This window comes from Ambystoma mexicanum, chromosome 6q (genome assembly GCF_040938575.1).
Source record: "Ambystoma mexicanum isolate Mex_15411 chromosome 6q, UKY_AmexF1_1, whole genome shotgun sequence".
Classification (NCBI taxonomy): Eukaryota; Metazoa; Chordata; class Amphibia; order Caudata; family Ambystomatidae; genus Ambystoma; species Ambystoma mexicanum.
In genome coordinates this window covers 1,507,846,956-1,507,991,134 of record NC_090937.1, presented here as the reverse complement: position 1 = coordinate 1,507,991,134, position 144,179 = coordinate 1,507,846,956, and positions in this window count along the sequence as shown.

Here is a 144,179-nt window from a genome sequence, read left to right as displayed (position 1 = left end):
TTCTCCCCACTGCTTTTTGCCCTGACCATGGAGTCCTTTGCCCAAAGAATCAGGCTGAATAATCTGATCAAAGGCCCGATGGTCGGCTCTCTGCAACATAAAATAGCTCTGCACGCTGATCATGTCTTGCTCATGCTTTCGGAAGCCAGCTCATCCCTACGACACGTACTGGAAGAAATAATTAACTATGGAGAGGTCTCTGGTTTCTCAGTGAACTTCACTAAATCTACGGCTCTAAGCATTGCCCTCACCCCAGGAGAACGGGAACCACTGGCTGCAATGTGCCCAATCACATGGGAAAGAAGGGTGATCCCTTATCTAGGGGTCTATATCCCATCAGACCCGAAAGACACTTACAAGACAAACTTCCCCCGGCTATTCGGGGAATTGGAAGGGGACCTGAAACGCTGGACATCACAAGAGATCTCGCTACTAGGGCGCATCACAGCGTGCAAGATGAACCTCCTTCCGAGGTTCCTTTATGCCTGTGCCTCCCTCCCAGTGGCAATCCCCGCCCCAGCCCTCCGGAACCTGCAGAGGAAGATGTTGAAATTCATCTGGAGAGGTAAGAAGGCGAGAATTCCTCTGAAAACGCTTTTAGGGGGCTCAAAATTGGGAGGCCTGGGAGTCCCGGACCTGCAGGCCTACAGGGTGGCAGCCCAATTAGCACATGGCAGATAATTACAAACCGTCCCAGATGGGTGGAGCTGGAGCAATCACGAACACCGCTACCACTGCGCTTCCTGCCACACATCCCACCCCCTCTCCGCGCACATTGGGGAGCCCTCCTCCTGGCAACTAATCACACTCTGATGTCCTGGGACTGGGCCCTGAAGAGGAAAGGGATTCCAAGGGGCCCGAGCCCTCAATCCCTGATCTTCTTTAACCCGGCCTTCTCGCCTGGCGCGAGCCCCCGGAACTTCCAAAATTGGATAAATGGCGGCCTTGAAACTATAGACCAGCTATACGGAGAGGGGACACCCCTAACATTCGAACAATGTAAAGAGAAATTTCAACTCCAGGAACGGGACAGGTACACTTATATTCAACTACGTCATTGGTGTACACACCCCCAAACTCAGCAGGCAGCTACACGGCCCCCTACCACCCTAGAACTAACAATCAGGGACCTCCCGGCGCGCGGGAGAATATCAACCCTATATAGGCGGTTCTTAGGGGACTTCCTGAGCACAAGAACACGCTGCATGGCCCAGTGGGAAGCGGACCTAGGTCACCCGATAGAAGACCAGACCTGGGTGGACATCTGGACTCGGACGCACACCTCTTCTATCTGCATCATTAACAGGGAAAGCTCCTACAAAGTCATGCTACGGTGGTACTATCCACCCCTCCGAATGCATGACATGAACCCCCAAGTGGATTACCATTGCTGGAGGGGATGCGGCCACCCGGGCTCCTTTTTCCACATGTGGTGGACTTGTCCACGGATTCAACAATTTTGGAAGACATACCTAGAGACCATCGCACGTATCACTGGGTCAGCGATCCCGCTAGAACCGGAGCCCGTCCTGTTGGGAGCCCCGATCCCCACGACCTACCCACGGGCCGGCAACAGAGCAAAACTGCTGACCAAATGCCTACTAGCCGCTAAAACGACCCTGGCCCGCGCCTGGAAGGCCCCGGCGGGCCCCTCCTTGGCCCAGTGGTGGACGAAGCTCTGGAACATTCTGGTAGCGGAAAAGATCACAGCGGCAAAGGCAGGTACCCTCCACAGATTAAAGAATGTCTGGGCCCCGGTCCTAGAATACGACCAGCGATTCCCGGCCCTAACCTATAAACCCATTAACGCTCGTTGGACCCTGAGGGATCGGGGAAACCCCGAAAGAGACACATAAAGACTGCAGTGCGGGACAGACAGCTGAGCTGGACCGAACCCTGGTCGAAGGTTGGGGGGGTGGAAGGGCACATGGGAGCGCGTGGGGGTTAACATGCTCAAAATGCTGCAATGATGCTATAAACTGTTGTATAATTGTCACCCTGCCTTGATTTAAAATAAACAAAGTTAAAAAAAAGATGCTCAGCTTCGACAATAGACATGAAAAGAGTTTAGCCTGCTGATCTTTAGTGGAGATGACTTGAAAAGGGCTTAGTGCAACTAAAGGGATTGTTAAAGCATGGCTTTCTGCTTGCACTACTTGCTTTAATAAATGGTGAGCAGAGCTTTCCTAATCCAATTGTTAACCAGGAAATACAAAATGGCGTGAAATAAGGCCTTTTGCTTGTTCACAGTGAATTAAATGTAATCATTGTTGATCATTGAGAAATTGGCAGCGTTAGCGGATTGTCATACATGGATGTTACGTATACTCGGTAAATGAAACATCACTTGGAACATTGTTTTCATGGAATTTGATTGAACACATGGACCTATTTTGTGCATCCCAAAAACGTTGATGCTGGTCAGCTGTATACCCTACAAGGGGAAAGTGAATGAGCTATAATTAATATGACTGCTGCTGCTCAGTCAGTGTTTCATCGATAACAACCACCACTGCATGTAAAATGACATTGCTGTGGGCAACCCTCCAGACCATCGGTATTTGCCTGTCAAGCCATTATAAAAGGGAAACAACCATATGCAAATCAGGATTGGTCTCACCCCAAAAGGTGCAGTCCAGCCCAAACTGCTTGGGCACATCCCTCCTGCACGAGACCACAAGCATCCCCAGACATGTTTCAGCCTCATTGCCACATCCGGCCATGCCGTTCCCAGTAGGAGTGACTAAATGAAAACCAACAGGGGTAAAGGCTGGAAGGTTTTGAATTAATCTTGACCTCTGGCAAACCTCCAGACCATCGTTCTTCGCCTGCCAAGTCATTACAAAAGGTAAAAAACCATATGCAAATCATTGTGACATTGCTAGAGTTATTCCATATTCTGGTAGGGCTGACAATTTGGACCAATGTTTCCAGAGGGAAACATGTGGTGTTCTATTTGGCTAGTATGTCAGTGGCTTTGGCCATCAACAATCAGGGAGAAGCCTGTCCTATGATATTGAGACTTTTGAAGGAACTTGTTTGTTGTGCCTGCATAGCAATATACACTTTCAAGCATGTCACATACAAGGTGCGTTCAATAATGCGGCTGACGTGCTGTCTCTTTTCATGATGCCGGAGTTCCGACACTGGTTTCCACAAGCTGAGGACGAGATGACCCAATTTCCTGAGATACTTTGGAGGTTTGGTGCCGCGACCTCGCACCATTAAATTGGGAATCGGTGTCCGTGCAGATGAAGACAGCATATGAAAAGGACTTGAAGGAGTACAGAACAATTTGTGGGGAGCATGGGCTGTGGCCACATTGCATATGGATTAATTGGTTGCTTTCCTGGGCCACTTCTACTGTCAGGAAGTATCTGGGGGGACCATGCAGGGTAAGGTGGCAGCAGTGAGATTCTGTGCAGAAGTCCAGGGGATGGACATCCCATCGGTGGTCTTCGCCCTGAGGATGTCATTGTCCGGGTTGAAAAGAGCTGAGGAATGTAGGTATCCCCTGGCTCCACATAAATAGAGTTTAATGGTGTGTGGATTGCCAGTATTATGTAGGGATGCCGACGAGACCATCTTGATTAGAGCAGCATTTGTCAGAGCCTTCTTTGGAGCATTACAGATAGGTGATTTAGTGGGAACATCTTCAGGGGACATGTTGAGAGGTCTGGCCTAAACTAATGTCTCTATAGTAGAGGGGGGCACGTTGCACTTATGGGTTAGATGATCCAAGGCAGAGTAGGAGGGCTAAGGGGCCAGGGTGTGACTAGTCATGCACTGGAGAAGTGTTCAACTGCCCTGCTAGGGATATAATGGACCAAATCTCATTAAGGGTGTCAGTAGCCAGTCCGCTGTTTATTCACCAAGATGGGTCCTCTGTGTCCCAGTTCCAATTTATGAAGTTTGTCGAGAAGGCCCTGGAGGAGTCTGGGCTCAGATGGTCATGACCCATTTCTTTTTAATTGGGGCAGCCACTACAGTGGCTGGGTTGGGTCTTGAAAGAGAGCACAGCAGGAAGATATGGTGATGGTTGTCCAATAAATTTAAGGGGTATATCAGATCACACTTGACGTGTTGAAAAGGGGGGAGAGGGATGTGCATGGTTTTGCTTGTCATGGTTGCTAACTTTTGTCAGGAGTTTTGACCCATGTTCGAGGTATTATGCTGCAACATTTGGGGCTGTGGGCTCAGAAAATCCAAGATGGCCAAAAAAGCCCACATTGCACTAGAATCCAGGAAAACCGCACAGTTTTTGCACACACCAAAATGGTCGCCTGACCTGCCACCCACCAGTGCGAGCGTGATGGGCCAGGAGTGCCATGAGTGGAATGTGTGCCAAAGGAAAAACAGCAGTGCCTGTTAGCTCAAAAACACTTTGAAATCACCTTTGTTTCTCTGAAATGCAAGCTAAAAATGCCTATTTTAAACATTGCAAGATATTCAAAAATCTCAATGAACACCAGCAGACATTTGGCAGAATGTAGTCTTGTGTGCATACAAAATCTGGAAAGATGAAGAGCCCTGAACAATGTTTAAAACAAAACTGAGCTGTGGATGTCAGCAGCCTAAGTTAAATTGGACTGAAAGACTCTAAAATCTAAATGCTTAAAATAAATTAGTGACCTACTGTTGAGTGTCACATAGTTTGCAACTGTTAAATGTCATAGTTTTGAACTTAGAATCAGCGTTCTAGCTGCATGTGTAAAAATTGTAAGTTTGATTTGGATGAAGAAAAACTGGGAACAAAAGTGACATTTAGCTGAAGCCTGGCTTAAAGAGATTGAATTATGCCCGGCAACTACCCCCGACAAGAGTTGAAACTTGCTCAGCCACTCTTTCCAGGCCTGGCTGCATTCTGCTGCCCCCGCCAAAAGGAGATGACACCTCCCTGATTGAATCAGGGGAGGAGCACCTAGGACTGGAGGGAAACAGAACAATGAGCCTTCCTTGGCTCAGGCAAATGTTAAATTAGGGGGGTCGTAAATGGCTTCCTCTTGAGAGAAACGGGGAGGGGCAGTGCCTCTGTGAGCAACTTGAGTTGGAGGAAGTGGACAAACCAGAAATTCCACCATGTGCTTTGGGAAACCACACCCCTCTGGGCCAGAGCATAATTTTAAAAAGATGGATAATTCATAGTACGGACTTGTCAAAATTATATAATTAATATCATTATTCTTGAGATTGTTCTGTGCACCTTTTAAGAGGTGTTAGAACTCTGTACCATGTTCTGAGGCAAAACCCCATGAATTATGTAGATTGCAGACACGGGGTTCACGCTAGAAAAATGAAAATTTACTGGAATATGTGTAGAAAGGCGGTGTACATCTGTGTAATGTTTGGTAATAATCCAATATTGGTAAACCAACTAAAAACGAAAATAAGTTGCCATTTTTGAACCCTGGCTCTTAGAAACATCAGAGTTGGAACAGAGACCTACCCGAAGTAATATATGATATGTACATGTAATGTCAACCACTTGTGTATTTTGGAAATATGTTTAGTTATGAAAATTATTTTCTAAGGTAAAAGCAAAGGGGAGTGTTCTTTCTTTGGAGCCATAAACATGACACCTGATGAAATAGGATGACTCACTGCTCCCTTCTCAAATCAGGTCAAAGAGAAATCCTTGACCTATCAAATCATGAGTGGGTTGGGCATAGAAACTTAGCATCCACACCCATTTTCAAAACACATAAAAATAGGATGACTCACTGCTCCCTTCTCAAATCAGGTCAAAGAGAAATCCTTGACCTATCAAATCATGAGTGGGTTGGGCATAGAAACTTAGCATCCACACCCATTTTCAAAACACATAAAAATAGGATGACTCACTGCTCCCTTCTCAAATCAGGTCAAAGAGAAATCCTTGACCTATCAAATCATGAGTGGGTTGGGCATAGAAACTTAGCATCCACACCCATTTTCAAAACACATAAAAAGGACCACTGAAATCCATGTAGGGACATTCATTTTCCAACCTTCAACTGAATTCCTGCGCAGCACGCTGACGGAGAACTCCAGAATCCAGAACTCCAGAGATCCAGGCTAACTGCAGAACAAAAACTCCAAAGAGCTGAACTCTTCAGCAGGCCTCAAAATCTTTTGCAAACTATTCAACCGCCGGGCCGTGCGGTTTGCTGCTTGCTAAGAGTCCTGTGTATCCAGAACAGAACCAGTACCCAGAAAGCAGTGCGGTATCCAGAATCTACGTGATCCAGACAAGCAGAACCAGAGACCCAGACCAGACCGCTGTGAACCGAACCGGTGCCTGATTGACCCGCCGAGCAGAGAGAACCGCAGCTAAACTTGTTGACCAGATCAGTGACGAGGCCATTCCTTTCAAATTTATAGTGTGAGTACCCAGCTAGAACCGTGCAGAACCCATCTCTTAGCTTAAAATAATCTGATCCAAAACATTTAACCTGTCCAAAACTGCATCATAGAATCGTGTGTGTTAGGGAGAATGCTCTGTTTAGGCTGAATTTCCTAACCTAGTGAGTCCCCCAGCACCTTTGCTGGATTTCTGGAGTTAGTTTTTTTCCATCCTGCCAAGAGTGAGACTCTTTTTATCCCACTCTTGGACATGAATGTGTGTAATTCCTTTGAATGTCAATGGGCTATGGGGTCTTTTACTCCATAGGGTCTCATATGTTTTTCTATGTGTGTTACACCGCACCCTCCGTGCCGTAGCACTGGGGCATCCTAGCGGACCTCCATCATAGACTCCATACCCGGGGACTGACTACTGTCTCCCCGGGCATGTAAAGTCACCATTGGCTTTACTAGACCTAAATTTACTAACAGAACTAGTACAAACCATCCTATTGTGGACGTACTAGTAGGGGTAATTCGATTACTCCTGGGTCTGTTATTCGAGGGGGCACTGTCCCATCCCCCCTTGTCGAGTTTTGGCTGGTGGCAGTGGAAAACTACTTGTTATATTCGACCCCGAATATAACCCTATGGGATTCTTCCCATTGTTGGAGGTTGATACTTTTTCTCGTTAATCTCTAACGTACCACTGGTTTATTTATCTTCAATAAATCTATCGGTTGGTATTTTCTGCCAGAACTCGGTTTTTAAAATGGCGTCTGTGTTCGTCTCTGTGACTCCTAAACCAAAGGTTGAGCCCTTTGTTCCACTTTTGGCGGTCCTCCACACAGAGGCCCTCCAAAGTGGTGCCATTCTGTATGGGTACCACAGGGGGTGTGGGAGAGGGTTTAGGCACCCTGGACTGAGTTGCGTGTGATTGGCCCAAGTGGTGAGCCACCCCGCTCACCACTTAGCATGTTTTGAGTGACAGCTAGGCCGAATGAATGGGAGTTTTCTGCATAAAAGCAGGGCTTTTGGGACTGGATCTTCAGAAGTCGCCACAGGACCTAAGAATCCGACGAGGGTAAAGCTGAGCCGACCTTCAACGACGACACCTCCGGTGGAGCCCTGCTGAACCGACTCACCACTTCCCGACGACAGAGGAGATCTCCCCGCCGGAGAGTCTCTTCCCCTGACTGGTGGGAACAACCAGTCTCCTTTGCTTTTTCTTCGCTCTAGGACGCAGTGGTCGAATTGCCCGTGCAGAGCACCTCGGCAACCCGATAGCCACTACCCCTGTACCGCGACCAAAAGGTGGTGCCTTGTGACGGAGCACTCCGCGGCTGGTCTCTTCACTGGTGGTGCAACGATCTTCAACTTTCCTTCGACGACGAGATCATCTCTTCTCTTGGCAAAGACCCGACGTGCATCCACCACCAGGAACAACTGCCCCCGCCAGAGCTGTCTCTCCACAAACAAGGTACCGTGTCCGCCTGGCTTCCCTTTCTGCCGGATAGAGTGAGGTGTCTTAATCCTCGACTCTCCATTGGGTCGCCTCCAAGCTTTCTTAACTTTCTGTTCGGAACTGGTCCAATCTTTCCATAACAATTTGCGACAAAGACTCGAAGCGCAGTTCCACTGAGACACTTTTTTTGGGACATACCGCCTTGCCTCTCTCCAAGTGGGCCTGGCCTCTGAACTTTTTGATCTGCAGTAGACCCTGCCTTACTTGCCTTGCATTTGTTCGTAAAAGTGTTGGTGCCGAGTAAATTTCATAACCTGCTTTTTTCTCTCCCGTCCTAAGGAATACTAGAGTGCCATCTAGGTTAAAGCATACACCTCTGTCTGCAAATAAGTGATGCCGTTGAACCTAGACTTGTCGAACTATTGTTAGGGGGATTGATCTTTTTCTTATAGTAATTGTGATTGAAGTTGTTTGCCGTATTAGTGCCCGAGTGTTTTTCATAGATGTGTTTTTATAAATAAATAACTATATATCTTTACACCGAAGCCTTGTGCCATGTTTGCTTGCTCTACTGTGTAAATTGCCCTATGTTGTATACTCCACATACTGCCTAACTCTTCTTGAGGGAAGTCTGACTGCTCAGCCACAGCTACCAAGTGAATCTGTGTGGTACAGACTGCTACCAAGTGGGTTTACTGCCAAACACCTGTAGTCCTAAATCTTTTGCAGTGGTCCCAGAGGGAACTGCACAGGTTTCCGCCTAACAGTGTGTCCCTTCCCCGATGTTAAACCTGTAAAAGTGTCATTTGCGATTTTGAATCATTATTTAATTTCTGAAAAACTACCTTCATAAAGTCGTCCGTATCTCTTGAACCGTTTGTGCTAGAAGCGAGATTTATTTCATTTTAAAGCTAAGATTCTAGGCTTTCCAACGAACCCATTATACTTTTTCTGTAATCGCGCTCGACGCACTCGGAAAAAGTGCTGCGATTTGGCTCAAATGTCTTCACTTGTCAAAATAGCAAAATAGCAGCTTCTTGCTTTCCTTTGCTAAAATTCGTTTTCAACCTACTAATCCCTCATTAAGTATTGCCAGTGTGACTTGAACTAACCTTAAGTAGCTATCACCTACCCTGAACCTCTAGAGGGAAATCACCTGAAAATCTTTCGACTGTGTTTCAAAATCATCCCTGGTGCTATAAGCTTGCTAGGGGGGAAATGAATTCCTATTGTACTGTGATTGTATTCCTGAAGACTGTGGGGGTCATTCCAAGTTGGGCGGTAAGTATAGGGTAATACCGGCATGACGTTAAGAGCGTTTCCGTGCTGGCACTAGACCATAAAAATCGGCCTATTCTGACTTTGCGAGCACGCGCTTACCGCCATGCCGGTAATGAACATTAGCGCCATGCCGCAAAAGTGCCCCCAAAGCCCTTACCGCCAACAAATGCACCGTACATAACACTACCGACATGGAGTAATCATCTATTTACGGTCACCGGTAAAGAACGGAACCGGAAAAAACGTCACCGCACAGAAACGGGAAGGAGCACGGCGGCCATCTTTAAAATCACAATCCATTGCCATCCTCTCCATACAGGACCCGGAGGCATATACCGAAGAGAGAAATTGGCATTCGAGACCAGCATCATGCCTAAAGCACTAAAAAAGGGGGGCGCACGCATAAGAAAGGAGCGCTTTACCCAGGATGAGCTCCAGATACTGGTGGACACCCTGCACGAACATGCAGACACTGTATTCAGCAGTGATATGCGTAGGCCCACCGTCGTCAGGAAGAAAGAGATCTGGGCCTTGGTAGCACAGAGGGTGAGCGCCGTAGGAAACACCCCCCGCACCACCAAGGATTGCCGGAAACGGTGGGATGACCTCCGTCTCCGGGTGCGGGCCATCCTCTCGGCAAACCAAAGTTAGGCCCTGGAGACAGGAGGAGGGCCAGGTTCCCCCATCAAAATGATGCCGTGGGATGAAACGTGCGTGGCCATGATGGGCACAGAAGCCATAGAAGGGGTTGGCGAAATGGAGTGCGGTGCAGCGTCATCCGCTGATGGAGGTGAGTGTCATGATTCAAGACAGAACATGCATTCCTAATGTAAGTCACTGCCAAGGGCTGGGCAAGGTGTCACGTCATGGTTGGGCAAACCCCCCCAGCACCCAATGAAATCATGCCGTAACAAGTGGAACCCAGTCTGATGTCAGGTGCAAGGCTGTAACCCATATGGCCCATACCACACAAAGAGGCCGAATCTGTGAGGCACACGGGGCAGTGATTGTAAACACTGTGAATGTGAGTCATCACAGTACGCCGCCAACATGAGTGACCCAGACATCTGCATGCATTTAGCATCCAAGCCCAGATCACTGTCCCACTCACCACCCAAATGTCCACAAAACACTGCAATCCCATTGTGATACCATAGGCATGTACAAATGCTGACACCCAGATCATTGCTCATGCCGTCTCTCTCTTCCCCCCCACAGGCAGCGGGCATGACAGCGAGGACCAGGAAAGCACCCGGGCCAGTACCTCCAGGGTCAGAGGCAGGGGCCAACGTATACCTGCATGCAGGAGAAAAACACAAGCAACACCACCTGCTCCTGCAACCCCCATGGAGGGTGCACAACCCCCACCTGCACCCCTACCCATGCCTGCAGTGCTGCTGGACACGTGCCCCACGCTGCACTCAGAGGAGTCCAGTGTGGCTGGGGAGCATGCAGCCATGTACCTCCTCGATGTTCCAGACAGCCCACCATCAATTTCCGGAGTCAACGCAGAGGATAGCAATGACATTGCCCATACCCCTGCCACACCATCATACAGCCAGGTGGCACACAGCGACTCTGGGGAGAGTGACACCCCAGGGCTCACAGGGCAAGGATTACAACATGCCTGTCCTGAATCCACTTCCCCTGCAGACACTCCGGAAAGGCCTGCAGGCCCAATACCAAGCCTGCCAAGCACATCGGCCACATCGGCCACGGATGTATTGCCCTCCCAGCACCTCACAGGCCTCATTGAGGAGTTCATCAGGGACAATCGTGATTCTAGGTTGAGTGGCACAATGACCTTCAGGCTCTGGGCGAGGTGATCATGGCGAACACAAACCGGCTCTGCGAGGTGCTGGGCCGGATCGCAGATGCCCTGGAGGCAGCACACCTCACACCACAGCCCGAGCGGGTGGACCCACCCTCCCAAAGCTCGTCCACACAGACCAGCCCGGTCCGACGCTCACTGCATACATTGCGCCGCCACGACATGGATACCCCTGGCTCTGGGAGTGCACTTTGACCATGATGGCACACACATGTTGCCTATGTTGTACCAATGGGACTATTGTGGGGTTGTTGTGGGGAGAGGTGGAGGGGGGTGAGGGTGTGTGTGGGAGTTGGGGGGGAAGGGGGAAGGGGGTGAGGGTGTGTGTGGGAGTTGGGGGGAGCGGGAGGGGGGTGAGGGTGTGTGTGGGAGTTGGGGGGAGGGGAAGGGGGAGGGGGTTGAGGGTGTGTGTGGGAGTTAGGGGGGGAGAGGGGGATGAGGGTGTGTGTGGGAGTTGGGGGGGAGGTGGAGGGGGGTGAGGGTGGAGGTTTTCTTGTACACGTTTGAACATTATTACTCAATACACTGGTTGATCATCCCTAAGAAACAGAGTGGACATTGATCATTGTGCATGTGTCCTTTAATGTCTCACAGTGCATGGTGTACATGTATCCCCACACCCAGTGCCCAATGTCCTGTCATCCTCACACCCTCAGCTGACTTGTGAGTCAGAAATATTGTCCGATCAATGATTGCCGCGCGGAACGTCCCTCCTGTGCATCGGCACCGTGATGCTGTCCTGCCATTCCTTCCTCCTCCCTCTCATCATCATCTGGTGGTAGCAGTTCCACGTCAGGGGGCAGTGGCACGTTCCAACGGATGCTCATGTTGTGCAGCATTACACATGCCATGGTGATCTTGGACACCTTCTCGTGGCTGTAGATGAGTGCCCCACCCGACCGGCTGATGCAACGAAATCGTGCCTTCAACAGGCCGAAGGTCTGCTCTATCACCACCCGTGTACGGGTATGGGATCTATTGTAGGCCTCCTCGTGCCTGTTCTGTGGGTTGCGGACCGGGGTCATAAGCTACGGCTTCAAAGGGTAGCCAGCATCACCTGCATGAGAGTGGAATGAAGGTAAGTGTTTGTACATTCATGGTGCAGAACTGTACTAGTCTTACATGGCAGCAGGTGATTACTGGCCATGCACACATGTCCCAGGATACAGTCAACCCATTACTGGCCCAGGTAGGTGTCCTGTGCAATGGAATGATGGAGGGGGTAGCTTCTTCCTGATGGGTCATGGTGTGCACTCACGTCTTGTTGCATGTGTGTCGTATATGGATGCAGCAGTGTTTTGCATTCATTGATTTCATGCGCGAGATTTGGTGACAGGGGGGTGTTGGCTGTAGTTGGTAGCATACTCGTCATTCTGCACTGATCCCTACCATGGTGACTTGCAGCAATCCTATGGGGGTGCAGGACCACTGACACACTGTGGGTGTCATGATGCCTACCCCCGGAGCACCAGGCCAGGCCCAGCACCCCCGGGAGCAGGCATCATGCCCCCGGGTAAAAGCCCAGCGGCCCCTTATAGGTGCTCTTTGGACTCTGTCCTGGCGCCGTTGGCGCCAGGCTCATGTTGGACATCAGTCCTGGCGCCATAGGCGCCAGGCTCATAAGGGAAGGTGTTTTGTGCACTTACCTGATGCAGACCATGCTGCAAGATTCAGGCCTCCCTGAGACCTGAAAGGGATTATTTTTTCATTGGGACTATTTTGCCACTCGGGCGTGGCCAGGGAAGGATACTTACCTGGAACTACTTTGGGGGCTATTTAAGCCACGCCCAGACAGTAGCTCACGCTTCGCGTTGTTCTGCATCCAAGCAGCTGAACGCTCACCGTGTCTTCTCCTGAATCTGGTCTCCAGCCACGCCCGCCTCGATCCTGGAACACCTGTAAGGAAAGAAGAGAAGAGAAAGGTGAAAACCAAGAATTTTATCAAACTTCTTACCTGCATCCAGAACCTTCACGCCAGCGTTCCTGAGAAAAGACTTTCATTTAAAAGCACCGCGTTGCTCGCTGCAGCGCCGCGCTTCACTCACCTGTCCTCAGGAGTTCTTCTGGCTCCACCGCGACTGTCTGCTCCGGTCGCCACATCTCTGCACCTAGGGGAGAGAAGAAGAGACAAAAGGTGAGCAGAAGGAACATATGAGGAAAGCCGAATTTTCCGCCATAACACTTACCGGTCTTCTGTTGGTGGACCATTCCTCATTTCGGGTCGGCGCCGCTTCGTTGGCAGGTACCGCACCCCGGCCCCTATGTGGAAAGGACAAAAGACATTACTGGAGGAATATAAAGACATTAAGAGGGGTCGCCCCCATCGCTAACTCTCCTGAGTTTACCATTGGCAATTCAATCCCTCAATGCATCGCCTTCATTCTGCCCCTGAAATAAAGGACAGATCACAGGTTAGGAAGGCAACAGAAAAGGAGGCTCAACACTTGAACTTTTGTAATCTCCATACTCACGGCGTTCCGCTCGGAAAAGTCAAGTGGATTTTGCCAGCGCCATTCTGAAAACCAGTGAAGTAACTAGACAAACACGCGCCCCTGCACCAGAAGCAGGATGGAGAGTTCATCCTTTCAAACCATAAGGTGAGCTTCAACCGGGGATTTTGGAGGAAGTTAGAGAAGAACGAAAGGGGAAGGAAGGAGCAAGCACACTATTCTGCAGACTGTTAATCCCCTTTCTCATCTGCAGAAGGATATTCCTACGGGCCAGACAAGCAAGATTTAAGGGTCCTGTTCAGTCGGTGTTCCGAGTTCTGCGCATCACGCTCGAAGAGGCCACAGCGACCCAGACTAGACCAGCGCCTCCGTGGGAGTCAGGTGAGCGTTACAGTGGGATCCCTGTTAGACTCACTGCTATGCACTCCCAGGGATGACTGTCCTGTGTGTTGTGATGCAGGAGTCAGCGACATGGTGCTATTGCACTGCATGGTGCAGGATGCCCTTACGGTGTGTAAGGGCCGCCGATGAGTGGTGCATGTGGTATTTGGCCAGGTTTCCTGTTAGTCATGTAGTGTTAGGTGTCGCCTCGGATTCAGCACTATGTGGTTAGGTGGTCATGTGCCGTGTCACTTGCCTTAGGGCACAGTGTTCTGTGAGGTGCACATCGTGCACTGGTGTGAACATTCCCACACAGGTGGAGTATGCATCTCCCCCTTTTCCCACACAGGTGGAGTATGCAACCCCCCTTTCCCACACAGGTGGAGTATGCATCCCCCCCTTTCCCACACAGGTGGAGTATGCACCCCCCCTTTCCCACACAGGTGGAGTATGCATCTCCCCCCCTTTTCCCACACAGGTGGAGTATGCATCCCCCCTTTCCCACACAGGTGGAGTATGCATCCCCCCCTTTCCCACACAGGTGGAGTATGCATCCCCCCCCCTTTCCCACACAGGTGGAGTATGCAGACAAAATACTCACAGCCCCAATGCACTGCCATGGGCCATTCAGGTTATTCACCAAGTAGCCAGGCACGTCGTCCAGCATGTCGCTCCATGTAGCGTGGTAGTGTGGAGTTCCGCAGGACCAAGGAGTCATGAGTTGATCCGGGGTATCGGGCATTGCAATGTGTGATGGCTTTACTGGCATTACACACCATCTGGACGTTGATGGAGTGGTATTGCTTGCGGTTGCGATACGGCATCTCCATGGCATGCGGGATCACCAATTCAACGTGGGTGCAGTCGAAGGCACCTATGCAATTTGGCATGCCTGCCAGTGCATGGAAGGCAACTTTGGTATCATATATCTCCTGGGGAGTCCGTGGTAGGGATATGTAGTCACTTGTGTGGTTGAGGAGGGCATCCAGCACTTGGTTGAGTATCCGGGAAAATATGGGCCGTGAAATGCCATGCATGTGCCCCACTGTATGCTGGTAGGTGCCTGTGGCAAGGAAGTGGAGCACAGACACTACCTTCAGTAGAGGGGGGATGGCAGTGCAGATTTCTATGCGGCTCACTATGTCGTCATGTATCAGGTCCACTATGGTGGTAATGGTGTCCCGGTCAAGCCGGTACAGGGTGTGGATCTGCTCTGGTGTGAGGTTGAAGGGGGTGGCTCTGATGCGGGGGATTGGCGGCTGCCGGCGTGGTAATGGTGGCTGCACCGGTAGGGCATGCTGGGCCTGTCTCACCCTCCTTCTCCTCCTGTGTATCCTCTGTGGTGGGGGCTGTGGTTGTTGTTGTTGCTGTTGTTGTAGTTGCTGCCTTGCAAGCAGGGCCTCCAGCTCCAGGAATGCTGCTACAATTGGTGTCATCTTAGTGTGGGAGGGAGTGTGGTGTGTGGGTGTGCTCCTTTTGTGCTGTGACAGACTCCATTGCCTCGACCTGTGCTGATTGAGTGCACCTGTGCCTCTTTGAAACACTGCTCATGGTTCTTAACACCTTCTCGGCGATGCCGGTATTTACTCCATGGCGGTAAGGTACTTAGCGGCCTTGTGGAGGCCCTTTTTTTCCATGTCCGCTTTACTTTGGATCAGATCCGGTTTACGCCCTGGCGCTATTTTCGGTATGGAGTGTCGGGCGCGCGCCACTAAACCGCTTTTTACGGCCTCGTAATTTACGGCGCCGTAAATAACGGTCTGGTGGGTCAGAATGGGCCGTAAAGGGAAACGATGCCGGTAATCCTTTACCGGCATCATTTTTCCTTTACCGCCCAACTCGGAATGACCCCCTGTGTGTGTTACTTCCGTCTCCTTACATTGCATAGGGGGGGAGTGGATTGTCAGAGAAAAAGTTACCATATTATCTTTTCCTGAAATCATATCAAGTTTATTTCTGTACTGCCTTTTATTCATCTTTGCATCTCCTTGAAACCATAAATCATTATCAGCTACCTTATCCTCTATACTACTCCTAAGTAATTAAACCAGTGTGCTAGTATAACATCATCCATTGTTGATCACTGTCATATGTCTAAGTGTGATATCAAATATTAATTTATTATAAAAGTGTGAAATAACCTACTTCTTGGCTCAGTGGGGTCAGGGGGATTCTAAGAGAGGGGTGTTATACAAGGGTTCATCATCCAGATCATAACTTGTCATAAAAATATATAAATAAGGGCTTCCCTTGAGCAATCCCAGACAAGGCACTGACTTAGTGGGAATGCTTGATTGGAGTCATTAACAGAGTGAGGGCTCGTCCGGGATTCTGGATTAGATCTACCGCTTGTGCAGTTTAATACAGTATACTAACTGATAGGATACATAAATCCTGTAGGATCACCACGCAGTGCTACGCTGTGAAAACACCCCTCAAAAAGGAACGCTCTCAAGAAACGGTCTGTTTTGCAAAATAACTTCGGTAAGTCAGGAAGGAAATCAATTTCCAGAATGACGACACTGGTAGACATCAAAATAGCGAGAGAGCACCTCTTACATAAACTGTTTGTGAGAGGTGAATGGTCTGAACAGAACCAAAATGTATGGTTGCAGGCGATCACACAACAGGTCACTACAACTGGGTCAGATAACTGGAGTGATCAGGGTCCCTTACATGTGGCCCTGAGTGAACTATATATGGCTCCTAAAGCTAAAGATGAACTCGACAAGCTAGTCAGGATAACGGCATATTTGGATCTATATATGGGAGCCATGCAGGACAAATGTGCTGAAGGCCAAGATCTGGCAAGTAGACAACTGTTGGCATTAGAGAAGGCCCAATCTGATCTGAACTCTTCTGAGCAGAGGCTGCACAGGAGCCAGGAGTCAGAAAATGATAGTAGACAATACATCATTAAAATAAAGGAGGATATGGATATCCTGCAACAGGAAAAGGCTGACCAGGATACCAGAATTCTGGCTTTGCAGAAGGAGCACTAAGACAGTTTGGACTCCTTACTGCAGTGCCAGAAAAAGCTGGAGCAACAGATCAATTTCAACAGGGCATGCACAGAGCAGGTAGCCACCCTGCAAATCCAACTAGACAGATAGAAAGAGGAAAGCAATAAATTGATTTTGAAAGACCTGGATACCCAGGCAGAGTTTGATGAAGAGCACCAGAAAGATGGTGCCCTTCAACGGCAGAGGGACGACCTGGCGGCACAGATGCAGGCTCTTGCTCAGCAAAGGGACACCTTAGGCCAGGAGGTCTGCCACTTAAAAAGAAAAATTCAAGAAAATCACTTGGCCCTCCAGGGACTGGGCGACCTCCAAAAAGAGCATCAGAACTTGTTAGAGCACACCAGGAGGGTGGAAGATGCTCTGACAAGAAAGGAGCAGGCCAGCAGGGACGGTGCCCAGGAGGCAACCACCCTGCAGCAAAGACTGACCCAGCGCTCCAGGACCAATCAGGAAGCACAGAGGGAAAATGAGGCTCTCTGTCAACACAATGATAGGCTACAGCAACAGGTAGCCATGCAGGAGAGACTGATAGAGTCTAGTAAGGCCTTGGTTGAGGAACTGAAAGCCCAGGCTCTTGCATTGCAACAGGGAGCAGGGGCTGATAGAGATGAAGTTCGCTGGGAAAGGGAAACCCCTGAGCCTAACCTCAGGAGCCCTAGTACCAGAGGCCTCCACCTCTCCCAGTCCCTGGACTCTGCCACCTCCATGTCCCCTGGCGCACATGAGCACAGGGCCACAGGGATGGCAGATTACTATCCAGCCAAAAGTATGGGGCTCATAAGCCAGTACCACCCAGGAATGGAGGGGCGGGCATCCGGGTATGGGCACCCCAGCACAGTGCAATTTAGTGGGGAACCCCAGGAGAGTAGGCCCACTAAGGGCATCCTGAAAACCTCTGCCCAGTTAGGTCAGTGGGGGGGGTACCCATCAAATCCTGGCAGCAAGGAGGGATATGAAGACTCCTCTGAGCGTCACAGGACACAGGAGACCAGGTCCCCACATTCTGCCAGCCATTCCCAGGCTCGAAGAATCCGGGAAAACCTGGAAGATCAGACGGGGACCTCTGGGAGCAGTGCTTCTGAGTCAGAGGATGAATGGACCAGGGTTACCCGAACCAAAAAGGCCAATAAGGCAAAAAAGAGCCTTGCTTAAGGACCCCTTAAAACAGATTAAGGCAATCAGGAGTGTCATCACGCCTTATCACAAGAACTCCAAGTATTCTGTTTGGGAACACTTGGAGCTCTTTGAGCAAATGATGGAGGCTTTCCATTTGAAGGACAGCAGTAGCTGCATTCAGTACGTCAAATGGACATTCTCCCCAGAATACTCCAGTTTCTTTGCGAGGCTGGAGGACCAAAATAATTCAAGATGGTCCACCTACAGGGCGGCCATCTTGAAACATTTTGTTGTTCACAGAAATACCCAAGAGGCTCGCAAGACAGCCTACAATTTGCAATGTGGGGAGGATCAGGCCCCACAAGAATGTGTGCAGGAGTTAAAGCGTGCTTTTGCACAGACTACAAAAAGAGTACGCACGGACAGTAAAGAATTTGTTAATACGTTTTTCCATGCCTTACCCAAATACATAATGACCCAGCTCGTGAGAGACTTTCACGACAAAAAAAGATCTTTAGACTGGGTCATTGAGCAAGCCACCCGTATCTATGAGGTGCAGAAACCGGTGGAAAATAAGAATGAGCCCAAACACCCCAAAACCAACAGCACCCCTGCTGCTGCCAAGGTGGCCGAGGTAAAGGTTGCCCCTGTTTTAGATTTGGAGATGGGGTGGCCCAAGAACCCACCTGCACAAACTAATTCTAAGCCCAGAAGGCCATCGGCCAGTCAAAGACATGGAGTCAAGGAGGTAGTCCCACAAATGGGGTCCCTCGCTCCCCTGACTATGTGAGTCCCCGCTATAAGGGAAACAGTCCAATCCTGGGTTATGTGTGGACTCCTCCGGCCCAAGGGGGGGATCCAACCAAGCGCCCAACCCAGGGAACTTCCCTCCGCACTTCCCCCAGGAGGGCAGAAATTCACCAAATCCTGGGCAGAACTTGTTCCCCAGGTATCCACCCAACTTCCAGCCCCAAAATCATCCATCCTTCTTTCCCCAATTCCCTGAGCGCAGACAACCAAATCCGGGAGAGGGGAGGCCAAGGGTGGAGGGGTACCCAAATCTTCCCAACCCAGGGTACTACCAGAGAAGGGATAGCTACCCTTCCCGGGATCAGCCCAGGGGAGAAAACAGAACCCTGTATCAGCCAGTGCGGGTTTCCCAACTTGAGCGCCAGGTCCAGAATATGGCACAGGAGCTGGGGCGCATGCTAAGGGCTCAGCAGAACCCTCAGATGGGCATGCCGGCACAGAATGCACCGGACTCTGGGCCTGGTGCTCCAGAACAATGACGGGGGCAGCACCGCGATAACCCACCGGTTCCCAGGGAGGAGGCACAAGGGGAAGGGGGGTGTAAAGCCTTGGAGGAAGCTTCCTTCCCCACTTGTGAACAGCCCCTGGAAACCCAGGAACCGGAAATGAAATCTCCTACCCCTGAAAGTCTGCCACCCAAGGAGCTAAGAGGAGGTAGGAGAAACAAAGGACCCAAACAGACCCATTTTGTGGAGGAGGTACAGGTCTTCCAATTTGAGGGAGAGGGATCCTCAGAGGATCCTGGGATAAGGATCTTCTCCTTTAGAGATGGCGGAATTCCTCCCAAGGAAAAATGGGTCCCAAGGGATTTCAACCCAGACTCGGTAGATGTGAGGATTGAGCTGTCGCCGCCCATCATTCTATCCCAGAACCAACAAGACCGAAAACCCCTGGTTCAAACCCATCCTGGTGACTGCCTCCAAAAAGGCAGGGTTGGCCCAGAACCGGAATCAGGGGAACCTAAAACCGAATCAATAGACTGGGTAGATGTAGGGATTGAGCTGTCGCCGCCCGTCATCCTATCCCAGAACAAACAACACCGAAAACCCCTGGTTCAAACCCATCCTGGTGATGCCTCCAAAAAGGGGGGGGGGGCCCAGAACCGGAACCAGGGGAGCCTAAAACCGATTCAATAGACTGGGTAGATGTGGGGATTGAGCTGTCGCCGCCCATCATCCTGTCCCAGAACCAACAGCATCAAAATCCCCGGGTTGAAACCCATTCTGGTGACTGCCTCCAAAAAGGGGGGGGGGCGGCCCAGGACCGGAACCAGAGGAACTAGAATATCCTCTTTCAAGTTGCCAACTTTTTCTTGCAGATTCCCATGACTCTCCACAGAATTCTGCCCACATTTCTTCTCTCTCAATGTCCAAAACCAGAAAATTAGCCCACCAGTTGTCCAAAAATGTGCATTATCTGCGCCCCCTTGAGGAGAAGGAGGGAAGATACTATGCCCCGGTACAAGTACAAGGGCAGTGTACAATTTTCGCACTGGTGGACACTGGATCCCAAGCTACCCTTCTGTCCAAAAGGGCCTTTGATGAACTAAATGCAGGAAGGGGGGAGAATTACGGTATTCCTCTCACCTCTCTTCCTGAACAACTCCAGAACTTTGACGGGAAGGAAATTCCCGTCGAGGGGACTGCGGATTTGGACATCAAAATTGGGCGACACAAGGTGAAACACCCGGTCATAGTAGTGACTCCAGACGGCACCCCTTGTTTACTAGGGAATGACCTCCTGAGAAGGTTGTCACCCCTAATAGATTGCGACCTTAGGGAGCTCAACAAACGGGTCCATACTTCCCGATGGCCTCTGCCCTACATTGACCAAGGGCTGGCCCTGTTAGGCAGAAACCTGTGCAGTTCCCTCTGGGACCACTGCAAAAGATTTAGGACTACAGGTGTTTGGCAGTAAACCCACTTGGTAGCAGTCTGTACCACACAGATTCACTTGGTAGCTGTGGCTGAGCAGTCAGACTTCCCTCAAGAAGAGTTAGGCAGTATGTGGAGTATACAACATAGGGCAATTTACACAGTAGAACAAGCAAACACGGAACAAGGCTTCGGTGTAAAGATATATATTTATTTATTTATAAAAACACATCTATGAAAAACACTCGGGCACTAACACGGCAAACAACTTCAATCACAATTACTATAAGAAAAAGATCAATCCCCCTAACAATAGTTCGACAAGTCTAGGTTCAACGGCATCACTTATATGCAGACAGAGGTGTATGCTTTAACCTAGATGGCACTATAGTATTCGTTAGGACGGGAGAGAAAAAGGCAGGTTATGAAATTTACTCGGCACCAACACTTTTACGAACAAATGCAAGGCAAGTAAGGCAGGGTCTACTGCAGATCACAAAGTTCAGAGGCCAGGCCCACTTGGAGAGAGGCAAGGCGATATGTCCCAAAAAAAGTGTCTCAGTGGAATTGCGCTTCGAGTCTTTATCGCAAATTGTTATGGAAAGATTGGACCAGTTCAGAACAGAAAGTTGAGAAAGCTTGGCGGCGACCCAATGGAGAGGCGAGGATTAAGACACCTCACTCTATCCGGCAGAAAGGGAAGCCAGGCGAACACAGTATCTTGTTTGTGGAGAGACAGCTCCGGCGGGGGCAGTTGTTCCTGGTGGTGGATGCACGTCGGGTCTTTGCCAAGAGAAGAGATGATCTTGTCGTCGAAGGGAAGTTGAAGATCGTTGCACCACCAGTGCTCCGGAGTGCTCCGTCACAAGGCACCACCTTTTGGTCACGGTACAGGGGTAGTGGCTATCCGTTTGCCGAGGTGCTCGCATGGGCAATTCGACCACTGCGTCCTGGAGCGAAGAAAAAGCAAAGGGGACTGGTTGTTCCCACCAGTCAGGGGAAGAGACTCTCCGGCAGGGAGATCTCCTCTGTCGTCGGGAAGTGGTGAGTCGGTTCAGCAGGGCTCCACCGAAGGTGTCGTCGTTGCAGGTCGGCTCAGCTTTACCCTCGTCGGATTCTTAGGTCCTGTGGCGACTTCTGAAGATCCAGTCCCAAAAGCCCTGCTTTTATGCAGAAAACCCCCATTCATTCAGCCTAGCTGTCAATCAAAACACGCTAAGTGGTGAGCGGGGTGGCTCACCACTTGGGCCAATCACACCAGAGTGCGAACCGAGTTGGCAAGGCAATTCAGTCCAGGGTGCCTTAACCCCCTCCCACACCCCCTGTGGTACCCAGACAGAATGGCACCACTTTGGAGGGCCTCTGTGTAGAGGCCCGACAAAAGTGGAACAATTGGCTCAACCATTGGTTTTGGAGTCACAGAGACGAACACAGACACCATTTTAAAAACCGAGTTCTGGCAGAAAATACCAACCGATAGATTTATTGAAGATAAATAAACCAGTGGTATGTTAGAGATTAACGAGAAAAGGTATTAACCTCCAACAATGGAAAGAATCCCATAGGGTTATATTCGGGGTCGAATATAACAAGTAGTTTTCCACTGCCACCAGCCAAAACTCGACGAGGGGGACGGGACAGTGCCCTCTCGAATAACAGACCCAGGAGTAATCGAATTACCCCTACTAGTACGTCCACAATAGGATGGTTTGTACTAGTTCTGTTAGTAAATTTAGGTCTAGTAAAGCCAATGGTGACTTTACATGCCCGGGGAGACAGTAGTCAGTCCCCGGGTATGGAGTCTATGATGGAGGTCTGCTAGGACGCCCCAGTGCTACGGCACGGAGGGTGCGGTGTAACACACATAGAACAACATATGAGACCCTATGGAGTAAAAGACCCCATAGCCCATAGAACACATTGACATTCAAAGGAATTACACACATTCATGTCCAAGAGTGGGAGAAAAAGAGTCTCACTCTTGGCAGGATGTAAAAAAACAAACTCCAGAAATCCAGCAAAGCTGCTGGGGGACTCACTAGGTTAGGAAATTCAGCCTAAACAGAGAATTCTCCCTAACACTCGCCCCCCCCAGACTAAGGGACAGGAGGATTTAATCCACTCCTGGATGAATCTCATACCACTAGCCGATGACATACATCCTAGAGAGACCATCAGCATTTTGGTGGTGACACCCTGACCTGTGCTCAATGGTGAAATCAAACCCTTGCAGGCAGATTGAAAGGGTTTTCCCCTTTCATTTGCATTAACCATCTCAAGGGTTGGTGGTCAGTCTGAATGACAAAAGTAGAACCATACAAGTATGGCCTAAACTTCTTCAGAGCCCACACGATAGCAAAGCACTCTCTTTCGATTGTTGCCCACCTTGTTTCAGGATCCTTCAGCTTGCGGCTGATGAAGCAAACGGTGTGCTCCCTATCTTTCCCATCCAGTTGACTGAGTACGGCACCTATTCCTACATTTGAAGCATCTGTCTGCACAATGAAAGTTTGGTGGTAATCAGGAGCTCTGAGTACTGGGGCTTGGCAACGCGCCTTTTTCAGGTTTTCAAAAGCCTGATTGCACTCCTCGTTCCATCTAACCTTTTTAGGAAATTTGGGCGAGGAGATGACATTCAGTGGAGAAGCTATTGTCCCATAGTTCTCGATGAAATTCCTTTAATACCCAGTGAGGCCTAGGAAGGCTCTCACTTGGGTCTGAGTAGTAGGTGTTGTCCAATTTTGCACAGCTTCAATCTTACTGAGCAAAGGCCTTATTTCTCCACCTCCTACCTCATGTCCAAGATAGACTACCTTACTCTGTCCAATTTGGCATTTACTCGCCTTAATGGTCAGATTGGCTCATCCAAGAGCCTGCAAAACATCTCTCAGGTGGGTTACATGCTCTTCCCAGGAATTGCTGAACACTGCTATGTCATCCAAGTATGCCATGCAGAAGTCCTCCATCCCATTCAGAACCTGGTTTACCATCCGTTGAAACGTAGCAGGTGCATTCTTCAATCCGAAAGGCATTACCTTAAACTGGTATAAGCCAACGGGGGTAGAAAATGCAGTTTTCTCCTTGACATGGTCTGTCAGGGCTATTTGCCAATAGCCTGACGTCAAGTCAAATGTGCTGAGGAACTTGGTGGCGCCAAGTTTGTCCACCAACTCATCTGTTCTTGGCAAAGGATGGGCATCAGTCTGGGTGACTGCATTAAGAGCTCTATAATCCACGCAGAATCTAAGTTCTTTAGATCCGGCCTTTGGTACTAACACAACTGGGCTAGACCATGGACTAGTAGAGGGCTCTATTACCCCGAGATCAAGCATCTTGCTGACCTCACCTTTGATGTGGGTTCGTACGTGTTCTGACATTCGGTATCCTCTGCTTTTGACTGGCAGACAGTCACCAGTGAGTGTGTCATGCTGGCCCCAAGGGGTCAAGCCTGGTGAAATCGAGAACAGGGAGGCAAACTGATTCAACATAGATTTGCACTCTTCTTGTTGCTCGGGTGTCAGATTTGAAGAGAGATTTACTCCTTCAATTTTTTCGTCTAAAGGTAAGCCTCTGAGGAGATCCGGAAGAGGTTCACTCTCTTCTTCTTCCTCGGTTGATGCTAGAAGCAACGCTCCTGCATCCGGTCTTGAGACATACGCTTTGAGTCGGTTTGTGTGGAAGACTGTTGGAGCCTCCTTGGGATTACCCAAGTCCACCAGATAGTTGACCTCTCCGAGTTTACCCACAACTCTGAAGGGTCCCATCCATTTGTCTTGGAAGGCCCTCTGCCTTGTTGGGATCATAACGAGAACGAGCTGGTCTTGAGCGAACTCAACCATGTTAGCCTTTTGATCGTGCCAGTGCTTGACCAATGCTTGTCCAGCTTTCAAGTTATCGCTTGCTTCTGTCATCATATGCGACATTCTCCTCCGGAGACCTATCACGTAGTCAGTCACTCTGACTGGCTTGGGGGAAGGAGCACTCTCCAACCCCTCCTTAATCAGGGCCAATGGACCTCTGATGGGATGACCATAGAGAAGCTCGAAGGGAGAATAACCTACTCCCTCCTGAGGGACTTCTCTATAAGCAAATAGAAGGCATGGCAATAGAAGGTCCCACTTACGCTTAAGGGGTTCTTCTAAAGCACCTACCATGCTCTTCATGGTTCGGTTGAACCGTTCTACCAACCCATTTGTTTGTGGGTGGTAAGCTGTTGAGAACTTGTAAGTAACTCCACAGGTTTTCCACATGGCTTTCATGTAGTGGGACATAAAGTTTGACCCCCTGTCAGAGATTACTTCCTTAGGAAACCTGACCCTAGTAAAAATACCAAGGAGGGACTTAGCCACAGCCGGAGCTGTAACAGTCCTCATTGGAATTGCCTCAGGATACCTAGTAGCATGGTCTACTAAAACAAGTATAAACCTGTTGCCTGAGGAGGTTGGAGGATCAAAGGGACCAACAATGTCAATCCCTACTCTCTCAAATGGGACTCCCACAACAGGGAGAGGCACTAAAGGTGCCACATTCTTGGAGCCAACCTTACCAGAGGTCTGGCAGGTGTGGCAGCTCCTGCAGTGTTTTTCTACTTCGGCCCCCATCTTTGGCCAATAAAAGTAGAGAGAGAACCTTTCCTTAGTCTTCTTGAAACTCAAGTGACCAGCCAAAGGAATCTCGTGGGCTAACTGCAGGAACTGTGGTCTGTTCTCTTGGGGGATGGGTTCAGGCTACCTCTTCCTCTGAGATAATTACAGGTGTGGCACAACTGTACATGTAACAGATTCTATTACATAAAACCTGTATATTTTTTTATAATAGAGCACAGACTTATTGTAAAGTGTACAACATAGTTTATTAACACATAGGGGATGACATACTTTACTTGACATATCCACATATACATCTAAACTTCAAGTACTTGTTCATTATATTGTGTCATCATATAATGTAACAGTAAGATAAAATTAATACATATTGACTAGAAGTGCAATGTTACTGAAACATGCACATATCGAGTCGACACTCAAATGTGTTTCCAGCTACGAACAACAGCACGTGTAGATGATGTAGTGCCCTATAGCTTTCCTCAGGACTTGTATTGCCGAGTGTTGTGGGAAGAGTTTCCACCCGTGGCTCGTAGTATCAGTGGAACTGTAGGAACATAAAAGGAGAGGGGAGTGTGTTTAGAACAAATCGACTGTGCGTGGGGGTAACTGCCACTACACGTAGTTGTGCCATAACATACCTGTTGCAAGTGTTTTGGAGTCTCAGGGCAGATAATTTGAAATGGCGTCTCTGGGTTTGCCAAAAGAAGATGGAGTCCGTAGACTCTAATTGCATACGTTATGTATATGCTGCAACAAAGACAACAAAAATGTTGTTTACTAATCTGTCGTCATATGTGACAGAGAAATGAACAGTGCGCATCACGAGCCGGTGTGATGTTGTTAAAAAGGGAACACACCAGTAACACTAACTAAGTGACTGCCTGTATGCTGCCTGTGACTTAAAAAATGCACCTCGTGTCACTAAAGATTGTCGTAGCTTAATCCGGAAGAACGAGTGCCCTTTACCTCGAGTGCTTCTAAAAGTATAAGGGTCAGTGTGAGCTGTACTGCCTGCAGGAACCTCCGGACATCCAATGCACATGCGTGGTAGTGTGCGGAAGGACGTGCTGGAACTTAACAAGGAAAAGTATCTGCGCATGTGATAAGTATCACTGCCGCTGTGCATGCGCACTAACAAAAATGGGAAATAATGCTTGCCGGCATATTGTGTCAAGCTGAAAGGCGTACATGCATGTTTACGCCTACCTCATCTATGATGTGCCCAGACATACTTGCCTTTGAGAATAAAGTCCTAAAAGAAATGGAAAATATTTTCAAAACAAAAAACCATCAAAGAGACAATCTCTCTAAAGAAGAAAGAAATGCACTGAAACGCCTAGAAGAACAGCAAGCCTTCTGCATAAAACCAGCAGATAAGGGATGTGGAATAGTACTATGGGGTAGCAAACTATATGAAGATGAATTACAAAAACATCTCCAAGACACACGGTTCTATAAAAAATTGGAAAGAAATCCAACAGAACGCCTAATGGATGAGATTAAAAGCCTTATGATCTTTGCAGAGTCCCAGGGATGGATTGATGCAGACGAGAAATCTTTCCTTACTAAAGAACATCCAACCACCCTGGCTTTCTATTGTATCCCAAAAATACACAAAAATACTACAAAACCTCCAGGAAGACCCATAGTTTCTGGAATAGGCTCGCTCCTGGAGCCCTTATCTATATACACCAATGTGTTCCTACGACCTTTTGTCAAAAAAATGCAATCATACACGCAAGATACTACAGCAATGATACACCATCTCAACAGAATCAAAACAGAACCAGACGACATTCTAGTCACGTTTGACGTGGAAGCGCTATACACCAGCATTCCACAGAGAGAATGTCTACAAATACTGAAAGTCTATTTAGACACAAGACCAGACCAAACAACACCAACATCCTTCATATTGGAATGTATACAGATAGCACTCACGGAGAATTTCTTCATGTGCCAAGGAAAGTTTTTTCAGCAAACAAGAGGTACCAGTATGGGCTCCACTTTTGCCCCGGACTTAGCAAATCTTTATATGGACCATCTAGAAATCAACAACATCTACAATGAAGACAACAGATATAAAGAAAAAATAATCGGATGGGTCAGATACATAGACGATGTCTTCACCATCTGGAGAGGCACCCAACAACAGCTAGAAGAGTTCCACACATGGCTCAACACCATCGACCCATGTATTAAATTCACCATACATTCAGACAAATCCAGCATTCCTTTTTTAGACCTCAATATTGAGACCCCCAATGAGGGAGCTCTGATGACAAGCCTGTATCGAAAACCAACAGACAAGACACACTGCTTAACTTCAGAAGCTTCCATCCCCAAGCTCTCAGAGAGAACCTGCCATATGGTCAGTTCTTAAGGATACGCAGAAATTGCACAACTTTATCAGACTATGACTTTAATGGAAAAGAACTTGAGTCTCGTTTAAAAGCAAGAGGATACCCGTCTAAAATCATCAGAAAAGCCCGTAAAACGGCAAGGAATACCAACAGGGACAACTGTCTCACAAAAAAATCTAGAGTGGAACACATTGAAAAAATGACATGTGTCACTACATTCTCACCCATAAGCAACAACATCCGAAAAACCGTCCTATCCAATTGGAACCTCTTACTAACAGATGACTTCAGTCCGGAAAAACCAAGATCTGCATTTAAACGGAGCCAAAACCTGAGAGACCGGCTAGTCCATACTTACCCAGATACATCTCAGAAACCAAGACAAGCAAGCCTGTGGAATCTACCCCCTGTGATTGGACATTTCAGATGCGGAAAATGCTCAGTGTGCAGCCAAACGAAAGACCAAAAAGAAATCTTACTAAATGGGTTCCAATGGCAATACAAATCATTTTCAAACTGCCGGACAAAATGGAGCATTTATGTTATACGCTGCCCCTGTAACCTACTTTACGTAGGTAAGAGTAAACGGGAGGTTAGACAACGCATTTGCGAGAATAGATCCTGCCTAAAAAATGCGGTTGAGGATAAGCCAATGGTAGCACATTTCAGTAAATTAAAACATAAACACACAGAATTCCAGTGGTCCATCATCCAAACCATTAGTGAAAAAGAACGGGGAGGAGACAGAAATCTGGCACTAAAAAAACTGGAACAAAAATGGATCCCCAGATTGGACACAGTGAGAAACGGACTCAATGTTTGTATAGAATGGAATCTGTTCTTTTGATATCATCCTTTTTTCCTACTTTGCCATCTCTTACAACCATGTAGTTCTCCTCGAGACATCCCCTAGATGCCTCATTTAGAAAATGTCCCCGTAATTAAAACAGTCTACTGGAGTGATGCCAATAAGCTGTTGACTAAATGTACATAAATGTGTCTGTACTCCTGCCATACGAGACATCCTTGTAATTTCTCCAATTGTAACATGAGGCCAATAAGCTTTTTGTCTAACTGTGTGTAAAAATAGGCTTGTACTAAGGTATTAATACAATACATTATTGTAATAACCATTGCATCATTACATGAACTGCACTTAAGCTCCACATAGCGCATGTACTTAGCAGTGCACAAAGTTTTTAGTGCTGATTAATCAAACACTCTGGTTTTTTCACATCTGGTAATCACGCATCCCCTACTTAGACATCTAATGAGTCTGCACAGTAAACAGATTACACAAACAATCTTGTATCAAAATTGTGGTCACAGAAACGTCTTCTTTGTGAAAAACCGTTTTTTGAGAAAAAAAGGAAAAATTTGAAAAACTGTGTTACCATAAATGTTTTTCAAATGTTTGTGCATGTGCTGGGAAAAGTGTATTTACACAAAAATGTGTCTCTGTATTTAGGTTCCACACTGTCAGACATCATGGTCTTTTCGAAACACTAGTACTCCCGGTAACAAAACATGCATGTACGCCTTTCAGCCTGACACAATATGCCGGCAAGCATTCTTTCCCATTTTTGTTAGTGCGCATGCACAGCAGCAGTAATACTTATCACATGCGCAGATACTTTTCCTTGTTAAGTTCCAGCACATCCTTCCGCACACTACCACGCATGTGCATTGGACGTCCGGAGGTTCCTGCAGGCAGTACAGCTCACACTGACCCTAGTGCGGAAGGTACGATACACCCCCGAACTTATACTTTAACAAGCACTTGAGGTAAAGGGCACTCGTTCTTCCAGATTAAGCTACGACAATCTTTAGTGACACGAGGTGCATTTTTTAAGTCACAGGCAGCATACAGGCAGTCACTTAGTTAGTGTTACTGGTGTGTTCCCTTTTTAACAACATCACACCGGCTTGTGATGCGCACTGTTCATTTCTCTGTCACATATGACGACAGATCAGTAAACAACATTTTTGTTGTCTTTGTTGCAGCATATACATAACGTATGCAATTAGAGTCTACGGACTCCATCTTCTTTTGGCAAATCCAGAGACGCCATTTCAAATTATCTGCCCTGAGACTCCAAAACACTTGCAACAGGTATGTTATGGCACAACTACGTGTATTGACAGTTACCCCCACGCACAGTCGATTTGTTCTAAACACACTCCCCTCTCCTTTTATGTTCCCACAGTTCCACTGATACTACGAGCCACGGGTGGAAACTCTTCCCACAACACTCGGCAATACAAATCCTGAGGAAAGCTATAGGGCACTACATCATCTACACGTGTTGTTGTTCGTAGCTGGAAACACATTTGAGTGTCGACTCGATATGTGCATGTTTCAGTAACATTGCACTCCTAGTCAATATGTATTAATTTTATCTTACTGTTACATTATATGATGACACAATATAATGAACAAGTACTTGAAGTTTAGATGTATATGTGGATATGTCAAGTAAAGTATGTCATCCCCTATGTGTTAATAAACTATGTTGTACACTTTACAATAAGTCTGTGCTCTATTATAAAAAAATATACAGGTTTTATGTAATAGAATCTGTTACATGTACAGTTGTGCCACACATGTAATTATCTCAGAGGAAGAGCTAGCCTGAACCCATCCCCCTTCTACAATATATCCATCCTCCAGATTCAGGCCCCTCTATAAATACAAAAGAGGACCCTTCCTTTCCCCCCTTTTACAATCCTGTTCTCTTGGGGTACTACAAGTCGTTTGTAGTCTCCAGGTGCAGACTCGGTTGGTTCACTGTAGAAGAGGCCGTCTTCCCAGTGCAACCTGTATTTCCCAGGCTCTTGCCCTTCAGCCTGAGCTTCTGCCTGGTGGTGAAGACCTTCCAGAGTTGGACATTCTCTCTGTCCCTTACTGATGTCTGCCCTGCTGGGTCCACCTTCTGCCAGTAAAGACTGCAGCTCAGGATGGTCAACAGGATCCAGATCTCCAATGAGTTCCTGGCCTTCCATTAGCTCCTCTTCAGAGTCTAATTCTACCACACAGGGTTGTACCTCCCTCTCAGCCTCAGCTGGAGGTGGAGTTATGGGTGTAACTTTGGACAACCGCGGGGAAGTCCTTGTTGGCTGTACTGGAATGCTGGCGGCTGGTTTTCGGGATCGAAGTCTTAGGTTTCCCTTTCGCTTCTGATTTCTTCGAGACAGCGGCTGACAATTCCAGTGGAGCTGGAGTGATTTCTTTCTTCATCATCTCCTGGAGAGTACCGCGCATGGTCCTCTCTCTTGCAGGTCTGGTTAGCTCCTGTAACCGTTTACTAGGAGGTCTGGGAGTATGCGATACAACTCCGAGAGTTTTCAAATCGTTAGCCAACAGCACGCGTCCTGGTACCTCACTCTGTATGCTGACAGGTATCTTTACAGTCATGTTGTTACACTGGATGAGAACTGGTAATTGGGGCAGCATCTGCACAGGCCCTCCAGCTAACTTGGTGAGGCATTTGGGTGCCTTAGCAACATCCTCAGCCTGAAAAAACGATTTATCCACCACAGTTATGCTGGCCCCAGTGTCCCTAATGGCAGGAGTCTCCTGACCATTCACCTGGACACTGTCCTTATAATACTCTTTAGTATTATCGGGGATAGAATTATAGATGTCTAAATTCTGTTGTTCCCACAACCCCAGAGATACTAAAGAAACGCTGGCTGAGACTCCAATGGGTTCATCAGCTAGCAGTAGAAAGTTTCCACTTGCCATTTGGACTTCCTCCTCTGGAGCGAAGGCTAAGGAGACAAGCTGGACCCCTGAAGGTTTACCCTTACATCTGGGATCTCCTTTCATGTGGTTAGTCGAGCCACAAACAAAGCATTTACCGAATGCTTTTTGGAATGGTGGCTTGTTCTGGCCCCCTTCTGGTTTGGCACCAGAAGACACACTATTCTGCTGCGGTTTTCCTTGTGGCTTACCCTTCTGGTTTTGTTTGGGGCCCTCTTTGGAATTTGAGTTATTCGAATTCTCTTTTGAGTCTTTCTTGGGCTGTTTTCCCTCATCCTTTTTCTGAGTTGCCCCAGAATCCTTATGAGTAGCCCTGTTGGCAACCCACAAGTCAGCAGCCTTAGCTAGGTTCCGGGAATCCAATTCCTTCGAATCAGCCAAGTGCTGTCTGAGCTCAGGAGAACAGGCATCATAAATAGACTCCAACAAAAAAGATTCTTCATCCCCTCATAAGTGTTCACTTTGTAACCCTTAATCCATCCCTCTAAGTTTTTCAACCCTTCACTCACCCAGGTAGCCCAAGGGGTACCATCATGCTTTTTGAGGGTTCTAAACCTATTACGATACTGGGAAGGGGTCTTCCCGAATCTAGCTATCAAAGCCAGTTTCACACTTTCATAATCCTTCTTATCCGCCTCCCCCAACTCCATTACCACATCAGTCATAACAGGGGGTAGCCTAGAGAACAACCAGGGAAGTAAATCATTCCCAGTGATGTCCTGGAGCCCATGATTGTAATCAAACAGTTTTAACCAATCCAACACATCCAATCTCGGTTCATACATCCCCACTAATTCCTTCGCCATCCGGGGTCTTTTGGGACTGGAGCTTCTAGAGGAACCAGAGGAGAGAGAAGCATTTTCCACAGACAACTTTTTCATCTCTAACTCGTGATTAAGTTCTATTTCTCTGAGTCTTAACTCAGCTTGCTTCTGCTCAGCCTGGGCATCCATCCATCTGAACTCGAGCTCTTGGTTTCTTTCAGATTGAGCCAAGAACCGTTTGTATTCTAATTCGAGCTTCATTTTTTCATGTTCAAAATAAGCGGGGTTACATGTGGGACCTGGTATGGGCCCCGTAGGTAAAGTAGGTAAGGCAGACAGAGGCACAGAGTGGCTAACTTCATTAGGTTCACTTTCCTCTTCTGACTCATTATCAAGACTTTGATTCAGATCAATACCATTACTGTTTTCTACATTCGCTGGAGACGTTGGTTCCTCTGAACCAGTACCCAGACTTTGGTTTTCCAGCAATCTCGCTATCAGTTCCACTTTCTTGCCTTTTACAGAAATATTCTCTTGTCTACAGAGGGCTTGTAAACTCTCAGTATTTTCACCTGACAAGGATTCTTGACTGTAAACTTCCATAGTAGACATGTTTTTGAAAGTTGATTTTTAGTGCTAAGCTTTGTGGTTAGTTATCCTAAAGTGTTGAAAAGCACTCTTAACTGTATACTCGATACAAATCCCACCGCTGTACACCAGTGTTAGGCGGAAACCTGTGCAGTTCCCTCTGGGACCACTGCAAAAGATTTAGGACTACAGGTGTTTGGCAGTAAACCCACTTGGTAGCAGTCTGTACCACACAGATTCACTTGGTAGCTGTGGCTGAGCAGTCAGACTTCCCTCAAGAAGAGTTAGGCAGTATGTGGATTATACACCATAGGGCAATTTACACAGTAGAACAAGCAAACACGGAACGAGGCTTCGGTGTAAAGATATATAGTTATTTATTTATAAAAACACATCTATGAAAAACACTCGGGCACTAACACGGCAAACAACTTCAATCACAATTACTATAAGAAAAAGATCAATCCCCCTAACAATAGTTCGACAAGTCTAGGTTCAACGGCATCACTTATTTTCAGACAGAGGTGTATGCTTTAACCTAGATGGCACTATAGTATTCGTTAGGACGGGAGAGAAAAAGGCAGGTTATGAAATTTACTCGGCACCAACATTTTTAGGAACAAATGCAAGGCAAGTAAGGCAGGGTCTACTGCAGATCACAAAGTTCAGAGGCCAGGCCCACTTGGAGAGAGGCAAGGCGATATGTCCCAAAAAAAGTGTCTCAGTGGAACTGCGCTTCGAGTCTTTATCGCAAATTGTTATGGAAAGATTGGACCAGTTCAGAACAGAAAGTTAAGAAAGCTTGGAGGCGACCCAATGGAGAGGCGAGGATTAAGACACCTCACTCTATCCGGTAGAAAGGGAAGCCAGGCGGACACAGTACCTTGTTTGTGGAGAGACAGCTCCGGCGGGGGCAGTTGTTCCTGGTGGTGGATGCACGTCGGGTCTTTGCCAAGAGAAGAGATGATCTCGTCGTCGAAGGGAAGTTGAAGATTGTTGCACCACCAGGGAAGAGACCAGCCGCGGAGTGCTCCATCACAAGGCACAACCTTTTGGTAGCGGTACAGGGGTAGTGGCTATCCGGTTGCCGAGGTGCTCTGCACGGGCAATTCGACCACTGCATCCTGGAGCGAAGAAAAAGCAAAGGGGACTGGTTGTTCCCACCAGTCAGGGGAAGAGACTCTCCGGCAGGGAGATCTCCTCTGTCGTCGGGAAGTGGTGAGTCGGTTCAGCAGGGCTCCACCAGAGGTGTCGTCGTTGCAGGTCGGCTCAGCTTTACCCTCGTCGGATTCTTAGGTCCTGTGGCGACTTCTGAAGATCCAGTCCCAAAAGCCCTGCTTTTATGCAGAAAACCCCCATTCATTTATCCTAGCTGTCAATCAAAACACGCTAAGTGGTGAGCGGGGTGCCTCACCACTTGGGCCAATCACACCAGAGTGCGACTCGAGTTGGCAAGGCAACTCAGTCCAGGGTGCCTAAACCCCCTCCCACACCTCCTGTGGTACCCAGACAGAATGGCACCACTTTGGAGGGCCTCTGTGTAGAGGCCCGCCAAAAGTGGAACAAAGGGCTCAACCTTTGGTTTAGGAGTCACAGAGATGAACACAGACGCCATTTTAAAAACCAAGTTCTGGCAGAAAATACCAACCGATAGATTTATTGAAGATAAATAAACCGGTGGTATGTTAGAGATTAACGAGAAAAAGTATTAACCTCCAACAATGGGAAGAATCCCATAAGGTTACATTCGGGGTCGAATATAACAAGTAGTTTTCCACTGCCACCAGCCAAAACTCGATGAGGGGGGACGGGACAGTGCCCCCTCGAATAACAGACCCAGGAGTAATCGAATTACCCCTACTAGTACATCCACAATAGGATGGTTTGTACTAGTTCTGTTAGTAAATTTAGGTCTAGTAAAGCCAATGGTGACTTTACATGCCCGGGGAGACAGTAGTCAGTCCCCGGGTATGGAGTCTATGATGGAGATCCGCTAGGACGCCCCAGTCCTACGGCACGGAGGGTGCAGTGTAACACACATAGAAAAACATATGAGACCCTATGGAGTAAAAGACCCATAGCCCATAGAACACATTGACATTCAAAGGAATTACACACATTCATGTCCAAGAGTGGGAGAAAAAGAGTCTCACTCTTGGCAGGATGGAAAAAAACAAACTCCAGAAATCCAGCAAAGCTGCTGGGGGACTCACTAGGTTAGGAAATTCAGCCTAAACAGAGAATTCTCCCTAACAGCCCAGATTCAGGGATCACAGGTATTCACTGAGATAGACCTGACCAATGGATACCGGACCGTGCCTGTCAGTAGGGAGGACCAATACAAACTGGCTTTTACCTTTGGGGGCCAGCAGTACACATGGACCCGGACTCCCTTCGGATACCTCAACTCTGGCAATGAATTCAACATTTTCCTACATAAGGCCATGCCCGAACTGGGTGCGAGGGGTAATCTGGCTTATGTAGATGATGTCCTCATCAAAAGTTCAACTGTGGAGGAACATATAGCGGAGATCCGTTATGTTCTGACCCAGTTGAGGGCCGCCGGAGCAAAACTTTCCTTTCAGAAAGCACAGTGGTGTAGAACCCGTGTTAATTCCTTGGGGCATGAGATTACTCCTCAGGGTCTCTGTCCCCAAGAAAAGAAAGTGGAAGCACTTCAGAAACTGAAAGACCCCACAACTCTGCGGGAACTAAGGAGCCTCCTTGGACTGACTAATTACAGCAGAAAGTTCATTGAGGGCTGCGCAGAGATCACCAGACCCCTGATTCATCTCTTGAAGGGGGGGGGGGGTAAAGTGGGAATGGGGTCCAGAACAATCCGAGGCAGTAAGACAACTCAAAATAAGCCTCTCACAAGCGCCCTGCCTAGTTTACCCTGTCAGAAACAAGGAGTTTTTCCTGGAGACAGGGTTCTCTAATACGTGCTTGATGGCAGTATTATACCAAAAGCATGGCAAGGTCAATAAAATAATATCCTATGCGAGCAAAACTTTATCCTCTGTGGAGGAAAAATTCAACGATTTTGAGAAGGCACTCCTGGCAACGGTGTGGGCATTGAAGAATTACCGCCCGTTTATCCAGGGGGAACACATCATAGTGGAGACTCCACACCAACCTCTGCAATATCTCCAAAGTGACAGAATCCGAGACGGAAATGTGAGTAATTCCTGAATTACTTCCTGGATTCTGTCAATGCAAGGCTTTCCTGGGGAGGTCAGATATGGCCAAAACAAGAAGAGTCCCCTCGCGCAAGTCTGGCTGACTTGCATGATTGTGCCAGAGAAAACTGTCTCGAGGACGAAAGTCTGAAAATCAAGGACAACATGGAGGCATACCTTAATTCCCCACACAAAGTATTTGAAGAAAACAAGTGTGAGGGAATGCCCACTGTCTATGTGGATGGATGCTCTTACCATGTTGACAACAACGGTGAAAAAGAACTGGTGGCCGGCGTAGGGAATGCATGGGTGAAGGAGTCCCCAGAACCCTCCGCTGGGTACAAAATTGGTCCCCGAAGTAGCTAGTTGGCAGAGTTGATGGCTGTGCATCAAGCCATCCTCACTGCTGTCCAACATCAACTCCACGAACTGGTCATAAACACAGATTCAGATTATGTACGGAACGGGTTCGTGGAGCACCTGGTTCATTGGAAAACCAGAGGCATGTTATGTGCTAATAACAAACCCCTGAAACACGGGAAGTTAATCCAAAATATTGATGATCTGGTCACATCGAATGGGATGACCATCCACAGGAAAAAGATCAAGGGTCATTCCAAAGTAGAGGGACCACACAAAATTAGAAATGACTTAGCTGATCAGCTGGCCAAAACCGGGGCCATCCAAGGGGTTCTAATAGAGATTGAGTCCCTGTTAGGGGAAATCCAAGTCACTGCTATCACTAGGTCCCAGGCAAATGCTCACAATGATCTTTCAACTGCACAATGGAGTAAGGAGACCCCAGATGCTGATTTGATTACAGCTCAAAAGGGGGATCCAATAATTGGTTAGGTTTACCAACACATTGAGGACCATGAGAACTTTCCCCTGACGGATACCGATTACATTGGGAAAGAGGGCCTTAGAGTGTTGATGAAATGTCCAAAGATGTTCCGTATCCAAGACGGTTTGTTGGGAAGGAAATCCCAAGCTGGCCATGATCAGTGGGTGGTTCCTACCTCATTCCGAAGCCTGATGTTAAGTCATGCCCATGATGCGGCCACCGCCGGTCATAGGGGGTTTCATACAACACTTGAGATCTTAAGAGAGGTTGCATACTGGCCACACATGGGGCAGGACCTCGACCAATACTTGAAGGGGTGTCTTGTGTGTGCACAATTTCAGCCGACATCCCTCACACCGTACGCCTCTCCAAAAGAGGGGGATGACACTGCCATGGTCAGATTTACAAATCGATTTCATAGGCCCTGTGATTCGCTCCTCGATGGGGAATAAGTACATGTTGACTGTGACATGCTTATTTACCAAATGGGTGGAATGTCTCCCAGCCCCAAACTGCAAGGCAGAAACAGCAGCTGCCCTGATGATCAACCACATCTTTTCGCGTTTTGGTCTACCCCAAAGGATTGAGTCAGACAGAGGTAGCCACTTCACCAGCGAAGTTATGACTAAGATGTGGGAGATACTGGGGGTTAAAAGGAAGCTACATATTGCTTACTGGCCAGCCTCTTCTGGTGCATTGGAGAGATACAACAGAACCATTGTGAGCATTTTAAAAAAGTTTGAGGCAGATTCTGGGCCAAGTTAGGATATCCGATTACCTCTGGTCCTAATGGCCATCAGATCTACCCCTTCATCTGCAACCAAAATGTCACCATTTGAGCTGATGACTGGACGCAAGATGGTGCTTCCCCAGCATTTGCTCTACAGGACGCAAGAGCAGACATTGATAAATGCCTCCACAACTCATGAGTATGTGGAGAATTTAAGGAAACACCTTCAACATGTTTTTGCCTATGCTCAGCGGAATCTAGAAAGATCAGCATGAAGACCCATTACGATTTGAAGACCACCCGGAAGGAATACAATGTGGGAGACCGTGTCTATCTATACAATTTCCAAAGAAACCAGGCCAAACAGCGAAAATGTGTGCCTACATGGAAGGGACCGTTTGAAATTGTAGATAAGATCTCCCCAGTTGCCTACAAGATCCGCCTCCCCAAAGGTAGTTTGGCGGAAGGGGAAGACAAGTGGATCCATATAAATCAGTTAAAGTGTTGCCATCCCAGGCACACTCTGCAGCAACTGGAGGAGTCCTCTGCAATACCAGAGGGGGCCGCTCCAGAGTAATTCAGTTCCAACCCTAAAATATTCCACATATCAAAAATATAGTAACATGATGTAAATGTCTCCTAATTATATCCTGTTTTTAAAATAAGACTGCAAAATGTATCCTGATGTATAAAATGTATCTGTTCGCCACACCATTAATAGTGGTGGAAAAATGTCTAGGAATGTGTATTGCCGCTTTGCTTTGTCATCCTAGGAGAAAGAAAACCCGGAGACTGACCACGGAAGATGACCTGGGGACCGGGGGCAAAGATCCGAGGGGCCCGGGGTACCGTCCAATACTCCCATCAGGACCGGCGAGGAGAACCGATCGATCCACCCTGATGGAGGAAAAGATGCTGAACTTTGTCATCTGCAGAATCGGAAGAAGATGATGCGGACATCCCAGCGCGTGGATCAAAATATCCTTTGCACCCGACTCCCCCTCGACTCGAAATCAAAGCGCAGTCGGGCGGGAGGGCTTCTCAGGGGTTTTGACCCATGTTCGAGTTATTATGCTGCAACATTTGGGGCTGTGGGCTCAGAAAATCCAAGATGGCCGAAAAAGCCCACATTGCGCCATAATCCAGGAAAACCACGCAGTTTTTGCGCACACCAAAATGTTCGCCTGATCTGCCACCCACCAGAGCGAGCGTGATGGGCCTGGAGTGGCATGAGTGGAATGTGTGCCAAAGGAAAAACAGCAGTGCCTGTTAGCTCAAAAACACTTTGAAATCACCTTTGTTTCTCTGAAATGCAAGCTAAAAATGCCTATTTTAAACATTGCAAGATATTCGAAAATCTAAATGAACACCAGCAGACATTTGGCAGAATGTAGTCTTGTGTGCATACAAAATCTGGAAAGATGAAGAGCCGTAAACAATGTTTATAACAAAACTGGCTGAGCTGTGGATGTCAGCAGCCTAAGTTAAATTGGACTGAAAGATACTAAAATCTAAATGTTTAAAATAAATGAGTGACCTACTGTTGAGTGTCACATAGTTTGCAACTGTTAAATATCATAGTTTTGAACTTAGAATCAGCGTTCAAGCAGCATGTGTAAAAATTGTAAGTTTGATTTGGATGAAGAAAAACTGGGAACAAAAGTGACATTTAGCTGAAGCCTGGCTTAAAGAGATTGAATTTGGCCCGGCAACTACCCCCGACAGGAGTTAAAACTTGCTCAGCCACTCTTCCCAGGCCTGGCTGCATTCTGCTGCCCCCACCAAAAGGAGATGACACCTCCCTGATTGAATCAGGGGAGGAGCACCTAGGACTGGAGGGAAACAGAACAATGAGCCTTCCTTGGCTCAGGCAAATGTTAAATTAGTGGGGGTCGTAAATGGCTTCCTCTTGAGAGAAACGGGAGGGGCAGTGCCTCTGTGAGCAACTTGAGTTGGAGGAAGTGGACAAACCAGAAATTCCACCATGTGCTTTGGGAAACCACACCCCTCTGGGCCAGAGCATAATTTTAAAAAGATGGATAATTCATAGTACGGACTTGTCAAAATTATATAATTAATATCATTATTCTTGTGATTTTTCTGTGAACATTTTAAGAGGTGTTAGGACTCTGTACCATGTTCTGAGTCAAAACCCCATGAATTATGGAGATTGCAGACACGGGGTTCACGCTAGAAAAATGAAAATTTACTGGAATATGTGTAGAAAGGCGGTGTACATCTGTGTAATTTTTGGTAAAAATCCAATATTGGTAAACCAACTAAAAACGAAATTAAGTTGCCATTTTTGAACCCTGGCTCTTAGAAACATCAGAGTTGGAACAGAGACCTACCCGAAGTAATATATGATATGTACATGTAATGTCAACCACTTGTGTATTTGGGAAATATGTTTAGTTATGAAAATGATTTTCTAAGGTAAAAGCAAAGGGGAGTGTTCTTTCTTTGGAGCCATAAACATGACACCTGATGACATAGGATGACTCACTGCTCCCTTCTCAAATCAGGTCAAATAGAAATCCTTCACCTATCAAATCATGAGTGGGTTGGGCATAGAAAGTTAGCATCCATACCCATTTTCAAAACACATAAAAAGGACCACTGAAATCCAGGTAGGGACATTCATTTTCCAACCTTCAACTGAATTCCTGCGCAGCACGCTGTCGAAGAACTCCAGAATCCAGAACTCCAGAGATCCAGACTAACTCCAGAACAAAAACTCCAAAAAGCTGAACTCTTCAGCAGGCCTCAAAATCTTTTGCAAACTATTCAACCGCCGGGCCGTGCGGTTTGCTGCTTGCTAAGAGTCATGTGTATCCAGAACAGAACCAGTACCCAGAAAGCAGTGCGGTATCCAGAATCCACTTGATCCAGACCAGCAGAACCAGAGACCCAGACCAGACCGCTGTGAAACGAACCGGTGCCTGATTGACCCGCCGAGCATCGAGAACCGCAGCTAAACTTGTTGACCAGATCGGTGACAAGGCCATTCCTTTCAAATTTATAGTGTGAGTACCCAGCTAGAACCATGCAGAACCCATCTCTTAGCTTAAAATAATCTGATTCAAAGCATTTAACCTGTCCAAAACTGCATCATAGAATCGTGTGTCCCTTCCCCGATTTTAAACCTGTAAACGTGTCATTTGCCATTTTGAATCATTGTTTCATTTCTGAAAAACTACCTTCATAAAATCCTCCGTATCTCTTGAACCGTTTGTGCTAGAAGCGAGATTTCATTTTAAAGCTAACCCAGAACTGACTTTCTATTCATTATACTTTTTCCGTAATCGCGCTCGACACACTCAGAAAAAGTGCCACGATTTGCGATTTGGCTCAAATTTCTTCACTTGTCAAAATAGCAGCTTCTTGCTTTCTTTTGCTAAAATTCGTTTTCAACCTACTAATCCCTCATTGAGTATTGCCAGTGTGACTTGAACTAACCTTAAGTAGCTATCACCTACCCTGAACCTTTAAAGGGAATTAAAATCAATTTTAGCATATTTCACTCCCTTGCAAATCACCTGAAAATCTTTCGCCTGTGTTTCAAAATCATCCCTGGTCCTATAAGCTTGCTAGGGGGGAACTGAATTCCTATTGTACTGTGATTGTATTCCTGAAGACTGTGGGCCTCATTACGACCCTGGCGGAGTGGGTTTACGCCAGCGTTATTCGCGGCGGACCCGTCCGCCCTACTACGAGTTCCCGTAGCGCCATGGAACGTTTTCCGCCTGGTTTTTCCGGGCGGAGAAATCCATGGCGCTACGGGACCTTGTTGTTAATTACGCCACCGTATTTTACGGTGGCGCAATTAACGCCTTCCCCACTCCCATTATACCCTATGGGGCAAAAATGGGAATGGGGAAGGGTAAAATGGGGAATGGGGATTTACCGCCCCGCCAAGGTCGGCATGGGGCGGAAAATCCGCCAACCTCCATGGCGCTATCGGCAGCTTTCCGCCGTGCTCCGCGGTGCATTTAGCACCGTGATTTCCGCCAGGGTCGTAATGAGGCCCTGTGTGTGTTACTTCCATCTCCTTACATTGCATAGGGGGGGAGTGGATTGTCAGAGAAAAAGTGATCATATTATCTTTTGCTGAAATCATATCAAGTTTATTTCTGTACTGCCTTTTATTCATCTTTGCATCTCCTTGAAACCATAAAGCATTCTCAGCTACCTTATCCTCTATTCTACTCCTAAGTAATTAAACCAGTGTGCTAGTATAACATCATCCATTGTTGATCACTGTCATATGTCTAAGTGTGATATCAAATATTAATTTATTATAAAAGTGTGATATATATCTATTGTTTAATTTTTCAAATAAACCTTTTTAATTTGCAAAACAAACCTACTTCTTGGCTCAGTGGGGTCGGGAGGATTCTTAGAGAGGGGCGTTATACAAGGGTTCATCATCCAGATTGTGGGCCTCATTACACGGAAGGCGGTAATGGTTAACGGCCACCGTTAATGGTAACGGTGACCGTTAACCATTACCGCCTTACTACGAGGTCCCTTAGCGGGTTGGTGCTTGAACGCCTGCTTTTTGCAGGCGTTAAAAACCAACCCGCTAAGGGACCTCGGAGCAAATTACGGCACCGCAAAATTGCGGTGCCGTAATTAGCGCCTTCCCCATTCCCATAGAGCCCTATGGGGCAGAAATGGGAATGGGGAAGGGCAATGGCGGAAGGGGGATTTACCCCCCCTCCAACCTTGGAATGGGGCGGTAAATCCCCTTTCCGCCAAGGCGGTGCCGGTATTTTACCGTCATGAGCCATGGCGCTAATAGCGCCATGGCTCACCGCCTTCCATGTAATGAGACCCTATAACTTGTCATAAAAATATATAAATAAGGGCTTCCCTTGAGCAATCCCAGACAAGGCACTGACTTAGTGGGAATGCTTGATTGGAGTCTTTAACACTTTCTTCTTTTCTATCTGTTTGTTAGTAGCATGATACCATCCAAAAGAGTGGTGTGGATCATGCAGTGGTAGAAGTGTACGAAAAAAAGTAGTGGAACAGTGATCCCCGCAGTGGAAAGAGTAGACAGGAAGGAAGTGAAATGCAAACATATTTTCAAGGGTTGCAGCCATGCTGGTTCAGAGACAATTGAGTTGAAATAGATTTCAGATTAGCTGTAACTGCTATTGGGTCATACAGTGGAGAAGGGTGCTTTGACTTCACAAAGAAGAGTTCCGGAAGGGTGAAAATGGTTGGAAATGTATTGGAACTGTTAACAGTAAAAAATAAGTAGTGAAACACTGCTCCCGACTGTTCCCGCTCATTTCAACCACTGGGATCATGAGACTTTCTTTCATTAGGAGAACAGAAAGCCGAGTGAGCGAATGCCCAGGTCTGCTGGAATGCCCACTTTGACCCAGATGCGGAAGTGCATTGGATCGGCTTTGGGGGCATGCAAGTGTGTCAGGTTTGCCAAATTGTGCTGCGTCATGCTGGTGAGTGCCAGCTACCTGACCCAGACTTGGTAATTTTTCACATCAGGGCAGTGATCTGGTACCCTCGGAAAGAGGGAACTGAGTGAGAATTTGGTGTCACTCTTCTCCTTGATGGGTAGGATATGTCTGAAGGTGATCATTTTTAATGACCACAAAAGTATAAGGGCAAGAAAATTCTGCCTGAGGCCCTGTATCATTTTCACACAAAACAGACAGAAAGTCTTTGAGTTTATAATTATTAGCTTCTACATCTATAGTAGCCTATCGCTTACAAAAGAGACTAACTATCCCTCATATGGATACTATCTCCCTAGTCAACGCTGATGTGTCATCTGTCTAGGTTAGGGGATAGAAAAGAGACTGACCCTTCCCTCTCAATACTTTTGCTAACACCTAAAAACAAGTGCACACTATAGGAAGTCGGATACTTTTTATTACTTCCACATCATGTGTTTTATAAAAATAGAAAAAAAGAAAATTTAAAAATCAAAAAAGTTTCCTCGTGTATATCTATTTCCACAACAAATTTTACAGAGTTGATCTGTTAAAAAGAGTGATGTAATTTCACCAAGCTTGCCAAATATATGCCAGTCTCAGGGGTTCCGGTCATCACCCTGAAACTCTGTATATGGTTGACGGGTTTCAGCGGGATAGATGTTGATATCCGCTTTCTTCAGGACTTAGACCTGACATTACTGGTCAAGGTTTACAATTAGCAAAGACGACATTGTTATTTTTGTATGAGTCTCCTTCTTGCATGTGGAGGAGTTTGTCTCAATTTTCTTTTGCGGACGTCTTATTCCTGAAACACCCACTGCTTGTCTTCTTCTTTACTCTCTTTTTGGGTCTCCTAGTAATCACCCAACCTGCATCTTTTCTCAATATACATCACATGTTTCATGGTTGCCATCATGGAGGTTTTCCTGCTGACCAAGTATAGCTCCAGTCACCAAAGCGCCCTGCTAGGCTAGATTTGTCTTGGTCTGATTAAGGCATGCATCCCAGAGGTAAGGGTTTGTTGGCATGTATTTGCTGAACATTCATCACAGTAATCCATGTAACAGATGCAGCCATCAAAGGTTATCATCATTGAATCAATGAGCCATTTGCAGTGGCACTGTATAGGCCATGAGTACTAACATGACTCAATATTTGAGATAAGCATTTGCCACTACAGGTTCTACCCGGTAACTGCACTTGTTGGAGGGTGTCAATGGGGATAGCCTTGCACCCATCTTGGGACAATCTTCACACCCTAAGGGATGTCTGTGCGACAAAAACAACACAGCGTGTCCCTGCCCAAAGCTTGTGAACCACATGGGCACCAGCGGCACAGGCTGCTCCCCAGCAGGGGTGGAATGGGAGAGGCTGGGCCCAAGCGTAACTGAAAGGCAGAGGGGTTAGTCCACACACCACCAGGGGGGACCATTCTGAACTGCTGCACAGGCAAGCGTAACTGAAACCCAGAGCGGTTAGTCCACACACCACCAGGGGGGACCATTCTGAACTGCTGCACAGGCAAGCGTAACTGAAACCCAGAGGGGTTAGTCCACACACCAACAGGGGGGACCATTCTGAACTGCTGCACAGGCATGCTTGGCGGAGAAGGGAAAACAGCATGGTTTAAAGTGCCGCTCTAGAGAAAAACACCACCCTCATCCATTTACTTGGATCTGACCACCAGTGAGCTGCCAGGCTGCTCAGCCTTTGCCTTGCTTGGAGGAGGAGCCACCCACATAAGACGGCCCACCACAAGGGGGACTACCCTTGATACGGTCCCAAGCAAGAGTAGAAACCAATTGCTTAAAACAACAGCTGGGGCGATGGTCCAAGTGTGTAAAGTAGGTCCTGTGGAGTGCAGGGAGGCATACGGGCAGGCCGCACTGCTGTCTATGTGAAAGTCAGCTGAGGTACACCTTTCGGACAGGCACCCTGCTTGCTGGAAAAAACAGGACTCTCAGAAAACAACCACAGGCATTTCATTGTCTACACCACTGAGATGGGCCATCAGGTTGCCCCCAGCAGGCCAAACTGTGCTGGGACATTACGTGATGCATTGTCCTTGTCCAGCTTGAGGGGGTGCTGGGGTTTCACCACAGGGCCTGGTTTGGGCAGTGTGCACCCACTAGATTGAAGATAAGGGCACCTGGCAGAGCCCTGAAAAACCCAGGTGGGTATGCTTAAATTAACAGAAACTTCAGGGTGAGAGGTCACAGAGTTCCAACATTAGAGTAAATATAACAGTCACTTCTTACTGCATTATTTTTCACAAAATGTATTTAATGACATCTGGATAAAGTTGGTGGGGATAGAGCACCTAGAGATGTTTAGAAAAAAACAATCAATATAGGTATGATCCGGTAAGACAGGCTTGATTACAACACAATAACAACAACAGATAACTGCTACTATTGGTTGATCATTTCAATTGTGCAGTCACAAGAATAAACATAAACCCACATCAATGGACATATATACAAACAAATATCATCGACACAATGGTGTTTCGGCCTCGAGGAGCTGTGTAGTGCAGCTTTATGGGCAGGCCTTCATCAGGACGTGTGATGGAATGAATGGTCCCGGGGTCTCTATCTATGAACGACAAATGGGAAGGGGTAAGTGGAACAATGACCTCCAGTAAAATGATAATTCACAAAGCTCCCGTGGGATGCTTTATTAAAAACAGGAGACTCCCTGGTAGAGGAGCCTAGATTTTACCCAAAACTTATCCAGTGTAAGGGTAAGTAAGAAAATCCATCATGGGTATAGATATCTTGGAGGCATTCAATGCGTCGTTGAGGGAACAAATCTTTACCTGTAACGACATATAAAGATCTGTAAGAGTTCTATACAGATCGTGGTGTCTTTATATGAGTGAGAGAACATTGGGTAAAATCTTACCTCAAATCGTAAGATGTGTCTTCTAGGTTCAGAATGGTGGGGACACCCACTGTAAATCGTGGTTCCTACCCCAGATTGTCCAAACGTGACAGTATCTGTGTGCGAGAAACGCGCATGAGTTAAGGAAACTAATCTGCGAGCCAAAATATAAGTCTGCAGGTATAGTGAGGACCAGGTAGTGTATTGGGCACTGTTACGTGGCCTAGAATCAGAGCACATAGGATTGGCTTGCATTCGTACTCTGTGACCTCTCACCCTGAAGTTCCCACTAGTGAACAGACATGATCCATTCACACTGTCTACAGTGCTCTGGGGAAAGAGGACTAAGCCATCTTGTAGTCTGTGTACCTTAGGTGACAGAGGGGGAGGTCTTGCCAAAAGGGCCCAGCCTTCATATTGACCCAAATGGAGTACATACACTAATTGGCCTCCCTCCAGACTTCCAGAGCAGGGCATCCATCTGGTCACCCCATCTATTCATATGGCAGTCTGTTAGGGGGGCAGTGGGGCATTTGGTAGGGTGACCAATCGCTAAACGCATTTGAGCTGTGCAGGGCTGGGAGCCTGAGTGCACTGCTGAGTAGACCATAGCTGCCAAGGATTTGATTTCTATGCAGGATTCCTCGAGCCAGTCCTTGTGTCATCCCACATGGCCTACCTATGTGAGCAGGCAAGGAGGTATCACAAGCCCGGATCCTGATGTCACACTCTGCACCTGCTCATCTTCACATACCACAGCCATCTACATGCTCCTGAGAAGAGAAAAGTCAACAACTCGCTGGCCACCCGCCCTCTTCACATGTATGTCTCCATTTAACTCAACATATCCCCTCTCCAGTCATGAAGATGCTGCCTAGGAATACCAGAAAGCACACTTTTCAACCACAGGATACACAAACAAACATCTAAAGAACCACACCCCTCTCCCTCAACATTCCTTGATATGTTTATGTCAACACTTCAGCAACATAACACATGATAACACAAGATAAGGATAGATCGGCATCCGACACATGCACCTCACCAGCAAAGCACTGCACACTACACACATCGTCCACATGCATATATATCAAATGAATCATCCACCTATTAGGTGTTTTGCATGCCCATGCAACATAGATATGAGTAGACCGAATACCAACAGAAGCCATGTAAATGAGACATAAAGTGACCACATATTACACTTCCACTACAAGCCCAACCCGATTCCCCTGAGAAAATGTGGAAACACCACACAAACAAGGCACAGGAATGCAGAAGCAGATCCTAACTTCCCCAGATTACAAAATAGGCCAGTCCACTGCTGATCATGGAGTGGCTAATGGACATGACAAATGGCAGGAGACGGAATGCACAGCTGACATACTAGTAGTGCAAATTGAATGTCACACATGAAATTGAGATACTGCATCAACTCCCACAGAAGCATTTGCACAGGCAAATCCGAAGGAGACAGTATCTAAGTAGCAGTAGTGAGGTAGCTGAGTCAGAGCCGGCGCCGTTTCAGTTTGGGGTTCCCCAAGGGACATGTATCTCGCCGTCTCTATATAATATGGGTACAGTCCCCCCTTTTAATCTGCTGGAAGAGAAAAGCATTGGGTTCACAAACTGTGGTGATGACACACAATGGGCCTCATTACGACCCTGGCGGAAATCGCGGTGCTAAATGCACCGCGGAGCACGGCGGAAAGCTGCCGATAGCGCCATGGAGGTTGGCGGATTTTCCGCCCCATGCCGACCTTGGCGGGGCGGTAAATCCCCATTCCCCATTTTACCCTTCCCCATTCCCATTTTTGCCCCATAGGGTATAATGGGAGTGGGGAAGGCGTTAATTGCGCCACCGTAAAATACGGTGGCGTAATTAACAACAAGGTCCCGTAGCGCCATGGATTTCTCCACCCGGAAAAACCAGGCGGAAAACGTTCCATGGCGCTACGGGAACTCGTAGTAGGGCGGACGGGTCCGCCGCGAATAACGCTGGCGTAAACCCACTCCGCCAGGGTCGTAATGAGGCCCAATGTGTTATCCCGTTATCTAGCAACTATGAGCAGGATATTAAAGATATGAATAATGTGTACCAACTAATACAGGTCTGGATGGTTGAAAACGGCCTAGCACAGAATGAAGACAAAACTGAACTGGTGGTTGTGGGAACGGCAAAACAAATTTTGAAGCTTAGATCAAATTATTCTCACAATATAGTTTATTGCAAGTGGCTGGATGTGAGATAGAGACAGGAAAGAAAGACAAAACTTGGAGAGTAAATCTAGACCAGCATTTGAATATGAATGCCCAAGTGAACAATTTGGTCTCTACATCTGCCTATTATATTGAGACGCTAGCCCAACTATGACCTTATATTTCTAAAGCTAATCGGTAGTGGCTAGAGCGATTATGGACACCATTGAACAGGTAGAAGATGTGGCGTGGTTCCACAGGGACTGCCTTCCTGTTGCGAATCGTGGGATGGGGCACTCTGACAATGCTGTGCAAAAGCCTGGTCTTCATGGTCCATGTCCACTCGTGAGGCTGATGGCTGCATGAGGGCCCCAATTGCGTCAACGTCTTGATTATGTTCAACACGATTGGCCTCAGAGTCATTATGCATGCTCACTTGTGACATCTCCAACTGCAGGACTAGAGTTTGTCTCAAGGTAGCCATCTATTGGCAATGGATGTCCTTTGCGCCAAACATTTCATCATGCAGCGACTGTTTCAAGGTTTACGTGTCTTGACAGCGGCCTTGTCTTGATGACTACATCTCAACCTGCAGACTTTTTTTCTGGATTAGCGCGTTGCTATGTAAGGATTACTACAAAGTGAACATCCTTGGCTGCAGGCAATTCATTTTGGCTTCCACATCTTGACATTGGGAGTCCCTTGAAGATAACACTTCTGCAGGTAGTGTTTCCTTCAAGGTGTCCATTAACTGCTGCTGGTGGTCCCTGGAGGCCAAATACTCATCATGCAGTGCTTTCTTGTGAGCCAGACCATCCTTACTGATGCTCTGTCTCAGTTGCTGCATCTTCTTTCTCCCCTCCTGGTGTAATATGTGTTGAGCACATGCAGCAGTTGAGGAGATGATATGTTCCGATAGGCAATGGATGTCACTGGCCAGCTCCTACAGGAGCTCACCATGTTGTTTTACACATTATTTGCTCCACCCACTCAGAGTGTCCAGCAGGCACACTTCCATCATGTGTGAGGGGCCTTCCAAGCTGGGATACCAAATGCAGGCACATCACAATGAGTGCACCATCATTGGCTGGCGGTCATCAACCCTCCGTTCAACAGCAGCATCCGCTCCTAGGTCCATTATGGGCGAAGACCATCTTGCAGATTACAATTCCACCCTTGACTTGAATTTAATTGAATTTGACACAGGTCTTCCCACTCCCAGGCCTACGGTCTACTGGCTCTCCTCCTTTGAGTGGCCTCAAGGATCTGTGTAACTTCATGGAAACCGGACTACCCATTGGGGGGACACTCCACCATTTCCCCCAGTATGTCCTCCAGATCATATTCGGCAGAATCAACTGAACTGTCTGCAGTCCTTATTGACTCTGGCAGACATGGATTCTAACTAGGCATAACACCCGGGCTGCACAAGTGGACAGTAGTGAATCCTCCTCCTCTACCTCCTCTTCCACATCTGCTCCATCATCACCTTCACAAAGACAGACAACAATATACAGAGGAATAAGTACCTGGCAGAACAAGCATATGTGAATTGCAATGCATATAGACACAAAATGGCCAGACACACATACATCACACATTGAAACTGACAATACAGTGACCTGCGGGGCACAGATGACTGACATCCAATTACCTGTGCAATCATGGCAGGGAATATTAGGCCATGTGACACGCCATGATTTGGAGGTTTAGGAGAACATACATACACACAGACATGACTGAGAGTGCGATTACCACCAGTGGATGGGTGGAGGTCCGTGTTACCATTAGTGAGGCCCTACTTTGCAACATGTGGAAGTATGACCTCTACATCTGCTAACATGCAGATATATGTGTTGCAATAATCCCCCTAATCCCCTTCGACACATTGCCCTTGGCCAGATATGTGTTTGGTCACGCTCACATGCATCTCAACCATGTGTGAGGGAGTGCGACATGTACATGAGCAGTGAACACTTGCATGGCCACTGCTCCATTGACACTCCAAATGTGGAATTTACATCACTCAAACATCTATTGTCCAGTCAATGCTAAATGGCCTCATGCATCATTGTCGTCGCTATTCCATGTCCACTGGCATACAATGCCAAATTGTCATGATTTGTGTTCACAAAGCACTATCCACACACACGCCACTGTGAATGTGTCAAATGAGATGTGTCTTGCATTCTATTGCCACACATATGCGTTTTGTTGCAGCAGTTAAATACTGTATAAGGTAATGTGTGCTGTGAGATCGATGTGAACCACACACAGACTCCATGTAACCACCTCCCTGAATGCACAACTTGTGATGGAAATTTACACAGTAGTATTTCTGCTTTACCCATGGATGACTGAGGAGGACCCCATCCAAATGTACCGCAAAGTTTGACAGCATATCATGCGGAAATGGAAGCACATATGGAATGCACATATGGTACTCACCTGATATGTCTTCATAGGTGATCACCTGCAACACCAACCACCTGCTCAATGCTAATGGAGTCAGATCCTCCTCCTGTGCTGGTCCAACTCCAGTGGTCTGGGCAGATTGGATTTTGTCACTGAGCTTCTCCTTGGTCTGTTGCTTGAGGTCCCCCATCATATTGTGGACCTGTCTTGCAGTGCACCTATACACGCCACAAGCATTAACGAGATCTGTGACCTCCTACCACTTCCTCATCTACTGAGTCTGAGTGAGGGAACTGCCAGCAAAAGGGACCAGCTCCACATAGTGAGCTTCCACATAATCCATGAGGATGTGTAACTCCTCATCGGTGAAGAGCTTCGTCCTTGATGGCCCATTCTCTTTCACCTGTGCTTCCTAATGGGGTGGTGCTTCTTCCTGCTTTGCAGGCTGACCCCTCTTGGCCCTAGTGGGCCTTGGTGATGCTGGGCCACCTGAAGGCTCACAACCATACCTTTCCTGCCATCTTCTTCATCCTCATTATCACCCTCTCTGAGGAGCCTTCCCACCCATGATGTAGTCAAGCCACAATGCAACCCCACCAAAAAAAAGGCTATGTGATGCACAACGTAAAAATTAGGTGCCACAAGGCACCCCTAACAAAAAATAGGATATGTGATGCCCCATGTAAGAAATATGCTCTTGAGACACCCCCAAAAAATGTTTGCCAAAACACTGCATGTTGAAATTCTTAAATTCTTTGGGCCTCATTGCGAGTTAGGCAGTAAAGGTTAACGGTCACCAGTAAGGAACCCGGTGCCAATAAACCCTTACTGCCCAATTCGGAGTTTGCTTAGCGGGACGCGCAAAGGACATGCGGGCCCGTAATTAGCGCCTTCCCCATTCCATTGAGCCCTATGGGGCTCAAATGGGAATGGGGAATGGTTGGTTGAATGGGGACATACCGAGTCCGCACAGGTCGGAATGTCCCGGTAAGTCCCCATTCAACCAGACCGGACCCGGACCTGGATTTGGAGGCAGCCATGGTGCTAATAGCGCCATGGGTACCTCCAAACTCGGAATGAGGCCCTTTGTCTCTGTAGCATTATCGTGCACAGCAGCAAATATGCATTGCACCCCTCAAATGTATCCATCTCTACATCGGGGCATGTAGGCATGGAGTGTGAAGTGTGTGAATCCCTTCCTCTTATCTTCACACTTCTGCCTCCGTTAGTACATAAGCCATGATAGTTCCAACTGCCTCTGGCATTTTCTGCCTACTCCTGACCTGTATTGCCTCCAAACCTCACCATATTCTTCTGCCTGATAGTGTGTGAGTGTGTGCTGACCACCTTTACTGCCTTGCAGTGCCTGCTGTGCCCCCATTGCCTGTTCTCCAGTGGCTCACCTGTAAGACTTTGTGAACATCTCATCTGCCATTGTGGGACTTCCACCTCTCTGTTCCACAACCACAGTTCCTCAGCTGATTGTCAGGGCCCAGCTGCACCACACAATCCTCAGGGGGTGCCATGTCTATCCACTCCATTGACCAGCACCGCCAAGGTAAGGATGAGATCTGCCAATTTCAATTTCACAGAGGTTGGAATCCTTGGTGGGTGATCGGATGCCCTCTTCAAGTAGCAGACACAGCTTGGGACATGCAGACATCAAAAGGTCTGGAAGGACACCACGGCTACCATAAATATGGAGTGGGTGGCTTTTCAAACCGTGGGCCCTGTGAGGAAGTGCTGAGATGACCACAGGCACGGTGCCAGGAGAAGGCAAAGGCAGCCTTCGAGTCAAGTCCCACGATGCAAGCCCTCGTCGGTTGTCACCACTTCACGTCTTGGTCCTGGAGAGGGTTGACCAGAAGTCCATGCCCAGATTGTTGACTTAAATGCTTGGATCCAAGCTGCTGGTGGGTACCCACAGGGTATACTGCTCTACATTGTTTGTGTGTTCTGAAGGGTTATACACAATTTGAGGTAATCCCTTCTGTACACAGCATGTGTCTTGCACCAATGTTTACTGATATGCAGCCCCATGAAGATTCTGGGAATATGTGATGGCATACACCAGTGAACTGAACAAGCATAAGTATGTCCACTGTCAGTGCTTCATCACAAAGTGGCCATGTGCATGCCGAGTGAATTGATGACAACAGGTACACAGGTAGGTTCACTTGCCAAACTGAGATCTTGGGGGCATGTGAGGGACTACATGCACAGCGCCTCTATGGGTTGTTAATTTGCTAGTGATGATTACAGCTGAGAAAGACACATGTGTATGGATGCCTGGTAATCACATGTTTGTGCAGTGGTGTCACAGGGCTACAATCACTAATTTGACACTGGAATGTTCCCCTCCGCCTTATGCACTCTCTTGTGCACCCTTTCTGAAAAAAGCCTGCAGGCGATCCTTCCTCCCTGGTTAACTATCACCCGATCTCCATCTCTCCTTTCCTGGGAAAACTCTTGGAAAATGTATCCATCTCCCAGCTCAATCTGCATACTGAATCTATTGGTTGCCTCCATGACCACCAGTCTGGCTTCAGAGCTACTCTCCTGAACATCCGAAGACTTGCTCTCCAATATAGACTCTAATCTCCCTTCTGTCCTCATTCTCCTTGATCTATCCTCAGCTTTTGACACGGTCAACCATGCAATCATGCTGAATCGTCTCCGGGACAACCTTGGTATTACTGATCAGGCCCTGGCCTGGTTGACCTCTTTTGTCACCGACCAACCCTCTCAGGTCCAACTGGGGTCTTTCCTCTCGTATATTTCTTTCTCTACTTGTGGTGTTCTAAATGGTCTAACCTCTCTTTCTGGCTCTTCAACCACTACCTGGCACCTCTTGCCCACCGCATTGCTACTTTCTACTCCAATTTTCAATGTTATGCAGATGACACTCAGCTCTCTTTCAGGAATGTTGTGCCGCCAATGATCCCTACCTTAATGCCAGTAAGACTGAAATACTCCTCATTGGGACACCCACTCCCTCCTTTCCTCTCTCTCTCTGGCTGCCCACTCTGGGCCCTCTCCCTGTGCCTTCCTGTGAGGCTAAGAACCTTGATGTCCATCTTTGACTCCAGCTTCTCTGTCTCTCTTCACATCTCTGACATCTCTAAGAAATAAAACTATCAGCTGCACCTCCTCAGAGGTATTCTTCCTATTCTCACTTTCCCCCAGAAGTTCACTGTCTCTAGAGCTCTGGTACTCTATAGGCTGGACTTTTACAGCATCCGCTTTCTAAATCTTCCTGCCTCTACTCTTCGACCTTTACAACTAATCCAGAACAGGGCTGAAAGGCTTGTCCTTGGCCTCAAGCCCAGGGGTCATATCTCTACAGCTCTGAAAACTCTTCACTATCTCCCGTGGCTGCAAGGATCAACTTCAATACCCTCTGCATTGTCTGCAAGGCTTTCTGGGGTCTGGGACTTTTCTACATCCAACTTTCTCTTCCATAACATCTTGCTTCTTGAGCTCTCCACTCATCCACTCTCTGTGGGTCAGACGCTTCTCCAAGCAGAGAGTTGGGGGCAGATCTATCTCCTCGGCTGGGGGCTTCCTCTGGAACAGCCTTGCTGCCTCTCTCAAACCTGAGCAGAACCACCTCCAGTTCCAGAAGCAACTCAAGACCTTCCTTTTTGCTTCCACTTTGTCTCTTCCTCTCCCCTGCTGATGTACCTGATTGCTCTGTTCACTAGTCACCTGGTCACCCCCTGAACTCGGGCCCAGGTTCTTGCATTTCCAGTTGCCCTTTCACTGCCTCCAGGCTCCGCAGCACTTAAAGGTCTGTATCTGCAACCCTACAGTCCCTTCTCTCTGCATTTATGAGCCACCCGCTGGCTGCACATGTAAATTAACTGCACTTCCCCCTTCCCCTAAACCCTGGCACTTCTTCCCTTCCCTCCTCCCCACACTTGTATGATCTGAATGACACAAAGCCCAGTAAAATCATTATTTTGTCAACCTGTATTTCCCCTTCCTTGCCTTGTCGTGCCTAGAAACACGTGTGTACAGACGTGTTATGAATGTCACATCATATCATATCTGTCAGCCCACTGCATGAAGGGCCAGACATGACCTGTGATCTTGCCATTTGTTGGGGATCTGAGAAACAGCATTGCTGCTTGTACCTCAGCAATGGGTGCCTGTATGTGATGCATGCTTTCAGGACAAACTGTAAGGGGTGCAGGTTGCTACATGTTATTAGATGAGCAATAAGCCAAAACGGTCTTGTGAAATGGCTCCTCTCACTCACATGGCCATGCTGTGTGGAATCAAATTATGATTGTCTCAAAGGGTTCTGCACAGAACAGTGCACCTTGTCAGCTATTGTATTCCCAACAATGCACTCTGCTTGCACGGGGTGGTCCCCCTGAACAGCTATACTCCCATGCATTTAGCAGTTGCCCACCATACCAAAGGCTCCGCTGCCCATCCCCTACCCCTGTGTACTGCCTCCATGGGCCATGCTGCGGGTGTGCGGTCTGTGCCAGAGGCATGGGCCAGCCTGTGTCCATGTTGATGCTTTAAACTGCTATTTGGCCACTCTCCATGCCCGGCCCTCTGATAGTTGACCATAGGAATGCATGGTAGGTCCAGATGGCTGGCCAGCTATGGAAGTACAGATGGGCTCCAATCTGGAATGTACTCCTGTTGTTTCTATAAGGAGGCATGCCACTTTTGGCAAGACCTCCACCTCCTCTGTCACCAAGGGTAAACAGTTGTCAAGTAAGCATAGTTGCCTTCTTCTGGCTTAGTTTTCACAGTGTGTATGGGTCCTGTCTGCTCTCCACTTGGTGCTCACTGCCACAGCCAGGCTTCACACATCCCCAAGACGGCCCAATGTGCCAGCAGAGCGTTTCCTGCTGGGTGTGCTCTTCTGGGTGGCCTTGCTCATTTGCGGGCCTGCAGGGTGCCTGGCTGACAAGTAAACCTCAGGTGACTTTCAACTCAATGTCAGGGCACTCTGTCTGTCTGCCTCCCTGCAGTCCACCATACTGTTTGTCTCGCTTTGTCCAAGTACAGTTGGACTGCTTGGCTGTGTTGACTCAAAAACATGCCCCCTCAGGAGTGAACGCCTTACATGTGTGGCTCTCCCCTCTGAGCAGCGCACATGCTGAGCACCCCAGCAGTTCCCCAGTGGTCTTGTTAGAGAAGAAGGATGTGGGCCGGCCACTGGGCCTGGCTGCCACACTCTGGGTGTGAGCCCAGATGATCAATGCCCTTGTACTTCTCCACAAGCTAATTTTTCCACACTAGTCTCGGTCAAATACCGTTCCGCAGGGTGCTGACCCACACGTCCTAGGGCCTAAGGCTTCTGTTACCTGGCTAAACTCACATCAGATGTGGCTAGCCTCTAGTTTTGGGCAGATTACTGAGTGGAGGAAAATTAAATGTGCAGTCCCACACTGACATCAAGTGGTTTGGGAAGTGCCCTCTGTAAAATTACCATCTGGCAGCAGATGCAGGGAAGGTGAGCTACAGTGGCCAATTCCCGAGCATCACTTAGGGGGCAGGTGTCAAACTGATCAGGTTCATCCCGCAGATGGCGTTATTCCACTAGCAGCCCCCAGGGCAGTGTTGGCAGCTTATAGCCAGGTCCCAGAATGGTGGTCTTTAGGCTGGCACAATCTCATGGCTGCACAGCCATCTGTTCCTTTGGCCAGGCACAACTGGTGTCAGCAGATGACCTGAGTCACAGCTGGCCTGGCTGTGTCCCACATATGTCCACAGCCAAGCTCCATGGACCACACTTTGTGCATGCTTTCCGGCCTGTCGTAAGTGTCTCCCTGTGGGACCTACAAGTGGCATAGGAACCAGGGGGGCTCCTCTGTGCAGGGACTGGGCCCCGGGCAGGTGTGTATCAACAGGTCTAGCTACAGTAGGAGTGGCTAAGCAAGTCAACATTTGAAGGCCCAGGCAGGACAAGGGCTCCAGTGGGAGTCTCAGGGAAGAGCTACTGGGGTTCCGCCTGGCAGTCAGGGTCCCCAGGCCTTTCAGGAGGGCACAACACTAGAGCATTAAAGCCATATTTCCGGGTGGCTGTGATGCAGCCCTGCACTTGGGTGACACTGTCTAGACCATAGCTGTCAATTTTCCCTTTCCCATGTGTGTCTGCTCGTGGCAGTCATGTTTGTATTCTTTCTCATACTGAAGGTCTATGCGAGCAAACAAGGTGATATTTTTTGAGCCATGCTATGGTGGTATTCAGACATGTTCCCAGGTGCACTTCACATGGCCCTGCTTGTCAGTTACATTTGTGTCACTGCAGCATTGGTATTGTGTTGTGGAATGATTTGATACCATCTGTATTTGTATTTGTATTGATATTTTATTTATTTATATAGCGTGCCTGGCCCAAAGGTATCCGAGGCATTTGGGGCATTTCTTGAAGTTACAGTTGCATGTTATGAATAAACAAGAACAATAGTTACATAGTCTGCATCAAGCGAGAACAACAGAATAATTTCAAGAATACTTACAAGATACTTACAAGATAATTACAGGTTATTAAAAGGTGATTAGTCAGTGTGGCAGAGAATAGCAGAGCAGGTTATTAAGGTCATTAAGACGGGTGGAGTGTCCTGCGCTATGAGCCACAATTTATTCTTGAAAGCGTGGAAGGAGGATTCAGATCTGAGTGGATTGGGAAGTGAGTTCCACAATTTAGTGGAAAGGACTGGGAAACTAGCCCTCCCAGCTTTCTGAAGCTTGAACCATGGTAAGGAAAGACAGTGAACTTGGGCTGCTCTAAGTGGGCGGCTGGAAGTGTGGGGGTGTGAACTGGTTTGCTAGGTAGTTTGGAGCCTGGCTAGCCAAGCATTTGTGCGTGAGTGCAAGAGTTTTGAGGGTGATTCTTTGTGAGACCGAGAGCCGGTGTAGGCTGCATCTGGTGTTAGAGATATGCTGGTTCCTAGGTATATTTAGGGCTGCCCTGATAGCGTTGTTTTGGGCTACCTGTAACTTGCTTAGATTCCGTTGACTAGTCCCTAGATAAAGCGCATTGCAATAGTAAAGTTTCAACATGATGAGGGTTCTAGCAAGGATGGTGCGGTTGGCCATGGTAAGGAGTGGTTGACATGCTGTGATGAGTTTGCATGTGTAAACTGATGCTGAGATGACAGCATTGGTTTGTCTCACAAGAGAAAGGGTCGAGTCGAGATAAATGCCTAGGGTTTTCATGTCATTGGAAACCTTGATAGTATTGCCATCAATGATGAAAGATTTAAATGCTGGATCTAATCTCTTGAGTCTGTAGTGGGAGCCCAGGATAAGTAGCTCTGTCTTATCGTTGTTAAGTCAGAGCCCGTGTTGAGCCATCCAAGCCTGGGTGACCTGATAGACATTGTTTAAGGCTTTGGTGTCAACTGTGTGGTCCCCAGTGATAGGGATGAGTGTTTGGGTGTCATCTGCGTAATTAGTGTAGATGACACCCAAATAGTCAAGAATATTGAAAAGCGGTTTCGTGAACACCTTATAGTGTCCAGACATCAATGTGCTCGGTTGACAAGTGCCTGTATCATAATTGTGACTCATCCTTTTCTCTACACGTGTTTGAATGTAATCATACTGATTGCACGTAGCTGATTGACTCATGCTGATATCATGCTACTGTTACTGTTGTGCATGCCACACATGCAATGCCACTGTTGACTGAGGTCAATGTTCTTTGTTCCCTTTTCCACAGTTGCTGAAGCTGACAAAGAGAGCAGAAGCAGTGTGGTGGAGCACAAAACCAGGGAAAAGCATTCAGACGAATGTGCAGATCCCAGCCGTGCCAAGTTAACACCAGCACTTCAGAGAATAATGTGGCTGGTGAAGCATCTATTCCATTGATCGAGGCTGCAGAGGGTAAGTCCCATGAGGTGATTGCTGTAGGGGACACTTCGGCAGTGGTTGCACAGGGTGGTACCATCAACACACAGGGACCGACAAATATGGAGGCCTCTCTGGAGTCATCTGGGGTGATGGAGGTGTATGAGAAGGCTATTGCATCCAGCCCACGAAGTAAGATGTGGGCATCAAGGAGTGTGTTCAGGCTGCACCCTTGGCCCAGAGACATGAGGATGTGCAGTCCACTGTGGAGGGATTGGCACAGCCTCCTGTCCCTGGGCCATCTTCTGCAGCAGTGACCACCTTCAATGATGCCTCCACCAATACCGATGCCCCACTTCTGACTGATGTGGCCATCCGAGATGTATTCCAGAATGTGCTGGCGGCTGTTATCAGGTGGCTGGCATCAGTTCATGATGGCATACATGCATCTCATGAGGAGCTTGTCTGGCATCACAAGCAGATGAGCCACTTTGTGTCACAGTTGGCAACTGCACTGCTCTTGGGTGGTCTCTCTGGGCTTGCCACTGCAATAAACCCCTCATCGACTTCCTCATCTGTGCCCCAGTCATCCTCCAGTCAGGCTTCCATGCGATCTACCAGCACAGCCCCCTGTGCACCGGTGCCACCATCGCTCAGTCTGGTTGTACCTTTATCACTTGTCCAGGTGAAAGTTTCGACAATGGCACATGAGGTGGTCACAGAGCCTGCCAACATATGAACAGGAAGTGGAGGAGCAGCAGGCACTTCTGGACCGGTTCATGTCCTGTACTCCCCAACAACTGTCGTCCACTCAGAGGGAGTCCACTCAGATGGCTAACACTTCCAGGCAGCAGCAGATGGTGGTAGCGAGGAGGCTTATACTGCAAGGTATCATCACGTGAAGCAGGCTGAACTCAGAGACCTAAGGACCTTTAAGACGCAGTAGCAATAGTTACAGATAGCAGGGGAAGCAAAATTTGCTCAAACTTCAATAATTAAACCGACTCAGGAAGTTGGCAAAACTTGGTCTGTTTTATTTGCAATTGTCTAAAACAGGGAGTCACGACGGACATCAACGGACATTTGCTCGATTTCTCTCTTCGTATATTATAAAAAACACAACTCTTATTGTCAAAACTCATCATTAATGACGTCACACTATGTAGCAAACTACAAAAACCTACTTGGGGATGTGACAGGCTTACAGGGAACATCTAAGTATACGTTCTATACTGACTGGGGTTGTAATTGGTTCCTACTGTCAGATGAGCAACTAAGCTCATCCCAAGTGCAAGTCATCTTCTGTGTCACACTAATACTTGACACTTCATTGGTTACACAAACTATAGGGCTCTTTGATGTGTAACCCACTACAATTGGTTTGGCACTCTTGTACCCTTCTGGAATATTCCACACGCTAGCAGCATGCAGGCTACTATAGCAGGTAGGATCGGCGTGCTCATGCCTCACTACCCAATTAGCCCAACATCTATCATCACTCTTGAACTCTGCCAGTCAATTAAGGCTTTGGAGTTGGCCTTATAGAAGCTCTCTGTGCCCGAGAATAAAAAGGGGGTATTTTCTTTGTTTCGGTGCAGCTCTACCCAATGCCTATTTTGATCAGACGATGTGACTGGAGACCGCATTTTCAAGCGCTTTGCAGCATTTAATATTATTAAATGATGAACTCTTGACACCTTCAGTGTTTTTCCACTTCACCTCAAACAGAAGTTTGTTTCTTTCTCACGTTCATGTAACTACTGGATGGACAACCACAACCAGGCCCACAGTGGCCTCGACTTCTTGCTGCTGGGCCAGCTAAACCTTGTTTGTATTTCTCCATCACCTTGAGTTATTTTCCAACTGCGTCACACTGAAAAACCCTTTCACAGGGTTTCAAGCCTTGCTTAAAATGCATTGTGGAATATCCAGGTTCTATACATTCCTATGTATTATACATTGGCGCATCGCCATAAGTAATCACAGCCTTAAGATCACTTTGTCTACTTGGTTACTGCATATGTACAAGTGTAAACTGATTTAGCATTTTCTTCAGCGTTGCTATAGCATGAGCATCTTCCTCTCAATCCCGAAATGTTGCTCATCTTTACCACCTCCTCTTCAGATATCTTCTGCATCTTTTCTGGGTGCATCAGCTCTGCTCCACATGATGTCACCAGTCTTCATTATTTCTAATTTTCACAATGTCTATGAATCTTTGTCCAAAAGGCCATTATTTCTTTGTGTATGCATAGAGAGTTTTCTCAAAGGATACCTTGTTTCCAGGATTCTATGCGGAAAAAGCATTCTCACTGGTACTGCAATTGTCTCAATTTCTGGTTCCCAACATATAGGCAACATGGGGTGGAGCATTTGGTGGGGCTTCTTGACTCCTCCACTACAAGGCAAACTGGAATATCACTGTCACAGATGAGGGAGGAGGCATATCAACGCCTAAGGGATGTGATGATGGCCCTGGCTTGTTACGCGAGGCAGCAGGAGTTTGAGAGGCATCAAACAAGAGATGCAGCTGTTAGGAGGTCCTGTTACGCTCACCCGGTATCGACAGGGACGCCACCCAGCCGGTTTACTCGCTGGTATGCTTCTCAGCTTTGCCCTGATGTGGTCTGCGGGGAGGGTTCTGCCTGAAAATACAGGAGGACTGTGTTCAAGACTGACCGACTGGGGTAAGTATCCTCCCTCCACCCCTGTATGCTTTCAGTCCCTCTGGCGCCCTCTCCTCACCTTGTGGTAGAATTAGGCGTGCTCTCCGTACTGCCTTCTTTGCAGGGGCGCATTGTCTTTCATGGGCAAGTGCGGTCCAGTTACTTCACTGACGCCGGCCCGTTTGATATTGTTCAGGTAGGTTTTATTGCTTTCTTTTGTTTTGCTGCTATCCTGCATGCCTTTCTTTGTTTAAAATTTCTCTTTTTTCTCCCTTAGGTATGCGGAGCTTCAGCACGGCGAACTGGCTTGGTTGAGCCCCGCTTGTAAATGATGGCGCATTAAGAGCGCTATGATGCGGTAAGTAAGCGCTATGCGCAGCGCTGCAAAGACTTGCCTTTGCTAACCTGTGTTTTCCTTCATTGTGTTCTTCAGCGCGAGTGGAATGTCCGGAGTGGTGCCAGCCGAGAGGCAACCAGCCAGGTAAGCCTTTTGAGCAGTTCGTAATTTGTAAATGTCTCTACAGCTTTCTTTAATGTTGCCTCTATCTTCCTCTTTCAGGTCGTTCTGTCCGGGAGGCGTGCAGATTCGAGGAAGCTGTTCTCAGTAGCTGCGTGTGTTTAAAGATGAAGACTGCAGGTAAGATGCTGCTGCTAATGATGTTCCTTTTGTCTCCTTGCAGGTTCTTCTTCTCAGAGGTTCGAGGGAATAGCTGGACACGGTGAGCGTCACGTTGCAAGCTGCAAAGTAACACGAAGCATGTTCTGCAGTCAGGGTGTGGTTTATATAGCCCAAGTAAAGTAGTACCAGGGAAAGTAGTTCCAGGCCTGCCACCCCCAAAACACTAGACCGCATAGCTTGGTTCTTAAGGAACCAAGCTATGTGGATGCCTCCATGTTGGCTGACAATACAATAAAGTAGTTCCCAAGCACATTGTTGTTCATGGTGTATGAGCCTGGCACCATAGGCGCCAGTACTGGCCCCATGAGGGCTTTTGAAGAGGATGCCAGGCTCTAGAGGCCCGAGTCCTGACTCCACCTGGCAAATGGGTTTGCCAGAGGGGGTTTTGGGCGAAGGTCGTGACAGGTCCATGCTGACATCCTCAGGGAGTCTTGTAGGGCAGCAGAGGAGGTAGAGTTGCAGTTGATGGACAACCAACAAGAACTCCAGGCAACAACAGAGGCCCACATACAGGCTGAGGCAGTTCAGGGGGAATCGGCCCATGTCCAAGCCCTAAGCAACATCCCAATGGACTATCCCACTGCCATTGTAAATAGTTGTATAGTACTAGGTTTCATTGTGGAGTCATTTTGACTTTTCTCCATGGATATTCTTACCTGTCCCTTTATTGTTGTGTAAATATCTTATTTTGAATACATTTTGTGATGTACATAACACACTGCGGTCTCTCTGTCCATGTAAACATTTACTTTTTCCTTGTTCTCAAAATGCATATGTCCTATGGCTGCCATGTGGGTTAGGGCCTCATTCTGTGTATCATATCATGTTGTTATTGTAATTTTTACTGGGGGACATTCTGTGTGTGTGTGATGAATCTTGCATCCATGCTCAATTAACTTGGCTAGTCTGTTGTAGATGTGGTGACATGCTTTGGTTTCACATGTTTAACAGCTGTGTCATGCACATCTGTCTGGTGCCTGCTTCTGTGCTCTGCAGTACAGGCATGTTGTTCAATTGTGTACATGATGTTAGTGTGTATGTGAGACTTGTATGCTGTGGTTGACCTTTTACTCCTTTGCTGAATGTGTTCAGGGGTGTTTGGGGGATGTTGTGTGTTGTTGGTACTTGACATAGCAGCATTCTTTTGATTGATTTTGACATGTGCGCAAGTGTTTTACATGTAAGAGTGGGGCAATCAGACATCTAGAGGTGGCAAGGGTCATTTATCTAATTCCATTCCTTGTGTATATGCACTGCATGTTTGGTGGTAGTGGGTTAGTGTTGTGTGTGAGACTGTTTTGGTGTGTGTGTAATGGTGTGCATATGGGGATGGTTGTGGTGATGAATGAGGTGTTTGTGGTCTCTCATTGGGGATTGATACTCATGTTTCTTGCCACATGTTTCACACGGTTTAGTTGTGTGTTGTATCTGATTCATTTCTGCCCATTTGCTACTGGAGGTTGAGGTGATTGTACGTTGAGTTTCTTTCTGGTCCACTGATTTTTGGGTGTTCCTTTAGCACTTGCTTGTCAATGTGGATGTGCCCACACTTCATTTACTGGTATAAGTATTTTGCTTTGTGCGTGTACGTGATGAAGCCTTACTGTGGATGAGTATGTCACACTCATCACTTGTGCACTCAATGGAAGATAGGTGTATCACTCCCACCTACCAGCACACATCTGCAATAACCTGCTACCTGGTCTCAGATCGCACATCACCTCTGGTGATGGGGGGATGGCAGACTTGAGGGTGATGCCTGGGTTAGAGGGAGTGGGCGCCTGGGGCAGTGGGGATAGTGGGAGGTAGGGAGAGGACTTGAAGGTAGCTAGGGTTGGGCCAGAGGTCAGGTGGGGTAGTGGGAGGAAGGCAGATAGGTGTCTGGCCACCTACCAGCACACATCTGCAATAACCTGCTACCTGGTCTCAGATCGCACATCACCTCTGGCACTGGAATGCAGCTATGTCCCATTACACATTATCAGTCTCCTTGACTCGCTCACTCTTTAACAACCTTCACATCACCCAACCACAAGCCTGCTCTGCTTGCTCTGCTTAGGTCGCTTGCTGCAAATTAGTCACCCTTACATACCATGTATTATTTATTTATTTATTCTTGACATTTATATATCACTGAAACCCTGGGGTATCACAGCATTCGTTACACATTCAGAATTTGGTTACAGTCAAACATTATACTTATTCATACTTTTTGAAAAGCCATGTTTTTACATGTTTTTCAAATAAATAATACGGTTGACCAGCGGGAGGGTGTTCCAGATGGTAAGTGCGGTCACCCCAAAGCTACAGCGTCCAGCCCGTTTGTTTCTAATGCAGGCAGTGACCAGGGAGATACTGGCATTAGATCTGAGGTCTCTTGTTCAGGGTTTCTGAGTGAGTGTGTTGTTGAGGTATTTAAACAGAATAAAATGCACAGAGACACATTCTGAATTACTCAGACCAATCTCTCATACCTCAGACCTCAGTCCTCCAAGGGTACTAACCTACAGCACTTTGATGCCATGTAAAAGGCACAAAGGCACTATACAAATGCCACATTACATTACATTAAGAACACTTCACTGGCTTTACAGTTCATCACATGATCTCACAAAACATTCTTACACTTACTTATGAGTGTTGATCTGGGGAAGCCTCAAGCTATCGTACTGAATGCCTGTACAATGCTCCTGTGCCTACATCACTACGATCCCATGGAGAGAACAGCTCCATCATCCCTGTTTTAAACTTAAAAACCTTGGTGTAAAGGTTTTATTTTGTGCACCTCATCTTTGGACCAAACTGCCAACATGTTTTGTCAACTCAAATGATTGATTAGTACCTGTGGTACTGTTATGCTGTATTTTTTTTAAATCATCTTTGCTGACTGATTTCTCCTTGTTTGTACTGGCAGTCCTTATATGTGCACATTGAGGACTATGTGTGAGTGTGCATAGTAAGAAATCAATACTATTACTACTACTACTACTATTGCCGCTACTACTACTACTACTACTAATAATAATAATAATAATAATAATAATAATAATAATAATAACACTAATAATAATAATTGCATTACAATGTCACAAGGACATGGAGGGGTCAAAGTGTAGCTGGTGCAAAAGTATGGTGTCCTGTGGATGTTCAGCCGAGTGTGGACTAACAGGGAGCCATGGAAGAAGCTACGTTCCTGGATTCAATGGCAGAGCTCCCAGGTGTTCATGTTGGAGGAGTATTTGTGGCAGGTGTACTTCATGGTGGAGGCAGGCCAGAGGAGTTGAGGTTTGTTCGTGCTCCACATGGGACTGGTAGGACTTGAGGGTGGTGCCTGGGGCTGGGACAGAGGTCAGTGTGCGTAGTGGGAGGAGGGGTGGTCTTGAGGGTGCAGCCTGGGGTTGAGTATTTCTGTCAGTAGGGGTAATGGGGGGATGGCAGACTTGAGGGTGATGCCTGGGTTACAGGGAGTGGGCGCCTGGGGCAGTGGGGATAGTGGGAGATAGCAAGAGGACTTGAAGGTAGCTAGGGTTGGGCCAGAGGTCAGGTGGGGTAGTGGGAGGAGGGCAGACCTGAGGGTGCTGCCTGGGGTTAGGGGGTTGGGGCAGTGGGGGTAGTGGGAGGAGGGTGGACTTGAAGGTGCTGATTTTGTGTAGGGGGTGAATGCAGAGTTTAACAGTTTTTGGGTGCTGCTTTGAGTTATGGGGTACAGGCCACATTTTCACAGAGGTTCTGCAGTTTTGCCAGAGTTGTGCTTTGAGTTAGGAGTTAAGGTGGACAGGATACACTTTTGCAGGGGTGCTGCTTTAAGTTAGGGGAATAGGTTGCAGTTTTCCTGGGGTGCTGCTATGAGGTAGGGGAGAGTAGGCACAGTTTTGCCAAAGGTTTGTTTGTGCCCTCGCCGTTTTACACGTGCAAAAGAATAAAACAGACACACCCCGGATGGGGAATAAGGCAAAGAGAGCAGGCTGCGAGAGTTCAAAGCAAGGTTTATCTAATGAATAGCAGTCAAAAGATCTCTGAGAGCTCTCTGACAAAATTAACATTACAATACATTTTTATAAGTGAAGTGACGCCACTAACATAGGATACTATGTTGGTCCCGGATTGATCAGTTCGCGTGATGCTTTAGGTGTGGTGGCATCTCTTCCTCCGGGTTGGTTGCTTGGTTGGCGGGAGGATGGACGTCAGACATCTGTGCTCCGAACGGGTGAAGGTCAGGTCGCTGTGAAGCAGGGTGGTCACTATCTAAGCTGACATAATATATTATCAAAAATGCATGCACTAAATAACAATTGTTCAAAGTCTTTCAGTAGTTTATCATGTCTCTATAAAAGTCTCACATATATCTATACTATCAATAACATTGGATTATACAGGCCTTAGGTTAAGGGTCTTGACCACTATAATACACTGTTTGAAGTGTAGGTCTGTGCTCACAAGAATCTCTGGCATGTGTCATTTGTTAGTGGTAGGCAACAATATACTGCAGCAGAGGTCTAATGTTAGTTGGGGATCTGCTGGGTGGGCATCATGGCGTGGTCAGTGGTCTGGCACATGAAAGGAATATCTTTCAGGGACACAGGGTCACAATAGCAGTAAGTTTCCACTGGCAAGGGTGCATGGGCAAGGACACGTTTGTGGAGATGGACAAGCTATGTGCTTAGCTCATGCTGGTTCACATGCAGGACAGTTATTTCAGAGGAAGAGTGATGTGTTACATTTAATATGTGTTGCAAGCACCTCCGGCTTTAGCGTGAGAATGGAGCCGCTGAGTTTTGCATTCAGAGTGGGAACGATGGTGGGGGCCATATGTTCTGTGTGTCTTGCCGTTGCAAGAAAGGGAAGAGAAGCATTTTTGTACTATCACAGTGAGGCCTAGTCACCAAGATGGAGTCAAAGGGGGTACAAAAATGGATGCCCTATGTCCTGCACAGTGGTCCCATCTACGCGAATGTTAACCAAAGTCGACATCGCATAAGGGCAAGGGGAGAACCCACTACCAGAGGCACTTGGTCCGAGTTTTGTACTGAGAAGTAAAGCATGTGGGGGGCCCCTCGCGTGCACACATTCCCCCCTTTCGTTACATCTAAAGTAACAAATTATTACACTTTATTCTTTTCATTCTCCCTTCGGTAGTACTCAGTTTCAGCAACTGCTTCTTCCTAGGCCTGCTTCTTCCTAGGCTGGCGTACCCTTTATTGGCATCCATGCTCTGCATACACTTCTCAAGCTATTCCCTCTTTATGGATATACATCTGGAGTACATGTTAAGTATATCCCACCATCCCCGTCCAGGTCTACCCATACCTCGTTATACCATTGCAATTCTGTTGGTTCCTTGATTGTGGTGTGGTATAAATTATCAATCCTGTCCCCATATTGCCTGTAGATGGCAGTCATCCTGTACTTTGGAGTGTTATGTTCCCCTGTTTGTATTTGTGCATCTATCATGGTTGCTACCGTGATCGGTTGGCCCATTGTCACCATCATCATAGTTGAGGTAGGCATGCTTTTTGCACAACACCGGAGTCCTGATTGGCACACGCAGAAGAATAGTAACACAAAGACGATGATAGGGAGCAGTATTTTCATCATCACATTTACCCATGATGGTATCCAGCTGAACAAGTTGTAAAACCATGTACTTTCTTCTGCTCCACCCTCTGTTCTCATCTTCTCTCCTAGATTGTGGACTGCTGTTATCACATGTGAGAGTGTCCGGTTATCTGCATCTTTGGATGGCACGAATGTGCAACAGGCCCCCCCCGATTTTTCGGCAAACACCACCGTCCATCGCCGTGAGGAGATCTAGAACATATCTATTTTGCATTGTCATTAGGCGCAGGGCCCGGAGCTCTATTTTTTATAATGTTGAATCCTTCTTCAGTGTCGTTGGCCAGTTGGATAAGCTCCCAGCACACTATTTGTAACCATTTGGCATTTGCTTGTGTTTGGAGCCCTGGTGCTAGGAGCGATGCGAAAAATGTCTCTGCAGATGAGAACAGCTTGTATTTTTGTGGGATCTCACAAGGAGTTTTGATGATTCAGGCGAAATATAATTGGATGATCTTTTGCTTTGTTTTCAACTCGTATTCTGATAACAGTTCATAAGCTGGAAGTTCTGTGTTTACTTGTTGGGGCGCTGTCGATGGATCAGCCGATTGCCTTGCTGCCGATTTGCCAGCCGAATCTCCTGCTGCCGATCTGCCAGCCGATTCTCCTGCCGCTCCTTGGACATGGCTTTCTGGTATTACCATCAGGGCTGTATGGAGAGTGGCCAAGGCGCAAGTACCTTTCCAGGATGCAGGTAGATGCAGGTAGGCTTGTATGCCACAAATCCAGTACATGTCCATGAGGGCTGTGGTGCCTTTCTTCATGTCAGGTATTATTACTGTTTTGTTGCATCTCCTTGTTTCCCCCATGTTCACTATTCCTTCCCCATGGAAGCACAGTTTGTGCGGTATGTCTTTTTGTGTTTTTATAGGCTTTTCCAGTGCGTATATCCATGTTAGCTTAGTGGCATGCTGTGACCAGATGGGGGTGCACACTCCCTTTATCCATTGGAACGCATCCTCAGCCAGTCCCCGGAGTGCTTCTACTTTGCATTCAATAGTTTCATCGTGCCATTTGTTTTCTGCATACCTTGTCCCTTTTATGACAGGAAATGGCTCTCTGAGGCATATTACTCCTTGACGCCGCTCGTGCATGTTCTCTCACTCTCCAGTCTTTCTAGGCTGATGGTGTGTGCCTGGAAGGTGCTTTTTATCCTTCATAGAACTAAATGAATTAAACACTGGGCCTCCGACAAGGGCACTTCCTGGAGTACCAACATTTTCAGTGTTCCTGATGCATGTGGTATGAGTGAACAGACATAGCATCTTTCATGTGTTGCTTGCTTTGCCGTGGCACTCATGTCTGAATACCATTTGTTAGATTGATCAGGGTGGCGGGGGTCTTCTATTTTATCTAACCCCAGGTCATGATAAATGTAATATCTTTTTCCTCCCGCCCCCCTTTTCCTTCTCCTTCTCCCTCCCTCCTTGTAGCTTCTTACTTTTTGGTAATGTATTGGGAACATTCCAGCCCAGGCAGTGTCATTGCTGTTAAATATGGCATGTGTATACTCATTAATAGCAGCAGTGTAATATGAGGTATGTTCTATGGCTGTCTGTGCATGCGTACATGTGTTGGCTAGGTTGCTCGGCCAATAATAGTCGCCATCATATTCATTCGATTCATAATCATTACTCATATTTATGCCAGGGTGTGACAAGGAGACAATTGTTGGACTTGCAGCGGCGTGTTCTGAAGGTTGTGTTACATTTGTACCGTTAATAACAATGTTATATGTTTCTCCCTACATTGTCTTTACTCCAGTCCATATTAGGTTGGAACCTTCTCGTATCATATTAGCCCTGCTCCCCCCTTTGTGCATGTCATTAACCAGAGATAAGAGAGTATAGTACCAGGCCATGAAAAACAACATCACTGAAAACAAAACTGCAGCACATTTCAAAATGCATTCAACATTGCTAAACCTTTTAGCCATAATGGCGTCCCTATCACTATCTAACATTAATGTATTCTCCGTGATTGCGCTTCGTTGGGCCATTTGTCACCTGGAAGGGTGATACAAATTTGTTAAATCACCAGAATATGTACATATATATTTACATTTCATGTTTACTCATCACTTCCGTTTACTATTGCTTGTTTTTTGTTTCAATTATGTCCACTGTTTTAGGCATTTTATAGCAGGAGAGAGAGATAAAGTGATGAAAAGAAAATGAAAGGAAGAAGGATATGGGCATAGGGCATGGCAAATCAGAGGGCGCATCATTGCTTTCGCCCTTACAGTTTTTTTTTCTTCTTTACATTAAATCACATTGTCATTGTCTCTCAGCCTCATTTGCAGTACCACTTGCACATTCCTGTTCTCTCTGAGGGAGTGCACATTCACGTGCCCTCCTCACATCTGAGAGGTGCACCCAATAATTCAGTCCCTTAACTTTCACTGCAATGGGTGTACCATAAACAACTTTGTAGGTCCATGAAACCTCAGTGAATTCCATCTCCTCCCAAAACTTCTCACGTATACCTGTGCCCCTAGCATCAGTGGCCCACTTGGGCTGTCCGGAGCCGGTGTGGTCGTGTCAGTTGCCACATTTTCAGTAAAAGGCGGTGATATTTGTCGCGCTATGCTGCGTCAGCTGAGTTAATTATTCCTTAAATTCTTCCCCCAGCACTGTGGCAGCCCTCTGCGCATCTGATGCTCTCCTAATCGGGGAGAGTGGTGTGTGTATTCGCCTCCCAATCACAATTTCATGGGGGCTCAGATGGTGGTCCTTGCATGGTTGCATTCTGAGTTGGAACAGTGCTAAGGGCAGGCAATATACCCAGTTTTTCTTTAATGTATTACACAACTTCGATAATTTACTCTTGAGCAGGCCGTTGATCTTTTCTACCACTCCATTAGCCATCGGATGATAAATGGAACACAGTTTGTGCTTTACCCCCAAGAGTGATGTCACTTCCTTGAAGAGGTCATTCACAAAGTGTGTGCCGTTGTCTGACCGTATCAGATCACATATTCCCCACCGGGAAAACACTTCTCGTACTAGGAATTTCGCCACACACTTCGACTCTGGGTGGGGACATGGACCCGCCTCCACCCACCTTGAAAACGGACATACCACCACAATTAGATACCTTGCTCCGTTACTTCTCTCTCCCATGTCAGCGTAGTCTATGTGGAGTTCCCTGAATGGCCCTGCTGGTTGTGGCAAAGTCCCTCGCAATGTCCTCAATGTCATCCCTGAATTGTATGTTTGACATATTGTACACTCTATGACACATTTTGACAAGTGTTCCTGTAGGTTTGGGACAAACCAATGTTCCTGGATGTCTGTGGCAATGTGTTGTTTCGCTACATTGGCTGGGAAGTGCAGCTGTTGGAATGCTACTTCTAGTAATTCTACCGGCATCACTACCTTTCCTGTTGTCTCCTGTCTCCAAATGAGGTCTGTGGCTGATTGTTTGCACGCTTGCTTGTTCCGCAACTCTTGCTCCTCCGGTGGTGCTTTCCTCTGTAGCTCTATTAACTGTGCTATGGGTGTGTTACTATAAGCTTCTTCTAGTGGCTCTGTAGTGGCTGTCTTTACAATGCATTCGGATGCTGGTGTTATATTGAAATATGAGGCCTCCTTCGCTGCCGTGTCAGCTGCCGCGTTTCCCAATGAGATCGCATCTGTGTTGTTGGTTTGGGCTTGGCATTTCACCACTGCCACTACCGATGGCTCTGCTAATGCATCTATCAATTCATTCAATAGTGCAGCGTGCTGTACTGGGGAGCCATCTGCTCTTCTGAACCCCCTTCTACGCCAGCCGGTTAGTCCTGAATGGACTGTGGTAGTTGCATATGCTGAATCTGAATATATAGTCACTGTGTATCCTTTGGCTGTGCGTAATGCTTTGATCAATGCAGTTAGTTCAGCCGCTTGTGCAGAGTAATGGGACGGGAGGCACTTTTGGACAATTATTTCATAGCTATCTTGCTCCATACGTACTACTGCCATGCCTACATGCTTCTCCCTGTTTCTGGGTTTATTGATGCTGAACCATCTAAGAAATATATTTCTCCTTCCTTCAGGGCGTTTTCACTTACTTTGGGAATATCATTGCCCTCCCACTCATAGGTTGCACAATCGTGTTCCTGCACGTCCTCCAGTGTACATGGTTCTGTAATGGATGTTGCTGGGTTTACTGTTTTACACCTGACCACATGCACATTGGGGCTTCAAATTATTATCTTATATGCTGTTACTCTCTGTGTTGTTAATGTTGATTTTGACCGCTCAAGAATTGCAAATAATGAATGCTCTGCGTATAATGTAACTGAACATCCCATCACAATTGTGGCACTCTTTTCAATGGCGAAGGCTGCAGCGGCGAGGGCCGGTTCGCACGCAAAGTGACCTTGCATCACTGCATCTAGTGCTCCGCTGTAATAGGCCAATGGTTTGTGGCCTAATGATGTTTTTTGTATCAGCACTGCTGTCATCAGTATTCCGTTGCAGTGCGAGAACAAGAAAAATTCCCTCTCATAATCTGGGTTCGCGAGGACTGGGGCGTCTGCAATAAGGTCTTTTAGTCTGAAGTACTGAGTCATCATGTCATGTGTCCATTTTATTGGGGCTCTACTCTTCTGTGCTTCTTTTAATGCTTGCAGTAATGGACGTGTGTACACTACGTAATCAAGGATCCATGCTCGGCAATAGTTACATATGCCAAGAAATGTTTGCATGTCATTCACTGTTTTTGGTATGATTATGTTACGTATAGCAGCTGCCCTGTCTGGGAGTATTCGTTTTCCATCTTTTGATATTAACTGCCGAGGTATACACCTTCGGTAAGGCAGTATTGTAGTTTCTCTTTATCCACCTGTACCCCTTGGTAGCTAACACGTTTAATAGTGTTATGGAGTCTTCTCTGCATTTTTCTTCTGTTTTGCTGCAGACGAGTAAATCGTCTACGTATTGTATAATGGTGCTCTCTACATCTATGTTTCCAATACCTTAACGTAGTACTCTGTTAAAAATGCTGGGGCTTTCGCAATACCCCTGTGGGAGTCTGAAATGCTCATATCTGTTGTTTCCCAGTGTGAATGTTGTGAGGTACTGCGATCCTGGATCAAGTGGTATGGAGAAGAAAGCATTCTTCAAGTCTACCACAGTAAAACATGTAGATTTTTTGGGTATGCTGCACAGTATTGATGCCAGGTTAGGTACTAACAGGAACTTTTTTTGAATGACGTAATTGAGTGGGCGAAGATCTTGGATCATCCTCCACGCCCCTCCTTTTGCATTTTTGATAGGGAAGATAGCTGTTTTACAGGGGGAGTTTGATGGCACTATGATACCTTAGTTGAGGAGTGCATTTATTGTCTCCCTAATCCCTTCCTCTGCTTCTCTGGATAACGGGTATTGTTTCACTCTTGGCGGAATGGCACCTGGTTTGAGTTTTATCTTTATTGGTGTCACTTCATGTAGTAACCCTACATCATGGGGGGCTGTAGTCCAAATTTCTGGTGCCACCTTTGCCATGTCTTCCTCAAATATTGTCGGTGGGGCATTAACACTGGCCATAAGTGGGTTGTGTACTTCTCTGTACTGGATCATGATGTCACACGGTATGCTTATTTCCATCATTATCTCTCCATCATCTTCGTTATCAGTGAATAATTCTTCGTCAGTTATGTCTCTTAGCATTATGTTTGGATCTATGCATAACACAGTTCTCCACTCGCACTCATGCGTGTCCAAGCCTATCACCACAATACCTTTACTCGATACCTGAACTGCCTCGAGGTCTATGGACATTATCGTGCCTGGCACGACCTCTGCGTTTGCAATTGGGCGGAATATAAAGTCTGATGGTGTCCTCTATTCTTTTCTCGTTATCTCAGGTACTACTCGGGCTAACACCTCGATGCCATAGATAAACATGTCTATGTCAATGGGTATCCCTCGCACTACAACTTCATTCATCATTGTAATGATCATCAACATTGCTCGTACTGGGCACACTCCTGGGGTGGAACACACTATCCCCCGCTCTGTAAATGAAATGGTCATGTTCAACTTACTTAGCAAATCTCTACCCAGCAAGTTGATTGGCGTGTCTTTGTGGTACAGTAAGGGTGCGCGCACTGTTGTTTCTCCCTACCATTATATCAAGATCTTTGGTGTAAGGAACTTTTAAAGTTGCCCCAGAGAACCCCTGCATTTCCAAATTCCTGCCCGAGAGCGGAAACCGCCCTTTTAATAAGACATGATTTTTCCGCTCCTGAGTCTACCATAAAGATAAACTGCTTGTTTCTTATCTCTTCCCCCACTAGTGGTTCCTCTTCTGCACGTAGGGTGGTGAATAAGACTGGACACGCAAGTGCTCCCTGTGGGCTGTCCTAATCTGCGTGCCTTTCTTGTCCTGGCACTAAAAAGACATTATCTCCAACTACTGTTATACCACGGAATGGTGCAGGTGCACCATTTGCAGCTGTTGCAAAACTGTTATTGCTGGCGTTCCCTACAGTGTTTTGTCTTGCCATGGGCTGTGATGCACTGTGATGTGGTTGTGGGGGTAGCTGCCTTTGTTGCATTTGGGGTTCGTTATAGCACTGGCCCTGTGGTCTTCCCCCTCCCATTGGTAATCCATATGGGCTACCTGGGTGTGGGCATCCCCATACCTGTTCATTGTCCATGGGTGGTTGCCCTTGAAAATACCCTGAAGGCCGCATTCTGCAATCTCTTGAATCATGTCCCCATCTCCACAATTCCAACATGACCCTTGCTGTCCCCCTCTCATCCCTTGCCCACCGAATACTCTATTCCCCATACCTCTGAACCCCCCTCTCTGTCCATGGTACCCACATCTTCCTCTCGCCAGTCTTTTTTGCCACTATGGTCGTCTGTGTGGCTCTTCTCCGTTCCACCGTCCTTGTCCTCCTGCTGCCCACAGCGCTGCTATCCCAACTGGTCTGTTTCCCGCACTTTCATCCCCCTCATTCTCTCTATCAGCGGTTACGCTGGCGTTTATGGTGGCGACCTTCACTAATTTGTTCTGCCGCAGTTTCGCTTCGTCTGCTAACCTTTTTTGTCCTATCTCATTTTCTCTCTCTTTGATCTTCCTACAGTGGTGCAAAATTATACTCAGAATTTCAGGCCAACCCTTAGCTTCTATCCCAGCTATTTTGTTCAAGGCCTTCTGTGCCTCCTTCGGGAGCCCTTTCCTGATGATAAAATAGAACAGGTGGTAGATTGGTTCCACGCTGTGTTTCACTTCTCCACAAGTCCTGCACCCGCAGTATGAATTGCGTAGGATCCTCGTTCTCCTCCATCGTACATTGCATTACCAAATGTAAGTCTGGAATATCTGAAAATGTGCGCCGCAAGGCATCTCATACTTGTGCTCGAACATTGTTAAAGGGCGATCCATCGTGGCGGTCACAGCTCATTCTTACTCCCGGAAATCCCACCTTCTCCCAAACCGCGTCTCCTTGATCACCAACGGTGGACACTAGCAAACTTTTTACATCACCTATTGCCAACGGTACACCTGCCGTGTTTTTCTCGAACACATGTATCCATTTCCCTGCCCCTCCCGCAAGTGGGGGGAGGAGTTTCAACAAGTTGTTTTTATCCATCTGGGCCCACGGGATATAGTGTGGCCTATCTGCTCCTTTATGTATCAACGGCATCTGCAACTTGTGCTTCTTTCTGGTTTTAATTACCGTCCCTTTCTTTATCTTACTCACCAACATATTCCCTACTCGTTCCCTTAATCTGCCCTGCCATTTTGGGGGTGATCGTGGATCTATGTCATCGAAATGATGTGGCAGTGGGGATCCTAAAGCTGCCACTCCTTCCCCGTATTCGTCTAGATCGCTCCACACCTCCCCTACTTCCTCTTCTTGCTCGCCATTCTCCTCTTGCCCTTCTCCGCGGTGGCTTTCTGGGGTGGCTGGGCGTATAATTCTCACTGGTTTATCAATCAGATTGTTTGTTTGTTTGTTTGTTTGTTTGTTTATTTATTTGTATTGCGCGCCAGACCCAAGGGTAACCGGGCGCAGTGAACAGAATATACGAAGCTTACAATGTTGCATGGAGATTACAGTGTTATAGCAATTTGCAATGTTGCATAGTTAAAATTTACAATAGTGATAAATCTTGAAGGTACATATATACATACAGATAAGTAACATAACACAGATTAGAGTTTTACAAATCTTACATATTATTGTCATTGAGGTGTTTGATAAGATTCGTTCTAAAGTGGAGGAAAGGTTGGTTTGATCTCAGGTTGTGAGGTAGGGCATTCCACCATTTAGCAGCTAGCACAGGGAAGCTTGAGCCGCCAATTTTGGCAAGTTTAAATCTAGGAATTTCCAGACAGTTGGAGTTGGGGGTTCTTGTAGGTCTGCTGGACATTTTTCTTTTTATTTTGTCCATCAGGTAAATGGAGGCAGCGTTATTGAGGGCCTTGTGTGTCAGGGAGAGCATTTTTAGATGAATTTTACTGTCAGTGGAGAGCCATTTGTGTTGTTGTCTAATGGATGAGATATGGTCCCTTTTGTTTATGCCTAAGGCGGCTCTGAGGGCGTTGTTTTGTAGGATTTGTAGCCTTTTAGTGATGGTTTTGTTAGCGCCACTGTAAAGGGCATTGCAATAATCGAGTCGTGATAGTATTAAGGCTCTCGTTAGGATCATGCAACTGTTGTTGGATAAGAAGGGTTTACCTGCTCTTATTAACTTGCAGGTATATGCTGTCGTTGAGGCTAAAGAGTTAACTTGTTTGGCAAAAGACATTGTGGAGTCAAGATAGAAGCCTAGAGTTTTTATTTCGCTCGAAACCTTAATGCTATTGCCATCTATGATAAATGTGGAATAGTCCTTGCCTAGTTTGTTGATATTGGCCTGCGTGCCCAGAATGATTAACTCAGTCTTATCATCATTCAGGGGCTAATTCCCCGGTGATGGAACAGGAACTCTCCTGATCGCCATTCTTTTTCTCGCTCTTGTGATGTAGATGTTCCCTGAGAAAGTACTGACTGTGCTGGCTCTGGCGTCGCTGGGGCTAATTCCCCGGTTGCACTTAGCGGGGGTGTAAGATCTGCTACGGACAACAGTGGTACTTCCCCTCCCCTGGTAGCATTTGGCCTTGGTCGCACAATGCCCTTAGCCACGATTTTTCCATTTGTGCATGTGCTAGCTGGCAGTCTAAATCTCTGGTTAATCACGCTAAGATCACAGGGGGTGCACTTGTCGGGCCATAAAGGCCTCCTTTGTCATATGGCGGTGGTGCTGTGGCTATTGCTCTGTTTCAGGGAGTGGGGGTGGGGCATGCCGGTATGTACAGAGGCTCGCTGTATCCTACTGCTGGTCTTGTCATTAAGGGATATATTTTGGTTGTGTCATTCTCAGCTGTGGTTGTTGTGCACTCACCCTTTGGCGTTCCGCTTACCTCTTCCTGCATTTTCTGTTTTTCAATTGTTTTTTCTGTACTTACCTCTGCTGTGGGGGCAATTTCCTTGAACATTCGCCACAGGTCCAATACTTCCCTTCTGTTCTGCAACTGTTTCCGCTTATATCTCGCCAATAGGTGCGTGGACACAAAATCTAACAGCCTTTTGTCAAACGACCCTCCCTCTGGCCAAATTGGTGGCACACTGCCCCCTTTTATCTCTGTCACCCACTGATGGTGGTATTTTTGTATCCTATCACTATATAGTGGGAGGTGCTGGCAAATATGAGCTAACAGTGTTATTCCCCCCATGACAATGTTTCTCCCCTCACTTGTAAGAGCACTTGCACCTGAGCCTCCCTCTAATCACACCCTCCAACCACCTGTCCCCTTGTATAGATCAACAATATGTCAATTATTGGCAGTTATTTGTATTTGTTTTATTTGTAATGCGCACCGTCCGGCCCGGAGGCATCAGGGCTCAACTTTAGACATGGTTACATAACAAGCATACATATATTCAAACTTTAGATACAGCGCAAAATATTCAGAGCAAACAGCAATATACATCATTTACAGAGTAGAGATTAGAGCAGGCATTTTACTGGGACAAGGGCTCCCGGGTACATAAGAAATCCAATTTCAAGGCTGATTGAAGAGCCAGGCTTTCGTTTTGGACTTGAAGGCACTAAAGCATTATTGTGTATCAATATTCAATGTTACCTGGAATTATTGCATTTCCAATTTCAACAGTTCACTTTCACATGTATACCCCTTACCAACATATTACTTACAACATTTTGACATATGCAACAAAAAATGGACAAAAAGCGGAAAACACATAACACATAACATGCTGTTGGGGAGAAGCTGGACCCCCCCCTCCCCAGGGCAGTGGGGGGCCAGCAGCCATACCCTCACCAGCTATGGGAGGCCCCAACACCTCCCATATGGCCCCCAGAAATGCAACAGAGTTCCAAGCAGGCAGCAACATGTTTTCAAATTGCATTTATTTCTAGGCAAAGAAAAAAGAAAAAAGCCAAAGAAAAGCACAGAGCATCTTGCATCGCGAGTTCAGGCGCCGTCTCCCCCGGGGCTGTCTTGCAAGTAAGTTTTATAATCACACTGCAGGCTGACCTCACAGAATTGGATCAGCTCCCAGAAACCTATCTCCTCCTGTTATTGGCTGCAAAGTGGTGGGTTACATATGTAGCCCTTATAGAGAGCCTGATAATTGGATATTAACCTCCTGCGTCAGTGGGTTGATTTAGCTGTGCCAGCCCCCATTACCTAATTCTAATCTTGTTGCAATGTGACTTTGTTCCCATAACTTTTAGCTGAACCAGCAGTTCGCACCTGGGCTCTGGCTTGTTACAAGTTATGTTTCAATGTTGTGCGTGTCCTTGAGAAAATGTCTTTCTTTCCCAGAAAGAAAAAAAAAAAAGCACACTGGGTTGCCGTGATTTATTCGCATTTGTGGATAATTAAAAAATGTCTGTCTGCAGAAAACAATTTTATCTTGAACTTGCGGCCTTGGCAGGTCGGACTTGTTTTGCGAGGAATGTTGATAAGGCTCCCACAGCCAGTGTTCAGTGAGTGAAATGAACTTAGCTGTAATTTTCCTGAAACATAGCTTTACACTGTGCATTTAGACCATGTTAATTCATATAGGCATTTGCAAGCCTTTAAACAGGGATTTTTGTGTTTGTAGATTCTGACATTGCAGCATTGATTCTAATGTAGCATAGAAGTTGCACTATTGGTGAAGTGGGTGTGTTTCAGCATATTTGTCACCCATGGGTGCGCTGGGGCCTGGTTCAAATGATAAGTGCGCTCCTTGTTCTTCCTGGTGTTCTTTTATGTATGCGCTTGGGGTGCGGGGGCATGGATTTGGTCTCGATTTTCCCTCTTCAGTAGTGCGCTCCTTGTTCTTCCTGGTGTTCTTTTATGTATGCGCTTGGGGTGCGGGGGCATGGATTTGGTCTCGATTTTCCCTCTTCAGTCCCCCCTCTGGTCGACTTTGTTGACCACACCACCAAGCAACATTCACCTCCTTCCGGTCTGCATATCCTTGCCAATTCCTTGAAGTGTCCATAATTTTCTGCATGGTTGTTGATGAACAGGACATATAGGAGTGTTCTCCTTCTGTGTTCCACCACACTCACTTCCCTTCGTACTTCCTCTTATCACAGGGAGTGGCCACCTTTATTACTGCTGGAACCATGTTGCGCACCGCTATCTTAGTCCGGCTCTTCCTTTCACCATGTCTCTTATTTGAATTCCGATGTCTTCTTCTGTTGTTCTCTTGCAATGTATCTCTATCTTGCACAATGGTGCTGTGCTCGGTACTCGTCCTTCCGTTATCACCTTCAAGCAACCAGGCAGTCATGATGTCATCCATTACCATGCAAGCACTAGCTAGTTCTTTGCTTTCTCTTTTCAGATGCATTTTTTTCTGATCATTCTTTGGTATGCTGGTACTTCACCCACTCATTCTTCTTTCTCGCTCGAGAAGTAATTCCCCCCTCTTTTTTCTTCTCTGTCTGTTTCTCTTCTTCCGTTGTTTTCCATCTTGGTGAATGTGTCACTCTTCACATCTTCCTTGGTCATAACTAACAAGGGCATGCTGATGCGCACCAATGAACACTCTCCTCCCCAATTCAGTGGTAGTTTCTCTTGATCTTTGGATGCATGTGCTCAATAGTAGTCCATAAGCAGTGATGTTCCTGCTCTCATCTCGCAACTTCTCTCAACCTTCTTGCATCCAGCATGATTGTCCACTTCTTGTCACTGTTGTGCTGGTAACATAACGTTGGTACCTTAACAGTATACGTCCTTCTTCAGTGACCATCTTTGCTCTTTTCTCTCACACTGTTAGGCACTTATCATATTTTTGTCTTTTTCATTTTATTTTTTCTTCTCTCTTTTTGTTTTTCTTTCTTCTTTTATTATTTATTTATTTATTTATTTATTTATTTATTTATTTATTTATTTATTTATTTTCAATCTCAATGTTGCTGTCTTCCCTTGCAATCTTCTTCACACCTTGTCATACATGGGCGTCGTGCTCTGCTGTAGTAAGTTCTGTTGTAATGAATTCTCTTCCGGCATATGTTAAAGAACAGTCAGGACAGCTCTCTCCAGTGGTGTCCCTACCAATTTTGTACATGTGTGCATGTTGTTGGTCACTTCTGATATGTGTGTTATGTGTATGTTTTACTCCCTTTGTGTCTGCCCTTAACTCTCTTTACTTTAGCAGCAGCTTTTCCTTACCCACTGACGCCGTAACTGTTCCTGCTTAGGTTAGGGAATGTTAGCAGGGGATACAGCGGTAATGCTCACTTATTACATATCATTTTCAAATTACCACCCCCATTATTTCGTTCATCATTAATAGTCCCATCGTGAAGGTAAAAGTCCTTATTTGCGTGCCCATAACCACTTACGCTGCTGGGTCCTTGCAGCTGATGAGATGATAAAGTTGCCCACCTGAAAATCGCAAGAAAAGCGTTAATACGTTAGTACATGTTAGTAACCTCAAGCTCCGCGAACTAAACAATCACTAAGGGCAAAAATCAAACCTTCCCCTGGACATTTCGTGTTTTCAAAATTTCTCAATATGGGTAGGGAAAATCTTGGGCTGTTTATTCAATGGAAGCAAGGAAATATACTTCAGGGAAACATGCTCTAAGGGGTCTGAGGTTCTTGATAGGGTGGGCAATTGAGTGGGGAATGCTACACAATGTTTTAATCAGTAGTTCTCACAGTTTCTAATGGAAGATAACATTAAGGAAATGTCCTACACATTTCTAACAGCATACATACGCAACAACCTGCATGTGCGGGGAAAAGAGAAGAAACAAAACAGTGTTACAGCTGTAGGTGCACAAAATGTAATATGAAACTCAATTAAACTTTGGAAATGCGTGTGTCAGTCCCTATTCTAGTTGCTAGTGTGCGTTGGACCATGGGATGGCCATGTTTCCCTAACTCGGGAGAGTTCGTGCTATTTTGCAGTTCATGAAAATCTCTTGCGTTGGCCCTGTTGATCGTTGCTCCCTCGTTGCCAGGGTGGCCACCGCTTTGTAGGGCTTGACGCCTTACACTTCTGACAAAGTCTGTCAGGAGGGGAAAATGTCCCACTGTAGTCCATGGCCATTGGGTGTTGGTTGTCCGTTGTCTTCAGGCCTGCCCTGGGTCCTTTGTATCTGGCGAGAAATGAAATGGAAGCGCTTGAGACCTGAGAATTTACATATTCTTCATTTTCTTGACCTAACCTCTCTGCACTACTCTCACACTATTCAGTGTCCTAGTGGGAGGAGCCAATGGTACACCTATGCACCATCCTGTCACCACCTGGTGGCGTTCAATGGCGGTCTGACTGTAAATTATTACACAATTCGGAATGTACCCAGAAAATTGGTAGGCACTTAATTTATGTGAAGATACTCATTACACACTTGGATCATATATATGCAATTTGGGTGCTAGTGTACAAATGGGCCTTTGGATCCTTGTATTTACTGTGCTTTTGTTGTAAGCTGTTTATAGTGCGTGCCTTTGTCCCGTGGGGCATCGGGCACTGACAAGCTAAATAGGGAAACATCAGGGTGGTACATTTGTCATATAGGGTGGCTGTGTTTCTAAATTAAGTGCACCATGTTACTTAGTTAAGATAATCGCAGGGTTTTAAAATCTTTTTTTTATTTATTTATTTATTTATTTTATTCTATGGCTCCTCTCACACTTCTCAGGGCGTGCCTCGCAGTGAACTGCAGGCACTTTAAGCTGGTACTAATGAAATCCGCTACCAATTTACTCTCATTCTCTCTATCCCACCCCATGTCCACTTTTTAAAGCTTACCTACTCTGTTAATTACTCATTTAGTCTAGTATTTTATTACTCCACTACTGTAATTACTGTTACATTTAAACAATATATATTTCTAATTACTGTTACATTTAAACAATATATATTTCTCCCCCCAATATCTGCTCTCAAATTTTAATACAACCATTATGCTCCAGTTCGTGCAGCAATGACCTCTTTCCATATGTGTGTTGGCTAATGCATTTGTGCCAGTGTTATTTTCAAAAGCGCTAGTGGCAGTACCACTTGCACTGTTATTGTGTCGCCAAATTAATTCTGTTGGGAACATGGATCATCCACCCTTTACCCCTATTTCTCTCCTCCTGTGGTGAACTGTCAATGAAATGTAGGCCCCCCCCTCAAGTGCACCTTCTTCCACCTTGTGTGTCTCATTTAATTGTTCTGTGTTAATCGTGTATTCATGAGCCCAGTCTCCTCACTGAAAGATGTGTGCTCAAAATGTAGCTAAATGTACTCTCTTGTGATGCGCTATCATTATGCACCCCCCTCTGTACCGTGCACCCCCATTATTCTTAAACAATCTTCCTTACTTTCAACATGTGTATGCCTGGTGTTTAACAAGTTATGGATTTCTCTGTTAATAAGGTGGTCATATCCACATTGCTCATGATGTCACAAATGTCTCTTCCCTAATGCATGGCCTAGTCGCCCCACTGTCACCCAGAAAAGAAAATGTTTTGATACCTATCACCACCCCTATGCAATTGTCCTCTGCATTATTGAGTGTGCGTGAGTGTGTGTGTCGGCGCGCGTCTCGCCCGCTCTGTCGGGGAGGTGGAGCATGAGTGTGTGTGGCAGAGTCAGTCAAATCAAGTTTGTCTTGGGCTGTCCTATTAGCGGTATAATGTCAATCTATGTCCTTTGAAAGATTTGTTCCCCATCAGGAAGACCTCACCCAGTCATGTAACCGGTACCATTGCTATTGTGTCAGTGTTCTGTATGGGTGCTGGCTGCTGTGCAGTGCCCCTGCGTTGTCATTCTAGTCAGTCCTGGGGTAGTGGTGCTGTCATTTGTTGTGTCTGTACATGTAGTGGTAACAGTACCTGCATTGGTGCTTGTGGTGTCTGCTGAAATGATCCCATCCTGCCCCATGTATCCTCCCCACATGGGCGGTGCATATTGTGGTGATTGTTGACACTGCTATTGTGATTCTTGTGCGTGTGTGTTGAAGCTGTTTTTAACTGCCCTTCCCATCGCATGCTTGAATGATTTATTTTGTGCCTACTTGTCCTCATCTGCCTTTCTCTGCCCCTGTGTCATCAAATATTACACTCCCGGAGGTTCAGAAGGGTGAGTCCCCTCTTCCCTATGCTCGCGCTGGTTCAGCATCAGCTGACCCCTCGCATTTTCCCTTTCCTTCGTGCACACAGTTCAACTGTAGCCATGTGCTTTTAAAGCTATTCCCGTGTAAGTGCTGTGTATGTGTGTCCTTAGCGATTGCTGCACGCTTCTGGAGAAGCCGCCTATGAGCAGCCATGGTCTTTTTAATTTACCTTCAGTACTTTTGAATCTTTGCACACTATGTTTTACTGACTTATTTCAGCATGGAAGCTGTGTGCTACACAACAAGTGAAGGGGAGTCATTTCTGTATTGTGTGATACATTTTACCTCTATTCAATTCAAAAATTTCGATAGTCCGCTGTTCAGGGAGCAAAAGTTAGAAGATAATTGAACATTTTTTTCAACTTCTGTGAGCCTTCTTTGCTCCGCACCTTAGCCAGTGCACTCCACGTGCAATCCATCTTCACCAAACCATTGCCTTCTCCGGCACACCCCCAAAATCTTGCGCATGTGTCTTCCACACACCGCCTCTGGGTCACCTATTTTCCAAATCCAAAACCACACCACTATCTCCTCACCATCAAAACTTTGTGTCCTTATGCATCAATCTGAAGGTGACGTCACCAAACTAAAAACACAATGCAAATGAAAAGACAAATGTGCATACACAGAACAATAACCCATTTCTCCCAACCCCACAAAAATCCCAAAATAAAACCCCACAATCCCCACAGCTGTCTTCCTGTCTCAACTGGAACAAGGTAAACCACAATAAACTCTTATAATTGGACTGCACACACTGCGTCGCCTAGTGCATGATACGCTCCTCACCAGGGGACCTTAACCAGCCAACTATCTTCCACTCACTGAACTAAACGCTCAATTAGCAGGGAACCTCATCTACTCATTGATCTATAACGTCAATTCATAGGAAATCCAGACCCCGTACATGAAATCACCATCTAGACCAATCAGCGCGGCACTCCTGTTCTAGACCAATCAGCGCGGCACTCCTGTTCTAGACCAATCAGCGCGGCACTCCTGTTCTATGTGTAGGGAGTCACTACCCCACCCAATATGCTCAAAAACACAAGAAGGGACCACTGCCACCACCCCAGTCCCAACTACAATTCACGTGCCGATCACTACCAATGCGCTGAATTTTGTGACAATGTACAATCACCCACCACCCAATTTACAATCCCTCCCTCAGTTTCTACCCAAAAAACATTTCTACTTTAAACATTTCCCCCCCTCAGAGCCCATGTTGCTGTTTTACTTACATTTTCCTATGCTGCACTGGCAGTTGCACCGCTGCTGGACACCCCCTCAATGCGCTTCACCGGACCCCTTCTCCTGCAGGGCTCTCACCTGCCCTCAAGCGGGGTATTTCCAAGTGGCCCCCGAAGCCTTTAGACGGTTACGCGTTTTTCCGGTGGTCTTCAGGTGCAGGCGAGGGTCTCACAGCTTCCTTGAGTCGGCGGCAGGGAGCTCAGTCCATCGCAGAGCTTGTGCAGGCAGAGCTCATTTACCCATGTTACAAGGAGCAATGAGCCTCACAGAGGGCACCAACTTGTTGGGGAGAAGCTGGACCCCCCCCCAGGGCAGTGTGGGGCCAGCAGCCATACCCTCACCAGCTATGGGAGGCCCCAACACCTCCCATATGGCCCCCAGAAATGCAACAGAGTTCCAAGCAGGCAGCAACATGTTTTCAAATTGCATTTATTTCTAGGCAAAGAAAAAAGAAAAAAGCCAAAGAAAAGCACAGAGCATCTTGCATCGCGAGTTCAGGCGCCGTCTCCCCCGGGGCTGTCTTGCAAGTAAGTTTTATAATCACACTGCAGGCTGACCTCACAGAATTGGATAAGCTCCCAGAAACCTATCTCCTCCTGTTATTGGCTGCAAAGTGGTGGGTTACATATGTAGCCCTTATAGAGAGCCTGATAATTGGATATTAACCTCCTGCGTCAGTGGGTTGATTTAGCTGTGCCAGCCCCCATTACCTAATTCTAATCTTGTTGCAATGTGACTTTGTTCCCATAACTTTTAGCTGAACCAGCAGTTCGCACCTGGGCTCTGGCTTGTTACAAGTTATGTTTCAATGTTGTGCGTGTCCTTGAGAAAATGTCTTTCTTTCCCAGAAAGAAAAAAAAAAAAAGCACACTGGGTTGCCGTGATTTATTCGCATTTGTGGATAATTAAAAAATGTCTGTCTGCAGAAAACAATTTTATCTTGAACTTGCGGCCTTGGCAGGTCGGACTTGTTTTGCAAGGAATGTTGATAAGGCTCCCGCAGCCAGTGTTCAGTGAGTGAAATGAACTTAGCTGTAATTTTCCTGAAACATAGCTTTACACTGAGCATTTAGACCATGTTAATTCATATAGGCATTTGCAAGCCTTTAAACAGGGATTTTTGTGTTTGTAGATTCTGATATTGCAGCATTGATTCTAATGTAGCATAGAAGTTGCACTATTGGTGAAGTGGGTGTGTTTCAGCATATTTGTCACCCATGGGTGCGCTGGGGCCTGGTTCAAATGATAAGTTCGCTCCTTGTTCTTCCTGGTGTTCTTTTATGTATGCGCTTGGGGTGCGGGGGCATGGATTTGGTCTCGATTTTCCCTCTTCAGTAGTGCGCTCCTTGTTCTTCCTGGTGTTCTTTTATGTATGCGCTTGGGGTGCGGGGGCATGGATTTGGTCTCGATTTTCCCTCTTCAATGCACATGCACTACCTGTGTGCTTTTATTTCCCCTTTGTTCCCGTTACCAAATCCTTTTACCCTTCCCCGTTTTACCTACTCTTCTCATTCACTCCCCACCTCTTACACCCTCTTACTGTTTCCCAAGAACTCTTGCTTACACAGAAAAAGAATATTCTAAATAACTCCTCTGAGTCTACTCAATATACAAGACTCCTACTATTTTCTCTTTATCTTCACTTATTTATCTGCACTGGACGAGACAATGCTACGCGGCGCCGCCTTCTACCCCGTTCGGGCTAGGATACCTCTTCTCTTCTTCTTCTCACTTTTCACAAAACCTAATGGCCATATAAAGGACAGATCAGAAAAACCTTAGCATCACTCACACAGTCCCTACTCTTGGCTTTAATCCACTATCACCTGTTCCCTTATTCCCTTATTCCCTTATTTTCCCCCTTACCTTTCCTTGGGAATCTTCGCAACTGGCACTCACGTGTTCAGTCTGGCAATCCGAGGGTCACCATTCATGGTCTGACCCCAGTCAGGTCCGCACCCTAACCAAGCCGTGGCCCACCTCAGCGAGCAGCTTTTCAGTCGGGTATTTGTCAACCGGGAACCCTTGACCCTTTCTTGTAGTGCGCACAGGCTGGTCGGCCGCAGAGGCAATGTTTTTCCTGGGGGGCGTCCCAGATCTCACCGCACGGTGCGGGCCTTGAGGCACCTCTCCAAATCACGTCGCAGGGGGTCACCAAATGTTTGTGCCCTCCCCGTTTTACACGTGCAAAAGAATAAAACAGACACAACCCGGACGGGGAATTATGCAAAGAGAGCAGGCTGCGAGAGTTCAAGGCAAGGGTTATCTAATTAATGGCATTCAAAAGATCTCTGAGAGCGCTCTGACAAAATTAACGATACAATACATTTTTATAAGTGGAGTGACGCAACTAACATAGGATACTACGTTGGTCCCGGATTGGCCAGTTCGCGTGGTGCCTTAGGTGTGGTGGCATCTCTTCCTCCGGGTTGGTTGCTTGGTTGGCAGGAGGATGGACGTCAGACATCTGTGCTCCGAATGGGTGAAGGTCAGGTCGCTATGAACCAGGGTGGTCACTATCTAAGCTAACATAATATATTATCAAAAATGCATGCACTAAATAACAATTGTTCAAAGTCTTTCAGTAGTTTATCATGTCTCTATAAAAGTCACACATATATCTATACTATCAATAACATTGGATTATACAGGCCTTAGGTTAAGGGTCTTGACCACTATAATACACTGATTGAAGTGTGGGTCTGTGCTCACAAGAATCTCTGGTATGTGGCATTTGTTAGTGGTAGGCAGCAATATACTGCAGCAGGGGTCTAATGTTAGTTGGGGATCTGCTGGGTGGGCATCATGGCGTGGTCAGTGGTCTGGCACATTAAAGGAATATCTTGCAGGGACACAGGGTCACAATAGCAGTAAGTTTCCACTGGCGAGGGTTCGGGGGCAAGGACACGTTTGTGGAGATGGACGAGCTATGTGCTTAGCTCATTCTGGTTCACATGCAGGACAGTGATCTCAGAGGAAGAGTGATGTGTTATAATTATTTGTTGCAAGCACCTCTGCAGAGTTTTCCAGTCAGAGTGGGAACGATGGTGGGGGCCATGTGCTCTGTGTGTCTCGCCGTTGCGAGAAAGGGAAGAGAAGCGTTTTGTACTATCGCAGTGAGGCCTAGTCACCAAGATGGAGTCGAAAGGGGGTACAAAAATGGATGCCCTGTGTGCTGCGCAGTGGTCCCATCTACGCCAATGTTAACCGAAGTCGACATTGCATAAGGGCAAGGGGTGAACCCACTACCGGATGCACTTGGTCCGAGTTTTGTACCGCGAAGTAAAGGAAGTGGGGGGCCCTCGCTCCCACACAGGTTACTTGGCGCTTTTGATTCTATGAATCTGCTACCAGCGTTATTCTTTTTGAAGGAGCAATGTTTTTTCTCGTGCAAAGAAAGTTGTTAGTGCGGACTTAGCGCTTTTTTGTAAACCAGGCATTGAATGTTCAGAATGCTGTCAGTACGAGTAGTTATTTACTGCACTCTAAACATTCTAATTGGCTAAGAGCATGGCAATAACATTCTCCGTGTGCACATATGGGAATTGCATGTATGTATCCTGAGATTCCTATCTCATTGGGCACTTACTGTTTCAAATAAATAGCTATAGACCTTGCCATTAAAGACCTCTTGCAGGGATCATTGGGTGGCAAAACCTGCTGAAGGGATCTGCAGTTTGCTTCATGGCACCATTGTACAGCAGAACAGTGCCAATCTAAGCCACAGCTACACTTCAATGATCGTGAGATGTGTAAATATGCTCAAGTAATACATGTTTCTTCATAGGGCCTAATTCACAAGTGCACCTGAGCCATTTCGTTCAGGCACGTCCTGTGCTCCACAAAGCTACTCAATTTGATGTAATGCGCTGGTCACCTTTAATCATAAAGGTGGCTTGCACGTTCCAGTGAGGTCAGGTGAACAATGCAATGCACACAGCATGCATACATATCTATTGGCTCAAGCATCCACGGGGGAATTGAGATGGTGCTTCATGTTGTCGGCAGACAGCAGCCCTATCCAAATATATAACACAATTGAACTGAACTGTCCTTAAAGCGCCTAACGCGTGGTATTAAATGTGTGCTATAAGATCCACGTCTACCCAAACCAATTATTGGACAATAGTTAGGATAGCAATAGCTCCTGCTGCAGTTATCCCAAGACAGGGGAGTTGCTAGGTGTGGAAAAGACCCAGGGCTAACCTGATGTCAGAACTGTTGGGACTGGGGGCTAGCTAGTCTTTTGGCTGTCGCTCCTGAGATTCTACCTAGGGTACAACCAAAAGATCAGGGGCTACAGCCCCCTCATCCCCCCTCTAGCAACGCCCCTGTCCCAAGATAATGCACGTGCACAGAAGAGCGCATTGCCTTTTTCTAACACGCCTATTGAAACAGGTTCATATGAAATGCATAACATTTCTGACACATTTGATAATGCGTTCCATATGTGCTACACGCGCGTACCAACTCCCCTCATACGCCAATATTTGCACCTGTGAACATAGATAAAATGCTTTCTGAATCTCGATCTGACAGCGGCACTGCGTTTCATAATACCATGCTAATTGTTCAAGTCGGTATATTTATTACAAAGGAAGTAATTACATCTTTTTAAAACGAGCACATTCAAGCACAACATAATGGTCGATTTTGCCCAACTCCAATAAGGCTACCCTCCGAATACGTGACGCCCCTTCTTAAAATCTATGTTCCTTGACTCCCTGGATTTCGATGACTTCTTATGGAAACCAGAACATACATGTATTGTTTCTATGGATGTTTTGATTAATACATATATGAATTAAAATAGATGTCACTCAGATAAATACATAACTCTTCATTTCACAAAAGGAATACAAGAAATCCGTTGTTTTAATGTTCATTTTTTAAAAAATGTTTATGATTTAAATAAAGCACGGGTAATGGGCAGACGTGAATTGATCACATGGCATTTGGTAGCATGCTATCTGCTGTAATGAGCTTCATGAATGGGGATGGATAGAGCCCTACATAGCTGATATATGTAATCGTAATAATTCAGCAGCGGCAGTAGCGCGTGTACATTTTCAAACACGACTCTCACAGTGACATGACCGTCTTCAGGAGCACAGATCTGGAACTGGTGCTCAAGGTCAAAGCCGGATGGCCCTGCAAGCCACCAATCACATTGCCATGGTATTGATTGACAGCGCTGTGTTCAATACCTCATTTATCAATGAAGGCCGATGTTATGAGGCGTTCTATTTAGAGAATAGCCTTTCTACAAAATGGTGGATGAGGGCAGGGGCGAAATTGATTGACTCACCATACTCCTGACTCTAAATACATCTTCCAAAAGCATACGTGTTATATTATGGGATTTACAACACGTTATTGACATATAATTTATTATTCAAGGAAAAAAAAAACTTTAGTTGCAGGGACGTTAAGGAGAGAACACCCTTAATGCAACAAAACCCTGGAAATTCAGCTAAAGCCACCTTAACTTTGTGCCACCTGGTACGCATACTATGATTACAATGATGACAGAACAGATCACATCAATGATGACATCCCTAATTACATGTTGCATGAGAACACTGGTGCCATGACAAATCACATCACTGATGCCATCAATGGTGACAACACTAATTACATTGTATATAAATGATTGCATCAATAATGGATTTAGACATAACATCATTCCTAAGTTAGTTCATGAAAACGTTGATTACCTTTATAACATTTTAGTCTGTGGACACCAACGCCTGTTGCTAGTGTTTGGTTAGTGTTATAAAATATCAATGTGCATGGTTAAAAGCCATGCCCACTAGACCATCAATGTTTTAAAATATACAGTGGACAACATTCAAAACTGTAATCAGTGGCATGGCTAAAGGCCATAGCTAGTGCCCATTAATATGATAGAATATACCGTCTGCATAGCTCAAAACTGTGGCCACTGAATAGTGTTGTGCTAAAGTTCATGGCTAGTGCTGGCCTAATGTATATGATATACAGTGTTCACGGTCAAAGGCCATAGATAGGGGCTGCTTAGTGTTGCATAATACACAGCATGCATGTTCAAAGTCCATCGTTAATGCCATATTAGTAATTTAAGCTATAATATATGCACACGGCCAAAAGATGTACAAACTGCTCATGGTGGCCCATTTATATGTTAGAATGTATAGTGGACATGGTCAAATATTGTGGCCACTGGCCAGTACTGTGCTAAAGTTCATGGCTGGTGCTTGTTCAGTGTATATAATATATAGTGGACACTGTTGAAAGCTGCATCCCCTGGTAAATGCAAACATCTATGGTTGATAGCTTGTTCGTTTTTAAACATATTTAGTGCACATGAGTGAAGGTGGAGACCACTGTCCATAAATGAAGGCCATGACTAGAACCCATTCATGTGTTGAAATATATTTGGCCGTGCACACTGAAAATGGCTGAAGCTCATGCTTAGTGCAAGTTACTGTTGTGATGTAATTAGTGATGTCATCAGTAATGTGATCTGTGATGTTGTTAATGTGGTCTGCGCAACAGGGGGGCACTAAGTTAAGGTGGCTTTAGATGAATTTTCAGGGCTTTTAACGTTCTAACCTTAATGTCCCTGCAACTTACATTTTTCCTTGAATTTGAAAAGTGGTGTTACAATGTATTGCTCACCTTAACATCCCTACAACTAAGGTTTTTCCTTGAACATCAAGGTTTTTGTTATTCCATACATAATTAACATTAATAATACAAACAATTCATCTTATCAAAACATTGTATTAGGTCTAGAAAGTAAAATAAAAAGCAATTGGACACCTGCAGTGTTTGATGGAAACAGAATGTATTTAGATTCTGAGTGAAGGTCACCAGCTTTGATTTTTTGGTTGCGAGCTAAGGAAGCCCACGCTTGGGACACAAAGTATGAGGTTCAATTGTTTTTTGACCTTGAGAGATAGGGAATATTCCGTAAGGAATGCAGTGAGAGGAGGTTTCTAATAATGAACATTTGATAAGGTTATTCATTCCCAAAGTGTGTAAGGAACATGTAAAATCAATTCATGAACATTCTTTGGTGCGAGCGCAGTGAGCATTACGGTCTGAGTTACGGCAAGAAAATGGAAATGGTGAATATACCGTAAGTTTGATTTTGACGACTGTACACCTGAACAAGTTTTAACTTATTATTATCTGCAGATTAATTTTGACAATGTAACTCAAGTACTATATTTCTGTGTGGTTGTTGTGGTTGTTTTTTTTTTATGTGGTTATGGGGAGTGGAGAATCTACATGCATGTAGACTATCACTAGATTCACCCAGATTCAACGCAACTATTTCTTTAAAATGTCATGTATAACAATATTGAATTGTTTATCAGTTTCCAGGTTGTTTTTGTCTTTTTTGAGATTGTTTGATGTGTGTCCTAATCGTTAGTTTAAACTCTATGCCGAATTAAAAAATCAATAGATATACTGTAATAAAGGTTGGGTATTGATACATATTTTCTGTTATGTTTTCCAAATAGCTACATGCTGCTTTACTGCGATTGCCATTGATTCCAGATGCCAATTGGTGGCTTCTTCAATAGGCAGGTGCACGTTGTTGTCAACAGCTGGATCACATGACTGTTTTGGGGGATGATCGCCCAGGGCCCATGTGCCCGTATGCTGCACTAGAAATTAGGAGTAACATACATCTTTCATGGTGGTCTAGGTCCACGTTGATGCAGAAGCCCTGGAATTCACTGTGCGACCCAAGCGGTTCCTTTATCGAAAACAAAAACTTTATGTATAGAAAAAGAATGTGTGCCTCATGATTAACATTTTGGATCACGAGCGAAGAAACAAATTTGCAATTAGATTGAATATGGGAATAGTCGTATGTTCTTGGAAAGTTTATTATGAAATAAAAGTACTTTTCAAATTGTACAGTGTTATTGTTTTCTTTTAAAGACCGGTTTAATATTTCACATTGTGACATGCTATATTGTTAGTCGTTGTGTGTTGATTTTCGGGCTATGCGTCACGTCACGTAAGTATTTATGGGTGCGTTTGGCTGCGCTGAAGAGGAACGTTACTGAGAAAGGTGTAGAATATCACTAGGGTTGGTGATGTGAGGGTCAGGGGCGGGGCATATGATTTAGTGACGTCAGTTTACCTTAGGCAGATGCAGCAATGGATAACAATAGCACAAGATGGACAGGCCCTGCTGCCAGATTTCGTATGTTTCTAAAAGAGGAAAAATGAGTTAAGGTGAAGTGGAAATGTTTGCGATAGATCAACGTATGTACAAAAATACATGGTTGAACCCTCAGCACAATAATATTTTCTGAGCATTGCACTTGTGAAACTTATGAAACAATGTTTGGGGAGGTGAGGGGTGATGATGATGGGTGGAATATTTCTGACGTGATTTCGAATGAGTTTACAAAGTTTGTTGGGATTTTGTGCACAGCTTATATGACGATTAATTTGTGCATTCTTTTGACAGTTTTGAAAAAATAAAACGTGGTTGGATTGCCAGCAAATTTGCATAAGGCTCATTGGCAAGGATCAAAAAGCATGGTTTTGCAAATGTGACTGTGTTTTTAAAAAAAAATAGCAGTATTCCTTTAGTACCTGAGGGGTAGGCTGTAGCCATGGGCAGTGACCAGAATGTCGGGGTCATGGTATAAGGTCATGATCCGGACAATGTGGCTACTGGCCATGACCAGAAGGGACAAAACAAAGGATGAAAGTGGTCATGTCCAGTTATTCGAAATTAGGATAGATTTGAAAGGGAAGATAAATGTGCTCATGTTAATATGGTCAGAGGGATTTCTTTTTGCCTTTTGGAGGCTGCCATGGAAAGCGAAGAGGGGCCCTGTATGGAACTGGTGCTTTCCCTTTCCCTGGTGGCCATCTTGGAAAAGGATTTTCCTTCCTAAACCGGGATGTCAAAGGCATCCCGGTATAGGACGAAAAATCCTCTTTTGTAGTAGAACGGGTTACCGCTTTGGAAACCTAGGCTGCTAATGGCGTTCATCCCCCATTTTAGGGGCTGAAATGGGGGTAATGGTCCAAAGACCTTGTTATCTACCCTCACTTCACTTGGGCTGATAACTTGGGCTACTGGGCCGTTATCCACCGTTCCAGTCCCTGGAACGGCGCATGAACGCTACAATATACCCAATATTATAACAAAAAATGCAAATGGAAATGTTGGAAAATCTTATTGCGTCTATGTATTTTACTGAGAAATACAAAGTAGATGGAATCTATGCGTTTTTTTTTTTAGTTCTATTTTTTAACTGTGAAAGGTGGTTCCTAAAGAAACATTTATTTTGTTTTTGGATGGATTTTTTTTTTGCCGGAGAGCTAGGAACGAAAGGTGGAGAGGGAAATGAGGGAAGAGGCAAAAAACTCTAATATGAGGGGCAGGTGGAAAGGGGGAAATGTTGCGTGTGTGTTATTTCTAAGGTAAGGGGCAGTGTTTCTCATGCTACTTGATTACAGCAGTGGTGGTGTCTCTTGGGGAGGAGGGATGGCCTTAGATGATGTCATTTTAACATAAATAGCAGTTTTGCTAAAAGTTTGTACTGTGTACTAGATTGTTAATAGATGAGTATGAATAGGTGTTGGAGCTGTGCAAGGGAAATGTTGAAGTTGCAAGTTCCTACATCAGTAGAAAATGTAGTTCCAAACTGTCCATGGAGCACAGATGTTATTGTGAAGTGCGTACGGGTTCTCGGGCACGTCATCATGCCATGCGCCAGCATATGGTCATGTGGCATTCTCCGGAAGGTGTTCAATGAAGTCAGATGTTCGTAGACATTATGAATAAGTTGCACTAATAAAAACCTATGAAATTCAGTAAAAAAATACCTTGTTAAAGGGACATTATTGTTGAGTTGCGCTACTAAAAACCTATGAAATTCAGTGAAAAACTTTGTTAAAGGGACGTTATGGTTAAATTGCACTATTAAAAACCTATGATATTCAGTGAAAAAACGTTGCTAACGGGACGTTATGGTTCCAAGTAAAACCGGTTGCTGTCTTTCAATCCTGTGTCTTCCCCTATGTATATGTTTCATATGATGTGATTGGACCCTAAGGGAGTTACTGTAAGAACATCCTTGAAGGATACGACTACAAATAAAATAAAATGTAGTACCTTTTCAATTTTTAGTTCCTGACTGTTACTGAAGAAAACCATGTGGCCTAGATATGTCAGTGAAAGAAAAAAGGGGTAGCCAGCCATGTGATGACATCAGTGATGTCATCAATGACATTTGTGATGTCATCTTTGATGTCCTGGGTGGTGGTCTTAGCAGTGCACGGTGGTGGCGCGAGTTATGCTTAGCTTACCATAACTGGCGAATTTCAGGGGTTTTTCAGTTTTACATGGAACCATAACGTCCCGTTAACAACGTTTTTTCACTGAATTTCATAGGTTTTTAGTCGCGCAACCGTAATGTCCCTTTAACGAAGTTTTTTTACTGAATATACTGTATTCTATTCTCCTATAGAGAATAATAGTGTGAGGCTGCTAAATGCACGTAGCACTTTATGAATTATTAGTTGTACTCCGTCGCTGCTGATTGCACATAGCACTTTAACAACATTTTGTTGTATATGGCATATTTTGCACAGCTAGTCTAAACAGGCATTTGTACCACAATAAGCAATTTAAATACACATGAGTCTTAACCCTTTAAGTGCCAAGGACGAGGTATCCCGTCCTTGGGATTACCTCCCCAGTGCCAAGGACGAGATTGCTCGTCCTTGGCATTTAAGGGATTAATGAAGGAGAAAATGTTAGAAGGCTTTGCATGGTGAAATACTGAAATCACCAAAAAAGGCCTTGGGACTGGGGTGAAAACCCATTACAGTAAAAAGGTTAAAATGAGCAGTTTATGTGCACTATGCACTAAATCTCAAATACCGCATTGTTCATACTAATAGACACCTTAAAATATGTGATTTCTACTCTGTAATATGTCTTTGCCTACATTTTAGAATGCTCGATTTTAAAGCATGTTTTGTTTTGTTTTACCATTATGTGTGGTTTAGCTTTTGAACCCAACCCAAGATGGTAGATCTGTGTAATAGGCCAATAGGAAATGTGCGTGACTCTCTACATTACAATCAGAGAGTTTAAATTTGGATAAATAGTCCTTCCTTCGTGTTTCTCGCCCTTAACGTGAGCAAGTGGTTTGTTACCGCGAAAAGCGTCGTTTTCGTGTTGTTTTCTTTTCTGTCCTGGACAATTGATTAATTAAAGAACATTTTTTGGCTGACATAAATGGTTCACTGCCTAAGTGTTTTGCCGTGATTTTTGCATGCAAAACAGCTTCCTGGAGAGCCTACCGCCTTCCTTGCACTTCTGTACAGGGTCTACCATATATTACATGGCCACGGTAGTGGCCATGTAGTTATGGCTAAGTTGCTGTTTCCATAGGAAGAGCACTTTTTGGGCGGCTTATAACTTCGCTCCCCCTGGACAAATCCTCACCAAACTTTGCAGTATATGGCCCACTCTGAATTTGTTTGCAAAGTTTGGTGAGGTTTGGTCCAGGGGGGGCAAAGTTATAGGGGGGTCCCAAAACTATTTTTTTTCCCATAGACATAATGGGAAAAAACTTTGCTCACGCCTACAGTCCAAACCGCTGGATGGATTTACACCAAATTTGCAACAGGAGCGGCGGCTTGGTCCCGAAAGCGTGCTTTTTTTTAAATTTGGTGTAAATCCGTCCAGTAATTTTTAAAAAAAAAGATAAAAATGCAAGTGAAAAAAATTAGTGATATCTGTGTCCGCTTTGCGGACACACTTACCTGTTTGCTCCGCGGACAGGACGGTGTAAGAGGATTCAATTCAACACTACAGCTAAGTCAACGCCTAGTCTATAATACTGAATGAAAACCCTTATTGATATATCTTTATGTCCAGTTCATGCGTTCTGGATGACTACCCCTATATAACACCCCTCTCTTGGAATCCCCCTGACCCCACTGAGCCAAGAAGTAGTTCTGTTTTGCAAGTTAAAAGGTTTATTTGATAATTTAAACAATAGATATATATATGTCACACCTTATAATAAATTAATAATTGAATATCGCACTTAATCTAATATGCTAAAGATTAACAACGGAGAATCTGGCACTAACACGCTTCTCTATAATCAATAAGGAGTTGACATGAAATGGATAAGGTAGCACAGTGGTAAATAGGTACAGAAGTATAATGTGGTAGAGAATGCTTTACAGGGTTCAAGGAAATGCAAGGTTGAATGAATGAAATGCAGTTTAGAAAATACTCAATATGATTTCAACAAAACAATGTAATCACATTTCTCTGGCAATCCCCTCCCCCCCTTGATACAATGCAAGGAAATGGAAGGAAGCACACAGTTCTCAGAAATGCAATCAACTGTAATTGATCAACTTCAGTTCACCCCAGCAAGCTTAGACTACAGAAGTTTGAAAACACAGGCAAAATGCTTTGATATGTGCTGGCAATGGAGTGAAAAATATGCTAAAATGCTTTTAATTCCCTTTCAGAGGTTCAGGGTGAATGGTATCTAGTTAATATTAGCTCAGGCTCACTCTTGCAATGATTCAGGAATGATTAGCAGGTTAAACGAATTTCTGGCAAATGGAAGGCAAGCAAACTGCTGTTTTCACACGTGGAGAATTTTGCAAATCGCGGTAAAATTCGCGAAAACTATAGGGGGTAGGAATGCGGTTCTTAGTGCGATTAAAAGCTTAGATTCTCAACTTTCAGATGAAAGTTACTGCAAGTCTCTAAGACAAACGGTCGCGGAGATATGAGCGATTTTGTGAAGGTCGTTTTTCAGATTTGAAATTTTAAAAGCTCAAAATGACAAGTGACAGATTTTGCAGCTAGAATGACAGGTGACAGATTTGGAGCTATCAGGCAGTTCTACTTAGGTTAAAATAGATTGACTTAGATGAATTTAAACTAAGAGCTTTGGTTTGGTACAGTTTGGCGGTACTCACAAGAGATTTTAAACAGGAAGGCGGCTTTGTCACGATCTGGTCAACAGGTCTGGACTTCGGACGGTCTCTGGGCACAGCGTCTGGTCTCTGGAACTGCTCACAGCATCGGGGTCAGCACTCTGGATACAATGGCCTGGTCTCTGCTAGGCACCGGTTCTCTGGGTCGGGTCCTGCCTTCTCTTTGGATATTTCTGTCACCGGGTTCTTGCAAAAGTTCTTGGCAAAATTCAGACGGCGTCAGCCGGCTGTCTGAAGAGTTCAGTTGCAAAAAGATGTTTAGGCCTGCTGACAAATACTCTTGCTGGCAGTGGCCTTTCTGGTTAAGGTTCTGAAGTCTCTGTTTATCTTGGAGTCTAAGTGTTGGCTCTTTGAAGTTTGATGGAGGTAAGTATGGATTTTTCCGGCAGAGCTTCCAGCGGCAGATGGAATTGAAGGTCTCTACCTAAGTTTCAGTGGTCCATTTATATGTTCTGCAAGTGGGTGTGTGTGTTGGTCATACTAAACTTGCCCCTCTCCCTTGTCATTGGTCAAATTTCCATTCCTCACTTGATTGGGGAAGGAACTCTGAGTCAGAGTGATGTCATTTTATGGCTTGCAGATAGGACACTCCCCTGTCAGATTGCACATATTCTATATTTGATAACAAAAGACATATTTCACAGTTACACAGTTGCTTGAAATTACATATACATGGTGTGGCTGAATTTAGCCATGTCTCTGTCCAAATCTGCTGTTTCTAAGAGCTTGCATTCAGAAATGGCACATAATTGACGTTTTAACTGATTTTTCAATTTCTGACATTGACCCAACTTTACATACATGTGCGCAGGGAGTATGGACATTAACTGATGAAGTTTCATATTTTTAACATGCATACATTTAGAGTAATATCCACTTTTCCGCTAACACCCCCCTGAACATACCACCGGTTCTAAAAACCTCTTAAACTGTGGGCAGAAAAATCACAAGAATTATGGTATCATTTATAAAATTTTCACATATCCGCACCATGAGTTATTCATCTTTTTCTAAACAATATTCTGGCTACAAAGGGGTGTGGTTTCCCAGGTCACATGGTGGAAATACTGGTTTATCCAGTTCTGCCAAGCCAGCTTGCTCTCACAGGCAGTGCCCCTCCCAGCTTCTGCCAAGAGGAAGCTACATTTTACGACCGCTGTAATAAAACCTTTGCCTGAGTCAAGACAGGCTTTGTTCAGAGCTCCTGTAGAGCACAGGTAATTCAATTATCAGATAGATGGCATATCCTTAGTGTGGCCAGCAAAAGGCAGATGGGCCTGGGAACACAGTTGTGACTCAAGTTTCACTCCTGATGGGGGTAGCTGTCAAGCAAAATCAAGTTCCTTAAGCCAGACTTTCAGCTAACTGTCATGTTTTTTGTTGCTTTTTAAATTAACTTGCAATTTTACACATGCAGCTAGAATGCTGATTCTAAGTTTAAACTATGACATTTAAACAATTGCAAAGGCATGTGACACCAAACATAGGTCACTCATTTAATCTAAACATTTTCGATTTTAGTGTCTTTAAATCCAGTGCAACTTAAACTGCTGACTCCATAGCAGTTTTGTTATAAGCATTGTTTTGGGCTCTTCATTTCCCCGATTTTGTAAGCACACAAAACTCCATTCTGCCAAATGTCTGCTGGTGTTCAGTGAATATTTTGCACATATTGCAATGTTTGAAAATAGGCATTTTGAGCCTGCCTTCAGAGAAACACAGGGTGGTTTTAAAACGCCGGCTTTTGGATAGTGGTGAGTACTGGTACTGCACCCATTTTTGGGATTTAAGAAATGAATTCCCCACAATTCTAGGTTGCATTTGGCAATCAGCATTGCCATTCCCAATGGTTTCAGACTACTGTGCGGGTAGTCCAATGGTGGTTTTAAAGCGCTTTGAAGCTAACCGGCGCTACTGTTTTTCCTTTGGCAACCCATTTCCCTCATGGCAACCCGGCCTTTCATTCTCGCACTGGTGGGTGACAAGTGAGGCAACCATTTTGGTGTGCGCACAAACTGCGCAGCTTTCCTGGATTTCGGCGCACATGTGGGTTTTCCGCCATCTTGAATTTTCTAAGCCCACAGCACCAAATGTTGTGGCATGATAGCTTGCACGTGGGTCAAGACACCCAACAACGGGGATTGGGCAAGTGACTTGCGTGACGTCAGCGGACATCTGACGTGCTCTCCCATTGGCTGTAGTAAAGCGTGCAGTGCGTCTTATTTTCAGAGACGCCCGCCATCTTAGTTTATTGTTCGTATATTGGCATCTGAATAAAGCTCTCCGGTGACTTCAGACTTCAGAAGTGATTATCACAACTTAACAAGCAAAAATTCCTATGTGATAAGATCAGAGGACAGCGGGGCCTCCAATGGGGCTGTGTGAGGCTCATGTGGATTACACTTCCTGAACATCCCAGGCTGCTGCAGACTTGCAAGAGACATGCCATCGCCATCGGTACACGATGGCCTGCGGAGGACTGAGGAGCATATATCCTGTTCCCCTCACCCCGCTCATTACCCGTGTCTCCCTCCTGTATCCCCCCACCCCGCTCATTACCCGTGGCTCCCTCCTATATCCCCCACCCCCGCTCATTACCCATGTCTCCCTTCTGTACCCCCCACCCCCTGCTCATGCCCGTGTTTCCCTCGTGTTCCCCCACCCCCGCTCATTACCCATGTCTCTCTCTTGTATCCCCCCATACCCCACTCATTACCGTGTCGCCCTCCTGTACCCCCCACCCCCGCTCATGCCGTGTCTCTCATTTGTTTCCCCCCACCCCCTGCTCATGGCCCATGTCTCCCCTGTTCCCCCCACCCCCCGCTCATGCCCCGTGTCTACCTCCCATTCCCCCCCACCCCCCTCTCATGCCCTGTGTCTCCCCTGTTACCCCCCACACCCCACTCATGCCCCGTGTCTTCCTTCTGTTCCTCCCCCACCCCCACTCATGCCCCGTGTCTCCCTCGTGTTCCACCCCACCCCCCGCTCATGCCCCGTGTCTCCCGTGTACCCCCCACCCCCGCTCATGCCCCGTGTCTCCCTCCTGTTCCCCCCACCCCCCACTCATTCCCTGTGTTTCTCTCTTGTTCCCCACACCCCCCGCTCATGCCTCATGTCTCTCTCCTGTTACCCCCACGCCCCGCTCATGCCCCGTGTCTCCCTCTTGTTGCCCCCCACCCCCGCTCATGCCCCGAGTCTCTCTCCTGTTACCCCCCACCCCCTCTCATGCCCCGTGTCTCTCTCCTGTTGCCCCCCATCCCCGGTCATGCCCAGTGTCTCCCTGCTGTTGCCCCCCCACCCCCGGCTCATGCCCCGTGTCTCCCTGCTGTTGCCCCCCACCCCCCGGTCATGCCCCATGTCTCCCTGCTGTTGCCCCACACCCCCCGCTCATGCCCCGTGTCTTTCTGCTGTTACCCCTACCCCCTTCTCATGCCCCATGTCTCTCACCTGTTGCCCCACACCCCTCGGTCATGCCCCATGTCTCCCTGCTGTTGCCCCCAACCCCTGCTCATGCCCCGTGTCTCTCGTGTCTCTCTCCTGTTACCCCCCACCCCCGGTCATGCCCCGTGTCTCCCTGCTGTTGCCCCCACCCCCTGCTCATGCCGTGTCTCTCTCCTGTTACCCCCACCCCCCTCTCATGCCCTATGTCTCTCTCCTGTTGCCCCCACCCCCGGTCATGCCCTGTGTCCCTCTCCTGTAACCCCCATCCCCCGGTCTTGCCACGTATCTCCTTGCTGTTGCCACCCACCCCCCGCTCATGCCCCGTGTCTCTCTCCTGTTACCCCCAACCCCCGGTCATGCCCCGTGTCTCCCTGCTGTTGCTGCCCAACCCCCCGCTCATGCCCCATGTCTCTCTCCTGTTCCTCCATCCCCCGCTCATGCCTCGTGTCTCCCCTGTTGCCCCCCACCCCCCGCTCATGCCCCATGTCTCCCTGATGTTGCTCCCCACCCCCCGCTCATGCCCCATGTCTCTCTCCTGTTATCCCCTCATGCCCGTGTCTCACTCCTGTTTACCCCCACCCCCTGCTCATGCCCTGTGTCTCTCTCCTGTTGCCCCCCACCACCCCGCTCATGCCCCATGTCCCCCTGCTGTTGCCCCTGCTCATGCTCCGTGTCGGTCTCCTGATGCCCCCCCACCCCCTGCTCATGGCCCATGTCTCCCCTGTTCCCCCCACCCCCCGCTCATGCCCCGTGTCTACCTCCCATTCCCCCCCACCCCCCTCTCATGCCCTGTGTCTCCCCTGTTACCCCCCACACCCCACTCATGCCCCGTGTCTTCCTTCTGTTCCTCCCCCACCCCCACTCATGCCCCGTGTCTCCCTCGTGTTCCACCCCACCCCCCGCTCATGCCCCGTGTCTCCCGTGTACCCCCCACCCCCGCTCATGCCCCGTGTCTCCCTCCTGTTCCCCCCACCCCCCACTCATTCCCTGTGTTTCTCTCTTGTTCCCCACACCCCCCGCTCATGCCTCATGTCTCTCTCCTGTTACCCCCACGCCCCGCTCATGCCCCGTGTCTCCCTCTTGTTGCCCCCCACCCCCGCTCATGCCCCGAGTCTCTCTCCTGTTACCCCCCACCCCCTCTCATGCCCCGTGTCTCTCTCCTGTTGCCCCCCATCCCCGGTCATGCCCAGTGTCTCCCTGCTGTTGCCCCCCCACCCCCGGCTCATGCCCCGTGTCTCCCTGCTGTTGCCCCCCACCCCCCGGTCATGCCCCATGTCTCCCTGCTGTTGCCCCACACCCCCCGCTCATGCCCCGTGTCTTTCTGCTGTTACCCCTACCCCCTTCTCATGCCCCATGTCTCTCACCTGTTGCCCCACACCCCTCGGTCATGCCCCATGTCTCCCTGCTGTTGCCCCCAACCCCTGCTCATGCCCCGTGTCTCTCGTGTCTCTCTCCTGTTACCCCCCACCCCCGGTCATGCCCCGTGTCTCCCTGCTGTTGCCCCCACCCCCTGCTCATGCCGTGTCTCTCTCCTGTTACCCCCACCCCCCTCTCATGCCCTATGTCTCTCTCCTGTTGCCCCCACCCCCGGTCATGCCCTGTGTCCCTCTCCTGTAACCCCCATCCCCCGGTCTTGCCACGTATCTCCTTGCTGTTGCCACCCACCCCCCGCTCATGCCCCGTGTCTCTCTCCTGTTACCCCCAACCCCCGGTCATGCCCCGTGTCTCCCTGCTGTTGCTGCCCAACCCCCCGCTCATGCCCCATGTCTCTCTCCTGTTCCTCCATCCCCCGCTCATGCCTCGTGTCTCCCCTGTTGCCCCCCACCCCCCGCTCATGCCCCATGTCTCCCTGATGTTGCTCCCCACCCCCCGCTCATGCCCCATGTCTCTCTCCTGTTATCCCCTCATGCCCGTGTCTCACTCCTGTTTACCCCCACCCCCTGCTCATGCCCTGTGTCTCTCTCCTGTTGCCCCCCACCACCCCGCTCATGCCCCATGTCCCCCTGCTGTTGCCCCTGCTCATGCTCCGTGTCGGTCTCCTGATGCCCCCCCACCCCCTGGTCATGCCCCGTGTCTCTCTCCTGTTCCACCCACCCCTTGCTTATGCCTCGTGTCTCTCCTGTTACCCCCAAGCCCCCTCTCATGCCCCATGTCTCCCGTGTGTTCCCCCGACCCCCCGCTCATGCCCCGTGTCTACCTGCTGTTGCCCCCCACCCCGCTCATGCCCCGTGTCTCTCTCCTGTTCCACCCACCCCTTGCTTATGCCTCGTGTCTCTCCTGTTACCCCCACCCACCGCTCATACCCCGTGTCTCCCTGCTGTTGTCCCTCACCCCCCGCTCATGCCCCTTGTCTCTCTCCTGTTACCCTCCAGCCCCCTCTCATGCCCCGCGTCTCCCTCGTGTTCCCCCGACCCCCACTCATGCCCCGTGTCTCCCTGCTGTTGTCCCCCACCCCCCGCTCATGCCCCGTGTCTCCCTGCTGTTGCCCCCACCCCCTGCTCATGCCCGGTGTCTCTCTCCTGTTACACCTAACCCCCCTCTCATGCCCCTTGTCTCTCTCCTGTTACCCCCACCCCTTCAAATGCCCCGTGTCTCTCTCCTGTTGCCCCCACCCCCGATCATGCCCCATGTCTCCCTGTTGTTTCCCCCCACCACCCGCTCATGCCCCGTGTCTCTCTCCTGTAACCCACACCCCCTTCTCAAGCGCCGTGTCTCTCTCCTGTTGCCTCCCACCCCCCATTCATGCCCTGTGTCTCCCTTCTGTTGCCCCCACCCCGTTCATGCCCGTGTCTCTCTCCTGTTACCCTCACCCCCGCTCATGCCCTGTGTCTCCCTCTTGTTGACCCTCACCCCCCGCTCATGCCCCGTGCCTCCCTGCTGTTGCCCCCCACCCCCCGCTCATGCCCCGTGTCTCTCTCCTGTTACCCCCCACCCCCCGCTCATGCCCCGTGTCTCTCTCCTGTTACCCCCCACCCCCTCTCATGCCCCGTGTCTCTCTCTTGTTGCCCCCCATCCCCGGTAATGCCCCATGTCCCGTTGCTCATGCCCCGTGTCTCTCTCCTGTTACTCCCACCCCTCCTCTCATGCCCCGTGTCTCTCTCCTGTTACCCCCACCACCCTCTCATGCCCCGTGTCTCTCTCCCGTTGCACCCCACCCCCGGTCATGCCCCGTGTCTCCCTTCTGTTGCCCCCGAACCCCTCGGTCATGCATTGTGTCTCTCTCCTGTTACCCCCACCCCCCTCTCATGCCCCGTGTCTCCCTCGTGTTCCCCCAACCTATGCTCATGCCCCGTTGCTCCCTGCTGTTACCCCCCACCCTCCGCTCATGCCCCGTGTCTCCCTGCTGTTGCCCCCCACCCCTCGCTCATGCCCCGTGTCTCTCTCCTGTTACCCTTCACCCCCCGCTCATGCCCTGTGTCTCTCTCCTGTTACCCCACCCCCCTCTCATGCCCCGTGTCTCTCTCCTGTTACCGCCCACCCCCTCTCATGCCCCGTGTCCCTCTCCTGTTGCCCCCCACCCCCGGTCATGCTCCGTGTCTCTCTCCTGTTACCCCCCACCCCCCGCTCATGCCCCGTGTCTCCCTTGCGTTCCCCCACCCCCGCTCATGCCCCGTGTCTCCCTGCTGTTGCCCCCCACCCTCTGTTCATGCCCCGTGTCTCCCTGCTGTTGCCCCACACCCCCCACTCATGCCCCGTGTCTCCCTGCTGTTGCCCCCATCCCCCGGTCATGCCCCGTGTCTCCCTCTTGTTGCCCCCCACCCCCGCTCATGCCCCGTGTCTCTCTCCTGTTACCCCCCACCCCCTCTCATGCCCTGTGTCTCTCTCCTGTTGCCCCCCATCCCCAGTCATGCCCAGTGTCTCCCTGCTGTTGCCCCCCACCCCCGGCTCATGCCCCGTGTCTCCCTGCTGTTGTCCCCCACCCCCCGGTCATGCCCTGTGTCTCCCTGCTGTTGCCCCCATCCCCCGGTCATGCCCCGTGTCTCCCTCTTGTTGCCCCCCACCCCCGCTCATGCCCCGTGTCTCTCTCCTGTTACCCCCCACCCCCTCTCATGCCCCGTGTCTCTCTCCTGTTGCCCCCCATCCCCAGTCATGCCCAGTGTCTCCCTGCTGTTGCCCCCCACCCCCGGCTCATGCCCCGTGTCTCCCTGCTGTTGTCCCCCACCCCCCGTTCATGCCCTGTGTCTCCCTGCTGTTGCCCCACACCCCCCGCTCATGCCCCGTGTCTCTCTGCTGTTACCCCTACCCCCTTCTCATGCCCCGTGTCTCTCACCTGTTGCCCCACACCCCTCGGTCATGCCCCGTGTCTCCCTGCTGTTGCCCCCCAACCCCCGCTCATGCCCTGTGTCTCTCCCTTGTTACCCCCCACCCCCGGTCATGCCCCGTGTCTCCCTGCTGTTGCCCCCACCCCCCGCTCATGCCCTTGTCTCTTCTGTTACTCCCACCCCCCTCTCATGCCCGTGTCTCTCTCCTGTTGCCCCCACCCCCCAGTCATGCCCTGTGTCTCTCTGCTGTTGCCCCCCACCCCCCGCTCATGCCCCGTGTCTCTCTCCTGTTACCCCCCACCCCCCTCTCATGCCCCGTGTCTCTCTCCTGTTGCCCCCCATCCCCTGGTCACGCCCCATGTCTCCCTGCTGTTACCACCCACCCCGCTTATGCCCCGTGTCTCTCTAATGTTACCAACCACCCCCTGGTCATGCCCCGTGTCTGCCTGCTGTTGCCCCCAACCCCCCGCTCATGCCCCGTTTCTCCCCTGTGCCCCCCACCCCTGCTAATGCCCTGTGTCTCCCTGATGTTGCCCCCACCCCCCGCTCATGCCCCGAGTCTCTCTCCTGTTACCCCCCACCCCCCTCTCATGCCCCGTGTCTCCCTCCTGTTGCCCCCATCCCCCGCTCATGCCCTGTGTTTCTCTCCTGTTGCCCCCCACCCCCCGCTCATGCCCCATGTCTCCCTGCTGTTGCCCCTGCTCATGCTCCGTGTCTCTCTCCTGATGCCCCCCACCCCCCGTTCATGCCCCGTGTCTCCCTGCTGTTGGCCCCCCACCCCCTGCTCATGCCCCGTGTCTCTCTCCTGTTCCCCCCACCCCCGCTTATGCCTCGTTTCTCTCCTATTACCCCCACCCCCCTCTCATGCCCCATGTCTCCCTGCTGTTGCCCCTCACCTCCGCTCATGCCCCTTGTCTCTCTCCTGTTACCTCCCACCCCCTCTCATGCCCCATTTCTCCCTCATGTTCCCCCCACCACCCGCTCATGCCCCGTGTCTCCTGCTGTTGCCCCCACCCACTGCTCATGCCCCGTGTCTCTCTCCTTGTACCCCCCACCCCCTCTCATGCCCCGTGTCTCTCTCCTGTTACGTCCCACCCCCTCTCATGCCCCGTGCCTCTCTCCTGTTGCCTCCACCCCCCGATCAAGCCCTATGTCTCCCTGCTGTTTCCCCCCACCCCCGCTCCTGCCCCGTGTCTCTCTCCTGTTACCCCCACCCCCTCTCATGCCCCGTGTCTCTCTCCTGTTGCCCCCCGTGTCCCAGTCATGCCCTGTGTCTCCCTTCTGTTGCCCCCCACCCCCCGGTCATGCTCGTTTCTCTCTGCTATTGCCCCCTACCCCTCTCTCATGCCCCGTGTCTCCCTCGTGTTCCCCCAACCCCCGCACATGCCCCGTGTCTCCCTGCTGTTGCGCCCCACCCCCGCTCATGCCCTGTGTTTCCCTTCTGTTGCCCCCCACCCTCTGCTCATGCCCCCTGTCGCTCTCCTTCTCGCGCCTTGAAACACTTGTGTATAGGCACGTTACAAATGCCATATCATATCATATCATATCCTGTTACCACTGCTCATGCCCTGTGTCTCCCTGCTGTTGCCCCCCACCCCCCGCTCATGCCCAATGTCTCCCTGCTGTTGCGCCCCACTCCCCGCTCATACCCCGTGTCTCCCTCCTGTTACCTCGCACCCCCGCTCATGCCCCGTGTCTCCCTCCTGTTACCCCCCACCTCCTGCTCTTGCCCTGTGTCTCTCTCCTGTTACCCCCCACCTCCCTCTCATGCCCTTTGTCTCCCTCCTGGTCCCCCCTACCCATGCCCTGTTGTGTTCTCTTTGTACACCCCGCCTTGCCCTTCCATGGTGTCCATCTTGGTTAAAGATTTTCCTTCCTACACCGGGACGCCGCAGGCGTTCCGGTTTGGGAAGAAAAATCCTTTTTTTACCACCCCGGTTCCCACTATGAGAACCTAGGATGCTAGTGCTCTTCATCCATTGAAAAGGATGTTATGGTTATGTTGCACTAATAAAAAACTATGACATTCAATGAAAAAACCTTGTTAAAGGGACCTTATGGTTAAGTTGCACTAATAAAAACCTATGAAAATCAATGAAAAAACTTTGTTAAAGGGACGTTATGGTGAAGTTGCACTAATAGAAACCAATGAAATTCAGTGAAAAAACTTTGTTAAAGGGATGTTATGGTAGTTGCGCTATTAAAAACTTATGGAATTCAGTTAAAAAACTTTGGTAAAGGGACGTTATGGTTAAGTTGCACTACTAAAAACCTATGAAATTCAGTGAAAAAACTTTGTTAAAGGGACGTTATGGTTAAGTTGCGCTACTAAAAACCTATGAAATGCAGTGAAAAAACTTTGTTAAAGGGACGTTATGGCGCGAGTTATGGTTAAATGCATGGTGGTGGCGCGAGTTATGGTTGCTTAGCTTACCATAACTGGCGAATTGCAAGGGTTTTTCGGTTTTACTTGGAACCATAACCCCTTTAACACAGTTTTTTCATTGAATTTCATAGGTTTTTATTAGTGCAACTTAACCATAACATGGTAACATGTTTTTTTTACTAAATTTTAAAGGTTTTTATTAGTGCAACGTCACCATAACATCCTTTTCAATAGATGAAGACCACTAACATCTTATGTCCTAAAAGTGGGAACGCCGGGTGGTAAAAAAAACAAAAAGATTTTCCTTCCTGTAGGAAGGAAAATCTTTTACCAAGATGGCCACCATGGAAAGGGAAGGCGGGGTGTATAAAGCACACAACAGGGCATGAGCGGGGGGTCGGGGGAACAGGGGAGACACATGGGCATGAGCGGGGGTGAGAGGGAACAGGGTATCAAATGGGGCATGAGCAGGGTGTGGGGGGAAAAAGAAAGGAAACAAGGGGCATGAGCAGTGGTGGGGGGAACAGGAGAGAGACACGGGGCATGAGCAGCGGGTGGGGAGGAACATGAGGGAGACACGGGGTATGAGCAGGGGGTGGGGAGGAACAAGAGGGAGACACAGGGCTTAAGCGGGGGGGTACAGGGCACACACGGGACATGAGCGGGGGTGGGGGGGAAAGGAGAGAGACAAGGGGCATGAGCGGGGGGTGGGGGGAACACGAGCGAGACACGGGGCATGAGCAGGGGGCGTGGGGGCTAACACGAGGGAAACACGGGGCATGAGCGGGGGGGTGGGGAGAACAGGAGACAGACACGGGGCATGAGCGGGGGGGGTGGGGAGAACAGGAGACAGACACGGGGCATGAGCAGGGGATGGGGGGAATAGGAGACAGATACGGGGCATGAGTGGGGGTGGGGAGAACAGGAGACAGACACAGGGCATAAGCGGGGAGTTGGGGTTCAACAGGAGACAGACACGGGGCATGAGCGGGGGAGTGGGGGCAACAGGAGAGAGACACGGGGCATGAGCGCGGAGTGGGGGGTACAGGAGACAGACACGGGGCATGGGTGGGGGCAACAGGAGACAGACACGGGGCATGAGCAGGGGGTGCGGGGAAATGGAGACAGACACGGGGCATGAGCGGGGGGTGGGGGAACAGAAGACAGACACGGGGCATGAGCAGGGGAGTGGGGGACAACAGGAGAGAGACACGGGGGGTGGGGGGGTACAGGAGACAGGCACGGGGCATGAGCAGGTGGTGGGGGCAACAGGAGAGAGACACGGGGCATGAGTGGGGGGTGTGGGGTACAGGAGACAGACACGGGGCATGAGCGGGGGGGTGGGGGCAACAGGAGAGAGACACGGGACATGAGCAGGTGGGGGAACAGGAGACAGACACGGGGCATGAGCGGGGGGGCAACAGGAGACAGACACGGGGCATGAGCGGGGGGTGGGGGATTACAGGAGACAGACACGGGGCATGAGCAGGGGGGTGGGGGGTACAGGAGACAGACACGGGGCATGAACGGGGGGTGGGGGGCAACAGGAGAGAGACACGGGGCATGAGCGGGGGGTGAAGGGGAACAGGAGACAGACACGGGGCATGAGCGGGGGGTGGGGGGAACAACAGAGACAGCCACGGGGCATGAGCGGGGGGTGGGGGGCAACAGGAGACAGACACGGGGCATGAGCGGGGGGTGGGGAGCAACATGAGACAGACATGGGGCATGAGCGGGGGGTGGGGGGGCAACAGGAGACAGACACAGGGCATGAGCAGGGGTGGGGGGGAACAGGAGACAGACATGGAGCATGAGCGGGGGGTGCAGAGAACAGGAGACAGACACGGGGCATGAGCGGGGGTGGGGGGAGCAACAAACACGGGGCATGAGCGGGGGCTGGGGAGAACAGACACGGGGCATGAGCGGGGGGTGGGGAGAACAGGAGACAGACACGGGCATGAGCGGGGGGTGGGGGGCAACAAGAGAGAGACACAGGGCATGAGCGGGTGGGGGAACAGGAGACAGACACGTGGCATGAGCTGGTGGGGGGAACAGGAGACAGACATGGGGCATGAGCGTGGGGGAGGGGGGCAACAGGAGATAGACACGGGGCATGAGCGGGGAGTGGGGGGAACAGGACACAGACACAGGGCATAAGCGGGGGGTGTGGGGGGAACAGGAGACAGACATGGAGCATGAGCGGGGGGTGCGGAGAACAGGAGACAGACACGGGGCATGAGCGGGGGTGGGGGGAACAACAAACATGGGGCATGAGCGGGGGGTGGGGAGAACAGACACGGGGCATGAGCGAGGGGGTGGGGGGGCAACAGGAGACCGACACGGGGCATGAGCGGGGGGTGGGAGGAACAGGAAACAGGATACAGACACGGGTCATGAGGGGGGGGTGGGGAGAACAGGAGACAGACACGGGGCATGAGCGGGGGGGTGGGGGGCAACAAGAGAGAGACACGGGGCATGAGCGGGTGGGGGAAACAGGAGACAGACACGTGGCATGAGCTGGTGGGGGGAACAGGAGACAGACATGGGGCATGAGCGGGGGGAGGGGGGCAACAGGAGATAGACACGGGGCATGAGCGGAGAGTGGGGGAACAGGACACAGACACAGGGCATGAGCGGGGGGTGGGGAGAACAGGAGACAGACACTGGGCATGAGCGGGGGGCGTGGGGGGCAACAGGAGACAGACACGGAACATGAGGGGAACAGGAGACAGATACGAGGCATGAGCAGGGGGTGGGGAGAACAGGTGACAGACACTTGGCATGAGCGGGGGGAAAAGAAGACAGACACAGGGCATGAGCGGGGGGTGGGGGGAAGGGGAGAGAGACACACGGGGCATGAGCTGGGTTGGGTGGAGGGAGAGAGACACACGGGACAGGAGCGGGGGGTGGGCGGGGCGGTGAGAGAGAGACACACGGGGCATGAGCGGGGTTGAGACACACGGGACATGAGCGGGGGCTGGGCGGGAGGGAGGCTCAGAGAGACACACGGGGCATGAGGGGGGTGGGGGGGAGAGAGACACACGGGGCATGAGCGGGTGGTGGGGGGAAGGGGAGAGAGACACACGGGGCATGAGCGGGGGTGGGGGGAGGGAGAGAGACACACGGGGCATGAGCGGGGGGTGAGGGGAGGGAGAGAGACACACAGGGCATGAGCGGGGGGTGGGGGGAGGGAGAGAGTCACACGGGGCATGAGCGGGGGAAGGGAGAGAGACACACAGGACATGAGCGGGGGGTGGGCGGGAGGGAGAGAGAGAGACAACGAGGCATGAGCGGGGGCGGGGGGGAGAGAGACACACGAGGCATGAGCGGGGATGGGGGAGAGAGACACACGGGGCATGAGCAGGGGGTGGGGGGAGGGAGAGAGACACACGGGGCAAGAGCGGGGTGTGGGGGGAGGGAGAGAGATACACAGGGCATGAGCGGGGGTTGGGGGGGAGGGAGAGAGTCAAACGGGGCATGAGCGGGGGAGGGAGAGAGACACACGGGGCATAAGCGGGAGGGGTGAGACACATGGGACATGAGCGTGGGGTGGGCGGGAGGGGGAGAGACTCACAGGGCATGAGCGGGGCTGGGTGGGAGGGGGAAAGACACGGGGCAAGAGAGGGGGTGGGCGCTTGGGGGAAAGAGACAAGGGGCAAGAGCGGGGGTGGGCAGGAGGGGGAAAGAGACACGGGGCAAGAGTGGGGGTGGGCGGAAGGGGGAAGAGACACAGGGAAAGAGCGGGGGTGGGCGGGAGGGGGAAAGAGATGCGGGGGTGGGCGGGAGGGGGAAAGAGACACGGGGCAAGAGCGGGGGTGGGCGGGAGGGGGAAAGAGACACAGGGAAAGAGCGGGGGTGGGCGGGAGGGGGAAAGAGATGCAGGGGTGGGCGGGAGGGGGAAAGAGACACGGGGCAAGAGCGGGGGTGGGCGGGAGGGGGAAAGACACATGGGGCAAGAGCAGGAGTTGGCGGGAGGGGGAAAGACACACGGGGCAAGAGTGGGGGTCGGGGTGAAGGGGAGAGAGACACGGGGCATGAGCGGGGGTGGGCGGGAGGGGGAAAGACACACGGGGCAAGAGCGGGGGTGGGCGGGAGGGGGAAAGAGACACAGGGCAAGAGCAGGGGTGGGCGGGAGGGGGAAAGAGACACGGGGCAAGAGCGGGGGTGGGCAGGAGGGGGAAAGAGACACAGGGCAAGAGCGGGGGTGGGCGGGAGGGGGAAAGAGACACGGGGCAAGAGCGGGGGTGGGTGGTAGGGGGAAAGACACACGGGGCAAGAGCGGGGGTTGCCGGGAGGGGGAAAGACATGGGGCAAGAGTGGGGGTTGGCGGGAGGGGGAAAGACACACGGGGCAAGAGCGGGGGTGGGGGTGGGAGACAGACACATGGGCAAGAGCAGGGGTGGGGGGAAGGGAGACAGACACACGGCGCAAGAGCAGGGGGTGGGGGGTAGGGAGAGAGACACACGAGGCATGAGCGAGGGTGGGGGGAAGGGGAGAGACATACAGGGCATGAGTGGGGGTGGAGGGGAGGGAGAGAGACACATGGGGCATGAGCGGGGGGTGGGCGGCTCGGGGGAGAGACACACGGGGCATGAGCGGGGGTGGGGGAAGTGAGAGAGACACACGGGGCATGAGTGGGGGGTGGGGGAAGGGGAGAGAGACACACGGGGCATGAGCGGGGGGTGGGCGGGAGGGGGAGAGACACACGGGGCATGAGCGGGTTTAGGGGGAGGGAGAGAGACAAACGGGACATGAACGGCGGGTGGGCGGCGGGTGGGGAGAGACACACGTACATGAGCGGGGGTGGGCGGCTGGTGGGGAGAGACACACGGACATGAGCGGTGGTGGGCGGCGGATGGGGAGAGACACACGGGACATGAGCAGGGGGTGGGGAGAGACACACGGACATGAGCGGGGGTGGGCGGCGGGTGGGGAGAGACACACGGACATGAGCGCGGGGTTGGTGGCAGATGGGGAGAGACACATGGATGAGCGGGGGGTGGGCGGCGGGTGGGGAGAGACACACGGACATGAGCGGTGGGTGGGCGGCAGGTGGGGAGAGACACATGGACATGAGCGGGGGGTGGGAGAGACATACGGGGGTGGGAGAGACACACAGGGCATGAGCGGGGGGTGGACGGGTGGGAGAGACGAGCGGGGCACGAGCGGGGCATGAGCGGGGGGTGGGCAGGAGGGAGAAAGACACACGGACATGAGCGGGGGGTGGGCGGGAGGGAGAAAGACACACGGACATGAGCGGGGGTGGGCGTGTGGGAGAAAGACACACGGACAGGAGCGGGGGGTAGGAGGAACAGGAGACAGGCACGGGCATGAGCGGGGGTGGGGGACTTACTGTGCAGGTGGGATACAAAGCCTCTCATGCGAGGAACAAAGATGGCGGGCATCTCTGAAGCCAGACGCACTGCACGCTTTCACGCATCCAATGAGAGAGCACGCAGATGTCCACGGACATCACGCTAGCTGCTTGCCCAATCACCGTCCTGTCCACGGAGAGAACAGGGAAGTGTGTCCTCGAAGCGAACACAGATATCACACATTTTTTTCACTTACATTTATGTCATTTTTTTAAAAACTACTGGATGGATTTACACCAAATAAAGCAAAGCACGCTTTCGGGACCAAGCCGCCACTCCTGTCGCAAATTTGGTGTAAATCCATCCAGCGGTTTGGGCTGTAGGCGTGAGCAAAGTTTTTTCACATTATGTCTATGGGAAAAAAAAAGTTTTGGGACCCCCCCTATAACTTTGCCCCCCCTGGACGGGGAGGATTCGTCCAGGGAGAGCGAAGTTATAAGCCGCCCAAAAAGTGCTCTTCCTATGGAAACAGCAACTTAACCATAACTACATGGCCACTACCGTGGCCATGTAATATATATATATTACACAGCAGTAGTGGCTGTGTAGTTATGGTTAAGTTGCTGTTTCCATAGGAAGAGCCCTTTTTGGGTGGCTTATAACTCTGTTCCCCCTGGATGAATCCTCACCAAACTTTGCAAAAAAAGTATATGGTTCATTCTGACTTTTGCAAAGTTTGGTGAGGTTTGGTCCAGGGGGGGGCAAAGTTATAGTGGGGTTCCCAACACTTCTTTTTTTCCCATAGACTGAATGGGGAAAAAACTTTGCTCATGCCTACAGCCCAAACCGCTGGATGGATTTTCACCAAATTCGGACCAGGAGCAGCGGCTTGGTCCCGAAAATAGGTCACAAAAAATTAGTGATATCTATGTTCGGTCCACGGACACACTTCCCTGTTCGCTCCGCAGACAGGGTCCAGATCGGCCAATCGGCTTGCATCATGTCGCTGATTGGACGGTGAAGAGCGTGAAGTGCATCAGATTTTTGGAAACACCCGCCATCTTGGATTCGCAGACGTCCGCGGACAGCGCGGTGTACCTTGGTGGAAAAATACTATTTAGTAAAGTGTTTTGGTGTGTAAGACTGTTTGGGGAGGGTGGGGGAGAACGAGATAGGTTAAATGTTGTATTTATTTAGGTGGCAGGCTCCCCTGTTGTGTTCGTTCTGACCGCGGACAATACGGGTGTCCTGAAATGTTCGTAAATAAAGGAAATGGGGTGTCCTGAGGACACTAAGCCTGTCCGTATGGTTCGTAGGCAAGTTGAAACTGTTCTAAGAACACATCAAGTGTACTGGGATGTTCATAAATAAACAAAATGGGGGTGTTCTGAGGACGCTAGAACTGTCTGAATTGTTCGCAAGCAAGTTGAAACTGTTCTAAGAACACTTGTCATGTTCGCGGACATTAAAAGTGCCCTTATGGCATAGTTAAAATGTTTGACTCTATGGTGTGTTATGCTGTGGTGGTTGTGGCCAGGGCATAGAGTCTGTGGAGCATGGCCGTATGGGCATGCACCCAAGACTCTATGCCCTGGCCACAAACACCGCAGCATAGCACACCCATAGTGGCTTATCCAGTCTTGGGTGCATGGACAAGATCAAATTTATAAGCACCGAAGTTATACGCTATTATGGGTGTGTTATGCTGCGGTGGTTGCGGTGTCCTGAAATGTTCATAAATAAACGAAATGGGTGTGTCCTGAGGATGCTGTCCGTATTGTCCGTAGGCAAGTTGAAATTGTTCTAAGAACATGTATCCTGGGGTGTTCGTAAATAAACAAAATAGGGGTGTCCTGAGGATGCTATACCTGTCCGTATTGTTCGTAGGCAAGTTGGAACTGTTCTAAGAATACATCAAGTGTCCTGGGATGTTCATAAATAAACTAAATAGGTGTGTCCTGAGGACGCTTTGCCTGTCCGTACTGTTCGCAGGCAAGTTGAAACTGTTCTAAGAACACTTGTCATGTTCGCGGACATTCAAAGTGCCCATATGGCATAGTTAAAATGTTTGACTCTATGGGTGTGATATGCTGTGGTGGTTGTGGCCAGGGCATAGAGTCTTTGGAGCATGGCCGTATGGGCATGCACCCAATACTCTATGATATGGCCACAAACACTGCAGCATAGCACACCCATAGTGGCTTATCCAGTCTTGTGTGCATGGACAAGATCAAATTTATAAGCACCGAAGTTATAAACTATTATGGGTGTGGTATGCTGTGGTGGTTGCGGTGTCCTGAAATGTTTGTAAATAAAGGAAATGGGGTGTCCTGAGGACACTAAGCCTGTCCGTATGGATCGTAGCCAAGTTGAAACTGTTCTAAGAACACATCAAGTGTACTGGGATGTTCATAAATAAACAAAATGGGGGTGTTCTGAGGACGCTAGAACTGTCTGAATTGTTCGCAAGCAAGCTGAAATTGTTCTAAGAACACACACAGTGTCCTGAAATGTTCGTAAATAAACAAAATGGGTGTGTCCTGAGGTTGCTATGACTGTCCGTATTGTTCGCAGTTGAAATTGTTCTAAGAACATGTGTCCTGGAATGTTCGTAAATAAACAAAATGGGGGTATCCTGAGTATGCAATACCTGTCCCTACTGTTCGTAGGCAAGTTGAAATTGTTCTAAGAACACATCAAGTGTCCTGGGATGTTTGTAAATAAACAAAATGGGGGTGTTCTGAGGACGCTATGAAATTGTTGTAAGAACACATCAAGTGACCAGGTATGTTCGTAAATAAACAAAATGGGGGTGTTCTGAGGACGCTAGAACTGTCCGAATTGTTCACAAGCTAGCTGAAACTGTCCTAAGAACACACGCGGTGTCCTGAAATGTTCGTAAATAAACTAAATGTGTGTGTCCTGAGGACGCTATACCTGTCCGTATTGTTCGTAGGCAAGTTGGAACTGTTCTAAGAACACATCAAGTGTCCTGGGATGTTCATAAATAAAGGAAATGGGGTGTCCTGAGGACACTAAGCCTGTCCGTATGGTTCGTAGGCAAGTTGGAACTGTTCTAAGAACACATCATGTGTACTGGGATGTTCATAAATAAACAAAATGGGGGTGTTCTGAGGACGCTAGAACTGTCTGAATTGTTCGCAAGCAAGTTGAAACTGTTCTAAGAACACTTGTCATGTTCGCGGACATTAAAAGTGCCCTTATGGCATAGTTAAAATGTTTGACTCTATGGTGTGTTATGCTGTGGTGGTTGTGGCCAGGGCATAGAGTCTGTGGAGCATGGCCGTATGGGCATGCACCCAAGACTCTATGCCCTGGCCACAAACACCGCAGCATAGCACACCCATAGTGGCTTATCCAGTCTTGGGTGCATGGACAAGATCAAATTTATAAGCACCGAAGTTATACGCTATTATGGGTGTGTTATGCTGCGGTGGTTGCGGTGTCCTGAAATGTTCATAAATAAACGAAATGGGTGTGTCCTGAGGATGCTGTCCGTATTGTCCGTAGGCAAGTTGAAATTGTTCTAAGAACATGTATCCTGGGATGTTCGTAAATAAACAAAATAGGATTGTCCTGAGGATGCTATACCTGTCCGTATTGTTCGTAGGCAAGTTGGAACTGTTCTAAGAATACATCAAGTGTCCTGGGATGTTCATAAATAAACTAAATAGGTGTGTCCTGAGGACGCTTTGCCTGTCCGTACTGTTCGCAGGCAAGTTGAAACTGTTCTAAGAACACTTGTCATGTTCGCGGACATTCAAAGTGCCCATATGGCATAGTTAAAATGTTTGACTCTATGGGTGTGATATGCTGTGGTGGTTGTGGCCAGGGCATAGAGTCTTTGGAGCATGGCCGTATGGGCATGCACCCAATACTCTATGATATGGCCACAAACACTGCAGCATAGCACACCCATAGTGGCTTATCCAGTCTTGTGTGCATGGACAAGATCAAATTTATAAGCACCGAAGTTATAAACTATTATGGGTGTGGTATGCTGTGGTGGTTGCGGTGTCCTGAAATGTTTGTAAATAAAGGAAATGGGGTGTCCTGAGGACACTAAGCCTGTCCGTATGGATCGTAGCCAAGTTAAAACTGTTCTAAGAACACATCAAGTGTACTGGGATGTTCATAAATAAACAAAATGGGGGTGTTCTGAGGACGCTAGAACTGTCTGAATTGTTCGCAAGCAAGCTGAAATTGTTCTAAGAACACACACAGTGTCCTGAAATGTTCGTAAATAAACAAAATGGGTGTGTCCTGAGGTTGCTATGACTGTCCGTATTGTTCGCAGTTGAAATTGTTCTAAGAACATGTGTCCTGGAATGTTCGTAAATAAACAAAATGGGGGTATCCTGAGTATGCAATACCTTTCCCTACTGTTCGTAGGCAAGTTGAAATTGTTCTAAGAACACATCAAGTGTCCTGGGATGTTTGTAAATAAACAAAATGGGGGTGTTCTGAGGACGCTATGAAATTGTTGTAAGAACACATCAAGTGACCAGGCATGTTCGTAAATAAACAAAATGGGGGTGTTCTGAGGACGCTAGAACTGTCCGAATTGTTCACAAGCTAGCTGAAACTGTCCTAAGAACACACGCCGTGTCCTGAAATGTTCGTAAATAAACGAAATGTGTGTGTCCTGAGGACGCTATACCTGTCCGTATTGTTCGTAGACAAGTTGGAACTGTTCTAAGAACACATCAAGTGTCCTGGGATGTTCATAAATAAATGAAATAGGTGTGTCCTGAGGACACTATGTCTGTGCGTACTGTTCGCAGGCAAGTTGAAACTGTTCTAAGAACACTTGTCATGTTCGCGGGCATTAAAAGTGCCCATATGGCATAGTTAAAATGTTTGACTCTATGGGTGTGATATGCTGTGGTGGTTGTGGCCAGGGCATAGAGTCTTTGGAGCATGGCTGTATGGGCATGCACCCAAGAATCTATGCCCTGGCCACAAACACCGCAGCATAGCACACCCATAGTGGGTGCTATACCTGTCCGTATTGTTCGTAGGCAAGTTGGAACTGTTCTAAGAATACATCAAGTGTCCTGGGATGTTCATAAATAAACGAAATAGGTGTGTCCTGAGGACGCTATGTCTGTGCGTACTGTTCGCAGGCAAGTTGAAACTGTTCTAAGAACACTCGTCATGTTCGCGGACATTAAAAGTGCCCATATGGCATAGTTAAAATATTTGACTCTATCGGTGTGATATGCTGTGGTGGTTGTGGCCAGGGCATAGAGTCTTTGGAGCATGGCCTTATGGCCATGCACCCAAGACTCTATGCCCTGGCCACAAAAACCACAGCATAGCACACCGAATAGTGGCTTATCCAGTCTTGGGTGCATGGAAAAGATAAAATTTATAAGCAGCGAAGTTATAAGCTATTATGGGCATGGTTTGCTGCGGTGGTTGTGGTCAGGGCCTAGAGTCTTGGGCGCATGGTCAATACCAAATTTATAAACACTGAAGTTCTAAGTCACTATGGGTGTGGTTTGCTGCGATGGATATACTTATTATAATATACTTACTGTTCGGTTTAGTAACTGGAGTACATGTATTCCTTGTTAATTTCTGTGATAAAAGAAAACATCATCTTAGTATTGGTATTTTGTAACAACTTATAACATGGAATAATCAACATTTTTTTTTACCCTCATATTTAGTAGATTACAAACCAGTGTACTGTGCAATTTGCTCAGTTTCTGTGTTTGTTGCTAAAATCATTGGGTCTGTGAAAAAAAAAAATCCATGTGGATTAAAAAAAAAACTTTTTTTGTTATGCTACAGTCTATTTGTTTGTTTGTTTTCAGTGTTCACTTGTTGTTTCTGGATAATGTTCTACATGTTGGCTTGTTGCATATTTTTGTAGCAGTTAGATATCTGTTGACATATTGTAACTGTCTATTTTTTGTTATAATGAAGTGGTATTGATTTATCTGTTTGGATATTGTAAAATCTTAGGGCAGTTAGATACCAGTTGGCATATTCTAACTGTCTATTTTTTGTTATAATGTAGTGGTATTCATTTATCTGTTGGGTTATTGAAAATCTTGGGGCAGTTAGATACCAGTTGGCGTGTTGTAACTGTTTATTTTTTGATATAATTTAGTGGTATTCATTTATCTGTTTAGTTGTTGTAGAATCTTGGGGCAGTTAGATAGCTGTTGGCATATTTTAACAGTTTAAAGTTTTTTTAATAGAAGTTTTGTTACTGTTTAAGTACAGTTTAGTTAATACATTTTGGTTTTAAGAAGATTACATAAGCGTTTGTATGATTTGCAGGTAATCTCTGCTTTAGAGTAATGGTACTATCATTACATTCTAGCCGTCCACATTTTTTTTTTACATATGCAGTATAGTGACCTGCATTGGTTGTGACTCCTGTGTGGTAGATTATATCTATTGTTGTGAAGGTTTTCTTACCAAGTAATGCTTGACCATGTGTGAATCCAGTCAGCTTGCAGTTATTTTTGGTACCATCTGCATTTTAACTTAGAAGCATTAGTATTACGTATTTACTATGTGTTTGTATTAGTAAGGTGGAACGATTATCCGAATTGCAGGTAGTACATAATCTACCATGGTTTGCATTTTGTACAAGTTGCTGAAATGGAACAGATTCACAATTAGGTATTGATACATACACAAAGCGCTCATTGGGGATTTGTTCTTGTGTCACATTGTTGCAGAGAGTGCATGTATTTTTCCACATGTATGAAATCTGGAAGATTTCATTTATAGGTATGTTTTTGTTTTCCAGTACTTGTAGTAAGTACATTAGACATTCTTGTGGATCTTCCTGTGAGTTTATAGTGAATTTCACCATTCCAGCACAGTAGTCCAATTGTTGTCTTAATCCATAAACGATATACGTGTTGTCAGGATTGTTTGTGGCGTTTCTATGAGGTACTAACATTTGCAAACACAATTGGTCTGTACTGTGTAAGTAAATGTTGTCAACATTGGTGGTAATTGAAATAGAATATTTATTGCTACATTTGCGTAGCAACTTACACCAATTACATTTGAAAGTTTAAATGGACCAGGTAGTTCTGTATCTGAGTGATTTTTTTTGAGTTTGTCTTCCTTTTTTGAAGAAGAACCTGGTTTACTTTCCCTAATAGTTCCGTTTTTGTTTGTGGTACTTGATGAAGTATTAGTTTTTTTAACTCTCTTTGTAGGATTTGCAGTGACATCCTGTTGCATTTCTGTTTGATTTAGTTTTCTTTTAGAACATTTTACTTTTTGTGGAACAGGATATGTTTTTAGATGGGGGGTGTATAGTGAACGGAGTCTATTGTACTCTAAAATGCAAGGAACATCAGCGTTTACTTTACTTGCATCAAAGTTGATTAGTAATAGACCGTCAAGTGTACGTAAGCGGGATAGTGCTACGTAGCTCATGTCTTCTTTAAAGACTGTGTTACCAATGTCTATCAATGCTTTGTATAGGGTAAGACCTTGTGAATATGAATGGTGACTGCGTATGCAAGAGTTAGAGAAAATTGTTTTCTGCGTAAATACATGTCTTTGAAGAGAAGGAATCGAGCTGTTGAGCGTCCTATCCTTTTCACTTCTGAAAGTTTGTCAAAGAGAATATTGACAAACTGAATGTTGTTGTCACGTGGGTATGTTTGAAAGCCAACAACTGTACCCATTGCTCCATTAGCTAGTCCTTGATCCACGTCAAGGTTACGTTTAAGCATTACTCTGCAATTTAAGGATTTCTTTTTTACTTTAGTTTTTATTGGCATTTTGATATAAAAAACAATAAAAAGAACTTAGAAACCCCTTGCCCCCCTCCCTCCGTACCCCCACCCCGAAGCCCTCCCACCCACCTTACACGTGTCAAGTTCAATGCCTTTGCCATGGGAGACTCCCACTGTTACCTCCATCTCCTAAGCCTCGGAGATGATGCGATTTGTGACCGTGTCACCAGCTGACTTGTTGCTGCCATCCCCAGGTCGTGGGGTCCCAGGTCGGGCTGTCTTGCATTTCGGGGCTAAACCCATCCCCTTCGGGGCGGGCACCATTCCTCGGGTTCAGTGAACGTCCCATCTCCAGGATTGCTGCACTCCATACCAGTCTGTGAGGAATGAACTTGTGTCGTTTTTCACCATGGCAGTCAGTTTGTCCATCAAAAATATGTTTTTCACTTTTTTCAGCAAGTCCTCCTTTGAGGGGGCCTTGGGACTCTTCCCTTTCTGGGCCAGAGCTACTCTGCCCGCCCTCAGCATGGTTTCCCACATCCTTGGATATCGGTACAACTCTGTTTCCTCCGGGAAGAGGCCCAGCAACATCGTTAGGGGATTAAGTGGCAAACGGTCCTCTATTACTTCCGCTATCCAGTCCCTCACTGACTCCCAGTAAGCCTGTACTTTCGGGCATAGCCACCACATATGGCCTCTGGATCCCATCTGCCCCCATCCTCTCGGGCACCTTGGTGACACCCCCGGGAACATCTTTGACAGTTTTACGGGGTCTCTGTGCCACCCCTGTAACATTTTAAAGTTGTGCTCCATGTCAGAGGCGAATAGGTTCCCGTGAAATGCAATTTTGAATATTCTGGCCCAGGCGCCCTCTGAGATCTCTGCACCTGCCTGGTTGTTCCAGAATGAGCAGAAGCTCCTCCTACCTTGAAAGTTGTAGGTATTTAAAATTCTGTACATACTTGATACTGCCCCCTTCCTGGAGGTCGCCAAGTCGAGGAGCTTCTCGAAGGGGGTCAACTGTCTCTTCAGGTTTGGGCCCCATGATTGGCCGCATAGGATGCCCTTCAGGCGGAGGTATTCGAAGACGGAAAGTGACCCTTGTCCGAGAGCATCCTCAGGTCCTCATATGATAGAAATTCGCCCTCTTTGAACATCTGCCCAGCCCATTCCATTCCCATGTCTGACCAGTTCTGGGAGTGCCTGAACCCTTTCCTCCCCAGATTATTGGGATGGTCCCAGAGAGAGGAAATCGGAGAAGGCCATGTGGTGAGGTATGCGGTCTGGAGGCCCTCTTTCCAGATGTCCCAGAGGACTCCCAGGCTCGGATGGGATCGTAGGTGTGTCGGGATCGTCCTGTGAGGTGCCCATAGGAGGTCTCGGACCTTTAGGGGGTGAGCATCCATATCCTCCAGGTATGACCAGTACATTCCCAGGCCCTCTTTCATTGCTCCAGGAGGACGCGCAGTTGGGCAGCACAGAAGTAAAGATGAAAGTCCGGCAACCCAAATCCTCCCTCTTCCCTTGGCAGAGTCAATGTGGCCCAACCAGTTCTTGGGGTTTTCCCCTGCCATACAAAGTCACAAACCCCATTTTGTAGATCTCTGAAGCTCTGTGCTGGGACTTTGGTCGGGAGTGCTGTGAATAGGTACAGAAGCCGTGGCAGTATGTTCATTTTAACTGCAGTCATTCGGCCATACCATGAGAGGATCATCCTGCCCCATCTCCTCAAGTCAGAGATGATCTCCGCCATCATGGGGCCGTAATTAGCGGTTCCCAAGTCCGATATGTCTCTAGTGAGAAGTACCCCCAAGTACCCTATAGCGACCGTCTCCACCTTAATCCTGTGAAACCTGTCCAGAGGATCTAGCAATGGGTCTATTGTTTTCATTGGGAGCAAGACAGATTTTGCAGTGTTTATTTTCAGGCCAGAGAAGTGGCCAAATGCTGACACCAGGGCCAGGAAAGGGGGGGAGCGAGGAGCTCAGGTTCACCAGGTAGGCCAGAACATCATCCGCAAACAGGAAGAGCTTGAATTCGACTTCACCCCTTCTAATTTCTTTGATGTCCGAGTGAGCTCTAACCGCTATTGCCAGTGCCTCCATCGTGAGGACATATATAAGGGGGGAGAGTGGGCACCCCTGCCTCATCCCTTGGGAGAGGGGGAACGATTCTGACAACTTCCCGTTCACCTGTACCCTTGCCGTGGGGGCTCTGTAGAGTGCAGTTACCCAGCTCATGATGTGAGTCCCGAAGCCCATTCTGTGGAGGAGGAGTTCCATATAGCCCCACTCGACCCTGTCAAAGGCTTTCTTCGAGTCCAAGGAGAGGACGCATGTGTCAAGCTCCAATGTTTGAGCGTAATGGAGCAGGTCTATTGTTTTGCAGATGTTATCTGACCCCTGCCTTCCTCTAATGAAGCCCACCTGGTCCCCATGGACTAGCTTCGGCATTATTCCCTCCAGCCGCCTCCCCACCACCTTGGCCAAGATCTTAACATCAATATTTAACAATGATATGGGGCGATAGGAGGAACATTCCGCTGGATCCTTTCCCTCTTTGGGCAAAACCACTATCACGGCCCCCATCATGGACTCGGGGAGGATGCCCCCCTCCAGTACAGTGTTAAAGACTTTGACTAGGTATGGGGCCAGGGAGGAGTGAAATCTCTTGTAAAAAAGACTGTGAAGCCGTCCTCCCCGGGGGAAGTTCCCACTTTCATCCCACTAATCACCTTGTCCACCTCATCCTCAGTTACCGGGCCCTCCAACCCCTCTGCCATCTCTCTCGAGAGGGATGGGATCTATATTGAGTTCAGGAAGTTTTCTATCTGGGTGTCATCTCCGTCATATTCGGATGAGTAGAGGGTTTTGTAGTATTGGCGAAAAGCCTCTCCGATATGGGGAGAGTCGCAAACAAGGAGCCCCTGGGCGTCCCTCACCTCTTTTACCCTCCTGCTTCTCCGGACCTCCCTGAACTTCCAGGCTAGGATCCTATCCGCTTTGTCCCCTTTCTCATAATATTTTTGTTTTACCATTTGGAGGCTCCTCTCCGTTTTGTGTAACAGTAGATCTTTTAGCCGGAGCCTGTAGTCTTCCAGTGCGGCCACCCGGCGCTCTAGGGCTTGCCCCGGGGAGCCCCCTGGTTGGAGACGGGCTATTTTTTTCTCTCAGGGATTTCTCCTGGGCCTCTCTCTCCCTTTTCTTCAGGGCACCTATATTTATAAGGACCCCTCGTAGGGTTGCTTTGCCTTGCGTGGCCACCTCCCCGTTATCATTAAGCTCAAATAACTCTGTTATGGAGTCCAAGACCTCCTGAGCAAGGACCTCATCTTTTAATAGGGCGTTCCCAGCCCCCTCTGCGTTCCCTGCACCAACCCATTGCTACGGTGACTCGGGCCATGTCGTGGTCTGACCAGGGGACTGGGTCTATCCTGTAGCCTGCTACATACGGACGGAGTATCTCGTCCACCAAGATATAATCTATCCTAGAGAATGAGTTATGTATGGCTGAGCAGTAGGTGAAGGTGGGGATCCCTGTTCTGGGGGAAGGGATCGTATCTATCAGGCCCAGGTCCTCGTTTACCCTCTGAGCCATGGCTTCTTCTGCGGGTCTGGGGTGTAGGGGGCCTACCCGATTCCTATCTATGGTTGGGTCTAAGACCATATTGAAATCACCCCCTAACACCAGCGGGCCTTGCGTAAACAGCCTAAACCTATCCCTTACTTCTTCCCAGAATTGGGCCTGCCCTTCGTTCGGGCCATACATTACTGCCAGGGCAGGGGGGGAACCCCGTAGGGAGCCCGTACCAACAGATATCGGCCTTCTGGGTCTTTCAAGATGGATTCCTTCTCGAACCCTACATCCCTTGCTACCAGTATGGCCACCCCTCTTTTTTTAGCCCTATGGGATGCATGGAAGACCTCCTCGATTCCCCCCCTCGCAACCTGGGTTTTTTCCCTCTTGCCCAGTGTGTTTCTTGCACAAAAAGCAGGTCTAGTTTCACCCTCCTGAACTCCCTACAAATCAGAGATCTTTTTGTGGGGGTGTTCATCCCCCGCACATTCAGGGTACCCACTCCCAGGGCTGGCCGGCTATCAGCCATAATCTATGTTTCCCGCTCTGATGGTCAACAACATCGCATCGTTTCTCCCTTCTCGCTCCCCTTGATTCACTGTTTGGACACTATTATAACGGTTCCCCAACTGACCCCAAACCCTCTCCCAAACAAACAAACCCCAACTAGTTTGTGTACCCCCACCCCCTGCCCCGGCATCTAGCCAGATAGTTCCGCCATTACTGGCATTTTGGCCGGACCACCAGCCTGCCCCTCTCGGCCAGGCGATCATTGCAAATCCCATTATTGTGAGCCCCCCCGGCGTCGTCCCCTTGATTGCCCCCGTTGTACTTGCTTTTCAGGGGGATTCTGGCTTCAGCTCAGCCTTCAGTTTTTTCAGATCATCACCCCGTAGGCGATTAGTTCACTTCGATCGTCCCAGAAATGCACACTCTTGCGCTGTTACTGGCTCTGACCCCCTAGTGATCAACCCTCAGAGTCATTCCGCTCTCCATCTATTGCTGGGGAGGGTGTGCTCATCTTCCTAAATTTCCGTGTCCCAGATTTCTTCCTTCTTTCGCCCGACGGGCCTGGACCGTTTGCTCCGCCCTTGACTGGCCCGGTAAGTCCCCTTCGGGGTGTTGGATCTGACACATAGGGCCTCATTACACGGACGGCGGTAAGGGTTAACGGTCACCGTTAATGGCAACGGTGACCGTTAACCCTTACCGCCGTACTACGAGGTCCCTTTGCGGGTTGGAGGAATTAACGCCTGCTTCTTGCAGGCGTTAAGTACCAACCCGCTAAGGGACCTCGGAGCTAATTACGGCACCGCAAAATTGCGGTGCCGTAATTAGCGCCTTCCCCATTCCCATAGAGCCCTATGGGGCAGAAATGGGAATGGGGAAGGGCAATGGCGGAAAGGGGATTTACCGCCCCTCCAACCTTGGAATGGGGCGGTAAATCCCCTTTCCGCCAAGGCGGTGCCGGTAATTTACCGGCATGGTCCAGGGTGCTAATAGCACCCTGGATTACCGCCTTCCGTGTAATGAGGCCCATAGTCCTGGATGGCTCCCTTGATGTCCTCCTCTGTGATCAATGTCGTCCGTTGGCCCTGGTATTCGAATGTTAGGGAGAAGGGGTAGCCCCATCTGTATCGTACTCCTTCTCTTTCAACAGATGCGTGAGGTAGTGGCACATCCTGCGTTTAGCCAATGTGTATGCAGAGAGGTCCTGAAAAATGGAGACTTGGGAGTTGTTGTATGTAAGCTCCTGAGCTTTCCTGGCAGCCTCCAGCACCTGTGTCTTCTCCAAATAGTAATGGAACCGGACCAGAATCGATCAAGGTCCCCTGCCCTTCCTCCCGCTCTGTGCCCCCGATCAAATGTGAGTTCAGTGGTCATCTCTTCTTCAAAAAGGAGGGCGATTATGTTACGCACCGCTCGGGTGACCTCTCTCTCCGTCTCACCTTCTGCCTCTGGGACCCCAAAAAATCTGAGGTTGTTTCTCCACTCCCTATTCTCAAAATCATCCATTTGTCTCGACCTCTCTTCCTCCCTCTTCTCAAGGGCAGATAACCTCATGTCTGTCTCTACCTCTAGGGTTGCTGATGAAGATTGATTGGACTCTATCTGAAGGAGTCTGTCCTCAAATTTGTCAACCCGTTGGTCCATCTTTTCAAACTTTTGAGCAATGTCGGAGCGCATGTCCCTTATTTCTTGCAAAATGGATGCGAAGCCCCTTTCCATTGCCACCATTGAGGGTGCTGATGCCTCTGAATGGGCCATTTCTCCGACGTGGGGCGTGTCTTTTTCAGAGGGGCCTCAGTCTCGGTAGCGATATTTTTGTAAGTTCCTTTGCCAGTCCATCAGGTTGCCCCCTGGGCTGTCTGTTGGGTGTGTCTCAATTCCGTGGGGTCCACAAGCTCACCTCGCAGGCCAGTCGGTTTCGCCCTGGTGGAGGCACCCCCTGGGGAATGGGGGCTGCCCCCTCTCACTTCGGTGGATCTTCGCAGTGCCTAAGGGGTCGCTACTGGGCAGGCACACACCCCGCCAGCCTCAGGCGGGGGCCTCACACCCAGAGTGGTAACCTCAGGGCCTTCTGTGTCCTTTATGTTCTCCGGGAAGGGGGAGGGGTACTATGATCGCCCCGGGGTGGCGGGCCGTGGACCCGGTTTGTATGTATTGTTGGTGGGGGCCCCTCCAAGCACATCCCACTTTCCTACCGTGTGAATTCTCCTCTGGCGGTGGGGCTGGGGATCGGGCCCCGGCAGGGGGAGAGGAGGAGTGGGCACCCTTCTCGCGGGCGCTCCGCGGCCCGATCACAGGGGGCCCTCTGTCCTGTGCCGGGACGCCAGAGCCTCTCGGGGCTGGTGGGCGCGGAGGTGGGGGTGGACTCCCGACCCCGCAGCCACAACCTCCACTTATCCAGGGACCTTCAGCTCAGGCGTGTATCTCCAGTGACCTGTGCCGCCCTTGCGGGGGGAGTGAAGGGAGGCCGCCTCCTCCATCGAATCAGGTGGGCTTCCGCTCTGTAGGCCACTTCGGTGGGATCCGGGGCCTGCCACGGTGTGGGGGGCCGATCCTTCCCTTCCCGACCTCCTGATTTGGTGGGCCGCGGCCCTTCCCCCGGTCTCGCGGCCGCTTGGGTCTCCTCTGGCAATCTTGCTGTGGAGGCCGCGACACCAGATCTCTGCCTTCCTGGGGTCCTCAGATGCCGCTGTTTCGCTTGGTGGGGGCCCCGGGGGTTCACCGCACGTTCCAGCCCACTTTCACTCCGTGGGGGGTCTCGGGGGGGCTCAGACCCCGTTGTGACCTGGCTTCAGGAGGAGCTCGGGAATCAGGCTGCCATTGCCTGTGTGCCCCCTGGTGGCCCCTTAAGGATAATTTTAATATTTTTTCTAATCCAGCTGTGTTGGAGATTGAATTTTCTAAACTATTTAGTCTTGTTGTGGCTTGTTGACACATGGGTAGTGTCGTACCATGTATGTCTAGTTTGTCTGTGGCGCTAATTTCAATTATTGGTTGCATTTCTTTTTTTAACATTGTTTCATTGAATTTGAAACAGCTTGCAAGAGTTGGCATTAAGGCCATAGAATTGACATTTTTGTGGGTTAATTGTTCCATAACATCCGTAGCACATGCATTATCGCCATAAAGTGCATGGATGTGCTGGGTTTTCAATATTGCTTGTGCTTCTTGAGATAGTATACCAACTCGAATACTTTATAAGATGTTGGCATAAGTGAGATCTGCAGATTGCCGCATGTTTTCTGTTAATTCTCTGTATTGGAAATGTTGCCAAAGGTTGACATTTCCTATGCTGCCAACAGTTTTACGGCAGAGTTTGTGTCCTAAGGTTTTACAAATAGGCTCACCTTTCACTGGTATCAATTGAAGAAGATCTCCGAAAACAATAATGTGTTTTCCTCCAAAGAGCTCTTCGTAGTTTGTTTTGAGTACTTCTTGTAATCTGAGGTGAATCAAAGCCAACATTAGGTTGGAGACCATGCTCACTTCATCTATTAGTAGCATTTTCATTTGTTTCAATACTCTGCATAGTTCCATTGCAGCTTATGTAGAAAGTTTGTAATAGTCTAATTTGTTTTGGTGTTCTACTGGCAGGAGTAGTAATCAGTGTAAAGTGATACCACCTATGTTGTAGGCAGCTAAACCTGTGGAGGCAGTGACAACAGCTGACAGTTTGTTGTTTGTCAATTGTTGAAGGAATTTACTGATGATTTTGATTAAGAATGTTTTGCCAGAACCAGCTTCACCACTGACGTACAGTAGTATAGGTTTGTAATTTTGGCAGGTGCATTCTTTGTTTTCATGTCGTACACCATGTGCAATTTCCTTTGTTACTTCTTGAAAAATGCTGCATTGCTCATTATTTAGTTTTGATTGTAGTATAGTTAAGTCTTCTTTATCTTCATACTGACACATGGTGTTTTCTACTTCCGTCATAGCTAATTCTGCCTCATTTGTTATTAGTGGCTCTCCCAGTGGTTCTTGCCTTCCTGTTACAGAAGGTTGACTACTGTCAGGAGTGTCCTTATCTAGTTGGGCCTGGAGTTCTTCTTCGTGTTGCTGTTCATTGTGCAACATTGTTTTGTACCGTGTAAAGTTTACATCAGTTATATTGCTTTCATTTGCTTTGAAAGCATCTTCGTAGGAGTCATAGTTATCTAGTATTTCTTCTTCTTTTCTCCATGGTTTAAAGAGTTGTAGCAGGGACATGTAATATAGTTCTTTATGTTGAGGAGTCTTTAATGACAATTTGATATGATTAATTAAATTTGGTTTGGTGAGTTTTACAACTCTGTGTCTACCTTTTCTTTCATCGGGTTTTATGTTATTTTTGTATGTGAAGTTTTGGGCTATGTGGTATAGACACATGGTACTTCTGTTTGGGTAGTATGTGTCCAGCAAATTGTTTTTTAAAATGTCTTGGCTGTTGGGATCATGTTTGGTTATTGTTTCTATATCGTCGTATGATTTCAGAAGTCTTTTCCTAGACTTAGCCATACTATATTTTCAGATTTTCCATACAAAGCAGAACCGGTTAAACAATCTGCTGCTTCATAGGAGCCACATTCTCTATGGGAGAGCATGTTCATGCCCAAGCTGTATAATTTGTGAGACAGTGTTTTGTCTGGTCTTGGAGCTCTGTTTTTTCTGCTTTGGTTAAGTATGCTGTAACATATCGTGCAACTGCAGTGGAATTGTCTGCAATGTAATGCACATCTATGTTTACATTCCATAAGTGGGCAATGATTGCATTGTAATCATTGATATATTTTTCTTCTTCTGTTCTTTTTACGTAATATGTATTTTTAAGTGATTTACCTTTGACACTATGTCTAACTGAAGACATGAAGTTGTTTACTTGACTTGTTTTTGTAACTGGTCTATGGAAACCAAAGCGGCATTTGGTGTAGTATTTCTCTTTTTCTGTTTTTGTATTTGCGATGACAATATTTGCCACATTTGTGTCTTTGAAATTGTAAAATTTGTGCATGAAGATCACTATTTGTTGCTTCTGATGGAATTTCACAAGTGACATATTTTTAGATAAACTGTAACACAGTGGCATCATTGTCTTGACCAAATTTGGGAGCATCTTTAATCCATAAAAGCATGTGGATATGTGGTGCTCCTCTGGCTTGGTATTCTTTTCTCCAAAAGAAGTGTTGTAATTCTCCGAGGGGAGGAACAGTTTTATTACAAAGTAAAGTGTAGCATAGCAATGAAGCAATGGTGAAAATATCTTGAAACATTAACAGGATCTAGAGAACAAAGTTCTCCAGGTGTTAGTATATCTATGTTTGTTTTGTTTTTGTTTGATATGCGTAGGAAATCTTGTAAATCTTCCCATGCATATTCTGCACAACTGAATGTAACAAACCAAGTGGGTGCGCAAGGTTTCTTATCATACAACGTACATCTCCATGACGTTGGACCCAGTGCTCTTTAGTACCACGCATGTTTGCTCATAGATTTGTAATACTTGATTGTAAAACCTCATCTCTTTGTTGCACTTTTTGTAATAATTGTGTAGCTGACATATTATGAAAGTGGGTTCCTCATTTGAATGTGTGTGCAACTCGTAACATAGAGTTGCTAGTTCACTTTCAAAGAGTAGGTGAAATATGTATTCCACATTTTGTCTGAATCTGGGATCTTCAGAATACATCCTTAATGAGCGGTATTCTGATGCTGTTATTTGAATAGGTCTATCATCGTACCTTCCTCCTTTGCCAGTAGGAAAGAGTAGAGGAAAAGCATGTGCTTCTCTAGTTTTTTCCCATATGCTTATTGGTGATCCTTTTGTTTGTCGCATTTGGTACGTTTTTAGTGCATTTTCTACGGCGTCATTAGAGTGCAATGGATGAATTGTATAATGGTCTAAAGTATTGGATACTGTAGCAGGATCTAGAAGCTCAAATTGACCAGCTTCTGGTGACTCTTGAATTATTTCAGTGGTTTCTTTCAAGTTTTCTTCAATATTAATTTCTTTGTAGTATTCATTATTGTCTTTTAGATATTACAAAGCTTGTCTACCTTTATGTAAATCTAACAGTTGTTGCCAATTTTTTTGTCTTTTGTAGGTACACCATTTACTAAGATAATTAAAGATTGTTCCTTTGGACGTTGCACTCCCAGAGTGTGCAGACTTTGTTTTAGATCTAATGGTAAATACACTACTTTTCCACAAATGCCTTTCACTAATTCAGAGGGAGGTAATTTTGCTGTTTTTGGTTAAAGGCATATTATTGCTTGAAAGGGGTGCACTGTTTGAATTATGATGCTCTCATATAAATTGAGTTGTTGTAGGGGTTTTGGTAGTGGAAATAATTCAAAATTATTTGTGATAGCAAGTGAAGGAGTTTGGTTGTTGTCAAGTTTTGTAGTGCAGTAACTGCAAAGTATTAAGGGGTCAGTTATTTCGTATTTGTTTTCTGCTATAAGGTAGATTGCTAATTCAAACCATTTAAAATCTTCATTGTCTTCTATTTTGTATGTTAGGTCTTCAGTTTTTGTGTTACTTTTTTAAACATATACACACACATGGTTTGGTACTTCAGCAGATGTACTTTTAAATTTCGGTATTTCTTTTTTGTATCTGTGTAGAAGAAGGTTGCCATGCATAGAATTGTTGCTATTTTGTTTTAAAGCTATTTAATTCAAAATATTTTTTCTGGATATAGTGGATTTCTTCAAGTAGGTCTTTTGCTGTACAATGTAGAAGAATGTTATTTAAATTTTTTTTAGCATAGTAAGGTTTATAGACTAGATTTCTTATAGATGAATGATGTGTTGATATCATTTTGATTTGATGGAAGGTGGTTTTGCAAGTAGGTCCTGAAATGCAGGCCAATGAATGTCCTTGTAATCCTGTGTACTTGTGCACTGGACAGGTATCCATATTTTGCAGAAGTTTAATTTTGATTTTGTCTTTGCCTTTCTCATACTGATTGAGGAATTGGCGTAAAGACTTGAAATATTTTTTGGGAATGTTACACATGAACGTACATGGCCGTTTGTATACTAGACATTCTGATTCAGTTGAATGGAGAGGTAATTCTAAGTTTTCTGGGGATATTTTTGTAAGCAGTATTTCTTGTTCCATTATGGTATTATAAACTTTTTCATAACCTTGTCCACTGCTATGTATGGCAATTGTATTTGTTTGCTTTTGTTTGTATGCTTCTTCATTAAAATATGGTTCTGTGCTTGAAGTGTGACTCCACTCACCTCCACAGATATTTAAGAAGTTATTTCTGTTGACATTTCGTTTATTGAGAAGTCTTTTTGTAATTAAGTCATTAGTTTTGTTAGTGGTTTCATTTTGTTTAACACTAAAATAAATAACTTTCTTTTGAGAAGGATTGCACTGTCTATCAAAGCTTCTAAGATTAATTTCCTACGGTAGGTTTTAAGGGTTGTACATGATTTCTCTCCTGTTTTTATAAGATTTTGAAGGACTCTGTGGTTAACATTTTTGCTAAAATACTTTTTTTGGTATGCTTACTTGGCACTATATCAAGATTAATAGGAGTAGTTTTATCAGTAGTGGTAGCTGAATTCCTGTTAATTGTTTTCTGTTTTTTTTTACATTTTGATAGAGGAGGCAAAGTTTCTGTACTTGAAGCTTGTTTTGTTTCGCTAAATTACTGTATTAGCTGTTTGTTTGAACTTTTTTTACAAATTCTGCTGCAGATGGATGCTTATTTTGGACACTTCTATTTTCATTTGCTCTACTTCTGCGTTGCTTTCTATGGACTTGATTTTTGGTAGGCATTCTTTAGGGTCTGTTGAAAAAAATAAAGGAGGTATGGGTTGGGGTGTTCTGCAATGTATGTGTGCTGTGTGCATGAGTGTCTGGGTATGATGATAAAGATGTATGTGATGGTGTGTGATTGTGCACTGGGCAACTACAACTAGTTGGGATGGGTATTCTTGAATTTATGTGCTACTAAACTTGGGTTCAGATGACAGTAGAAAGTAAGCTAGTGGCGTGGAGAAGTATATTATATTGTTGTTTGATATTTGAACATAGTGGGTGCATGCAATTTTGTTTGACTATGTGAACTCTTTATATTTTACTTTAAATATGTTAGTTAAACATGCTTTGCAAATGTGGGTGTAAAAAGAAATTAAATAGCAGAGGTTTGGAAGTGACAGTTGATTATAGAAGATGGGACAAATGACAGTAATTTCATTTTATCGGATATACAAGCCAAAAGTCAGTTAATATGTTTATATGAATGTATAAGAATTGTACATGTACTATACAGAAATATGCATACCTGTATTTGTGTTCATGCATACGGATATGTAGAAATCTTGTAGACTTGTAAAGTATTTCTTGTAGAAGGTGCTTTCCAATGATATGACACTTGTACTCAGAGTGATTAACAGTACATTTGAAGTGCTGATCTATGATGATGCAGTTAGATGTAGAGGTCTTGGATGTGATTGGTGGATGGTCGTGTGACTGCTTAGCTATATCCAATAAGGGAATGGCACAGAAAGTGAAAATGGTAGAAGGACTGTCCATGTTACAATATGTCCGCGGGCATGGCGGTAGTCCGCGGATATCGTGTGTTACATCCGGGGATTTTGGGGTGGGGAGGCATGCAAATGAGAATGAGCAGAGGAAGAGATTGGTCAGTAAAGTTTAGTGGGTGTGTTGTGCGGGAGAGAGTTTGTCTGATACTCTTTTTCCTAGGAGAAGAACAGATAGCCATGGCTGTGTGTTTCAGAAAACAGATTTTTTGGATTTTGGGAGACTCGTGGATACATTGGTTGAAGGTGCATGCAGAAAGCTGTGGAGTAGCTGTAGATCGTGGAAGTTCACTGGCATGGAGTACGTCGAATGAAGTGGTTGGACTTGCTACCTCTCTGTGCTACTTTGGAGACAGAGCATCATCCAGACATAATTGTAATTCATTGTGGAGGGAACAGTTTAGGACATGTGTCTGGAATTTCTTTACAATTTGCAATGAAAGAAGAACTTGGGAAGGTCATGGACATGTTTCCAAAATTCTCAAGTAATTTTTTCACGGATTGCGCATAGACAAATGTGGCTGCGTTCTTCTTCATTTGGTCCACAAATGGAGAAAGCAAGGCGCAATGTCAATAAGGCTGTTTGTGCTTTTCTAAGAGATGTTGGAATGTCCTCTTTTCACAATGAAAATATTATGTTTCGTAGCACATACATTTTTCGCAGAGATGGAGTCCATCTTACTTATGCTGGCAATCAGATTTTTTCTGAGAAATGTAAAAAATGCATTGCGACCTTTTTTGGAATTACAGCATCCATTTTGTAGTAGGTGTTGAGTATTTCAAGTTTTTCAAACACAAACAAACACCACCAAAAGGCTCTGTTCAGGGCCACCACTTCCTCCCAGACAAAACTGCAATGGTTATGATAGGGCAGCACCCCAACATTTTAGATGTTCGCGGACTGTCTGCGGACTTCTAAAAAATACACAAGGGCCTGCTTGATTTATTTTCACTTCTATTTTAAACTGTGAAAGGTGGTTCTGAAAAGAGCCTTTTTTTATTTTATTTTTTTTTATATTTATTTTTGGTTTTTTACTCACGACACACTAGGAGAGGAGGGAAAAGGAGGGTAAGGCGGGACACCAACCACGGGGATCAGAAAGGGCGGCTGGAGAGAGGAAGATGTAGAGTGGGCCTTATTTAGGTAGTGAGCAGGTCTTCTTGTGCTCTGAGACCAGAGTCTCAAAAGCACTTCGAAGTCTCTCCCCCTGCAGAGTACTGCGTCACAGTACATACACACAACTGTGACCCTCGAAAGGTAAGGGTCATCAGCATTGTGAATGGCCTGTGAGGCAGCTGGAGGAATACGCTGTTCCACTGGAGTGTTCCTTGTGGTGACAGGATCGGAAACAGAGGATGTAGTAGAGGAAGTCAACCTACTATGCTCTTCGCAAGGTACAACCTTGCGAACGGCCCCTGCGTGGAACGACTTTAGGTGTTACTTCATAGTAGTCGTACCAAAGCTGTACGAACTAGGCCTCCTGCGACTCAGTACCATTTTGCACTGGTTGCATGTGACTTGGTTTGCATGCACCTTAGGTACATTACCATGAATGGTAAATAACCGCCACACCCAAGAATCAGGGCGAGTGCTGGTAGTAGGGACTTCCACTACCTCATTCTCATCATCCTCTGCATCCTCCTCTGCATCCTCCTCTGCATCCTCACTCCTGTTCCCCTCTTCATTCCCATGGGGAGGTGGTGGTGGTGGAGGGGGAGGGGGTGGGGCTGAGGCAGATGTAGCACCAGGTGGCAGTAGTGCAGCCATGGATGCCATCAGGTTTCAGAAATAAATCTGGAAAATTGGCAGCAGAAAGGCACTGTGTTCTGTAAGATAGCCAGAAACACAATGATGATGAGCTCTGGGGTGTGGCATTTTATAGGGGTGCTTGTGCGCAGTTCGCGGATACCCACGCTGTCCACGGACAGATCGAACACCAAAAAAAGGTTCAAAAAGTCCCAAAAAGTATGTAGAAACTCAGGATTACTGTCTGGGACTTGTGCTCTGGTGATTTGTTATTGAAGAATATTGTGGATTGCCTGAAAAGGTAGTTTTAAATTGTTCGGGGACACGAACAGTGTCCGCAGTCAGAACACACTCTCAGCGTGGGCGTGGTCACATGATAGGTTCGCGAACATGCCCACGTAGGGAACCGGTGTCCACAGGACACCAAATGCACGTGAACTGTTTTGCGAATGCGCGTTGGTGTTCTACGGACACTGTTCGGGTCCTGAAACTAATTAAAAGTGTGACACAAGGGAAACAAACAGTTACAAACAGGCGTTTGTTCTTAGAACAGTTTCAATCCACTTGCGAACAATACGGACAGGCATAGAGTGCTTGGGACACCCCCATTTTGTTTATTTATGAACATGTCAGGACACCGAGTGTGTTCCTAGAATACTTTCAACTCGCTTGCGAACAATACAGACAGCGTCCTCAGGACACCTCCATTTTGATTATTTACGAACATTTCAGGATATTGCTTGTGTTCTTAGAAGAGTTTCAACTCGCCTGCGAACAATACGGACAGCGTCCTCAGGACACCCCCATTTTGTTTATTTACGAACATTCCAGGACACTTGTTGTGTTCTTAGAACAGTTTCAACCTGCCTACGAACAGCAGGGACAGGTCTAGCGTCCTCAGGACACCCCCCTTTTGTTTATTTACGAACATTTAAGGATATTGCCTGTGTTCTTAGAAGAGTTTCAACTCGCCTGCGAACAATACGGACAGCGTCCTCAGGACACCCCCATTTTGTTTATTTACGAACATTCCAGGACACTTGTTGTGTTCTTAGAACAGTTTCAACCTGCCTACGAACAGCAGGGACAGGTCTAGCGTCCTCAGGACACCCCCATTTTGTTTATTTACGAATCTTTCAGGACACTGCACGTGTTAGTTGTATTACGGACATCTCGGACACCGAATGTGTTCTTAGAACAGATTGGACTTGTTTGCGAACATTACAGACAGGCATACTATTCTTAGAACATCTCCATTTTGGTTAATTGCGGATATCCCGCACATCTCTTGTATCTTAGAACAGTTTCAACTTGCTAGCGAACAGTACAGACAGGTATAGTGTTCTTAGGACACCTCCATTTTTGTTTCTTCATGGACATTCCGGACACCCGTGCTGTCCACGGACATCTGAACTGCTTTAAAAAAAAAAAAAAAACAAGAAATGAATAAAGGACACAATATAATAATTTGACTTTATTATATATGGATGTTAAATTTATGACAGAGAAGTTGAAGCAGAAACTGGGACAAACACAGGAGAATTGGGGGTTTCAAGAGGATTCATGTGAGGTGAAGAAGGGATGGAAGTCTCATCAAAATGTTTTGGTTCATGGAGAGGGTTTGGGGATAATTAACTGGGATATGGTGAGGGGGTGTTAGGTGGAAACCTGTGCAGTTCCCTCTGGGACCACTGCAAAAGATTTAGGACTACAGGTGTTTGGCAGTAAACCCACTTGGTAGCAGTCTGTACCACACAGATTCACTTGGTAGCTGTGGCTGAGCAGTCAGACTTCCCTCAAGAAGAGTTAGGCAGTATGTGGAGTATACAAAATAGGGAAATTTACACAGTAGAACAAGCAAACACGGAACAGAGCTTCGGTGTAAAGATATATAGTTATTTATTTTTAAAAACACATCTATGGAAAACACACTGGCACTAATACGGCAAACAACTTCAATCACAATTACTATAAGTAAATCAATCCCCCTAACAATAGTTCGACAAGTCTAGGTTCAACTGCACCACTTATTTGCAGACAGAGGTGAATGCTTTAACCTAGATGGCGCTCTAGTATTCGTTAGGACGGAAGAGAACAGGCAGGGTATGAAATCAACTTGGTACCAACACTTTTACGAACAAATGCAAGGCAAGTAAGGCAGGGTCTACTCTAGATCGCAAAGTTCAGAGGCCAGGCCCACTCGGAGAGAGGCAAGGTGATATGTCCCAAAAAGTATCACAGTGGAAATGCACTTTGAGTCTTTGTCGCAAATTGTTATAGAAAGATTGGACCAGTTCAGAACAGAAAGTTAAGATGGCTTGGAGGCGACCAGATGGAGAGGCGAGGATTAAGACACCTCACGTTAACCGACACAAGGGAAGCCAGGCGAACACGGTACCTTGTATGTGGAGAGACAGCTCCGGTGGGGGCAGTTGTTCCTGGTGGTGGATGCAAGTCGGGGCTTTGCCAAGAGAAGAGATGCTCTCATCGTCGAAGGAAAGTTGAAGATCGTTGCACCACCAGGGAAGAGACCAGCCGCGGAGTGCTCCATCACAAGGCACCACCTTTTGGTCGCGGCACGGGTTAGAGGCTATGCGGTTGCCAGGGTGCTCAGCACGGTCAATTCAACCACTACGCCCTGGAAGCGAAGAAAAAGCAAAGGGGACTGGTTGTTCCCACCAGTCAGGGGAACAAGACTCTCCAGCCGGCAGATCTCCTCTGTCGTTGGGAAGTGGTGAGTCGGTTCAGCAGGGCTCCACTGGAGGTGTCGTCGTTGCAGGTCGGATCAGTTTTACCCTCGTCGGATTCTTAGGTCCTGTGGCGACTTCTGAAGATCCAGTCCCAAAAGCCCTGCTTTTATGCAGAAAACCCCCATTCCATTCATTCAGCCTTGCTGTCAATCAAAACACGCTAAGTGGTGAGCGGGGTGGCTCACCACTTGGGCCAATCACATCGGAGTGCGACTTGAGTTGGCAAGGCAACTCAGTCCAGGGTGTCTAAACCCCCTCCCACACCTCCTGTGGTACCCAGACAGAATGGCACCACTTTGGAGGGCCTCTGTGCAGAAGCCCGCCAAAAGTGGAACAAAGGGCTCAACCTTTGGTTTAGGAGTCACAGAGACGAACATAGACGTCATTTTAAAAAACCAAGTTCTGGCAGAAAATACCAACCGATAGATTTATTTAAGATAAATAAACCTGTGGTATGTTAGAGATTAACGAGAAAGTATTAACCTCCAACAATGGGAAGAATCCCATAGAGTTATATTCGGGATTGAATATAACGAATAGTTTCCACTGACACCAGCCAAACCTCGACGAGGGGGGACGGGACAGTGCCCCCTCGAATAACAGACCCAGGAGTAATCGAATTACCCCTACTAGTACGTCCACAATAGGATGGTTTGTACTAGTTCTGTTAGTAAATTTAGGTCTAGTAAAGCCAATGGTGACTTTACATGCCCTGGGAAACAGTAGTCAGTCCCAGGGTATCGAGTCTATGGTGGGGATCCTCTAGGACGCCCCAGTGTTACGGCACGGAGGGTGCGGTGTAACACACATAGTAAAACATATGAGACCCTATGGAGTAAAAGACCCCATAGCCCATAGAACACATTGACATTCAAAGGAATTAACCACATTCATGTCCAAGAGTGGGAGAAAAAGAGTCTCACTCTTGGCAGGACGGAAAAAACAAACTCCAGAAATCCAGCAAAGCTGCTGGGGGACTCACTAGGTTAGGAAATTCAGCCTAAACAGAGCATTCTCCCTAACAGAGGGGACAGGTACATGTGGGACAATGGTATCTAGTTTTTTGTTTCAAGTGATCCCCCACAAAGTTTTTTAAATTGTTGAAATTTGCCATGAGTAGGTCCATTTTTTCTTCCATGTGCTGGAGAGTCTTGTCCAATATTTCTTTTTGTTTACTATTTTCAATGTTTATTTGGACTGTACAAAAAAAATGTATATGTTAAGTGTATATAAAATAATATTTATTAATTGGTTTATATAGAAAAGTGTTTACCATTAGGTTCACTATCTTCAGACATTTCCTCACGTGGGAAATGGTCCTCTAGCCACTCCAGAGTACTAGACATTTCTGTGAGAAAAAAAAAATAATATCACTTTTTTTGTATCTATTACAGAAAGTTCAGAAATATATGAGTAAAATGCAGTAAACTTACCAGCTTCTGGTAAGTTGTGTGCTTACTGGTTTATAGATCTGCTGTTGCGCTTAGTTGTGGAGGTTCTGTGAGGTAATCATGTTGGAAGGCTATCTTTCTTATTTTGGTATATTCCATTTTAGAACATATTGTATTTAAATGAATCATTAATGTGTTATATATATGGGTTACGCTTCTTATTTATTACACACATAATGTGTATGTGTGCTGGTTTGTAAATTTGTACAATGTTCATATGTTATGATATAATAATTAAACATACCCCCCAGACTTTTTGGGTAGTGTTCCTGTTGTCCGCATATGTCCGCAGACATTAGAAGAGTTCGCGGACATCAAATTCAGTAGAGGGGGTTCAGTATGTTCCATGTTACATGTACATAAAGTCAGAGATATTGAGGCTGATTCATGTAATTAATGTGCGCTGAAAATTACTGCGCAAGCGTGCGAATTGCAGTGCAAGTGCGATAATCGCAGCGAAACCCGCCACACAGCGATTCATGGACGTCTGTGAGCGTGTAAATCCATGGATGTGTCCTAAAATAGTGTGTGGCGCACGCTGGCGCACACGTCTTCAAACAGCGTGCGCTACGCGCACAGCGAAAGCTCACATAGTGAAGTGCACACAACAAAAGTAGGCATAACACGGGGCGTAACACGCGGAATGGGGAACAACGCTTGAAAATGTGGGCGTCACGGGAGTAGTAAAGGAGGCAAATGCGCAGATCGCCCACACTCGCGCCTACAACACGTATTCATGGAATCTAACAGGGTTAACGCATGCGCCAAAAAAGATGTGCTAATCGGAAACACGTACACCAGCAGGAAGCAGGCGTACGTGAAACCACGCAACATAAAAGTGCACGCAAACAACAAACAAGCTCAGACGCCAAGATGAACATACCGTTCCTCACAGCAGTGGTCATGGGATACCGCAGGATGAGGAGGAAGATAGTCAGGGCCAGAATTTTTACACCCAGAACCAGCCTTTTTGGGATGCCTGATGACCAGGTGTATGGGAGGTACAGGTTTCCACCTCACATAATACTCGACCTGGTGAGTGAGTGGTAGGATGTCCTCGCATCACCTACCCTGTGCTCCCAAGCACTAAGCCCCTTGGAAAAGGTGCTCAATGTACTGCACTTCTTGGCCACTGGTGCATTTCAGTGGACAAGTGCCATAGTGGGGGGGTGTCACAGGCCACGCAGTCACGATGCCTGCACCAGGTGTTGGCCACCATGACTTCACGCCCATCAGTCCGCAGGCACATATACCTGCCCAGAACACCTGCAGAAAGGCAGGCTGTCGTCCAGGATTTTTACGGTGTGGCACACTTCCCCAAAGTGCCAGGTGCCATTGACTGCACCCATTTGGCTCTACGTCCTCCCAGGCCAACTGAGCACATCTACAGAAACCGCAAGCATTGGCATTCCATCAACGTGCAGGTAGTATGTGATGCCAAGGGAATCATCACCTAAGTATATGCCAACTATCCAGGGTCCACCCATGACAGTTTCATTTACAGAATGTCAACCCTAAACTGGGGCCTAGAAGCTGGCTGTCATGGTGATACATGGCTGCTTGGTGAGTATAAATGCCCCTGCAAACGCATGCATGTCAAATACTGAGTAATGTCACAATCCCACTAATGATACCCATCATCACCTCCCCAGGGGACAGTGCCTACCCACTGAGCAGCCACATGATGACGCCAATTCGGAACCCCACCACACCACCCGAGGTAAGATACAACACAGCCCATATTGCAACCCGGGGCATAGTGGAGCGCACATTCGGAGTGCTCAAGTCACGCTTTCGCTCCCTTGACCGCTCTGGTGGGCAGCTACTATACACGCCCCCAGTAGTGTGCAGGATCATAGTGGCAGCATGTGTCCTGCACAACGTTGCAACACGCCGGGGCCTGCCGGTGGATATGGTGGTGCCTCCACATCCCCAACCACAAGCACGGCTGCTGTGCATGGGCCGGGAAAGGGCACATTGTGAGGCAGCCCGTACGCAGCTGGTGGCTAATTACTTCACCTAAAATCACACCCCTGTGGAGTGCACACAGCCCTGGCACATACCAGCTGACAATCAATGATGATGACATAAGGGACAGACAACTAGCACAACCATACCAGCCTGAGATTGGTCACCTGGAATTGTTACATTGGCCCTCATTACGACCCTGGCGGAAAGTGACTGACCTGACCGCCATAGCGTAAATAGCGTTTCCGCCATTGCACGACGGAGCAAAGTGCGGCTAATTCCGACCCATCGGGCACGAGCACTACGCCATGGCGGAAGTGCAAAGTCCGCAATGGCGGAAATGTCCCCAAAACGCCCCTCACCGCCGTCGTACGGCGCCCTAGGTGCAATTCCGCCACCCATCTTAGCGTAATGAGCGGCAATCGGAAAGTACGGTGACCGTAAATATACGGAAACGGAAGTAAAAACATGGTCCCGGAACGGGAAACAGCACGCCGTACACCTATAAAATCAGAATTCCCACACAACCATTAAAAATACTACCCTGAGACACATCCCAACCCGTCATCCACCCTAGTGAAAGCAATAGAAATGGGAAAAGTAGCGAAAAAAGCGTGCGACCGCAAGCGGCAGGTCCACTTATCCCGTGAGGAACTCACCGTGCTCACAGAGACCCTCCAGGAGAATGCTGCCGTCGTCTTCTCGACGCAAATGACCAGGACGGCACTTGCGAACAAGAAGGCCATATGGGCCCTGGTGGCACAGCGGGTAAGTGCGGTGGGGACCGCACCCCGCAACCCACAGCAATGCAAAAAGCGATGGGACGACTTGCGGATACGCGTCCGGAGCATACTTTCTGCCAACCGAAACATTGCCACAGCTACCGGGGGAGGATCGGAATCACCCATCAAGTTGACCCCCTGGGAAGAAATCTGTGCCTCCACCATTGGAATGGAGAGTATAGAGGGAGTCGGAGGGATGGAGAAAGGAGTGCAGACATCCGAAGAATCCGGTAGGTGGGCCAAATAAAACAATGCTAAATCCACAATGTCCAATCATGTGAAGTACCATGTGTCCACATAGTGCAACAGTAACACATGTCCAGGAGAACGTCCACATACATTGGCCTGATAGCGCACTTTAAAACTCACATTAAATACATAAATAATTAAAAATCCTAAAACCACCCTCTACACGTGCAGCAGGCACACCCTAACTGCAGGCTGCAAAACAACTGCATCCTCAATCCACACAAAAATGAAACCACCTCCAAGGCCCCGACCCAAATCACCCTCAGGTACCACCCCAATGCATGTGATACATTGCCATTCCAATTTCAACAGACCCATTAATAACGCTCGCCCTCCTTTACTCCACCACAGGGTCCGATTCAAACGACGAGCTCCAGGACACCCCTACCAGCACACCTGCAAAGAGGGCCAAGACCAACGGCCAAAGACCCTCCACCTCAGCTGCACGCATCAAGACACGGCAGCAGCACAAATCAAGTGGCAGCACACAGGAGGGAACTTCAACAGGCAACCCAGCAGCCAGCATGCCCACAACAGCACCACCACAGGTCCCCCCAATGGATGCCACAGAAGGCACTGCTTCTGGTGGCAGCAGCACCATAGGTGACACTGCATTAATGGCAACATGCTCCGACACAGAAAACGGGGATGTCGAAGTAAAATCCATCCATGACCTGTCTCAATCCCCCTGTTTGTTTCATCCCGTACACCATGAGGATACCACGCAGGGGCACCCACAAGACGACGACTGGCCATCCCCCACAAGCCCTGTGGCAAGGCAACATGAGGTGACCAGCCCCTCTGTGACACCACCGCAAATGGCCATGGCACAGCAGAGGCAACAGTCCCTCGACCAGGTGATCGTGCAACAGCAGCAACTGGCCACGCTCCTCAAGGACCATGCTGATGAATGTGGGGGTACTAAGGCAGCCATAGAAACATCAACTGAGACACTTAGGGCAGAAATGGAGAGAAGCACCGAGAGCCTGAGAGTACAAATGGAGAGAAGCACCGAGAGCCTGAGAGTACAAATGGAGAGAAGCACCGAGAGCCTGAGGGGGGAACTGCATGCGACGTCCAAAGACGTATGTGCTGAACTTGCCGCTGTGCGCCGTGTGCTCACTGAGCTCTCACAAACCCTTAGGGACATGCATGGACGTGAGCAGGCAGAGACATCATCCGTTGCAAGTTCCGTCCAGGGCAGCCCCCAACGTAGATCTGGGAGGAACCTGCGCTCCACAGGCAGGGGTGCCCCTGATACCCAGAGAGGGGGCTTGCAATAGCGTCTGCCCACTGACAATGAGCATCTTCGGACACTGGTGTTCGGGGGGGAGGTAGGAGGGTGGAGGGGGTGTGTTGGGCTCACTTGGGTGGCGGGTCGATGGGTTGTGTAACATAATTTCACATATGCTATAAACAATGCACGATCATCCAATGAGATGTGTGGACATTGATCTTTGTGTACGAGGCCTTCATAGGCGTACAGTCCATATCGTGCATGTTCGAGACACACACAGTGCCACAAGTCCCGTGTCCATGTATCAGCCACCAGGCGTGAGTGCTAGAAGCATGAATCAATGAGAATCTGACGAATGTCACGGCCCTCCTGTGCCTCGCAGACTCCTTGAGGTGCTGCCACATCCCCACCCTCATCATGACCATCTTCAGGTGCTTGCAGTTCTGCGTCAGGGGGCATGGGCACATTTCTACGTACGCACATGTTGTGTAGCATGACACATGCCATGACCATCTTTGCAACCTTCTCATGGCGGTACAGGAATGCCCCGCCAGACCTGCTGAGGCAGCGGAAACGAATCTTCAGTATTCCGAATGCCTGTTCTATGACTACACGGGTACGTGAGTGGGCATGGTTGTAGTCCTCCTCATGCTGGTTCTGTGGGTTCCGGAGTGGTGTAAGGAGCCATCTCTTCAGTGGATACCCGGCATCACCTGTATGTGGACAATAAAGGATGTTTGTGGAATGACATTGCTACGTACGCACCCCCCCCCTTCCTGCCAGGTCATTGCCACATCACATACCCCACATTATCATGCATGAAATGAGACTCACCGAGTAGCCAGGATCTGTTCCCTGCGTGTCGCTCCATGTAGCGTGGTATTGTAGAGTTCCTCAAGACCATAGAATCATGGGTTGATCCAGGAAATCGGGCACAACAATGTGTAATGATCCTGTTGGAGTCACACACCATTTGTACATTAAGAGAATGAAATTGCTTTCGGTTGCGGTACTGGGCCTCCATGGCATGTGGGACGACCAGTTCCACATGGGTGCAGTCGATGGCACCAATGCAACCCGGTATGCCGCCAAGTGCATGGAATCCCACTTTTGTGTTCGTAATTTCCTGCTCCGAGCGTGGTAGAGAGATGTAGTCGTCTGCGTGCTTCAGGAGGGCATCGAGCACTTGCAATAGTGTCCGTGAGAACACTGGCT